The sequence below is a fragment of the Crinia signifera genome, chromosome 11 (assembly GCF_055691185.1).
Source record: "Crinia signifera chromosome 11, ASM5569118v1, whole genome shotgun sequence".
NCBI classification, from domain to species: Eukaryota; Metazoa; Chordata; class Amphibia; order Anura; family Myobatrachidae; genus Crinia; species Crinia signifera.
The window spans coordinates 106,118,392-106,244,126 of record NC_139227.1 but is presented as its reverse complement, the minus strand read 5'-3'; the positions used below and the strand labels follow the sequence as shown (position 1 = coordinate 106,244,126).

General features: G+C 45.8%; 2 protein-coding genes across 2 annotated transcripts; one reads left to right on the top strand and one right to left on the bottom strand.

Moving 5' to 3' along the window:
• Window positions 1-4,047: 4,047 nt before the first annotated feature.
• Window positions 4,048-74,457, bottom strand: IGHMBP2 (immunoglobulin mu DNA binding protein 2). Its single transcript, XM_083164126.1, has 15 exons — window positions 74,069-74,457; window positions 70,269-70,435; window positions 69,634-69,826; window positions 67,836-67,933; window positions 61,057-61,220; window positions 59,902-60,102; window positions 53,837-53,984; window positions 49,805-49,979; window positions 48,282-48,464; window positions 46,684-46,802; window positions 42,857-42,951; window positions 38,512-38,635; window positions 27,571-28,404; window positions 23,567-23,751; window positions 4,048-4,508 (listed from the first exon to the last, which is right to left on the bottom strand). The coding sequence occupies exons 1-15, from the start codon at window positions 74,137-74,139 to the stop codon at window positions 4,320-4,322; spliced, it is 2,946 nt and encodes a 981-aa protein (XP_083020252.1). The 5' UTR covers window positions 74,140-74,457; the 3' UTR covers window positions 4,048-4,319.
• MRPL21 (mitochondrial ribosomal protein L21) lies at window positions 74,183-97,606 on the top strand. Its single transcript, XM_083164127.1, has 7 exons — window positions 74,183-74,447; window positions 77,513-77,573; window positions 80,091-80,176; window positions 92,837-93,000; window positions 94,053-94,105; window positions 95,862-95,965; window positions 97,497-97,606. The coding sequence occupies exons 1-7, from the start codon at window positions 74,366-74,368 to the stop codon at window positions 97,559-97,561; spliced, it is 615 nt and encodes a 204-aa protein (XP_083020253.1). The 5' UTR covers window positions 74,183-74,365; the 3' UTR covers window positions 97,562-97,606.
• Window positions 97,607-125,735: the final 28,129 nt, after the last annotated feature.

Here is a 125,735-nt window from a genome sequence, read left to right as displayed (position 1 = left end):
AAGAAAAAAGAGAAAAAACATAATATTTGTATTTATTGCTTAAAATAAAGCTGTATTTAATGTATATTTTTGTTATGTAATGGTAAAAATAAATGAAATGGCAAAAATGTTGCCGTAAAAAAAAATTAAACGTCAAAAAAAAACAGGTTTTCAATAAGTAAAAAACAAATAAACGTAAAAAATTAAAAGGTTTTCAATAAAAGTGGTTAAATCTATTATCATGTGTCGTGTTATTTATTATTTCAGGTGTAAATGTGGGGTTAAATTTGAAGCAGCCATGTGAAACCATGAGATGGGTGCTTGCAATAAAAAATATTGCGTCGCTCGCATCGGGGGCATTGAATACTGACATTCAGTGCTCCCGATGGGACCGATAGTTCAGGTGTAGTTATAAATAGGGTGTAAACTGCAAATGTGGGTGTAAATGTGGGGTTCAATTGGAAGCAGCCATGTAAAACCATAAAATGGGTGCTTGCAATAAAAAACATTGCGGCGCTCGCGTCGGTGGCATTGAATACTGACATTCAGTGCTCCCAATGGGACCGATAGTTCAGGTGTACTTAGAAATAGGGTGCAAACTGTATTTGTGGGTGTAAATGTGGGGTTCAATTGGAAGCAGCCATGTAAAACCATGAAATGGGTGCTTGCAATAAAAAAAATCGCGTCGCTCGCGTCGGGGGCATAGAATACTGACATTTAGTGCTCCCGATGGGACCGATAGTTCAGGTGTACTTAGAAATAGGGTGCAAACTGTATTTGTGGGTGTAAATGTGGGGTTCAATTGGAAGCAGCCATGTAAAACCATGAAATGGGTGCTTGCAATAAAAAAAATCGCGTCGCTCGCGTCGGGGGCATTGAATACTGACATTTAGTGCTCCCGATGGGACCGATATATGGTAATACACCAGATATCGGTGAATTCTTCAATTATCGCGTCGGTCGCGTCGGGGACAATGAATACTGGCATTTAGTACTCCCGATGGGACCGATATCTGGTAATCCACCCGATTTCGGGAAATTCTTCAATTATCGCGTCGGTCGTGTCGCGGTAATTGAAGCATGGTACACGATACACACGATTACAAAAAATCAAGAGAATCGCGTCCGTCGGGGGTGATCGCGGCCCTTAAAGTGCACTAAATAAGAGCCGCGACCACTCCCGATTGTGGCCGTGCTAGGAAACAAGTACCTTATTATTATTATATGTATCATTCTTTTTCATATATTTCAGTACCATGATTTCACTACCTGCAAGCCACACACAGCCCTCAAACACATTGGAAGCATATCTTTCTACACTTCTCTACATGTAAAGGTTGGTTTAATTTTAGGTAAGATTCATTCAAAGACCTGCTTATATATGTCAAGGTAGTTATTTTATAACCATCTACACCCATTCAGAAAGTCTTTTTGTATACTTTAAAAAGCAGGACACTCAATTCACAGAAGTCGACATGTGTCAACTTTTTTACTGTAACACCAACATAACTTTATTTAAAAGTTAAACCAATGTGGGAACACATAGATAGTGATTAAAATGCCACATTAAAACATAATAAATATACATGTAATGAGGGTTAAAATGTTGTTTTATTAGGGTGTTTATTAAGGTAGACAATTGAGTTAATAGAAAACAATTATTGAATAACAGTTAGAATAATTAATTAATTGTCTTAATTATAGTTCAAAGGCAAGATTTGCAGTACAATATATGTGAAGGGTATGCCACCGTGCACAGACGTACTCTCACGATTGGTGACACACGCTGAGTTTTCCCATTGAAAAAAGGCGAGACCCGTCCGTGCACTGTGGCGTACGCTCCGATATACGGAAGATGTCGGTGTGAAAACTGACGAGACCCGTCCGTGCACTGTGGCGTACGCTCAGATATACGGAAGATGTCGGTGTGAAAACGGACCAGACCCGTCCGTATACAGTGGCGTACGCTTTGTTGTACGCCAGTTAACGGTGTCTAAGAGGAGACCCGTCCGTATACGGTGGCGTAGGCTCAAGTGTACGCCACTCCCCATTGTCGGTGTTTGTGACCGTCCATATGCGGCTGTTCTGTGGGCGGACTTTCGCTCACCGTCCGTGTACGGGAAACGTACGGTGAAACGGACCATACGTACGTTTCACCGACCTTACCAGAATAAGGCCCTTAATGTACATAGCCGCGCATGCACATGTCATCTATACATGGGGATGGCAAGGCACTGGCAGGCTGTTTTAGCCAGCAAAAGGGCAGGATGCATTTTGCCCTTCAAAAATTGGGCAGGACCCGGCGCCCTGCTTATAGCCTTTTAATGGATTGCAGATTAAAATTTAGTCTTAAACTCTTTGAAATCACTCAGGTTCTGTAATATTTGACATAACTCCCATAGGGCAGGATGTACCAAGCACTGGCGATACATTCCACCACCCATTGCATATGTACTAACATATGTGAAGAGCAACGATAGGGTAGCTCTCCCGGTAAGAGCTGCAATTTGTGATCACCGCCAGTGCCAGGACTTCCAGGTCTATGGGGGTTATGTTTGGTACAGTGTAACATACGTACGGTCCGTCACACCGTACGCTCACGGTGAGCATAAAGCCGCCCACAGAACAGCTGCACACGGACGGTCACAAACACCGACAATGGGGAGTGGCGTTCACTTGAGCGTACGCCACAGTGTGCGGACAGATCTCCCTGCTAGCCACCGATACCTGGCGTACATCTGAGCGTACGCCACAGTGCACGGACGGATCTCGTCCGTTTTCCCACCGACACCTTCCGTATATCTGAGCGTACGCCACATGTTCTAATATTGTTCAAAATAAGACTTTAGAGTGTGATAGGCAGATGTTGGAATCCTTTGTTAGAGATATGTGATTGCAATAATGTACTTGGTGGCATCTTACATACAGAGTGTGCTACATAAAATTCATAGCAGATATTAAAGTGCATAATGTATGTTGTTGGGCAAAAATATAAAGATTGTGTGCAAAATAGTGCCCATGGCCTTAGGACATTGAACCACCATTGCAAGTAGAAATTGAGTCCAAAAACATCCTTGTTGCTCTTAGACGTGGTTTATGTGTCTTTTTCATAATAAAAAACTGGTATGTTTGTGTTACAGTGAAATAGTTGACTCGTCGACTCCTGTGAATTGAGTCTCCTGCTTTTTAAAGTATAAAACAACACTTTCTAAATGGGTGTAGATGGTTATAAAATAACTACCTGGTCATATATAACCAGGTATTAAAATGAATATTACCTAAACTTAAACCAACCTTTACATGTTGAGAAGTGTAGAAAGATAAAGTTCCAATGTGTTTGAGGGCTGTGTGTGGCTTGCAGGTAGTGAAATAATGGTTTTCACTTAATAGGCTGCAGCATTGCTTATTACATTCAGGTGTAAGTGTTTGACTAGTAATCAGCATTAATTAGCAGACCCAGGCGTCCGCTCTCATACGGTATCTCTAGGGGTGGTCTGGAGCTATCTTTGGTGTCCACCTGTTTTTGGGCTAAAATGCAAGGTGCGTTTGCCGATCGAGGCGGTTGAGGCACCGTGCATTTTGTGTGCACACCCCCGTTTACGCCTAGTTTTCCTCATTATTCCGGCCGCTCCCATAAAAACGCCCACATGTCGCCCACAATGACCGTGCTCTTGCAGACAGGTTTTTTTGCACGGAAAGACCCGTCCGTGAACGGTGTGAGGTCGCCGCACATGCGCATTGCGAAAGATACGCATGCGCAGATTAAAAAAAAACCCGATCCGACCGTATACGGTGCCACCGTACCAAACAGAATAAGGCCCTATGACCCGGGAGTCCCTCTGTGCATGCGCGGTGTGACATGGTGGGAACCATGTTGTGATCCTTCGCACAGTAGCACTGTGGAAAGAAGCCCATAGGATTCTGGGCTAACTGCAGCTGGCATTGCCCACCACGTCGAAGCGATTTTAGTACATAGAGAAATGCATCAAAAACTCAGAAAACTGGGTTTTTACTAGACTTCTATATTAGTACATCACACCCATAGTCTTCTTATTTATGGAATACACACATGGTTAACATTTTGTTTATTTCAGTAAGGACAGCTGTTGCCTTTTATTAGGACTGGATATAACAGACACTTGTCTCCATGTGTTGTACCCACAGTTTGGGCAAGATCATATATTTTGATGAGACAATATGTATAAGTAAATATGAGGAAGAGATGGGGTAGTAGTTTCCTGAAGGTCAGTGAAAGGACACACGAATGGTTTCCCCAAATGCAGCAGATTCTTCAAAAATACATGTGAAAATGTGTCAAATTTGAATTGCAAGTCAAAAATTTATTTTTCCTTCTTAACTTTTCTCTGATTTGAAAACTCATTAATCTTCTTATCTAGCTTTCTCTGCAAATGCGCCTTCTTTGTGGGGTCCATGGAGCGGTCTTTGTATCCGCTTCCAGGGTAAATGACTCCTTCCCGGCTAATTCTTGCACGTGCACTCGATCTGGCTCTTTCACCACAACCATGAATCTGGAAGAGATTGCAAACAGTTACTCGAATCCAAGGATATAGCAAAAATAGGCATTAAATATCAATTGTAAACTCTACAGAATATAACACGGAGCTACCAATATGGTTTGCTAAAGACAAAGATGTACAGTAGGTGTAGTTAAATAGTCGGATAATGGACAAATTAGAAACATTTTCAAATGGAGGCAAACTTTTTTGTAAAAACATCAATTGAAAAGAAGTAGAAAAGTAAAAATTGAGTGTGTATCGGCATTCACAGGGCAGCGTCTGGTGGACTCGCAGCCTTGCGAATCAACCAGAATAAGGTCCTTAGCCCCTAAGCACAGTATTCAATTAGCTGTGTAGACAGCCATTAATTTACGAAAGCACATAGGTCTGGAAACTTGTCCAAACATGGGGTATGTTTTACGCCAATAAAATAAAATCAAACAAAAAAAAAAGCAGTATAATTGTACAAAGTGAAACATCTGGCAAAAATAGCAATAATGCCCTGTTTTTTTGAGAGAAAATGTACAGGGGACAATTGAATGCCTTCCAATTCCAAGCTTGCTGATTCACAATAAAACAGACTATGGGGGTATTCAATTCAGGATCACGGCTGTCGATCCCTACCGACAGCAGTGATCCTGGCCCGTTTGCAGTCTGATCCACAGCTGAATGACAGATGGGATTCAATATCCCGCCTGCCAATCGGCGCAAAGTGGGCGTGGCCGTGAAAACAGTCATGGATTGTCGATCTGCGGCAGAACGGGCCCGACAGCTTCTAAAGTCGGGCCTGTTCTGCCGTGATCCTGCTTCAATGCTGTGGCTATAGGAATAGCGGCGGCACATTGAATCCCCCCCCCATTAACTGCTGTTATGGGCAAACATGGCTGCCCAGACTGGTATGCTGAAAATTTACGAACCTGATGGTTATTGGGACACTCCCCCTAGTGTTAGGACTCCGCAACAAACTTATTTTGTATCATTGCTTCCATGGGTAACCTGTTCCACCCAGGGTAATCCTACACATTGCATCTAAGATGGCTGCTTCGCCTGGTACTTTTTATGGGTGGATTATACAACCCATGGAAGTTATTACCCAAAATGTCTGCACCAACCAGGCAGTTTGCTTATTGTGTTAGGTTCCATTGTTTATATTATTTCTGCGATTCTTATAAATGCTGTATTCTTGTGGGAAAGGAGATTTGGGATGGTGAGAGTGGAACCGCACTGATAGGTGGAGAGTGACCACCCAGAGTTTTTTCTCTCTCTCCTCTTTTGGAAAACCATACATTCTTATAAATGCTGCAATACTAAATCCTTTTATTCACATACTATTTTGGATGTCTGTAAAGCGTCTTACAGAAGAAAAGCTCTATTTAATGAATATTACTACTACTACTACCAGGGGCGCAGACAGCTCTGCTGAGCTCCGGTAATGAGAGGGCATGGCCTATATGGGAGGGTGATTGCCACTACCCCTTATGCAGCAGTGTGTGTGTGTGTGGGGGGGGGGGGGGGAGGGGCAGGTGACCGGTTCGATGGGTGTCAGGGTGCTGTGCTATTACTCCCCCCACAGCTGCCTTTCTCTGCAGTCAGTACACAGCAGCATGTGCTCTGCTGAATAGATGGGTGGACTAATGGACGGACAGGCGAGTGTGGGGGAAAGTGGCGGGGTGGGGGACTCGCCACTTCCCTCTTGGTGCCACTGATTTTTACACACTGGTACAAAGAAAACTGACTAGCCCATCGCGGTTGGTTACGGTTGATAGAACTACAGTGTCTAAGTTGTCAGCCAATAAATAGGTTGACATGTTCATCAATTTTTTTTCTTAATTTTTTGGACTTTTTCATACTATAAGATCTACATGGACTATGATTTGGGATGGTAAAGTGTGCTGAGCACAGGGGCAGTGGAGCAGGTCAGCATGCCGGAAACATAGTGAGCACAGCACTAAAATGAGTGGAAAACGCTCCTTTCGGAGTGCCTGTAACTTTTTCATGTCGCGTTTTGATTGTGTCGATCTTTTTCATGGTTGAACTAGACACTGAAGACTTTTCCATCCACACCCCCGTGACGTGTTAAGCGAATGCTTTACTTCCCAGTACATACCCTGACACAGTTATAGCACATGTCCGCTAGTGCCAACTTAAAGATGGTTTAGGTGATATTTGCAACATTTCACAATTTAGAAGCTCCTCCTAGAACTGCATTTGACAGCACATTGGAGACATTGGAGTTGCCCTTTTTAAATCCTGGTACTACTTTGTTGGGATTTTCTGTAAAATCCCTTTGGTAAATATACCACTTATAGTCCACAAAACATAAAGGAAGCTAATAGAACTACAGTATACAGTACACACACTTTCTGGGTATCAGTGTTCACGTTGCCTGTAGGGCTCACACACATTACCACGCGCTACAGTATAATAATGTTTTCTGTGACCGCAGGGAAACTTGAGAACATGTTTCAGCACTTTGGTAAAAGCCAGCACAAAGAACAAGGTTTTGTCTATGCTTTTAACTGGAGTTTTTCAACACCCCTGTGAACAAAACAGCGTATATCTGCAGCTTGCTGTGTTTTACTTCAATGCCTAGTGTTCTCAGAATTCTGCAATGCTCTGGGCACATCGATGATATATTATTTTGTGCTCTAACAAAATAAATGGACTGAAAAAAGGGAAAGTACAGATCTAGGTTCTCCTTCTCTATTGAGCTGGTCAGACGGACATCCCCTCCTATGTATGGAACCTAAAACTCCAGGATACAAGCCATAGGAGGGTCCCTGGGGATGAGAGAGCTCCTCTATCTATTACAGCACTTGCTGGGGACACATGCTATTAGTTACTCAAATGCTGATAATTTATCGGTCATTACCGCTTGCCCCCTTTCTTTTAAAACATGCGCTGCCCAAAACGACCGACATAAATTTTGTAGTGTTTAGGAGCAATGACTGTTTGGTTCTTAAGCACATCCTTTGTCACTTAAAGCTAACATTTTATACTTATTAACCCTTTGAGTGCCAACAGCTCTGTGAGAGATGCCCAAAATATCCACTAAAAATGCTCGCTCACATTTGTTATATAAATTCAAATAAAAAATGTTGAATAAAAACAGATCATCTTTACCTTATAGAGGAAATATAATAGGTCACTAGATGAATAAAAAAAATTTCCTTGGCAATTTTCACACCTATTTCGACAAATTGCCTTGGCACGCAAAGGGTTAATTATTCAAATTATTTTAGCTGGTCTTAGCTTGTATCACAGACTTTAGTACGACTACTTTATTATTGTTTGTTTTAGGTTTCAAATTTGTGCTACTGAATTTACACACTTAACCCCATCCCAAACTACAGTACACAGCAACACACAGGAATTAGCACAATTACTTTGTTTGGGGCCACTTTATGTATTTTATTATTATTATTTTTTTTAAATATAATAAATGAAGCACGATACGATTAATAAAGATAGATTGGGGAGGACGAGTCTATTTCACAAAGCATCAATACATCACCATGCAAAGAACAATTCGGACCTTCCAAAGTTCAGATATCTTATACAGGCGTGTCCGTATAAACTATTGCTGCAGTTGCGCCAAATATCCTTTTAAGGGCCTGATTCAGGCCGATTAGCAAGACTGCAATTTTTGCAGATGGACAAAACCATGCACTGCAGGTGGGGCAGATGTAACATGTGCTGAGAGAATAATTTGGCTAAGTTATATTGTTTTTGTGCATGGTAAATATTGACTGCTTTATTCTTACTGTAATTTAGATTTCAGTTCACACAGCTCAACCAAATCTCTCTGTACATGTTACATCTTCCCCACCTGCAGTGCAGCATGGTTTTGTCTATCTGCAAAAATTGCAGCCTTGCAAACAGGTCTGAACCAGTTTTCAAGGCTGCCACGTCTTGAATGCGAGACTTAAATATGATGCCTCAAGACCGCACCAATTAATTTGATATGGGACACGTACAGTATATCTGTGTGCGACCGAGTCTGTTGTGCTCTGTATACAAGTTTAGATTTAGTCGCACACAGCTGTACAAGTGTCACCTCTTATGGGTTTCCATGAAGTATTCCGAAGAAAAGGAATTATCATAAGTATAATCCGTTGCTTTCTTCTTCCTACTTCATAGCAGCCATTACAATGGGATGTACCAAAGCAGTAGGGAGGGTAATACAATACCTCAAGCCAAAGCTTGCTGCAACACTTCACTTCCAAATCGAACCTTGGACATATCCAGAGCATAATGTTTGAAAAAAATGTGCAAAGATGACCAAGTGGCCGCCTGGCATATTTCCTTAGCCGAAACCTTTGCCTCTCTTGCCCATGAAACCACCATTGCCCTGGTTGAGTGTGCTTTTATTCCTTCTGGAACCATGCGCCCAACCTTATTGTAGGTAAAGGAAATCACTTCTCTGAACAATCTTGAAATTGTCTGTTTCGTCAGTGCATATCCCTTCTTTGCCCCTTGGGGAACTACGAACAGAGACTCAGTCTGCCTAAAACCGCCAGTCCTATCTAAATAAATTTTGATGGCTCTGACCACATCTAGAGTATGCAACTTTTCCTTTTTCTCATTGGATGGATTAGGGCAAAAGCAAGGTAGAACTATCTCCTGATTCACATGGAAGGACAACACTACTTTGGGCAGGAACAATGGCTTAGTTCTGAGAACCACTCTATCCGGGAACATCTTTAAATATGGATCCTTCATGCAAAAAGCCTGCAGCTCCTCTGGCTGAAGTAATTGCCACCAGGAAGATGACGTTTCATGTCAGGAACTTAAAGTTGGACCTACCCAATGACTCAAAGGTTGCAGACATCAATCCATTCAAAACTAAATTAAGGTCCCATTGCGGAACCATAGACCTAATCCTTGGTCGAATTCTTTTAATAGTCAAAACTTTTTAACCAAGCTATGCTCTGCAAGTCTAATGTCCAACAACGCACTTAATGCTGAAATCTGTACTTTCAGCGGTGATACTGCCAATCCTTTGTTGAATCTGTCACAAAGAAAATGCAGCATATGTGATATATTAGCTTTAGTAAATTCAAATTTGTCTTTAGACCATTCTGCAAATACAGGTATCTTCCATATTCTGTAATACAGATGTACCCGGGCTCATATTTGCAGCGGCTACCACCAGGGGCGTGCGTGCATGAGACGCTCGCGCGCCCTGTGGCAACAGAGCTTTGTGGTGATCCCCGCTGCCTCCCCCACCATCGTCTCCCCTCGCCACCCAGACCCCCCCCCCCTGAACTGGGCAGCATCTCCCTGAAGCGGAGACGGGCAGGGAGACACTGCCCAATTGCCGTGATCCCAGTCTCTGTCGCCGGCGCTCAACAGTGAAAGGCATCTGGCGAACGCCGGCCAAGGATGAGCGGCGCTACATCTGTAAATTACCAATGAAACTTTCTTCCTAGCCTGAAGAAGAATTTTAATTACATCTGGAGACAGATCTTTACTCTCAGCTGTTGCCTCTTAATTTCCAGGCAGTCAAATGCAACTTTTGTGGATCCTGGCAATTCATGGGACCCTGACTGAGAAGGTCGACCGACACCGGCAGGAACAAAGGATCTGCCACCGCCATGCTCTCCACCATCTAAATCCAAGCCCTCCTGGGCCAGTACGGAAGTACAATTATCACTTGACTCTGCTCTGTTCTGATTTTCCATAAAACTCTTTGTATTAGAGAGAAAGGAGGAAAAACATATGCCAAGGAGAACTGCCACTTTTGAGACAGAGCATCCACTCCGCACGACCCCTGGTTCGGGTACCTGGAAAAGAAACGAGTTTCTTGTTGATTGCAGAAGCCATCAAGTCTATCTCTTTTTGGCCAAACTGATTATCAATTGTAATACTGACTCTTAACTCCCATTCTCCTGGCACCACACTTTTGCGACTCAATAAGTCCGCTATCTGATTTTCTTTTCCCGGTACATGCCGAGCTGATATTGACTGAAGATGCTCTTCAGCCCAGGTCATAATACGCCATACCTCTTTCAACAATACTTGACTTTGCATGCCTCCTTGTCGATTGATATATGAAACGTTCGTAGCGTTGTCTGAAAAGATAGGCAGGTGAGACCCTATGATGTCTTTGCAGAAGAATCTCATCGCTAGCCATACCACTCTTAGTTCTCTGTGATTGGAAGAAAACTCCGCCTCTTGAGGTGACCAAACCCTTGACAGGTTTTGCCTAGACCGTGTGCTCCCCAGCCTATGACGCTTGCATCTGTATTGATCACTTCATATCGAGGGCTCATCAAGGACAAAGTTCTTGACTTTAACTGACTGCTCTCCCTCCATCCTAGGGAATGCTTTACCCAGTCTGGAATCCTTATTTGGCGATCCAGGGAAACTTGCCTCTTGGTATAACTTAACAGGAACCATTGCAGAGGCCTCATTCTCCACCTTGCCCAGGGGATGATATCTACCACAGAGGCCATCATCACCAGCAGATTCATCGCTATTCTTAACGATATTTGTATACTTCCTTGAATCAAGAATAGTAATTGCTGGATTTTTTCGCACCTTTTTTGGGATAGCAATATCTGAAAAGAAATGGTTTATCACCACTCCTAAGAACTGAATGTTCTGCGTGGGAACAAGCTGGCTCTTTTCCCAGTTGACAAGCCAACTGTCCTCTTGAATAAAATGAATGACATTCTTTTGCTGCGATAACTTCGCTTTCTGACTGTGCTGAGATCAAGAGATCATCCAAATATGCCCATATCATAATCTTCCACTTTCTGAGACTTTCTATTAACACCACAGGGACCTTTGTAAAGACTCGAGGAGAAGAGGTAAGGCCGAATGGTAGACAAGTAAATTGGTAGTGTTCTTTTCCTATACAAAACCTTAAGTATTTTCTGTAGGAAAGCGCAATAGGAATATGGAAAAGAGCATCTTTTAGATCGATTGACGCTAAATAGTCGTTCCTTCTTAGACCCATCAGAATCAACTTGGTAGTCTCCATGTGAAATTTTCTTCTTTTTATCCAGTTGTTTAGACCTTCTGAAACCTTCAGAAACCTTGGGTGAATTGTAATAGGATAAGAGATTCAGAAAGTGAGAGATTTCTGAATCTCTCATCCTATTACATTTCACCCCTTGTTTATAATGAACAGACGGGAGTAAAAACCCAACTCCTTTTCTGTATCTGGAACTTCGACTGCCCCTGAGTTGATTAGTCCTTTTAAACTCAAAATTAGAGCTTCCCTCTATACACCTGGAGGTGGAAGCTTTGAACTCAAATATCTCGCCATTCTTGGCCTTGAAAATAACTCCAGTCGATACCCCGTGGAGGCCACTTCCAATATCCATTCGTCCTGAATGGTTTGCTTCCAAACTTGTGTAAATTTTAGCAGTCTTCCTGCCACAGGGACTTGTTCCACGTGACATACACTGTCACTGTTTTTGACCGCCCCCCTTGATGGACTGGCGAAAAAAAACGCTCTGGACATACCAGATGCATACCTCTCTCAAAATGGCCTACCAGGCCTATATGACTTAGCTTGCCTAAACGTTTGTCTGGAAGAATAACTAGAAAATCTTCCTCTTCTGCCCTGCGGAAGTCTCACGGACTTACCCACAGACATCCTTTGAATCATGATCCAATTTGCTCCCGAAAAGAAAAGCCCCTTCATACGGGAGAGTGGCCAGTTTATTCTTAGAATGGGAATCTGCCGCCCGTGATCTTAGTCATAAGTCTCTTCTGGCAACCACACCTGATTTTACTGACTTAGCTGAAAAGTCCAAAACATCCAGGGATGCTTCTCAAATGTAGTCCAAAGCCAACTGGACTTAAGCCAAATTTTTACTGATTTGATCACATGAAGCTTTATCCTGCAAGTCCTCTTGCAATGAGTGTGATACGAGTGTGACAAGTTTGTCTATGAATGTTTTGTTTTAAGGTAATTGAGTTCCATCTTGTATCAGAGGAGACATGATGGGGGAAATTTACTAAGATGTGAAATACACTTCACAGGTCATGTTGCTATGGTCAACCAATCAGCAGCTACTTCTTATTTATTGACCACCCTCTAGAAGATAGTAGACAGGATGTGATTGGTTGCCCATAGCAACATGACCTGTGAAGTGTATTTCACATCTTAGTAAATTTCACCCGATATGCTGGGGTTATTGGAGCTGAAAACAACAAGGTCGATGGCTGCTCAAAATTAGTTGTAACAAATTGTGAGTTATTATAGTCACAGTCACTAGATGCTTTGTACAAATACATTAGGTGATCATGTGCCTGGATAATGCCATATTAGGCATTATCACAGCTGATACGTAGTTTGTCAAATAACTGAGAAGGAGTCATTAAGGAGGAGTCCACTGCATAAGGTGGTACTTGTGGATTATCACGGCTCCCACGATGTGCATCGCATAGAAAAAAATCGCATCGCATGCGATTTTTAACAGAAAAGCATCCAAATGCATTGAAATTAGTATCAAACATGTTCAATGGCCCCCAAATGTCATTTTTGAGGCTGTACCACCCCCACTATAAACGCAAACCCGAAGCGTGGCGAGCGCAGTGAGCCCGCGAGGGGCGGCGGTACGCGTCCTACGACCTTTTCATACCCCCACTATCCACGTCGGCGTGGAGTTGAGAATATAAAGTGTGGCGAGCGCAGCGAGTCACCGAGCCCGAAGCGTGGCGAGCGCAGCGAGCCCCGCGAGGGGACACGGATACCTTCACAGGTATACGCGTCCCCTCGCGGGCTTTACAGGTGTCCGCGTCCCCTCGCCACGCTTCGGGCTCGGTGGCTCGCTGCGTTCGCCACGCTTTCTATTCTCAACTCCACGCGGACGTGAATAGTGGGGGTATGAAAAGGTCGTAGGACGCGTACCGCTGCCGCTCGCCACGCTTTGGGTTCGCGTTGATAGTGGGGGTGGTACAGCCTCAAAAATGACATTTGGGGGCCATTGAACATGTTTGATACTAATTTCAATGCATTTGGATGCTTTTCTGTTAAAAACGCATGCGATCAAATCGCATGCTTTCAAATCGCATGCGATTTTGTTAAAAATGGTAAAAAAACCTGCAAAAATCGCATCCAATCGCATGCCACTATATATGGCATGCGATGGCATGCGATGGGAGCCGTGATAATCCACAAGTACCCATAAGGTTATAATTTAGCTATATAAGACAGGGATATTCTACGGGGACTTTGGAATTCGCTCAAGGACGCAGCAGACGTGCTACGTTAGTCCCGGTGTTACCCGTGCTGATTGCTGGAATTCCCCAATCGTAGAGGATTCGGCTGATGCTACAATAACCAGTGATGTATTGATGCTTTTAACTTGAAGTATATCTCAAATGAACTGCTATTTACGGCATAACCATATTAGGAATCATTTACTTAAATTGTATTAATAAACTAAGCTTTATCTACTGATTCATATTTTGTTTCATAGATATGTGAGTGCCTGTCCAGTGAGGCAGTGAGTGCAGTAAGAATTGGGAATTATTCCAAACTGTCATTTTGGTGCAGCAAGAGCATTACCAAATTCTAAGGGCCAGTGAGGCTTCATAGAAACTGAGCTAGAAATACGCAACCTTTTCAGAACGCTTTCCATTTTCTTCTCCATCGCATCCTTTAAGGTGGCCCCATCCTCCAAGGGGATAGTTGTCCGCATAGTAACCTCCAACACTGCTGCGTCAATCATAGGGACACTACACCACTTTATAAATTCCTCATAACCGATAGGCTACATTCGATCAAATCCCTTAAATGATCCTACTCTCTTGTCAGCATTAAGCCACTCTTTAGATAGGATATCTTTGACAACCTTGAGCGCGGGAAAACACCTGCCTCTTTTAGACCTGTCCTCAAACAAGGCATCATACCTCCGATTTCACAGGCTGCTTATAGTTCAGAGTTTTATATAGGTCTTTTAATACCACTTTTATCAACTCCAGGTTAAACAATCGCTCATCTTCCACTATTTCACCCGATTCAGCGCTAGAATCAAAAGGAACCATCTTTATCAGAGTAAACTTCTCCAGATCCAAACTCTTCATCGTGATCCAAACTGGTCTGAGATTTAGATCTTTTACTACTTAACAATTCATCCTTGGTCACAAAATTATTTTTCATCCAGCTCATTAGCTCAGTAAGTTGAGATGGCAAACTGGGACCTGATGCTCCTTTCTTAACACAATCCTGACAGTGAGCCTCTTCTCCTACAAGGTTTATCACATGTAGGACAACTTTTGGCAGCATTCTTTTACTTATACAGCTTCTTCTTAGGTGCTGAAGGCAAAATAACCAGTCCTCCATGAGGACTTACCTGGGCAGCGGTACATTTGGTTTGGGAGAGGACTCCTCCATCATGCTGATCCACACCTGGCATCCAACAGCCACCATAGCACCTATTACACCGGCAAGGCGTTTTAAATACCGGCACTTCCGGTATTTGGAACGCACGCGGCCTGCCTGTGGAACGTAGACCGCGTGCAAAGAGTGCGCCCGCTGGAAGTATCTGCACATCACATCCGGCACTTCAGAGACTGCGGCCGCGGCTAGATACCACCGCCGCCTGCAGTGAACACAACGGACTCTCTGCTCGCCCTGGACATCCCCGAAGCCTCTGCCTTGACCACGCCGTTTTAGGACGCCAGCAGCACACCCGCCAGGACCTAGCTGCATGCAGAGGGAAAGGAGTCCATGCTACCAGCCAGGACCATGAATAGGGTAAGGCGCCACCCGCCCTCCACTGCCCAGGACTCCGTAGCATAACCAGCTCGCTGGGAACAAAAATAACAAACACTCAAACTAACTACCGGTACAGACAGAGGAGACAGGAAAAAGACTAAGGCTATAGGGGAGGTGCTCAGCTATATAGGGAGGAGGAAGAGCAGGGGCTGGATCTTGGGGAAAAATCTACTTGTCTATGAAGTAGGAAGAAGACATTTTAATACTTTTGTATGATCTGGGCTCCCGATTTTTTCATTGCATGCCACTACTTAAGGCATGCAATGCAATGCAATGTGATTTTTCATTGTAAAGACCTGATTTTTAATTGTATATAGTCAACCATGGGTGATTTCATACCCCCACTATCCAACTACGCATGGAGTTGAATTTATATAGTGTGGCGAGCACAGCGAGCCACCGAGCCCGAAGCGTGGCGAGTGCAGCGAGCCCCGCGAGGGGACGTGAATAACTTTACATGTATTCTGCGTCCGCTGGCCACGCTTCGGGCTTGGTGGCTCGCTGCGCTCGCCACACTATATAAATTCAACTCCATGCGTAGTTGGATAGTGGGGGTATGAAATCACCCATGAGTGAAAAATCACATTGCATTGCATTGTATGCCACTATATTGCATGCGATGCGATGCAATGAAAAAAAATCGGGCGCCCAGATAATACATAAGTACCGACATTTTAATTTTATTGTGAATGCTGTATATCCTTGCATGTCAGTTTTGTACTTTATATAAAATACATTTAGGAAAATAAGTTGTTAGTCAGATTTAAAACTTAATTCCTCTCTTTATATTTCTGCTTCCCATCAATACAAGCGTTAGTCAAGGTGTGATGTTTGTCAGGTGACTGAGTGGATATATGGAATGCTGTGTGATGTTTGTCGGCATGCGGTGCTGATATATGGATCTCTGTGTGATACAGACGTGTCCTGAATAGGATAGGACAGGCAGGCAGATTTCTCATAATCGTAATATTAAAATGATTTAAAGGGCAGGAAATTACGGGATAACAATCTGTATATAAAAATCTGACAATGTTGTTACCGTGGATGTAAATTCTACCGTAAATAGACATTTCTTTTATTAGGGAAATGCTCTGAAGAAAATGAATGACCCCGCTGTTCCGTGCACAGAACACAACAGGAATGATCAGTAACCGCGATTTGCATGAAGGCTTACAATCGTAAAAATTCACATTCTGCAGCATTGGTTTAATCTGCTCATGATTTCAGTGTGCGATAGTGTTGAGCGGTCGGAGATTCAGACTCTCTAGGACGCTGTGTGGTACGCTAGCAAACGACTTTACTTACAATGTGTTCTATGCCAAACTCATAATTCTCTCATAATACATTCAGACAGCGCCTGGAACACACACAGGCAGACAGAAGCCAACACTGCAGTCTAATCTAATAGATAATACACTGATTGAACCTCTACTAAAACCACACTCTGACAGACAAGCACAATTAAGGGAAGGGTACGTGCCCATGTCTGCTGCAGTCCTCAGATGGCTGGTCTATTGATCACTATGAAGGCTGCATTGTGACTACTTAAAGCCGCACCACCGTGAAAACCATTACGGCCTCAGCTTAACTGAAGAGCTGGGTACACACTTGTACAGTTCCGAGTTCAGATGAGCATGCAGATTCAGTGTACGCACTATAACAATCCACCATCTGATGTGTGATCATCATCCCTCGACACCCATCAGCTACAAAGGTTGTAACACAAGGCCTAATTCACGTTTGTACGCCCATGTCTGCGTTTTTTCAAGCTACAGACTTGCTAATCTTCGCAAGTGAAGCTGACGCCTGTGAACGGACATAGACGCCCACCAGAGGCATCACAATGTGTTTAGCAACTGCACACACATACACAGCATTGTCGCAATAATGAGGAACATCAACTCCTCCAGTGAATGGACACTACCATTGTGTTGCCACTCCCCTTTACCTCGCTTCCTGTTAATCACTCCTACCTTGGCGCATACACAGTGCCGGGTTGGGATCATTTGGTCTATTGCATTATGGTAGAAAGTCATTAGGTCGAATCCATTAGGTCGACATGCTAAAAGGTCGACATGATTCTAGGTCGACATGGGAAAAGGTCGACATGATTCTAGGTCGAAAGGTCATTAGTTCGACAGGTCATTAGTTCGACAAGGTCATTAGTTCGACATTGTCTATGTCGACATTCACAAGGTCGACATGGGGTTTTTCACTGTTTTTTTACCTGAATGTCAACACAGTCGACGTGGACACAGTTTAAAGTGCGCTGCGCTCGCTATGCGTCGGGCACGGTGCCTCGCTACGCTCGGCACACTATTTTATTCTCCCACCACGCCCTAGTGGATGGTAGGGCATGAAATACCGCCTGTCGGCACATGTTGGCTCAAAAAACAGTGAAAAACTCCATGTCGACCTTGTGAATGTCGACATAGACAATGTCGAACTAATGACCTTGTCGAACTAATGACCTGTCGAACTAATGACCTTTCGAACTAGAATCATGTCGACCTTTTCCCATGTCGACCTAGAGTCATGTCGACCTTTTAGCATGTCGACCTAATGGATTCGACCTAATGACTTTCTACCATAATGCAGTAGACCAAATGACCGCATCCCACAGTGCCACATCAGCACATGCACACTCTCAGTTGCGCGAACACTGGCATACAATCATGAATAAGGCCATTGCATCTGACCAAAATTAGAGACCAATGTCCAATACAGGGCACACGGGGCCTGATTCTTGTTGGTAGGTAAAGTGAAAAGCAGGCATCTGTGCAAAACCATGCAGGTGAGATCTGATATAACGGGATGCGGGAGACCGACGCTGGAATCCCATCTACTGCAGGGTGACCAGTGCCAGAATACAACATCAGTTAGGATCCTGGTGCCGGATTGGAGTTGGAGATCGAACCCGCTTGCATGTTCGACCTCCAACTCGGACATCCTCCCGGCAGTAGGACTGCAAGCGATAGATCACATGCAAAAGGACCGCATAAGATATATCGCATGTGATCCTGACTCCCATGAAGGTCCCAGGCAGCTCAAGGGCGATCAGCTGCGACTGCTCCAGCTGGAGTGTATGGGGGGGCTTTAGAGTGGAAGCTGTTTCTGAAGGAGTCATCAGAAGCTTGTACATTGGACCTTTTTGTGATCGATTCGCTCAGACCCGAATTCGGCCAGTGTTCTTCTATTGTGCGTATACACATGCGCAGAACCATTTCTGTGCATGTCCGTACGCAGGGAGCGAGCAAACTCGTCGAGAAGTCCGGTCGCCGAGTGCTCACTCCTGGCCTTCTGAGCAAGGGGTGGAGAGGGGCGTTGCGGCCTGATCAGGGTCATTACCATATGCGCACGCCCTGCGTTTCATGGGTGTTTCCATGCAAAAGCAGGGCGTGCATATAGAAATGCTGTCGTGATGTGCGTCTGGGGGGCGGACAGCTGACTTAACCGGATGTCCGCTGCCCGCCCATATCCCTGCTTTTCTTTGCTCTCGCGCATCAGCGGTCGCTGACCATCGAATGATGGGGGAGGTTCCCACAGGCATACGAATGGGTGTTAACATTAAACATCCATCCACATGCCGACCGGCCGAATTCAGCATGCGAATGGGCGGCGCTGGCGATCCATTGGCTAGGTGGGATTTGGTACATTTGCTTCGGCCCGTGCACGGCTCTGAGCCAAGCCATCACAATAACGGCCATTGTCACAATCCTTCCCTGGGCAGTAATGATCAGTGTGTAGAACGTCTGGAGCAGTATATACAGGACAGTTATAATCACCAGAATAGTCATTTCAGGGAATGAGAACTGCATTACTATAAAAAACAAAGCACTGGGAAAGCCATCAGAGGGCGATTGGTTTGCATGTTATCTGGTTATCCACTAAACATGGGCTAATTAGGGATCCCATAGGAATGCTCTGGTAGCAGCTGCTCTTACACAATTTGTAGGCATTTAAAACACGTCATGTGATGCGGCATCTCTCACTTAATTGGGTAGCGGGGCATATGGGGACAAGTTTATTAACTCCTTAGGACAGGACAAATCTATTTGCTGAGGCAACAAAGTGCGCCAGTGCTTCTCACTGCTGTCCTCAGATGCCTCTCACATTCCATTCTCGCTGCTGCCTGGAATAATCATCAGCTTAGAATTCTCTCTCTCTCATGCAGGGACAGTGTGAAATGGGAATAGATGCACAAAGGCGCAGTGCTCTGGCCCTGAATGCTGACCCCCTCTGTACGGTGGGCACATAGGACTGGTGCCCGGGTATGGCACATATACAGAGTGGATTCGTGGATCAAAGAAGGGTGATGATTACGGATGGGAATTGAATGAAGTTCTGCCGAAGGATCCAATGTTTCCTCGCAAGCTTTATATTATAGTGGCAATATCTGGGGGGGGGACGACGTGTCTGACTGCAAACACTGGGCTTGCAGAGTGGTCTCAGATGTACAGTAATACATCTTAGAGGCCCCAAATCTCGGCACATATTGTAATGTGGCACTTCTGTGCCAGCTGTTGTGAAACTACAAATCCCATCATGCCCTGCCACAGTTTTGCTATTAGGGAATGCTAAAACTATGGCAAGGCATGCTGGGATGTGTAGTTTGACAACAGCTGGAGGGCCACAGTTTGGACAGGCCTGATGTAGACTGTCTGCATTACAGTAATTGTTTTAAGTAAATGTGGAAGTGGAAACCACCCGTTCACACAGCTACACCTGGCCAGTAATGAGTCAGGCATCCAATGAATGGATCAGGGAAGGTGGGCAACTATTTCAATGGGTATGGATCATAGGGTCGACAAGAGGAAGGTCAACATGCAATAGGTTGAACACTGAAGGTCGACATGCATCACTTTTTTACCCGAATGTTGACATGGACACTAATAAAGCTGCTAGCCATGCTTTAGGCACGGTGACTCGCTACACTCGGCACACGATTTTATTCTCACGCACTAGTGGACGGTAGGGCATGAAATATCGCCTGTCGGCACATGTCGGCTCCAATAAAAAAAAAAAGTGAAAAACCCAATGTCGATCTTTTGTATGTCGACCTAATGCATGTGTCGACCCAATGACCCTGTCGACCTAACACCATGTTAACCTTCAGACATGTCGACCTTCATTGGTCGACCCAATGCATGTTGACGTCGACCTAGTGCCGTATACCATTTCAATTGGCAGGTCACAGATGCCGATTCAGTCATTTGATGATGCAAAGGTCAATCCGGTCTACTACGGGGATAGCAACAGTAAGCGAATATAAAAGATACAGAAATCACTGCTTACACAAGCCTGCAATCATCTCTACTAGTCCCTGCAATCATCTCTACTAGTCCCTGCAATCATCTCTACTAGTCCCTGCAAACATCTCTACTAGTCCCTGCAATCATCTCTACTAGTCCCTGCAATCATCTCTGCTAGTCCCTGCAATCATCTCTGCTAGTCCCCGCAATCATCTCTGCTAGTCCCCGCAATCATCTCTGCTAGTCCCCGCAATCATCTCTGCTAGTCCCCGCAATCATCTCTGCTAGTCCCCGCAATCATCTCTACTAGTCCCCGCAATCATCTCTACTAGTCCCCGCAATCATCTCTACTAGTCCCCGCAATCATCTCTACTAGTCCCTGCAATCATCTCTGCTAGTCCCTGCAATCATCTCTGCTAGTCCCCGCAATCATCTCTGCTAGTCCCCGCAATCATCTCTGCTAGTCCCCGCAATCATCTCTGCTAGTCCCCGCAATCATCTCTGCTAGTCCCCGCAATCATCTCTACTAGTCCCCGCAATCATCTCTACTAGTCCCCGCAATCATCTCTACTAGTCCCCGCAATCATCTCTACTAGTCCCGCAATCATCTCTACTAGTCCCCGCAATCATCTCTACTAGTCCCCGCAATCATCTCTACTAGTCCCCGCAGTCATCTCTACTAGTCCCTGCAATCATCTCTACTAGTCCCTGCAATCAGCTCTACTAGTCCCTGCAATCATCTCTACTAAGGTGCGTACACACAGGGGCGATTTTGTGCAAAATGGCGGGAAATATGGTCGCTGAGCGACCATATTGCCCGCAATGGGAGTGTGCACCGGCGATATATCGCCGGGTGCGCGCTCCCGTTTTTGCCCCTGTGGTGATCGCTGATTGCAAGAACATGCTCCATCTCTGGTCGCTGATGTAAAGGAGAAACTGAGCAATATATTGCTCAGCCATATACTGCTCAGCAATATATGGCTGAGCAATATATCTCCCCCGTGTGTACACAGCACTAGTCCCTGCAATCATCTCTATTAGTCCCTGCAATCATTTCTATTAGTCCTTGCAATAATTTCTATTAGTCCCTGCAATCATCTCTATTAGTCCCTGTATCTTGTCATATGAACAGTCCCACTTTGATAAAATGGCTGAAATGTAATAGGGTGAGGGAATCAGGAACTGAGAGATTTGGTAAGAAATTTTCAGGGTTTTTTAAAGCGGCAATCATTTACACTGCTGATTTTGCAATGTAAATGATTGGCAACATACAATGCAACATACAATGCTCCCGCGGACACTCACATACCGCTGGGACCACGCACCTACAGTACAGCTGTGTGATCCGATTACCTCACGGCAACATACAATGCTCCCGCGGACACTCACATACCACGCACCTACAGTACAGCTGTGTGATCTGATTACCTCACGGCAACATACAATGCTCCCGCGGACACTCACACACCACTTCAGCTGACCGCTGGGACCACGCACCTACAGTACAGCTGTGTGATCCGATTACCTCACGGCAACATACAATGCTCCCGCAGACACTCACATACCACGCACCTACAGTACAGCTGTGTGATCTGATTACCTCACGGCAACATACAATGCTCCCGCAGACACTCACATACCACGCACCTACAGTACAGCTGTGTGATCTGATTACCTCACGGCAACATACAATGCTCCCGCGGACACTCACACACCACTTCAGCTGACCGCTGGGACCACACACCTACAGTACAGCTGTGTGATCTGATTACCTCACGGCAACATACAATGCTCCCGCGGACACTCACACACCACTTCAGCTGACCGCTGGGACCACACACCTACAGTACAGCTGTGTGATCTGATTACCTCACGGCAACATACAATGCTCACACGGACACTCACATACCGCTGGGACCACGCACATACTATTCCCAAGCACATACCTTTTATCTGTTTTGTATATAGGTCAACAGTATAAAGATCGACAGTCAATAGGTCAACCACTATTAGTCGAGAGGCCAAAGGTTGGACACATGAGTTTTTCATGAACCCCTCCCCCCCCAAAAAAAAAAAAAACTAACTTGTTCATACTTTATCATCACAGTTGGCATAAAGGGAGTATATAATAGTGTGCCCAAAGCATGGTGAGCTTGGCGATGCACGCGAGGGGAAGTGGCACACTGATACCATGTCAATGTCGACTGTTTTCAACATAGACAACAATAAAAATAAAAACAACTCATGTCAACCTTTTCCCATGTCGACCGTTTGTGTCAAACTTTTGACCATGTGGACCTAATGCATGTCGACCCTTTTCACGTGTCGACCTTTGGCCTGTCGACCAAAAGACTGTTGTCCTAATTACGGTCAACAAAACGATGCACACCCATGCCATCCATGTCTGTTCCACCGGCTGTAATTGCTTCCCAGAATGCCCTGCAGATGTCACTTTGGGGTGAATACAAAATTATGCGGAGGGAAAGTCTGGGTTCCACCAAAAGGTTTATTGGACTCATATACAGTGAGACAGAAGTGCCGCAATGGGGTCTTTAGGACAGTGGTGGTAATGGTGGGGGAGTTGTGCCACTAAGTGGTGAGGTAATACTACAGAGAATCTAATGCTACTGGAGGGTGGGAGGGTCTGTACTGTTACAATAGGATCTATGGACATTTTTTTTGGGGGGGGGGGGGGGGGGGGGGGGGGCTTTTGATATACCGGCCTTGCCATTTTTTTTTAATAAAATAGTTGAGTAAACGGTCAAAAATATGATCGTATCTTCATTTAAATCTGAAAAAATTTCTTAGTGCATTTTGGGGACAAGTTAATTGGTAAATATAGTAACAAAGGTCACCAAAAGCCAGTCATTTAGATCCGGTGCGTAGGAATAATTACAACTGTGTAATAAAGTAGTTCCCCTTTAAAATCTGGCCTGTGTTTGGAACTAAAGGCAGTAATGAGAAACACTGTCTGTAACCTACTAAACCATCAGGCACCTGAGGGATCCCTTCCAGCAAGCAAGTCTAGTAAATGCATTGCAGGCGGCAGGAGGGCCAATCACAACATCATTGATTACCTCTGGAATATGGTGACTGAGGCAGAAGCGTTTATTGCAGTGAGTGCAGAAATCCCCCACCGTCACAACACTCGCCTTGCATTTAGCAAAACCACAAGTGTTGTCCGCCTTCACAACAGCCGCAATAAGAGCATCGAAGCCGTCCACCTCTGAGTTCTCTGCCTCCGCTTTAACATCATTTTTACCTGAAAGTGACAGAAAAAAAATATGAACTGATTACATTCTATATATAATAAGGTACTTGTTTCCTAGCACGGCCACAATCTTTGGGATCGTGTACCTTTAAGTTAAGGTACACGATCCCAACGATGGACCCGATTTCCTTTGAAATCAGGTCCATTTTGCCGGCAAAGGTAAAAAATCGGGGGGCATCGCGTCGGTCGGGACCATTAACATTGGTCACGACGCGACCGACGCGATACCCCCCATTTTGCCATAGGCTTCAATGTTAAAATATTTTTTAACATTGAAATCGTGAGCATCGCGTCGGTCTTGTGCCATTATAATGGCACAAGATGAGATGGACTTGATTAAGTCCATCTCACATTGAAAAAAATGTGAAAAATGTGAAATGGGACAATATGACCCATTTCACATTATATATGGCCCCGTCGTCACCCCACGATAGACGCCAACCCGAAGCGTGGCGATCGCAGCGAGCCCGCGAGGGGCGGCGGTGCGCGTCCTCCGACCTTTTCATTCCCCTACTATCCACGTCGGCGTGGAGTTGAGAATATATAGTGTGGCGAGCCCGAAGCGTGGCGAGCGCAGTGAGCCCCGCGAGGGGACGCGTATACCTGTGAAGTTATACGCGTCCGCTCGCCACGCTTCGGGCTCGGTGGCTCGCTGTGCTCGCCACACTTTATATTCTCAACTCCACGCCGACGTGGATAGTAGGGGAATGAAAAGGTCGGAGGACGCGCACCGCCGCACCTCGCGGGCTCGCTGCGCTCGCCACGCTTCGGGTTGGCGTCTATCGTGGGGTGGGGTTTACGTTGAAAAATTTGGGGGTCTAGAGAATATTTTACATTGAATCCAATGTAAAATCGGGTCCCAGGGACCCTATTCACATTTGATTCAATCAAAAAATCGGGTCGGTCGCATGCGACCAAATCGCATGCGATCGACGCGATTTTTCCGACACGACCACCCCGATGTAAATCGGAGTGGCCGTGCTAGGAAACAAGTACCTATAATAATAAGGGGGGTATTCAATCTCCGCTGCTATTTCCGACAGGGAAATAGCGGCGGGCACCTATTCATTGCGGTCTTGTCCGACAGCATTGAAGATGTAGATCGACAGAACGGGCCGGACTCTGAAAGCTGGCACTAGTTTTGTCGATTACGGCCGTGAATTGTCACGATCGTGGCCGAATCTCTACAATCCACGGGCATTTACACAGAGATTCCCCCTTTCCACCGATCGGAACATTGAATCCCATCTGGCGATATGCTGTTGAGCAAAATTAAAATGGGCCTGAGTCATGGCTGTCGGGACGGATCGACAGTCGTGACCCGGGATTGAATACCCCCTAATAATTCTTCTAAATACAACATACATAAAAAGCCAATTCCAGACTATGGAGCCATAGGATAAATGTTTCCCCAATATCCTACTGACTGGCACCAATTATAGGGGGAGATGTATCAAACTTTGGTAACAGATAAAGGGCCTGATTCAGCAAGGTTGTTCGCTGCTTAGCGAGCCCTGAAACGCCGCCCGCCAGAACGTTGGGGCATTGACCCACGGTCCCAGGGAAAGTACCAGTGTTTACATGGGGATGCCCATACAATTCTGGGCGTTCCCCCTGCTCCAGCCCCTTTCCGCCCCCGGCCCTCCCTCCAACGAATGGCACGGTGAGTGTGTAACTCGCGAAGCCATTCGTGCCAGGGATTGCACATGCACAAACCCTACCCATCGGTGCTGAATTCAGATTGCTTTGAGTGACCTCGAATCGGCCCCAAAGTAGTAACCAATCAGCCCCTAGCATTTTTCAATATGTGTTTGACAAATGACAGTTAGGAGCCGATTGGTTGGTATGTCTCTCCACTTTATCTCTCGCCTTGCCCCATTTAGTGTGACTTTAATGTATGCATGCCCAGATATACATCTCGTTTCTTCCTATTATAGTCCCCACGTTATTGGACTACTTTATCTTCCTGGCTCCATCCTCTAAAAGCATATACAAATAGGTACATTATTGGGTACTTATTTCCTAGCACGTGCCCGTCTCATTGATTGTATGCCTTACTTACTTAAGGCATACAATCAATACAATTGAAACGATTTTTTAATTGTATGGATCTCATCTTATGCATCTTATGGATCTTATGCATCCATGAGATCCATAAGATGCTATAAGATAAAAATCCCGAGCCCCCAATAACCATTGTTAACGCCACCGGCAGTATCACCACCAACCCAGCGCAGCGAGCCCGCGAGGGGCGGCGGTACGCGTCCTCCGACCTTTTCATGCCCCCACTATACACGTCGGCGTGGAGTCGATTGTATATAGTGTGGCGAGCGGACGTGGACTACTTCACATGTATCCTCCCGGGGCTCACTGCGCTCGCCACACTATATAAAAACAACTCCACGCCGAGGTGGATAGTGGGGGTATGAAAAGGTCGGAGGACGCGTGCCGTCGCCCCTCGCGGGCTCGCCACGCTTCGGGTTGGCGTCAATAGTAGGGTGGCGTTAACAATGGGGGGGCCATTTCACCCATGAGGGGGGGTTAGCAATTCAAATTGGGGTTTTGGGGGCTTTTTACATTGGAATAAATGTAAAATTGGGTCTCAGGGACCATTTCACATCGATTCCAATGTAAAATTCTCGTCGATTGCGTCATCGCATGCATCTTATGCCGCACAAACACATAAGATGCATGCAATGCTTGAGATATCAGCCCAACACATACAATCTAGATCGTGGGCACCGTGCTAGGAAATAAGTACCCATTCTTGTCAGTGATAAAGCAGATCATTGGTTAATACTTTGGGACTGATTCAGACCTGCTCGCTAGGAAGCGTCTATTTGCTGCCTGGCAAGCAGGTGAATGCCACCCCGCTGAGCGAAGCCCCGCACTAGCATGTGAGTGGATGTGTACTCAAACATCAACTTGCACGTTGCCGCACAGAGTAGAAATCATTCGATAGTCGCTCACCATCGAATGATTTCTTCAGCCTTCGCTCTGAAAAGTCTTTACTTACTTTTCAGATGTCCGCTATCCGTCGAATTGGTGGCGGGCGCTGACATTGGTGTGTATTCAATGCAGCGGCGAGCGGCCAGCGAGGGGGTTAAACAGCGAGGATTGCAGAAAACCAGCGATCCTCGCTGTTTAACCCCCGCGCCGGCCGCTCGCTCTATTCAATGTTCTGGGGAAATCCTCGCTGTCACAGGACCGGGGGAATTCCCCAAAACAGCGAGACCCGCTGCTAATGCAGGAAACTTGCTGTATTTAGCCGCGAGTCTCGCTGTTTCTGGAGCTGCATACGCCAATTTCCCCTCGCTCAAAAAATGGAGTGAGGGGGAATTGGCGGATGCGGAGGCTGCGTTGAATACTGTCAGGGTGAATGGTGACAGCGAGCAGGAAGCTCTGCTCGCTGTCACCGCTCACCCACAGCATTGAATACCTGCCATTATGTGAAGTCAGCCGCCCGCTATGAGGACGCATCGGCATGCCTGCGTTCGCAGGGGTATGCCCACAGTTTCCATGGGCACACCCACCGTATTGCTGCCATCACTCGCTGAAAGCATTAGCTCCCGGGATTTACATATGTGCATATTTGCGCATGCACAAACTACAAAACACTATCTTTATTTCCCATGTACTTGTCCTAAATTGCCTTGTACCTTTATTAAATAAAGGCACAAGGATACCTTGTGCCTTTATTTTCTTGTATTTGCTCATTTATGTATTGTTAGGCAATGCGTACCCTTGTGGCGCCATATAAATAAAGGATAATAATAATATTAATACATTATATTAACAAATGTTACTGACGTTTAGCATCCGTTCCCTTCTTTTCTGTGACCTTCCGAACAGTCACCTCATTCTTTTTTTTCGGCCTGTTTTCTTCAAGCTTTGCTTTCTCCCTCTGCATCCGCTCCATGTTTAAGGCCTTCAAGTCAACTTTGTCTGAAGACACACTGTGGCAGGTTTCTTTATCCGCTGACGGTGACTGCATGGGATTCTGGGTAGCAGTGTCATCCATGATCTCAGATTTCAGAACCACAGACACTGGTTTTATTTTGGTGAGGGAAATGGTCCTACTTCTGCCATCTCCTGTGCTGATGTGCTGCAGCCCAAGTTCTTCAGCTATCTGATGAACCACTAATCGGTCATGTGATGTCAGTGCTGATGCAAAAGTAAAATTACTTTTAGCTTGGTCTTTTAAAAACTCTTCAATCACTTTCCTCAGGCTTTCTTTGCTTGACGTGTTTTCAGTTGGCGTGTCTAAGGTTTTATTGTGCTTCAAGCCTCCATTAGGCTTCGATCTATTATTATCCTTTGTCCGACTCTCAGTTACACCGCTAGATTTTTGATTGTCCAGTTTTGAAGCTCCAGGCTTTTTTGGTTTTGTGATACTGTCTTTTTTAACATTTACTTCCGGCTTACAAGTATTCTCATTTTCATGGGAATAATTCTCTGGGACAATATCATCAAGGTATTCAAAAGCCGTCCTGACTTCCCCGTGTTCTCCGAAGTAAGTCACCAAGTCTTTGAGAAATTTGTTGTTCCCGACGGTGTGGGAATCACAAATCACAGCTACATGACGACGGGCGCGGGTAACGGCTACGTTTATCCTTCTCTCTTCGGCCAGAAATCCTACTTCACCTGAAAAAAATATATCATCACCAATATTGTGCCATACAGTTAATATAGTGATGGAAAATAAATAGAGAAGAACTTGTTTAGGTGTTTTTTTGGAGAGCAGTTCCTATGGAAATATTCTGCAAATACATATAGGGGTGGATGCAATAACGTCTGTGTTCAGCCGGCACGCAGGATGCCAGGTGAACTCAGGCGTTAAATAAACATTGCAATTGTTTGGGGCACTTGAAACCACTCCTCAAGGACCAATTCCTTCTGGAAACTAAGGATACAACTGCAATATCTGTCAACATCTTCCAATACTCCATCCAGTGGGATCAGTGATTTCTGCCATCATTGGACCGACCACTTGGACTCAGTTTGGAACACATCCCTGCACAACCAGGGGTGGTAATCATCATGTTCAATTATTCACTGCTGGGCACAAATAGGAACGGACTCTCCTACACTGTTGCTAACATGTGGAAGTAGGTTTTTAGAAAACCATTGTTTACAGATTTGATTGAAGGTGCCCACACGCACCGATCCCGGCGTGCGTTGTGTGCTTAACTAGCACACATAGCATCGCATCGTATGCCTCGTGCATACGATGTGCATGCGATGCGATGCTATGCTAGAAAAAGCTAGTACAAAAAGTATGTGCAGCACACGCGCGCACCCCATCGTATAGCATCGCATCGCCGGGATCGGTGCGTGTTTGGGCACCTTTACTTTTTTATTTTTCATATCTTGGTTCTATACCCAATTGTGTATTTTAATTATCGCATATTACAAATTATATGTACAGATCATCCAATTATTTCGGAAACTTTTTTGTCACATAATTAGCGCTGCATTTTTGTTCTTTCTTTGTTTCACTACTTATATGTTTGCTTTCCAGAGTCAGTTCAATATGGCAGGTTTTCAGACAGTTTTAAGACTAACGCATTTCCATCCCTCGGATCCCATCACAGCACATAATGCATTTTAATAAGCAGAACACTTGTAATTCTAAGTGTAACGGACAGAATGGAAGCTCCGCATGTATCAGGTAAAACACAGCTGCTCACACTCAAAGCTACTGTATGAGATACCTGTAAGGAATAAAAGGCTCGGTACACTCATTTCCTCTATAAAGGAGCCCTTTCATAGTCACTATACACAGAGGAACACTCTACTGCAATCATTGTAGTACCAAGGTTATACAGGGAAATAATCTGGTACCCGGACTGATCATAGACTGACTCATGATAGACAATCATATGGTCGACCACTAATGGTAGACAGTCACAGGGTCAAAGGGTCGACATGCATTTTTTTTACAAAATTATAAGCCAACATGTGCCGACAGGCGGTATTTCATGCCCTACCATCCACTAGGGTGCGGTGGGAGAATAAAATAGTGTGCCGAGCGCAGCGAGCCATGCGAGGGGACGCGGCACACTTAAGGTGGGCATACATCGAGACGATTTGGACCGATTTCGGATGATTGCGATCAATCGGCCCGATAAATCGGACCAAATCGGTTCTTCATGACATGGGGTCGGGTCCGATGCGCGGTTCCGTGCGTATCGGACATGGCCCCAGGGGTCGGACCGGCGGGACATACGATGTATAATCAGATCAGTCGGGGCGGGCGGCGGTTAAAGTCAGTCTCCACTGTCCAGCGCCGTAGCGGGCGGGCACTGCAGCCGCGGCAATTACAACTTTAAAATAACATGTCAAATGACTGCCCGGCTAATGATTGGCTGGGATAGAGCACTCTCAGCCAATCAGTGGCCTCCCTCTGCGGCCGCTGATTGGCTGAGAGTGCTCTATCTCAGCCAATCAAAAGCCGGAGAGTCATTTGACACATTATTTTAAAGATGTAATAGCCGCCGCTGCCCGCCTGCTACAGCGCTGGACAGTGGAGACTGATGGTCACCGCCATCGATTTATCACATGTAAAATATGGCCCATCAAAGTCCTAATCGTATGTGAGCCTCCCGGGGAGCTGCCGGGCGGCTCGGAGGAGAATTGTGTCCGACTTGTCCTTAGGACAAATCGGCTCTAGGTATGGGGGCCTTTAGACAGTGTCCATGTTGACCTATGTCATCATAGACAGCCTAAAAACATTAAAAAAGCATGTCGACCTTTTCCCATGTCAACCTTTTGTCTGTCGACCTTTTAACCGTGTCGATCTTTAGACCCTGTCGACCATATGACTGTCTATCATGACTCAGTCTATGTTTTATACCATAACCAAATAATCTATATCATGTGTAAGCCATTGTAATGATATAGTATTTTATGTGTTTCAAATCTAGATTAAAGTAACATTTATAAAGTCAAGAGGAAAGTCAAATCTATAAAATGTATTTCAAATGATGGCGCCTATTCAGCAAACAACGTGGTGGTCTCCGGCAAGTTAACCCTTTGAGTGACGAGTGAATTTGTCAAAATAGGTGTGAAAATTGCCAAGCAAACATTTCTATTCATCGGAATGACCTGTAACGTTTACCTTATATAGGAGAAGGGGATTTTTGTAAGAACTTACCGTTCGAACCCCTTTCTCTGAGTCCAGTCCGGTGACACAGCTCACGATGGGATGTAGGAGGGTCCGCCAGGAGCCAGGCACCTATGCTTCTAAATTCTTTGGGAGCAGGCTCCTCCCTACTGCATCCCATAATGCTTCAGTTCAACTTCAAGAGCACACTAGGATACACAACTCCGTACAATGCCTGAACATCATATATGCAACTTATAACACATAACATGGCAACCATGAACGGTACAACTTACTGAGCGTTAGGGAGGGATCACTGTGTCAACGGACTGGACTCAGAGAAAGGGGTTTGAACGGTAACTTCTTACAAAAATCCCCTTTTCTCTTTCGTCCAGTCCGGTGACACAGCTCACGATGGGACGTTCATGAGCTGGTCCTTTGGGAGGGTACGCTCAGACTGCCAGTTCTCATCACTGCCCGTCCAAATGAAGCGTCCTCTGACGCGAACTAATGAAACCTGTAGAATTTTGTAAAGGTGTGAACAGAGGACCAGGTGGCTGCCCTGCACAGCTGCTCCGCTGTGGCCCCATGACGCACCGCCCACGAAGAAGCAACTGACCTCGTAGTATGGGCATCTATGCGAGATGGAACAGGCCTATCTGCCTTACAGTAGGCAAACACAATAGTTGATCTCAACCAATGAGCAATCTTCTGCTTTAAAGCAGGCCACCCAATCTTATGTACATCGTACAAAACCAGCAGCAAATCAGATTTGCGAATATCCTTCACCCTATTCACATAGATTCGCAATGCGCGAACCACATCCAACTTTTTCAAACTATCCCTATTCCTCGTTCCCTCAGGCGGGGAAAAAACCGGGAGAACAATGTCCTGATTCAAATGAAATGAGGATACTACCTTAGGTAGAAATTTAGGTACTGTTCTTAGCACAGCCCTATCATCATGGAAAATAAAAAATGGTGACTTGCAGGACAAGGCACCCAACTCCGACACACAATAAAAAGGTAAGTTTCCAAGAAACATATTTGAGATCCGCTGACCTCAGAGGCTCAAAAGGAGGCTCAAAAGGAGGCTTCTGTAGCATAGATAAAACAAGGGACAAGTCCCACGGTGCAACCGGCTGCCTGTAAGGAGGCTTAATCCTGGTCACGCCCTGCAAAAAGGTCTGCACCTCTGGCAACAGAGCCACCCTCTTTTGAAAGAAAATGGATAGTGACGAAATTTGCACGTTCAAAGATTGTAAACCAAGACCAGACGAAAGGCCATCCTGTAGGAACTCAAGTAGCCTTGCCACCTTAAACCTGGATGTAGGAACTCTATGCCGTTCACACCACCTGATGTAAATCTTCCACACTCTATGGTAGTTAGCCGCTGACACCGGCTTTCGGGCCCTTAACATGGTCTGGATAACCGCCTCTGAAAAACCTTTCTTTCTCAATAAGGAGGACTCATAAGCCACGCCGGCAAATTGAGCTGAGCTAGGTCCAGGTGTAGGAATGGTCCTTGACTTAGTAGGTCCGGCCGAAGAGGAAGTCGCCATGATTCCGTCGATAATCTCAGTATGTCTGAGTACCATGATCTCCTGGGCCAATCTGGTGCAATCAGTATGGCTGGTACTCTCTGATTCTTTATCCTCTTCAACACCCTTGAGATCATTGGAAAAGGGGGCAAAATGTAGACCAGACTGAAACACCAAGGAATTGTCATGGCATCCACTGCCCAAGCCGGCGGGTCCCTCGATCGAGAGCAAAACCTCGGCACCAGACAATTGCTCCTTGATGCCATAAGATCTATGTCTGGCAGTCCCCACCGGTCTACAATCTTCAGAAAATCTTCCCAATGGAGTGACCATTCCCCCTCCAGCATATCCGCCCTGCTGAGATAGTCCGCCTCCACATTCCGGCATTCCATACCGCTCTCAGTTCCAGTATGTTTATAGAAAGTCTGGATTCCTTTTTCGGACCAAAGGCCCTGTAACCTTAGATGGAGGACAACTGCCCCCCAACCCCTGAGACTGGCATCCGTCGTGATGACCAACAAATCCCAAGAGCAAAGGGACCGCCCCATCTGCAGAGTCTCTATATCCGTCCACCATTCCAGGGATATTCTTGATTCCTGTGACAGAACCAGCCGTTCCTGCTTCATTGTTTTTGCATTCCCGGACTAGCATGCTAGAATGTTCCACTGGAAGCTCATTGAATGGAATCTGGCAAACTGCAGCGTCTCGAAAGTCGCTACCATTTTGCCCAGCAACCTTACTCCCTGCCACACCGTTGGTGCAGGAGCCTGAAGAATTGTCAGCACCATCTGCCAAATCTCCACTGCCTTGGGATGTGGTAAGAACACCCTGTGAAGGTGTGTGTCCAGGATTACCCCGAGGAATTGCAGACTCTGAGTGGGTGTTAAATGCGACTTGGGAAGGTTCAGCACCCAACCCTGATCTTGCAAGAACTGTGTCGCAATACTCAGGTGTTCCTGAAGTTTTCCCGCCGACTCCGCCTTGAGCAGGGTGATAATGGCAGATCACAGACAGGTCCCTGGAAACACACCAACGCGTTTCGCTGTCACTTCAAGGACAGCTTCAAGAAAAAGCTGTCCTTGAAGTGACAGCGAAACGCGTTGGTGTGTTTCCAGGGACCTGTCTGATCTGCCATTATCACCCTGCTTAATTATCTGGACTTGCACTTTATCCCCACCTTTGGGAATTTATCCCTCAAGCACCATTGCATTTTAGAGAGGATCCCTAATCCATCTTGGTCTTCACGGACTGGGACACCTCCAGAGAACTATATGAAGTTTTACAATAGGAGCACCATTTCCTTCATCAATACAGCCGCATCTTAGAGAGAATCCCTTAGAGATTATTTATCCACAGACAGGTCTACATGCTATTATTCACTTTTTAATTATCTATATCATGTGTTTTTATTAGTTATTTTTATAATAAATGTGTTGTGCATCATAATTTGATTGCATCATTAAAAGAGCGCTGCACACCCCCCTCTTTTTTCTACATGGAGGTACGCATCCTGAATATCTACAGATGCCAGAAACTCCCCCGGCTCAATGCTCAGGAGCACAGAATGCAGGGACTCCATGCGAAAATGATATACCCACAAGTAAAGATTTAAAGATTTTAAATTTAGAACAGGCCTGAAAGACTGGCTTGGGGACTAGGAAGAGGATCGAATAAAACCCCTGTTTTCTTTCCCCCTGAGGCACCGGAATCACTACTCCCTTCTCCTTGAGGGAAAAGGCTGCCCCTAGAAGGGCGGACCTCAGTGACGCAGTCCGAGGCAAAGGTGTAGGAAGAAATCTCTTGGGTGGAATGCCTCTGAGATTTATCTGGTAACCCTCGGAAATGATGGAAAGGACCCAAGGATCTACTATGAATTCCCTCCATCTGTCTCGAAAGAGCAGGAGGCGACCCCCACTCTGAGCCCAGAACGGGGAGCCCCCGATCGGTCATGCAGAGGACTTATCATCACTTTTCGCTGCATGCTTTTTTGTAAAAGCCCCAAACCGAGACTTGGAAGACTTGCCTCTGCTGGCCTGAAATCTGCCACGGACAGTTTGTCCCCTATTGGATGCTCTGCCCCGAAAAGACGGCCGAAAGGACGGTTTGAAAACTCCAAACTTAGAGCCTGAACTCTTGGAAGTAGTGGGGAGGAATGTACTCTTACCCCCTATAGCCTGCTTAATAATGGCTTCCAGCTCTGAGCCAAATAATAACTCCCCTTTAAAAGGCAAGTTTTCAAGGGACTTCTTAAGACTCGCTATCAGCTTCCCACGCTTTAAGCCAAAGAGCCCTTCTAGCAGTAACAGAGGTGATAGACACTCTGGATGCCATTTTAGCTCCTTCCTCACCGGTCTCACAAACATATTCTGCAGCACATCTCAATTTTTCTGCCAGTATAAAAGCCTCAGGATTTTGGTGGAGTAAACCACTCAGCTCCTCCGCCCACTTGATCATTGCTTTAGCAACCCAAGCAGAAGCAATAATAGGCCTCATAGTATATCCCACGCCTTCAAAAGTAGCTTTCAAGCAACCTTCCACCTTTTTGTCCACTGGGTCTTTAAAGGTAGCACCCCCCTGGACAGGTAACGCAGTATACAGCCTAGCAACTGAGGCATCCACTAATGGGGCTTTTTCCCATAATTTGCTATGTTCCTCCAGCATGGGGTACATATTAGCATATTTTTTAGCCATCAACAGCCTTTTATCAGGAGTCTTTACTGCTTCATTCAAAAGAGATGTCATTCCCTCATCAGAGGGGAAACACACAGGGTCCCTGCGACTCTTTTTAAACACGCAAGAGACAGGAGTCTTTTCTTCCTCTGCAAGATTCAGAGTCTGTTTTACAGCCACAATCAAATCCTCAATGCCTGAAGCTAAGACCTCAGCCTCATCACTCATGTCCCAACTCCAGTTCTCCTCACACACACCATCATCATCCAAATCCTGTAAAATGGGTGGTGTAGAAACAGGGTGCCTAAGCACACTATCATCAGAGGATTTTGTAAACTGCTCCATTAAGGCAGTCATTTTATGAACCCCCTGAGCAGTATCCTGCATAGCTTGCAGCAAAATGGGGTCCCCATGAGCCGGGGTAACTGACCCCCCAGAAACCTGAGAAGAGGTAATGTGGCCAGGAGACTCTAACAAGGAATCCTTCTGCCTATTTAAAGACTCAGTAAGAGCATTCATAGATCTGCCCAACGCCAAAGCCCAAGCAGGTTCAGCTAACTCCGTTCTGGGGGCGCGTGACCCACTGGGAACAGCCTCACAGGAAGGGCATAAATCCCCCTGATCCTCATGTTCACATGTAAATTTTGCTTCACACTTTTTGCAGTAAATAAACATGTCCAGCGCTCCCTCCTCCACAGCAGCAGAAGTAAACCCCTAAGCCATGTAATACACAATGCAAAATGACAGGCACCGCACAGAGCAATGTAACAGTGTACTTATCTGAGCTGTATTCCTGTCAGTGATCAGCGAGGGAAGCGCTTGTCAGAAGAGACTGTAGTCTGTGTTGAGATCCACCCGCAGCACGGAGAAAAGGTGCCAACACACAGTGCAGGAAGAGACCAAGTCTCTGCATCAGCGGGGAGACTAGCCCCTCTGGCGTTACTCCCCCTTCAGCCACTCCCGCTGTTGTCTCTCCTTACCTCCTTGTATCTCCCTTCAAATGGGACCACAATGGAGAGGTCCGGCAGCGCCGGACTCCTGTGAGGTCCGTCCCCCAAAATCCCCTTCTGTAAGGAGCCGGTTAGGACACCCCCGGGGCCCAGGAAGCCTCTATCGCAGAGAGACTAAGCGCTGTGCAGAGGGAATAAAAAATGTCCCTCTGCACACAGAGAGCTGACAGGACGCGCTTCTGTCAGCCTCTGCTGCATTCTCAGCGTGTATGCGCTTCAAGCTGAAGTAACACACTGGAAAACCTACTCTTAAGCTAGTACAGTAATAAAATAATAAAAAACCTAACTATTCAGTGGCGAGGAGCCTGCTCCCAAAGAATTAGGAGCATAGGTGCCTGGCTCCTGGCGGACCCTCCGACATCCCATCGTGAGCTGTGTCACCGGACTGGACGAAAGAGAAATAGAATTTTCTTTTTTTTTTTTTTACACATCATTTTCTATTTGAATTTATATAACAAATGCGAGTGATGCTGCCATTTTTAGCAGATATTTTGCACATTGCTCACAGAGATGTTGGAACTCAAAGGGTTAAGGATTCTGTCTCGTAGCCCCCACCATCGCTAACATCGCTGATTCTGCCACAGATAACAGCCACAGGGTTCTATACTGCAGAACCTCGTTAGAGCGACGAGCTGGCAAGGATGGCCTCTACTGAATGGAGCCAACATATAAAGAGGGAAATTTACTAAGATGGGAGTAATATTTCAGATGGGATGTTGCTGCCTCCCTTGATTACAATGCACAACAAGTGAGAGGGGCTTCAGCTGTCTGTACTAGAACTGGCAGGTAACACTTTATAAAAATACTACAGCGAGACGACAGGTCCACACAAGGATTTTAGGGGTTCTATCGCTATTTCAGCGGTTGACTCATTAAAATGACTCCATCGACTCAGACTAGTAAGAACACAATTCAAATTTATAAAGCACAAATCTCTCTGATGTTCTGCATAATCTTCGTACAGCCTGCAGGTGGCAGCGCTGCTGCTGTGCATGGAGGGCTTGTTATCACCAAATGATTTTGCGAGAAAGATATATTATTTATAAGTATGCACGCAGCCATCAGCAACATAGGCAAAGCTCCCGCTGCAAAGGGTGGGGAAACGGGGTCAGAAAAACAGAATTGTTCATTCCGGTCTTGTAAATTGTGCCTAAAGGGTGTAGCACAACATGGCCAGCAGAGAGACAGCATAAAGTAGGGATCTTGTGTTTCTACACTGCTCTTGTTTATAAACTGCTGAAATGATGCCCGTGTCCCTAAATCCATTTCAATAATTAAAAACTGTAGCTTGAAAGGTTGGTCTTCCTTTTTACATATGTATCAATGGTCCCAACTTAGGCACTACAGTCCTGACTTGATGGCATGGTCCTGAGATGGGATAGTCCGTAGCATTCGTGACTGATCTGCCGAGCAGAGCACCAGCCAGCAGGTAACAGCAGCAACGGACAGGTGTGTGAAGGGTGTGTTGGTGCCCAATCACGATGTCACATACCCCGTAGCCTTGATCGTATGCTAATGGCTTGCACAAGTCCTTTAACATTCAGACAGGGCTGCCACTAGGAATTTTGGGGCCCGGGACTGATTTTTGGTCCGGCCACCCCCCTCACTTATCCCGCCCCTGGTTTTGGGTCCCAACCCCCTTCCGCTGTGCTGCCTTCTCCTCAGTGCGCTGTGGCTGAACTAAGCCCTGCTCCTGGAGTGCAAGCTTCTTTGCCTCTGAACGCCAGCAGCCAATTAAAATGTGGCACGGCTGGTGAGCCAATCAGAGCTCGCATACTGTTACCCAATCAGAGCGGCTGCCGGCGGTATGCGAGCTCTGATTGGCTGCCGGTGTCTGGAGGTGAAGAAGCCTCCGGGACTCTGCAGAGCACTGAGAGTGCAGGCAACACAGCGGAGGCAGTGGTGGGGGATGCTGGGGCCTGGGACAGCTGTACCCACAGCACCGCCCAATTGGCGGGCCTGTATTCAGATTTCTTCTTAGCTGGCATCTGTGCTTTCCAGCCAAGCCTTTATATAAGCAATGCATAGTTCTTTATTTCTGAACGCTGCATTTCTTAGAGCTGAATAAAAGGCCAGGGACGGAATATAATGCTTTCAGAGTCGCGGCATGGAACGTTGGCATTTCTAACGGATATTTTGAGGATGTCTCACAGCAACATTGCCACTCAACGGTTTACTAAATAAGGTAGGCTTCACCATTTTCACACATATTTTGACAAATTCCCATGGATGGCACTCAAAGGGTTAATAACATTTCAACGCATAATATTATTACACAATATTGTAAGAGTTCTACCAGGACACTGCCCTCAGTTAAGGCAAGATTCATATCTGGAACAATGGGGACATGGATCAAGCCCTATAAAGAGCAACAAAGACCAACAGACAGCGTGAAAGCATAGCGCCTGCGTGATCCGGACACTGACCTCTACCATTGGACCTCACAAAGGACAATATAACGGCTTCCTTCTCTCTTCCCTGAAAGCCATCCACAGACTTGATTTCCAGATCTGGGTACCTGTGCCGGAGACACTGCCTGAGCAAATCCACCTGGGAAAGAGAAGAGAGGGATCGGTCGGCTTTCCTGCTGTAAGCGACATTTTCCTGTATGTGGACCGCTTCCATACACTTAGTACAAAAAGGAACATTTAAAAATGTTTAAAGTATACATGCAAAGTTCCCCTAGTAAGAGGGACCATACAGGCTTCAAAGGACATACCACTGTTTTGCTTTGGGACCCAATCAGAAAATAAAAAATGATTGCAGGACCACAGCAAGTTACTGCAGAAGGTCATCACATCACACGTGTAGTCAGTAGACAGCACATACATGGCAGCATCGTGGAGGCACAGAGTGATGGGAGGAGTCTAATATACCATAACCCATCACATCACATGTGTAGTCAGCAGACAGCACATACATGGCAGCATTGTGGAGGCACAGAGTGATGGGAGGAGTCTGATATAGCATAACCCATCACATCACACGTGTAGTCAGCAGACAGCACATACATGGCAGCGTTGTGGAGGCACAGAGTGATGGGAGGAGTGTAATATACCATAACTTCTCACATCACACGTGTAGTCAGCAGACAGCACAAACATGGCAGCATTGTGGAGGCACAGAGTGATGGGAGGAGTCTAATATACAATGTACAATAACAGACAATTCAACAGATTTTTCAGAGTCCTTGAATCACTGACTGAGTAAGAAAAGTCATCAGCCTGATGGTCAGCAATATGGAGTCGTGACCCCATGCTGAGGTCGAACCCACAGTTTGAGAACCACTGCCTTAAAAGGATACCTGTACTCAAGATGAAACTAATTAGATTTATACTATTATATTTATATTATACCTTTATAAAGCTCAATGACAGCAATGACCCACGTCCCCTGAATTCTACTGTGGTCTCCTAGATTCTAGTCAGAATGCAGGCGTGTCCCTGCCTGCTCAGGGGGGGTGGACGGCTGACGATGTGGTGTTCACAATTAGCATAAGCTTGCAGTAAGAGTGCTATTGGCATATATACAGAGCTACGGGTTATTGAGGTAAACAAAGGCCAAGATCCACTATGGTGCATGGTTCTGGTACATTATGGCAACATGAAAGTGGGGTCATCCCAAGAGCAAACCCAGTTGTCAATAGGCCAAAGGTTGACATAAAAAAAGGTCAACATAGACAAAATGTCAATACAAGCAAAAGGTAGACATGGAAAATGTCGACATGAGGTTTTTAGTGTCTATGTTGACAAATATCGACATGGACACCGTATAAGTCTTTGCTCGCTATGATTCAGGCATGGGGCAATGCTCACTTGGACAATTGAGTTGGCAATTGAATCATTTATGACCATGTATCAAGCTTCAAAAAGTGATAAAATGGAGAGTGATAAAGAACCAGCCAATCAGCTTTTAGCTGTCATTTTTCAAACATAGCCTGTAACATGTCAGGCAGGAGCTGATTGGCTGGCTGTTTAACACTCTCCATTTGATCACTTTTTGAAGCTTGATACATAAGGTCCTTAAAGAGGTGGTATTGTCAAAATCTTTCCTGCTACGAGACACATTGAAGATCAGAAATGGGAACGGATGATGTACAGAGGGGCGCACAACATTTTGTGGTCCATATTTGAAGGGGCTGCAATAAACAGCTAAATTGCTTAATCATTTAAAACGCACAAAATTTACTAAGAAAACCAACAATGAACTTCATAATATTGTAAAGGTCCATGTGTCGCATAGATGGGGGGGGGGGGGGGGGGTTCCAAGGCAGCAGCAGCAGTAAAATAATCCTATGAAATGGATATTAGATCATGTCTCATAAGCTCCGTTGTGCAGCAACAGCCTGGCAGTGACTCCATATTCAGCAGATTAATGTGGGATTTGCTGCCAGATTGTCTGAGCTCCAAGTGACAATACCCGCCGCTGCAGCGACACACACATGGTGCAATGCCGGACAGTAGAGATACCGCTGTAGAGTATTTACTTCCCCATGTCCCTGGTTCCCCTGCATCTGTCCTGCATCCACTAGACCACAAAAAAATAACCGATGGTAAGCTGGAAAGCAGGGTCCTGTTACCTTGCTGCATATTGGTGGAGACCTAGTCTAGTTTTATTGCAGTCATTGTTCCTGATTGCAATGTTCTGTGGTGTATGCTGCTATTCTTTATATGTATGGTAAAGCTCTACAAGTTCACTAGGAAATAGGAATATAACAGAGTTCCTAGTGCACCGATGCCATGCTGTCCCCTATGGTGTAGGCCACGGGTCTCATTAACCAAGCACAGATCACAGTCACTTACACCCCATTCTTGGGAGATGCCTGTTGAGGAACACTAGGATCTGAATATCGGTATACAGTCACCAGGTCGACCAGCATTAGGTTGACATGCATGCATGAGTCTAGGTTGACAGGTCATTAGGTCGACATGGGGTTTTTCACCGTTTGAGACGACATGTGCCGACAGGTGGTATTTCATGCTCTACCACCCACTACGGCATGGCGGGAGAATAAAATAGTGTGCCGAGCAAGGCACCGTGCCCGAAGCATGGCGTGCGCAGCTACGCTTCAGTGTCCATATCGACTGTGTCTACATTTGGGTCAAAAAACAGTGATAAACCCAGTCGACATTTTGACTGTTGACCTTGCCCATGTTGACCTAATGACATGTGGCCCTAGACCCATGTTGACCTTCTTGTTGTAGACCTAATGATCTATACCATGAAAATCTGCTGTGCATGAGTCATCGCATCAGAGTTCATGTGGGTAGAACACAGGAAAATGCAATGAGGACCCTCTTACTGATGATGGGTTTGGTTCATTACACTGACCGTGCCCGGCACACAATCGTATTCCATGTGAATGGTAAAGTAAGCAAAAATTACAATTTTGTTTTTGAAAATCTCATGCCAACCATATGATGTGTCGACTTTTTAACCACATAAACCAAAAGTAGTCAACCCATTGACCTCATTACGTTGAACTAAAGTCCGGATACGGACACTTCTGACAGTATTTTCTCTCAATGCTGTTGGCTGGGCTAGACCATTACTAGCTATATAAGTAATACAGGAATGTACATTGCATACGGCAGCTGTCTGGTCTGGCCCCTCCCCCTATGGTCTGGCCCCTCCCCCTATGGTCTGGCCACAGCATAACTGCAGTTAGACCAGGAGCCAAGTTCTTGTAAAAGGAAGGATCCAAGTATACGGTCATTAAGTCAACACATAGTATGTCGAGATGCATTGAGTTGACAACTGAAGGTTGAAATGGCTTAGGTCATCACATAAAAAAGGTCGACATGTCTAAGGTTCACAGGGTTAGGCGGTCGACACAAGCATTAGGTCTACCATGGCTAGGTCAAGAGTCAAAAGGTTGACACGAGTTTTTTACGTTTTTTTTTTTTTTTTTTGCTGACATGTGCTGACACGGTATTTCATTCCCTACCATTCACTAGGGTGTGGAGGGAGAATAAAATAGTGTGCCAAGCGCAACGAGCCATTCAGTACACTTTGACGGTGTCCATGTTGACCATGTCGGCATTCAGCGCAAAACGTGAAAAACTCATGTCAACTATTTGACTGTCGACCTTCCCATTGTTGATCATCTGACCCTGATGACTTTGCCCCGTATGCAATAAAGACGCTATGTGTATGTGGAAACCACTGTGGTTGTATATTCTCCTATACTGGATTTCTCTAGGGTACGTTATCATTGCCCATGATCCTTTGTAGCGAGTCATGGACATAATGAAAGTGCAGTGTGACTGAATTGTCTTACATAAAGGAAGTTAGGAGTGCATGGAAAACTGCACCAACAGAATAGAGCATTCACAGCCTGTTCATAAGTAAGAAACGGCATTGCTGACACTGACAGTTTTTTAAATCATTTGTGAACAGGCAAAAAAACAGGCAAAGTTTAAACATCATAATAACCGTGACGTACTGTACTTTTCGCAAACTACCTTTCTACATGTAACACAGCAAATGGACATCTCCAAAGGTGCCCATACACTAGTAAGATTTATCTTCAGATCTGGCTGGTTGGGAAAAAAACATGGTTATGGATGAGTGACAGTCAGTTTTCCAGCATTTCCAAGCAAATGGTCATTTGCTCTCATCCATAACCATGTTTTTGTTCCAACGAGACAGATCTGCAGATAAATCTGCGTGTGTATGGCCACCTTAAGACATCACTCCTGCGCCATAGCAGTGAGTTCCATCCGACCACATACGAGGCATCTGTAAATGTCCCAGAATATCTAGCCTTACCTGGAGATTGTATGGTGCTATAACGGCAATATCACGGGCTTTCAGGCCGGCGTTGGTCAGTGCCTGAATGTGTAAATCCACCAGCCGGACCTCACCTGGCAGGAAGAAGGGACGCAGTGAATATCTGTATGCAAATGAGATTCCAAATCGCTAAAAAGGAAATGAAATGTGGGAACAGAGCTGCAGTAAATGTATAAATAGCCTGTAATGCGGATCATTGGAGAAGGGCGAGGGGAACAAACGAGTACAATTCATTTTTATTAAGTGAGCTGAAATGCTTTTAAGTGAGAAAGTCAGAGTTACTGAAGAACAGAATTTGGAATTACAGGAAGACTACTGATGTTATTTCTTCATCGCTCGCTTGCGTTTCACACCTGTATTTATAGTGAACAAAGGTTTTCCACAACATAGATCATTTCTTTGTTATCACTCATAGGGCCTTATTCTAGTTCACTCTTTCTGACAAAATCCTTCTTAGATGGACAAAACCATGTGCACTGCAGGGGGGCAGATGTAAAATGTGCTGAGAGAATTAGATTTGGGTGAGTTATTTTGTTTCTGTGCAGGGTAAATACTGGCTGCTTTAGGTTTACACTGCAATATAGGTGTCACTTTGAAGTAAAACCCCACCCAAATCGAATTATCTCTGCACAAGTAACATCTGCCCCACCTGCAGTGCACATGGTTTTGTCCATCTAAGAAGGATTTTGTCAGAAAGAGTGAACTAGAATAAGGCCCATAGGACGGAGTGCTAATGTAGAGGATTACTAATCAGCCATACACTTGGGGCCCAATTCAGGTGGTGTATATTCGGAGCCTAACAATAAGGTTAACGCCACCCAGGCGAAGGCACACCCCCCTCGTTGCTCACCATCGAATTACTTTTTTCTCTGTTCGCAGCAGAAAAGTAAACCTACGACAACTTTTCTGCTGCACGGTCTTCTCCGAATTGGGGGCGGGCCGCTGACATAATGTGACATAATCCACCTGCCCCAAGAAGGCAGGGGGGGTTCACTGCGTCCGCCCAGCGTTTATATGGGCGTGTCCACCTTTTTGTGGGCACGCCTATGAAACGTGGGGTGTCCACCCTGTCAATCAGGCAGCGAGATCCTCTGCAGATGAAAGTTTTGCAGAAGGCGCTTGCTGCAGGGGTCTGTACATGTGCATTAGCAACTATGCGCAATCCCACACCATCGGGGACAAGGACGAAGTGGAACCTGTGCGACCAGGTCTGAATCAGCCCCCAAGTTACAGCACTCAGCAGCGAGGAGGCGACAGGACTAGCCGGCCTTAGGAATGATACAGAGGGCCTGATTTAAAGTTAATCGCTAATGTGCGGATTCGAAATCCATTCAATAATCAGATGACTGCGCATGTATCGTAGCGCGCAAAAGTGACAAAACTAGCAAAAGGATCGAATCCTCTTGTAATATGACTGACAGGTAGTCAGCATTTGGGGGTGGTAACTGGACATTTTCTGGGAGTGTCCAAAAAACACAGGTGTTCCCAGGGTTCCCGGGGTGTGCGACGTCAGGGCCGGCCTTGTCTCTATCGCAGAACTGTGGAAGGGTCACACTCACATTTGCACAGACTGGGAAATCATTTGATGGTTCATGAATTGCGCATAGATGTGCGACAGGATAGCGGATAGCGATATTTTAGCAATTCCCTCGCCGATTTGCACATGGCAGGTTTTCACTCCTGTCTGGGCAGCAGCTAACTACTTGCAGTCATCTGCAACTTTGCCGATGAGCAATGAGATCTGAATCAGGCCCAAAATACGAAAGATCTGCAACTCCTGAAGGCAACAAAAGTGTTTGCCTTGGCACTGTGGGCATTGATGGGGTGGAGTGCCATTGGGTGTGCTGAAATGGGGAGGTGAGTCCTGGTATAGCATATCCGGACGTGGATCGTATTGTCGACCCAACTTAGGTAGACAGTCATTAGGTCGACAGGCAACAAGGTCGACAGGGTTCTAGGGCGACATGGGTTTAGGTCGACTTGGGTTTTTTCACCCAAATGTCGACACAGACACAGTTGGAAGTCAACCACAGCCCCTCGCATCGCTCGCTATGCTTCGGGCACGGTGCCTCCCTGCGCACGTCACACTATTTTATTCTCCCACCATGCCCTAGTGGATAGTAGGGCATGAAATACCGCCTGTCGGCACATGTCTGCTCACAAAACAGTGTAAAAACCAATGTCGACCTAAACCATGTCACTCGAACGCATTTCTCGGCCTAAAACCATGTCGACCTAGACACCTGTCGACCTTCATCCATGTCGACCTAAAACCATGTCGACCTAGACACCTGTCGACCTTCATCCATGTCGACCTAGAACCCTGTCGACATTGTTGCCTGTCGACCCAACGGTGTCGACCTAATGACTGTCGACCTGAGTCGGGTCGACAATACGACCGTATCCCCCAGCAAGATATCACCCTCCACACCCCTTACCATGAATCCATGAGCGGCCCCCCAACCCCATGTTTGTATGAATCAACAAGATATCAGTGTGTGTGTGTGTGTGTGTTGGAAGATGAGGTGTAAATATTATCAATAGTACAGAACTCAAAGCAATCCGCACCTTATCCCTCCATACGTTGGTAGGCCAATAAACCTGGAGGAAATATGAAACGCTGCCTTCTGGTAATGAAGGAACACATGGCAGTGGACTGTAAGCCAGCCACAATATCCTTCTCTGTGGAATTCTCCTTGATCATTTTTGGTGAAACTGGTTTCCAGTGCCACAGTTTGGTATAAGCAGACAACAGATGTGAAGCTGCTCACCTTACGGAGGAGGGGAGGCCGGACTCGTTGTGCCCGCATTGCCGAGCACACCACCACCCATAGGTTGCACAGAGGAGGGGCGGGATGTGGTGTGCTCGCTTGGTCGGGCTGGACACGCCCCATCCGGTTAGATAGAACCTTGCTCATCAATCCTTTCATGGCCCTGCGACATATTTTGTGTTATGTTATGGATTGAAGTGTTGTGAAGTTAATAAAAGCTGTGACATTTTGGCCCAATGGTTGTGATGTCTTGTTTATTTGGGTAAAGCGCAGGTGGAGGGGACCGCTGGGGAGTCAGCCTCTCCCTCTTAAAGGATAATACTTTCCCTCACAGTTCCATAATGATATCACGTAGGGCAGCCTTGCTTGTGAAACAAGCTGAGAGGTTGCTGTCACTGCAGATCCTGCCAGACACACACCAACAATCACCACTCCCATCACAAATTGCTGTGGTTCCCTACTGCAGTATGTAACCGAAAGCAGACAGAAACCGGAATCACAGCCCTGTCCGTTTTGGAATGTTGTTACCGTAACACACCTGTGTGGAAGTTCCCGCTTTCACTATAAATAACATCCCTTTTTTGTTACCCCTGTGTTTCCATGGCTTATCCATTGTCTAGATCAGAGGTTCTTAAACTCAGTCCTCAGGACCCCACACAGTGCACATTTTCCAGGTCACCCGACAGGTGGACTAATTACTGAGTGACACATTTTAAAACATCCACAGGTGGAACTAATTATTTCACTTGATTCTGTGAGGAGACCTGCAAAACATGCACTGTGTGTGGGGTCCTAAGGACCGACTTTGAGAACCCGTGGTCTAGATTCCAGTGGCCCTTTATCCTGACACCACTATTACAGCGGAAAAGGCAAAGTGATTATTCCTGCTTTTTCAGATTGATCTAGTTCTGCATCTTTGAAACAATCACTCTCTATGTGATATATACAGCCAGCCATATATATGTTTTCATTATAAGTGATCACAATCTCCAGAAAAAGTTGTTCTCAGGTAAATACTGGAAGTTAGTAAAGTACCTGGATTGCCCTTGGACTGCTCATCTTCAACATCGATCTCAGACAGACCGCAATGTGCAGTGTCAATCAGTAGCAAGGGAATGCTGGTCTCCTCCGTTACTGCCACCCCCGGTAAGTCTCTATGACAGGAAACACAATCAAAGACATGCAGAGAACTAGAGACACAAAGCTGCTACATTTTAGTGAGACTTCCTATTAAAGATCTTTCATGTCAATAGTTTTGTAAAATGAAGGCTGAACAGAGAGCAATGGGGCAGGTAGAGCGGAAAGGCAACGGGGCAGGCAGAACAGAGAGCAACTGGGCAGGCAGAACAGAGAGCAACTGGGCAGGCAGAACAGAGAGCAACGGGCAGGCAGAACAGAGAGCAACGGGGCAGGCAGAACAGAGAGCAACGGGGCAGGCAGAGCGGAAAAGCAACGGGGCAGGCAGAACAGAGAGCATTGGGGCAGGCAGAGCGGAAAAGCAACGGGGCAGGCAGACCGGAAAAGCAACAGGGCAGGCAGAGCGGAAAAGCAACGGGGCAGGCTGAACAGAGAGCAACGGGGCAGGCAGAACAGAAAGCAACGGGACAGGCAGAACAGAAAGCAACAGGACAGGCAGAACAGAAAGCAACGGGACAGGCAGAACAGAGAGCAACGGGGCAGGCAGAACAGAAAAGCAATGGGGCATGCAGAGCGGAAAAGCAACGGGGCAGGCAGAGCGGAAAAGCAACCGGGCAGGCAGAACAGAGAGCAACGGGGCAGGCAGAACAGAGAGCAATGGGGCAGGCAGAGCGGAAAGGCAACGGGGCAGGAAGAACAGAGAGCAACTGGGCAGGCAGAACAGAGAGAGACGGGGCAGGCAGAACAGAGAGCAACGGGGCAGGCAGAACAGAGAGCAACGGGGCAGGCAGAACAGAGAGCAACGGGGCAGGCAGAACAGAGAGCAACAGGGCATACAGAGCGGAAAAGCAACGGGGCAGGCAGAGACCAACGGGGTAGGCAGAGTGGAAAGCAGAAGAACAGTGGGAGAGGCAGTGAAGAGAAGGGGACAGCAGCATGGAAGTTAGAGTTGAGCGTTTGTAGTCAAGTTTGTAGGAAGCGTTGTAATACCATAAATCAATACTCAATAAGCCAAGGTTGTTTTGCATTGTATCTGCGAACACCTTTGATACCGCAAGTTAACCGCAGGCGCACATCTGTGTAGCAGGGTGATCTCTATTTTGCAAGAAACAAGGGAGCTCATTTGGTGCATGCAGCTTATTCGGTTTTAGGCCTGTGAATAATAATATACTCTTCTGAACTGTGATTACTTTATGTTGACAGTGGCATCAGTTGATCCAGTTAAATTGGGTAGCAGGTGCAAGAGGATTTTCTGTCAAGTGCCATTATCAACCTACAGTATAGATCAATATATATAGTTGTTATACAAGGAAACCGCTAAATACATTTTGTGAAAATAGAACATATTGAAATATCCGCAGCTAAAAGAATACAAAAAAAAAAAAAAGAAGGTCTGACCACCCATCATGTCTAACAATATCCCCTTATACACGATATTAGGCAATGCTAGCAGCAAACATTGTGCACGGCAGTGAGCGCAGAGCTACACAACTTACTTGAGTAAATGATGTGCAACAGAGGAATGTGCCGTCAGCCTTCCATCATACAATGCCTGTGATGCCCAGTGCATTATAGATTCATTCATACGATACTGTACAGTCAGCATCTTCACCACTCTATCCCCGTACTTCTTTATTGCACGTTCCATCAGACTCAGAGACAGTCCTTTAGCTGCAGCCCTGTGGGAAAGGGACCGGTAGGGAGTTTCTATACAATTTATGTGCATGTTACATGCGGGAACTGTTCCACCCGCAGTGCAGAGGATTTTATAGCCTTGTATGTGCGGCCCTGGAAATTGTTTATGAAATCCATTGCTTTAGTATTCTGGCCTTGTATTATGCTGCTCAGCCATATAAAAACAAATATGTATTAGGAAATGAAACCGGTCTGTCAATGGAATACAGTTCTACGCATAACTCTACTTGGTGATATAATGACATAGAAATACCGGCACTCTCCTATTCAATGCGGCCATTACCAACAACATTGAAGGCTGTCAGATCCGACTTTTTTTTTAATTCGGATCTGTTTGTCGGATAGGCCGTGAATTGTCGGATTAACGCCCAGTTTCCATCAATCCTCGGCCATTTCTGTCAATTTGCCGACACTCCACAGTTAGCATATTGAATACTGACTGTCGATGTACTGTCGACAGCCATTGGAAACGGCCGGGATTGAATACTCCCAACAGTGTCTTATGCCAATGTCGCCCTGGAGGTGGAGCATTACCGCCTCGGTGCGTCTCCAGAAGCGCCGTTGGTTGCCAAATCAAAACTATTCCCAATAGTGATGACACATGAAGGTTCTCAATGAGTTCTAGAGAAGAGGTCTGTGAGAACAAGCATTAAAAGGACCCCGCTACTAGGAAATTACAATACAGGGGATATGGGAGACCGACAAATGGCATGAGGCGTGAGCATGTCGATGAGGACCTGAGGGCAGGAAGAAAGCGAGGTGGGAGATTTCCGAGGTCGGAGGGTGGGGTCACTGGGGTGTGCAACCTGGTCCCAAGGTTAAGCGGTGGAAGGTTCAGGTGGGTTTGACGCTATGCAAGGTTGGTAAGGGACCTGATCGGGTGAGGGACCTGATCGGGTGAGGGACCACATCGGGTGAGGGACCTCATCGGGTGAGGGACCTCATCGGGTGAGGGACCTCATTCCAATGAAGGGGGCCTGCAGTTTTCACACTTGGTGAGGTTGAGGCTTATATAATAGCCTGCGAGGGGCAGGTATGGTCACACTTCCAGCGAGTCTGCCCATATTTTAAAGCGGAAAACATTTCAACGGCAAAACGAACCTGGATTTTTCTTTCAAAAAGATCCGGGCAGACCTGCTGTAACTATGCCCACGCCTGCCATCTTGCAGGATATTACTCTATATAAGCCCCCAATGTGTAGCTTTTTGATTTATTTATTTGATATTTCCAGTATTTTCATTCTATTTCAAATACTGAAGAAGATACACACAAGGATTGACAGTACAGAGAGGACTGGAAACGACCGCAGTCCGTGTCTCCTTACTTGTGAGATATGATTGTGGGTGGTAGCTGTTTGTGATCTCCGGCCAAGATACACTTTTTAGCCTGCAGTAGTGCGATCCAACAGCTTGCTTCTAAAGCCTGAGCGCACTCATCAATCACCACCAGGTCCAAATAATTATCAGGAAGCAGCTTCAGAGGACCATCCAGGGAAGCACCTGGCAAAGGGAAATCATTTAGAAGCAGATCGATGAGCTTACAACTCTGTCATTTCGCAATGTACAATTATTGATCATTAGCATGGAATTCTACATCTCCAACTAAAACGCTATATATCCCCGGCACTGTGCCAGGATGATGAGATCATTAGACAATCTGATTAGGTGGGGAGTTCAAGCTTCCAAGCCAAAACCAGTCCCCAGTCTTGTGGATGCCGCATCAGTCATGTGTAAAAAGCTTTGCTGGGAAAAAAACAGGAATGTACTGGCCGGTATTAGTTATCTGTGATTGATTCAGCATTATAACACATGCTCATCCATTGCACAAACTACTAAAGCTGCTAAAAATGAAAAGATGTGAGGTTACCCCTACCAACCAATCAGATTCGGTCTAACATTTTGTAGGATGCAAACTGATTGGTTGCCATGGGCAAAAATACCACTTTTCATTTTTAGACGCTTTAGTAAATTTACCCCTTTTTAATAAATGATCTGAGTTATTACGCAGTAGTGTACACTGATGGGGGATCATTACGCAGTAGTGTACACTGATGGGGGATCATTACGCAGTAGTGTACACTGGTGGGGGATCATTACGCAGTAGTGTACACTGATGGGGGATCATTACGCAGTAGTGTACACTGATAAGGGATCATAACGCAGTAGTGTACACTGATGGGGGATCATTACGCAGTAGTGTACACTGATGGGGGATCATTACGCAGTAGTGTACACTGATGGGGGATCATTACGCAGTAGTGTACACTGATGGGGGATCATTACGCAGTAGTGTACACTGATGGGGGATCATTACGCAGTAGTGTACACTGATGGGGGATCATTACGCAGTAGTGTACACTGATGGGGGATCATTACGCAGTAGTGTACACTGATGGGGGATCATTACGCAGTAGTGTACACTGATGGGAGATCATTACGCAGTAGTGTACACTGATGGGGGATCATTACGCAGTAGTGTACACTGATGGGGAATCATTACGCAGTAGTGTACACTGATGGGGGATCATTACGCAGTAGTGTACACTGATGGGGGATCATTACGCAGTAGTGTACACTGATGGGGGATCCATTACGCAGTAGTGTACACTGATGGGGGATCATGACACATGCAAATGACATGATATGACATGATACAGAAGATAAAGAAGTCCCTGTGCAAAGGAGCTGACAATCCAATAGGCACGAGGAACACTTGAGAGATCTGTAAGGAAAATTAGAGTTGTTGCAGTTGGATGTGTTGGTGCTACTCTAATGGGGCGTACACATGGTTCCATTTGGACACGTTTTCGATTCGATTTTGCTTCTAGAAGCAAAATAAATTCGGAATCACATCAAAATCAAACAGTGTTTACCGCCTTCGATCTAGATTCTATCCTGATGTACGGCACCGGGATCCAAAGCATAAATAGACTTGCTGCTCTATGCATCATCCCACCTCCCTCCCACCGTGCGCCGTCCTCCCGCCATCCCTGCTGTTCTATTTTGGCAACCCGCCAGGATGAAACCATGTGTATGCCTCATAAATGGTGCCCATACACTAGCCCAATTTTGGGCCAATTTGACCCAATCCCGACGGATCGGGTTGAGAAATTGAACCAAATCACGTCTGCACGTCTGACCTCCGACTGGGCACCCTCTTCCGGTTGCAGGGAACGGGGTTGCATGAGATACATGGCACGTGAAAGGACCGAGGGGGGGGGGGGGAAAGCAGTCGTAAGGCCATACACTGCTGCGATACATTGCAACTTCCATCTCTGTGCAGATACCAGTGGCTGGGTTTATTAGTAAAACAGACAAAAATATTAAGCAGCAGAATCAGCCATATTCTATCCAGTTATCCAATTCACCGCTGGTCACCGGAGATGATATGTACACATTGCAACATGCTGACATTTCATCATATACAAGACAAAAGTTGACATGATCAAGGCCAGCATTACGACCATGTCAACAGATCATACCCAACCCCATTCCACCTCCTTAAGTTAGTTTAATTCCTTCACTCCTAAAAACACAGTTACACCCCTATTTCAGTCTAAAACCCTGTGGTCAACAGGAACGCTTACAAAACACAATATTAGGCCAGGCACAGTCCAAGCCTGATGGGGTTGGATTGGAGTCCAGGCTGGGCACAATTGTAAGGGCTAAATGGGATTACATTTTATCCAGTGTCACATGGGCAGTTGGAAGAGGACTGCACACAAAAGCCAAGTCATTCAGGGGTAGATGTATGATGAAGTGATAAGGGAGGAGAAGTGATAAAGTGTCTGGTACTTTATCACCGACCAATCAGCTCCTGACTGTTAAGTTACAGGCTGGGCTTAAAAATGGACAGTCAGGAGCTGATTGGCCGGTGATAAAGTACCAGGCACTTTATCACTTCGTCATACATCTACCCCTGAATGACTTGGCTTTTGTGTGCAGTCCTCTTCCAACTGCCCATGTGACACATCTGCCAAAGATGTAATCCAATTTAGCCCTTACAATTGTGCCCAACCTGCACTCCAATCCCATCCCATCAGGCTTGGACCGTGCCAGGCCTAATATTGTGTTTTGGATTAATTATTTTGGGGTGTTCTATGTGCCCAGTAGTGCCACTTGTGACCAGCATATGTAAAACGCTGATCTCGTTTGTATTATGGAGACTCAGAACTTTGGCAACAGGTTTTTAATTTGTTCCAATCCCAATTTCATCCCCTAAAGTAGTGATGGGGAAACCTTGGCTCTCCAGCTGATGTTGAACTACATATCCCAACATGCACTGCTACAGTTTTGCTACTTGTCTATTCTAAAATGGTTGCAGGGCATGCTGGGATGTGTAGTTCAACAGCAGCTGGAGTGCCATGGTTCCCCATCACTGCCCTAAAGTCTCCTACAAGCTGTTCTGTAGTTACCCAGCTGCTGTTCACTGTGGCTTTTGAGCATGTAACTGGTGCTATTACTGTTCATGTCTAATTGCACTATGCATATACAGTAAGACGCGTTAAGGTAAATGTTCATCTGTACTCCATAAAATTGATGCACCTATTTTTTGTATTAAAATTTAATGACTAAGCAGACACCTGGATATGAGGTATTCCTTCACTAACAAACATATTAGTATTACTAGTAAGCCCACTCAAAGCAAAAGCTTCGAAAGCTAGTCGATTACCTTCTGGGTTTGTGCATGTGTGAGAAAGATGTAGTTTCACTCTCTGCCAGCAGATGGCAGTGTTTCAGAGACTCCCGGACACTAGACATATACTGTATATAGATGACAAGTCTTGTACACACAGGTTTGGTTGTCATTTGTTACAGCCACAAACTAATAATGGGCACTAAATGCTGCATTTAGCAGACACTGAACATAAAGACTTGCTGCAGTTTATCAGAACGGTGCTCACTGCATAGTATCACACATGGATCATTGGTACAGATAGTTGGTACACAAGGATGTTTTAGAACCACATGAGACAGAGCACGGACAGGACTCTCAGATGCTGTAATGAGAACACACCTGTGTGCATAGACTTCCATAGACTACATGATCCTCGATAATGTAGTGAGCACAGCACAGCTTGCAGGTAGGCAAGGTCAGCTGGAATGCACCCGTGACCTCTGCCTGCTTGCAGCGGTTCTGCGTCACACACTAGCAGTTATTACAGCTGAACATTTGTATTTGCAGCAGAACGCTTCTGAGTGGACCCACATGAGTCACTAAGACACGCTCTATTTATACCCTTTTGGAAACATCTCACATGAATGACATAAGAATCACAGAGCTTGAGGTTCATCAGAAACGTCTCAGGATGCGATAACAGAAGTGCGCTGTACTGAGCCGTCATTATCAGTCTGACCTGTATTTGTGGCAAGGATGACATTAGCTCCTTTCAACGTCTCTATCATTGCAGCCTCCTCCCGTTCCTTCAGTTCTTTCCGCAGAGCTTTAATTTCAGATTTGAAGCTGCTTTTTTCTTCCCTGTGCTGAAGCTTTCTCATTTTCGCCTTTAGAAATAATGAAATAATCATAATAGGTTATTTATGTCGTTTTCTAATTAAAGTACATCTGTATTCCATACTAAGGGTTAGTGAAATCAGGCGTTTTATTCACACGGATTTACTCATCTTCTTCATGCTCCTAATAAAAAGGCCTGAGGGGGGGGGGGGGTATACAATCAACGCGGCAATTATTCGCCAATCTGTATTCAATCAACGACCTTCCTGCTTTTTTTTTGACTGATCCGAAAATATACCCAAAATTGGGCGAAAACGCATGCAAATTCTACAAAACACTTGGATTAGCGGTGAAGTCGACAAAACACTTGGATCGGCGCCAAATATCGACAATTCACGTGGTTTCCGTCCGTGCTGTTTTTTTTTTGCCCAGATAAAAAAAATAAATAAATCAGCACGGAAATTGAATTGGGCCAAATTTAATTGGCCTTAAAAACAATGAAAATTTTGGTACTTGTGTATTTTGGCGGCGCCCCCGATGTCCATCGTACGATGAACGTATCGCATCACATCGCATGCCATGTACCCGATGGCATGCGATGCGACGCGATTTTGACCCCCTATACGATAAAAAATCGTATAAGCACCCTAAAGGGTGCTTTTGAGCACCCTAATGGATGCTTACAATGTTAAATGCACCCCCACGCCACCCCCCCACTATAAACGTGAACCCGAAGCGTGGCGAGCGCAGCGAGCCCGCGAGGGGTGGCGGTACGCGTCCTACGACCTTTTCATACCCCCACTATCCACGTCGGCATGGAGTTGAGAATATAATAGTGTGGCGAGCGCAGCGAGCCACCGAGCCCGAAGCGTGGCGAGCTTCACAGGTATCCGCGTCCCCTCGCCACGCTTCGGGCTCGCTGCGCTCGCCACACTATTCTATTCTCAACTCCACGCCGACGTGGATAGTGGGGGTATGAAAAGTTTGTATGACACGTACCGCCGCCGCTCGCCACGCTTCGGGTTCACGTTTATAGTGGGGGGGTGGCGTGGGGGTGCATTTAACATTGTAAGCACCCATTAGGGTGCTTATACAATGTTTAATCGCATCGCATCGTATGGCATTGTATGCCATGTACAATGGCATACAATTTGAAAATTGTATGCCATCGTGCACTATCGTACGATATCGCGTTGCATCGCATACCATCGTATGCGTTATGGTATGCGATGGGCGCCGCCAAAATACACAAGTACCAAAATTTCTAATGTTTGGCCTGGCGAAAAATTTGCAGGGACTGAATGCGCCCTTATAACTTCACTTGTGTTCAGCGTATGTCACTGGTGGGGATGGGTTTGAGATCCCGGTGTTCCTAAAACTGATTAAAGAGTCCAGGCAGTGGTCAAACCAGTGCCAGAAATCCAGCAATGCTCACAATATCAACTCCATATTCCCCACTGATGGCATCCTAAACGTAGGTTTGCCGAGGCTAGCTGGTTATGGTTAGGGAGTGGTGTGGGGTGTTGGCAGGGAGTGAAGTTCAGGCAGTGCAGGGATGATTATGGCTAGGCTGCAGGGGGGTAAGAGTTGGTGAAGGCTCGGAGTTAGGGCTAGACAAAAAGGCAGGTATTCAATGGTTGTACTGGAGGGAGGCAGCGAATCCTGTGTAGGATTCGCTGCACTTTCGCCCCAATTCTCCCTGTAGGGAGATTAGCTGGGCAGCCTCCTGTCCGCCCTATTCAACTCAGAGAGCCCCTGGCGGCGAATTTTAACCCCCCCGGCAAATGCCGCCGGGGAGCTGGGGGACGGCTGCAGGCAGGGAGATGGAAGCCTCCCTGCCTGCGCCGGACACTGTGGGGGTGAAGGAGGGCTGTGGGGGACACAGGGAGAGCCCCCCAGAGCTGGCAGGGGGCTGTGCTAGGGAGCCGCTACACACTGGTCCCAATCGGGATCAGTGTGCAGTGAATATATGAATATTAATGAGCGGCTCCCGGCTCGGCCCCCTGCTGGTGAATGTGTAAAAAAAAAAAAAAAAAATATTGTTTAAAAAAAATAAGAACTAGGCTGCGGAGTGAGAACTAGGCTGCGAGGTGTGGTAGGGTTAGACGGGTAGGAATGAGGGGCAGAATGCTTGCCAACAGGGCGTCGGGATTCTGCGCATAGGGATGCTACTGTCAGACTCCTGACCACTGGCCTACCAAGCGCCAGGATCCGGATACCATCCCCACTCATGTCTAGGAAATTGAGAGGCTACAAACTAAAACAACCTGCTTCTACCCTGTGTCTGTGGCATTCAACAACTATTCATTCTGCTACTTATAGAGCTAACAAAAGATTTATCAATAATTCAGCAGATTTCCACAACTACCGATAAATACATTTCCTCACAAAAACTGAAAAACAGACGAATTGGTTAAATCCACTCGATTTAGCAAATGTATCCCAACAATCGTTTTTGTCCATTTTCCAGCGTTTGGGAGCGAATGGCTGATTGTCATATGCTCCTATATATTACTAGATTTTGGTTTTCACCGGATAGATTGGACAGATAAATCTTTAGGTGTGTACCCAGCTTTAGTGTGTGTGTCTCTGGGGTAAGAGAATATACTGTAGATTGTAAGCTCCAGTATGATACAGACTGATTTGAATTCCCAAATATTCTCTTTAAAGCGCTGTACAATATGTATGTGATATACAAATATAATAATAAGAAAAACAACAGAAATGATAAAGCAACAAAAAATAATTAGCAAAAATATCAGTTTTAGATGGGTATATGGATATTTTCAGCTGCTACACTCTAGAACAGAGACAGACAACATAATACTCTTAGAGGCAGCCTGGTTGGCTCGAATACATTGAAAAGGCTGCACAATAGCATAAACCTCAATAATACATGAAGATAATATATTCTCAAAGAACAAGACCCATATCTGTAATAACAAAACAGCAAGCATTCCTACACAAGTGTTACTGGCAACAATAAATCATACAAGCCAGGAGCAACACCACCTATGTTCAAACACAGGTACTTATTGATCCACCCTTGTAATATTTGTATAGATGTATCCTCACACATCTTGCCCCAATTCACCATTCGGCGCCCGAACTCCCGAGTCCCCCCTTCCCCCCCCCGAGCCACGCCGAACATCCCGAGCCTGCCGCCTGCAACTAATGGCAGCGGCAGGGGATTTCCGGCGTACGTGTTCGCCGGAGTGGAGAGGTCAGGGGGAGCAATGGGAGGGGAGAGGAGGTGGGGGGTCCCCGGACAGGTGATGCGCTAGTGGTGCACAGCTGCAGGCACCACTGGCACGCACCTTCAATATGGTGGCATGGCCGGAAATTTTCCGGGACAGCCCGCTGCGGCAGCACAGCTGAGCCTGTAAAATTCCGAGCATACCACTCAAGTGGTTAAACATAGAATTTGCCGTCAGATAAGAACCACTTGGCCCATCTAGTCTGCCCCTTTAAACATGTTACCTCAAACAATATTTGATCCTTATTTTTTTGTAAGGATATCAATATGCTTATCCCAAGCATGTTTACATTGTACTGCTGTCTTAGCCTCTACCACCTCTGATGGGAGGCTATTCCACTTATCTAATTCTCTTTCTGTGAAGTAATTCTTCATGTGGTTAATGTGATATAGGACATATTGTACAACATATGTATGTATATTGTTTGTCACTGAGTCTGTATACGGAGCATAACAGAACCTGTATTGGAATAAAAGTGCGGCTGCAACATTGATCCACTTCATATACACATTCTGACACACACACACACACACACACAGCTATACAAGTATTATGTAGGGTTCACACCAGAACGATCATGATCATGAGCAGATTGTGAGACGATCATACAATGTACAGATTATACAGATGGTGTAATGTTAGCATTACTGCCTCACAGCGCTGAGGTCATGGGTTCTATCCCCACCATGTGTTATATATACGGGGCAGTATGGACGGTGTAATGGTTAGCATTACTGCCTCACAGTGCTGAGGTCATGGGTTCTATTCCCACCATGTGTTATATATACGGGGCAGTACGGATGGTGTAATGGTTAGCATTACTGCCTCACAGCACTGAGGTCATGGGTTCTATCCCCACCATGTGTTATATATACGGGGCAGTACGGATGGTGTAATGGTTACATTACTGCCTCACAGTGCTGAGGTCATGGGTTCTATCCCCACCATGTGTTATATACACGGAGCAGCACGGATGGTGTAATGGTTAGCATTACTGCCTCACAGCACTGAGGTCATGGGTTCTATCCCCACCATGTGTTATATATACGGGGCAGTACGGACGGTGCCTCACAGCACTGAGGTCATGGGTTCGATCCCCACCATGTGTTATATATACGGGGCAGTACGGATGGTGTAATGGTTAGCATTACTGCCTCACAGCGCTGAGGTCATGGGTTCTATCCCCACCATGTGTTATATATACGGGGCAGTACGGACAGTGTAATGGTTAGCATTACTGCCTCACAGCACTGAGGTCATGGGTTCTATCCCACCATGTGTTATATATACGGGGCAGTACGGACAGTGTAATGGTTAGCATTACTGCCTCACAGCGCTGAGGTCATGGGTTCTATCCCCACCATGTGTTATATATACGGGGCAGTACGGATGGTGTAATGGTTAGCATTACTGCCTCACAATGCTGAGGTCATGGGTTCAATTCCCTCCATGTGTTATATATACTGGGCAGTACGGATGGTGTAATGGTTATATTACTGCCTCACAGTGCTGAGGTCATGGGTTCTATCCCCACCATATCCCTAACTGTGCAGAGTTTGTATATTCTCCCGTACTTGCGTGGGTTTCCTCCGGGTCCTCCCACAATCCAAAAATACACTGGTAGGCCAACTGGCTCCTAACAAAATAACCCTAGAACGTCTGTGTGTGCATGTACATGTGGTAGGGTATATAGATTGTAAGCTCCACTGGTGGGAATGTTCAAATTTTCTCTGTAAAGCGCTGCGGAATACAGTATGTGTGCGCTATATAAGAAACTGTTGATGAATAAATAAATAACGATGTGACTAGGGATGCCAATCCCGGGGCATTTTTTCAATCCCGGAATTCGGGATTGAAAAATGCCCAATCCCGGGATTGGCTTCCCTAATGCAAAAACCCGCCCCGGCCGCCCGCATATTTACTTACAGGTGCGGTGCGGCCGGGCGGATGCGGCCTGGGCTGGTGATGGTATGGGGGTCAGCCTCGGTGGGTGGGCGGTCTCGGAGGCGGCGGGAGGTCAGCGCGGAGTCAGACTGTCAGGCTGTTGTGTGGCCTGTGCAGCGTGACCTCTGAGAGAGAGCCGCACTGCCCGGGATGGGAGAAGCCAGGCAGCGTCTGAGCACTAGCTCAGACGCTGCCCGGCATTAGACTGCGCATGCGCAGTCTAATCCCAAAATCCCGGGATTGGAAACTCCAATCCCAGGATTGAAATCCTGGCGTTTTAGGGGCCAAATCCCGGGATTGCCCACCCTAGATGTGACAAAAGCATTAATCGGCAAATAAAACGCCTGCCACTAGCCGTGTCTAAATGGACAAGGTGCACCTACAGGAGCGGTTTGGCGCAACTGAAGCAATGATATATGAGGACACATCTTTAAAATGAACAGACGCTGTAACTCAATGGAAAGTCTCACCATAACATAGAGGTATTTAACCCTTTGAGGGACAAAATTGCTGTGAGAGATGCCCGAAACATCCACTTAACATGCCAGTGTAGCTCATGTCTGTTATATAAATTCGAATTAAAAAATGTTGTGTAAAAAAAAAAAATGATTTCCTATTTAAGGGTAAACATTACAGGTCATTATGATGAGTACAAATGTTGGCTTGACATTTTTCACCTATTATGACAAATTAACGTGGCACTCAAAGGGTTGAGAACTAATAAAATAATGCATGTAGAAAAAGCCGATACTGTAATATTACTTACAAAGGTCAGGTCAATGTCTTTGCGGATGTCAGCCACAAGCTGCGCGTTGTCACTCCGCGCCAATACGGCATCCAAACTGTGATGCTGTAGGGATTCCAGGAGGCGGGCAGGGTGACCAAGACGTAATATCCGCTCTTTGTACACAGCCAAGCGCTCCACCAGATTGTCCACAGCTACGTTGGAAGGAGCGCAGCATAGGACCTTAAGGAGAAGCAATAAAGAAGTTAAGCTGGGTACAGACTGTAATATATATCGCCCAAATGCTTGTACATAGCAGTCATTTATCGCAACTTCCCGTCTGATTTACGGCATGCAGTCACATGTAACGACACATCGCACCTTTGTACACCGGATCGCGCAGTGTGTAAGGCGCACATTACATCGTTATAGCACAGCGCGCCATCTGCTGGGTTACACATCATGCAGTGTGTACCCAGCTTTAGACTTAAATGTAATAACTTGTTCAGGTAGAGATGTAATTACACACAGCTCACAATGTAAACGGTAGCGCACATAGAACGGTAGCGCACATAGAACGGTAGCGCACATAGAACTGTAGTGTACACAACAAAATACAACCTTGCATTTAACTAACAGCTCAGGCGCACTCCCATCTAAGCGACTGGCAGTTTTCTTACTGGGAGGAAGATGTAATTACACACAGCTCACAATGTAAACTGTAGTGTACATAGAACTGTAGCGCACAAAAAAAACAAAAAACAACCTTGTATTTACATTAAACTAACAGCTCAGGCGCACTCCCAGTTTTCTTACTGGAGGGGGGGGGGGGGGGGGGCAGATGTACTAAGCTTAAACAGTGATAAAACACAAGCACTAGGTCGACAGTAGGAAGGTTAACAGTCAAATTGGTCGACATGGGTTTTTCACGTTTTTTTTTTTATCCCGAATGTTGACATGGACACTGCAAAAGGGCACTGTGTCCCCTTGCTAGGCTAGCCATGCTTCGGGTTCGGTGCCACTCGGCAAACTATTATATTCACCCTCCACACCCTAGTGGATGCAGGGCATGAAATACCACCTGTCAGCTCAAAAAAAAAAAAACCTGAAAACCTTTTTGACCCTATTGACCTTAGCCATGTCAACCTTAAGCGGTCAACCCAATTATGTCAACCTAACGGCCGTATGCCATCTCACCTTTAGTCCTTGCCTTACAGCCTGCAAGACAATTTCCACCACTGTCGTCGTTTTACCAGTACCCGGGGGGCCGTGAATAATAGCCAGTTCTCTCTGGTTAAGGCAGAAAATAACAGCTTCCTTTTGGGAATCGTCCAAGCATGGATTGAGAAATTCCACAGGCCCTGGCGGGGAGAGAGGAGAAGACCGTGATGGTTATTACAATGAGAAGCAGATTTCTTATTTGAAGCTTCCTTTTAACACTGCTATAATTTATTATTCATCTTGGCAGATAAAAACCACTTGGCCCATTTAATCTGCCCTACACACATGTAGACTCACACGCTCGGGTTCATTTTTGTGTGGAGCCAATTAACCTACCCATACATTTTTGGGTTGTGGGTGTGGAAAACAAATCAGTTTCTATTTGCCAATGGAAGAGGCAAATGGATGAAGGTGTTATGTAACAATTTAATCTGGCCTAAGGATCATTGTATTATATAGATCAGGGGGTGGCCAGCCAGCGGCTCTCCCCCTTGTAAGGTGCGGCTCCTGCTGCCCGCCGCCCGTCCCCCGAATCCATATTTCTTCTGAGGGGAGGAGAGCGTTTATCGCGCATTTCTCCTACCCCTAACTGTGCATCCTTGTGACTGGGCCGTCCACCAATTAGAGCTCGCGGGCCGGCAGCCAATCAGGAGCCGGCCCGCAAGCTTTGATTAGTGGACGGCCCAGTCACAGGGAAGTGGGGGGGGGGGGGGAGGAGGAGACGCGTGGTGTCCTGTGCTGTGCTCCCCTCGGTGACATGACAGGTCTGCAGGGGGACGCCAGACTGTCCTCTCCACGCCCGGCAGCAGCAGCAACAATGGTGAGTGCTGCTGCTGGGAATTTTGCACTGTGGGGGCAGAGCAGTGGGTGGCACTGTGGGGGCATAGCAGTTTACTGTGGGGGCATATCAGCTTTTTGGCACTGTGGGGGCATACCTGGCACCGTGGGGGGCATATGTATATATGGCACTGCACTATTGGAGGCATATTTGTATCACACCCATCCAAGGGGTCAAAATAGACCACGCCCCTTTTTTGGTGCACGCATGATGCAGGCTCTGTAGCTTGACTACCGATATTTTTCGGCTCTTTACCTCTGACCGGTTGGTCACCACTGATATAGATTACATATTAAGGTTCATTTCTCCACTTTGGTTTATTCAATTCGGCCGGTGGGGGGTTTGTATGGCGATGATGGCTTGTTTGTTGCGAGGATTGGCGAAAACAAGCCATCCTCGCCGTCTAACCCCCTCGCCATAATCTATTTTCCAGGGAGGACGACGAGGATTCCCCCGAATGTTGAGTTTCACTACATATAGCAGCGAGTCTCGCCGTTTTGACGGCAGTACTCGCCGATTTCACCTCGCTTTTTATAAACAGCGAGGTGGAAACGGTGAGTGAAGGGAGTTGGGTTGAAAACCAAGGGCGAGCAATAGACACTGCTCGCCATCATAGCTCACCTAAATGGCATTGAATATCTCGGTCCTGCTGGTAAGATCACATACAATTACTGTACACCAGCATAATTCTGAGACTTCTGGGAGAGTTATCCTAATTTTTTTAAAGCAGTAATCGTTTATACTGCAAAGCCAGGTTGATTTTGCTATGCAATTGATTGCCACTTTAAAAAAATGGGAATCCTCTCCCAAAATCACTTTCTGATTCTCACACCCTATTACATTTGGGTGAGGGCGTCAACACTGGAACACCCACTTTTCAGCATCCTGTTCTGGTGTATTCCAACCCACACTGCTTATCTCGTACAAGGTTACCCCTTTTTTCTAGCACATGTAATATGTTTAAAGTTATATTTTTACTGGATTTTCTGCACTATAGGAAACGTCTTTTTTCATTGCATATATATATATATATATATATCTCAACACAGGCTTGTGACACACAAGCCTGTGTTGATTCATTTATTTCATCCTTGCTGCCGCCGCGCAGAATTTGTACAATCTTGAGAGTGCCATCTACATGCCTGTTGTTACATCTTTTCTTCGAAAAACGGAAAGGCACCTCAAGTATTTGCACCTATAAGGAAGAGTGCCGGGACCCCCTTGTCATATATATATATATATATATATATATATATATATATATATATATATATATATATATATATATATATATATATATATATATATATATATATATATATATATATATATATATATATATATATATATATATATATATATATATATATATATAATGACAAAATTATAGAATAATGACCGCGCTCCAGACACTGCAGCCCTAGATCCACCCCAAGACTCCTAAAATCTTGAACAAAATATAGCAAACACAATGGGCAATCTTAGGCGCTGTATCTTCCTTTTCTTTTCGCAGTATGTTCAATCTCTGCGTCTTGATGTTCAAAATAGGACACTGTCAACTGACCTGTAATCAGTGCCCTATGTGCACATCAAGGTTTCTTTGACTTTCGCACGATATCAGCAGGGCATCAATTCCACACTCCCACACTCTGATTACTAATAGGATAGAACTCACCGAGGGTCAGAGCCCTATGTTCATCAAAAGGTTTCTTTTGGAATAGGTTCCGTGTACCCCAGGAATCACCGATGTCCACTCCAGTTGGTAAGGTAATACACATTGGGGCAGATGTATGAACGGTCGTTATGGGGGAGAAGGGGTATTAGCGCACGTTATGTGCACTGATACCGCTTCTCCCCCATGTATGAAGAGGCCGGGATGCGGTAATGGACAGGGGCGCTATGCGCCCCTGTCCATATCGGCGCTGCTATCAAAATGATAGCAGGCCGAATGTATGAACGGTCAGCATCGCTGACCGTTCCGCACGAAGCCTGCTTTGGCTTCGCCAGCATCAGGCTGGCGAAGCCCTATCTAAACAGCAGGGACAGCGCTGTCCCTGCTGTTAGGTCTGGGCTGCGCTGGGGATCTCGCGTGAACAGCGAGATCCCGCGCATGCCCAGTGCGGCCGGCCGGGGGACAGGAGATAGCGCATCAGTATTAACTGATGCGCTATCTCCAGAAAGGGACATCGCCGGAGGGGGGAGTTAACGCTCCCCCGCTTCGGCAGACAAGATGTTAATACATCTTGTCGATGTCCCTTCCTGCTTCGCCTCGCTATTGAGGCGAAGCAGGAAGTATCATAGCGGCGCGATAAGCGCTGCTATGATACATCTGCCCCTTTATTCCATACACCAACACTCCAATAAAATACGATAAAAAGTCCAAACAGGGGGATACACCTGGCTCTTTGCAAGTTTAGATGGGTAGCTCTCCAATCCGGATAGAAAGTTTCCCACAGCCGAAGATGACAAACAGCAAAACTGTGCAAAAGCACTCCAGGTGATCCACCTCCTCCCACCAAAGCGTTTCAGGCTATTACTAGCCCTTTTTCAAGGTGTGGAGGTGACTGGTCAGTGACAGGTTTTTATACCTGTCCACCACCAGGCAATACATAAAACATGGCAATTTAATCCAATAGTTCAAAATGCAATTAAAACAAATATACATTATATCAGGCACAAATTAATATTCACATTTCATGTATATACACCGCTAATGCTAATACATACTGTTTCGCCCTATCTAAATAGATATTATGCTCTTATGATCAGTGCAGGTTGGCGGTTCCGTTTTCCATGTTTTTAGTGAGCCGTCAGTCCACAGGTGAAAGTCAATTAGAGATGCGAACCATCTATACTTTGAAAACAATTGAGCCATTGGGTCTGAATGTGAGCTTTGAGCTCAAATGTTTTCTATGATATGCTGCTATGAAAAGCTGCTACTCTTTATGAAATACTGCGGGTCTGCATGATATGCTGCTATGCTTGATAAAGTGCTGCTATTTTTATAACATTTTTATATACGATTTTTAAGAAAATGTTTTTATATAACATTCTTTTTATTTATTTATAATATTTTTATAGTATGCTGCCGATATTAATTTATTGTGGATTGTCATGTGGTTTAAAATAACATCACCATTAGAATGTGATGATACACCCAGTAGAAGTCATTATAGTACACTATGAAATATATTCCCGTTGTCTTAATCATATTTTTTCTCATTTTATGGCATACGCATTGTCAATGGAGAAATACACTGCATACAAGTAGCAATTGAAGGCACGGAACCATGATTACAGAGCGTCATTCCTAATAAGGAAGAAATAAAGTGAAACACTAGTTGCGGGTCAAACACCAGGAAGAGTGCGTTCCAGCGAGTCGAGTGACGCACTTCCGCCTGGCGTTAAGGAGACGCGTCCAATGAAGATAGCTGTACCGGAAGTGTATTCCAGTACATCCGGGACGCAACCCGAAAACGTAAGCGATGCTGGCTTAATTGACTTTCACCTGTGGACTGACGGCTCAGTAAAAACATGGAAAACGGAAATGCCAACCTGCACTGATCATAAGAGCATAATATCTATTTAGATAGGGCGAAACAGTATGTATTAGCAGTGTATATACATGAAATGTGAATATTAATTTGTGCCTGATATAATGTATATTTGTTTTAATTGCATTTTGAACTATTGGATTAAATTGCCATGTTTTATGTATTGCCTGGTGGTGGACAGGTATAAAAACCTGTCACTGACCAGTCACCTCCACACCTTGAAAAAGGGCTAGTAATAGCCTGAAACGCTTTGGTGGGAGGAGGTGGATCACCTGGAGTGCTTTTGCACAGTTTTGCTGTCATCTTCGGCTGTGGGAAACTTTCTATCCGGATTGGAGAGCTACCCATCTAAACTTGCAAAGAGCCAGGTGTATCCCCCTGTTTGGACTTTTTATCGTATTTTATTGGAGTGTTGGTGTATGGAATAAAGTGTATTACCTAACCAACTGGAGTGGACATCGGTGATTCCTGGGGTACACGGAACCTATTCCAAAAGAAACCTTTTGATATATATATATATATATATATATATATATATATATATATATATATATATATATATATAGTTGTTTTTTTATGTGGACATATTTTGGCGCAAGATTTTTGACCTATGTTTAGTGTAATGTCAATTGTATAAAAGTTTTTGTAGTAACTTGTCACGTAGCTTCATTTTGCTGCCTTAGGTAGCACCAGTATTTCGGTTTCTTCTGTTATACCATTCAAAATAAAGGGCTGTTTTTGGCATTTTTAACTGATGTCATTTATCAGGAAATCCAAATGCCGTCCTTTTATTTAGCCAAAAAAAGGCCATCTTTCATCCGGAAACACATCAATTCCATATCCAATATGTGTTTTCGCAAGATGGGGAATAAAATCAGATAGTGCCAGCTTTTGGGGCTAATTGAATAATCTTCAGGGCATCAATTAGCCCCAGTAATTTACTACGCTAATTGAATTCTCCCCTATATTGTAAATTGGATCTCAGGAATGACACCCTGGATACAGAGTAATACTGTGACAATTGTGTGCACTACAGTCATCTACTTGTTTTACTGACGATCAAGTTTTGTTTAAATAATCATCTGAGCCTCAGGAAATATTTTCTCCAATACAGCACTATGGGCCTTATTCTGATCGGTGCGGATATTCCCGCATGCGGACGGACCGCCGATGTTGATCGTCTGCGCATGTGCAGAGGTCACTCTGCGCATGTGCAGGCGATTTCGCCGCACGGATTCTTTATACGCCGCACAGGGGGCGTAGAGGGGCGTGAGGGCTACTTAGCCTCATTACCCTATGCATACGCCCCGCGTTTCATGGGCGTTCCCATGCAAACGCGGGGCGTATGCATGGTAATGAGGCCGTGACGGGCATCTGACATCGCCGGATGTCAGCTGCCCGCCCCCATACATGATTTCACACGGACAAGTGTCCGTGTGGTCTTGTGTTGCGGGACCTGGTGGAGCGTGCGGCCCTGCATTCGATGTTCGGCGACCATCGAATGCAGGGGCTGCTCCCAAGACGGAGGAGGCGTATCCCCGTCCAATTTCATGCGGATCGCCACATATCCGCGTACGGACGGCAGGTGGCGATCCGTATGGAAGGCGGGGATTCGCCTGCACGGTTGCGGCCGCATATTCTGATCGGGCCGCACCGATCAGAATAAGGCCCTATATGGCACTTGTTCTGGTTCACTCGCAAAGGCAAATTCCTTTTCAAATGGACAACACCATGTGCACTGCAGGTGAGGCAGATGTAACATGTGCAGAGAGAGTTAGATTTCGGTGGGGTTTTATTTCAAAGTGAGATCTATATTGCAGTGTAAAAATAAAGCAGCCAGTATATACTCTGCACAGAAACAAAATAACTCACCCAAATCTAACTCTCTCTGCACAAGTTACATCTGCCCCCCTGCAGTGCACATGGTTCTGCCCATTTGAAAAGGAATTTGCCTTTGCCAGTGAACCAGAATAAGGGCCTATATACATTATTTGTTTCCTCTGTTCTTATCATGAAGCTGAATTAAAAAAGGGAGCATCTGAAATCTATATATTTATTTACGTACACTACCAGTTAAGTTAAACACCTCCACATTTTCTCAGATTGTACTTAAACTTTTGACTGGAAGTGAATACCTTTATGAACCAATTCCAATGTACCCCTATAGATTGTAAGCTTGCGAGCAGGGCTATTCAACGGTCTATAAATACCCAGTTTGTTGTATCATTGTTTCCACTTATAAAGCGCAATGGAATTTGCTGTTCTATATAAGAAACGATTAATACATAATAAACAAATGTACATTGGCTTTCCTCCTTGTTAATAAGTGACAATTGCAGCAGACAGCTCCGATATGGTCTTACTTGCTGGTGCCGAGTGGCTGGGTTCAGAGGAACCGAACAGAACATCTATCACACTGCAAGCCGGTCCGGAGTGGTACTGACTTAGCTTGATTAAAGCCCTATGGATAAAACAATAGAGGAACACATGGATTAGTCAGTAGCAGTTTACTTGAAATGATCATTCCTTTAGGCCTAAAGTGTAATATGCACTATTGGGTACAATTATTGTATATGTTACAATACAGGACCCAACTAAGAGTCTGTAGTCCTACAGGCTTGGCAGGGTGACTCCCATTTGTGCACTTCTCTCTATTACCGAGGCGGTTCTTGTAGTCTATTCACCGAGTACTTCTTTGCCTGTGGTGTGAATCGCCAGACCAGAAAAGATGCGACTGTTCGCTTTGGGTGGACATGGACACACAGTGTAAAAAGATGGTGGCTGTGGCAGCGTTGCTTGCCCCTGAATTAGGCCCTTTATGTACAACCAGTCTTACAATCACAATCGCCAGGTGACTAAGTGCAACACCAGGACTCAGCTGCTATTTCTTCTTATCTTTTGGGGGGCATTCTATTAGCCTTGGTAAATTACCACGGCTAATGTACTATAACTTAATGACTCAGCATCAAATGTAATTTATAATTTATGCTGATTTTTAGGTTAAGGAGTTTTTCCTTAATTGAACATAATTCATTCATAATTTATTTAGTAAACCCATCTTAGGTCGACAGTCATTAGGTCGACACCACTGGGTCGACAGGCAACTAGGTCGACAGGGTTCTAGGCCGACAGGTGTCTCGGTCGACATGGGACAAGGTCGACAAATCCGTTAGGTCGACATGGGTTTTTCACTGTTTTTTTTTACCCGAATGTCAACACAGTCGACATGGACACAGTTGGAAATCAAGCGCAGCCCTTCTCATCGCGAGCGAACACTTGGCACACTATTTTATTCTCCCACCACGCCCTAGTGGATGGTAGCGCATGAAATACAGCCTGTCTGCTCATGTCGGCTCAAAAAAACTGTAAAAAAAACCATGTCGACCTCGCGACTTAACTCATGTCAACCTAACACATTTGTCGACCTAGAAGCATGTCGACCTTGTCCCATGTCGACCTAGACACCTCTCCACCTTCATCCATGTCGACCTAGAACCCTGTCGACCTAATGACTGTCGACCTAAGTGGGGTAGACAATTCGACCGTTTCCCCTCAGTCATACCCCTTTCACATCGCACCTAATTACCGGGTTCATGCCGGTTGGACCTGGTAATTGGTGCGATGTGAAAGGGGTTACCGGTTACAGTAAACCAGTAGCAACATGGCAATACGAATTGGTTAAGAAGAAAGGTTCTTACCGGTTCGTTGCAGTGTTGCTTTGCGGTGTAAATGGGTTAATCGGGTCGAGCGACCCGTTTTCCGTTCACACTATGGAGGAGGCAGTGCTTGGAGCTCTAAGCGCTGCCTCCTCCCCCGAGCCCCCGGATGATGTCAGCGAACGGCAATATTACCGGTTTGCTGATGCAATGTGAACAGACCACAAATGTAGGGTCGCACCGGGACTGAGCCATTTCAAAGTCCCGGTGCGACCCTGCATTTGCAGTCTGAAAGCGGGATCACTTCTTAGCGGAACAAGTGGCAGATTCAGGGAATGTGGAGCATAAATGACACACACAAATTAGAAGTTTGCACCACTCACATGTTCCGCCACTGGAAGATGCAAATGTTCTGTGACCATGAGAAACACCCCAGCAGGTTATACTATGCAGCGGTATTAATGAGAGGTGACATATACTCTATGAAACAAAACTGGAATCTTACTTTTTGATTCTTTTGTAAGTAACATCATTTGCCAGCTTTAGCAGCCTGTATGTGCTCTCGCTCCCCAGCTGTAACGAGTCACTGTGCGTCTCATCAAAGGCCACATTGATAGCTTTCTGTGTAATGCCGGACACAATCCCCGTGGAAAGGGGGTCACTTCCGCTATCGGAGTCATAGAGTCCCACAATGTCACCTGCAATAGAGACAGAAGAGAAGTAAGCCAGCGTAAAACAGAACAGGGCGCATTCACTTTACAGTCACATGCCCCAGTCGGCGATGGAATGATTTGCAAATGACTATCGAGAGGGTTCTTAACCTTTAGGCGACTTTAACCTATTATCTTGCAGATAACTACCTGCAGTTATTCTTTCAGTCTGGGCGGCAACTTTTTGATCGCATCCAGCCACTTTTTATCTTACTAGCAATCCATGCTGAATAAGGCCCCAAGTACGATTTTCAGCATAAAAGTGTATTGAAAAGTATTAAGTAGACCAACCTCATTATAAAGACACAGTTTTGCCGTGTTTTAAGCTGTAGGCAGAATAAAGGAACCGTATGTTGGTACTTGAATACCATTACATGTATCTATAAGCAGCTTTACAGACTGTACAGAACGTTTACAACATGGTCAATACCTGATCGGAAATCGTTACTTGGTAGCACTGCCTCAGCATCATACTTGTGTGTAAAGGTGGCCACAAGGCGTCCATAGAGCCCTGTCCTTTGGTTGGATACTCGCAGTTTCAGCAAGCAAACACCTTTCCGCTGTAATTCTTTTAACGATACATTCTCTTGCCAGGCCCTACAGGGAAAAAAACAACATTTGTAATGTTAAATATCTATAATGATGCAGCCTCAGAATCACCTAAGAATGAGGCAGCCATATTGCAGCCTATCCATTCATTAATACTGTAGTTGTAATAATCCTTGTCTGTGTAAGTTGGTGGTATGCAAGTTATACAAATACTACCGTAGTAGTTTTGGACCCATCTTGTGATCCTACCGCTGTTGTGCCCTCTCAACTCCATTGTCCGATTCTCCTGTTTATCTGAGTCATCTTCTGGTGTGCAGTAGGAGTATCTATAATGGGGAATTAGAGGCTACACAAGTACTTGTGAGGAGATCTGGCTAGCGTACTGAAGCCAGAATCCTAAGTGCCATCTGAAGACACTGGAATTTTGACATGGATCAGAATGCCGCTGCTGGAATCCCGACAGCCAGGATCCCGATCGGTGAGTAAGCAGGTAGCAGCCGCCCAGGGAAGGAGGTGGGGGGTTAGGTTCAGCGTTAGGCTACAGGGAGGGGGGGGGGGTTAGGTTTAGGCAATGGGGTAGGGGACTTAGGTTTAGGCACAAGAGGAAGGGATAGGGTCAGACTGCGGGTAAGTATACTATTTTTGTCCCCAGTCAGGATGACGAAAGATGTGGGATACATAGTAACAGTGACAAGGCAGGTACAGTACATGCCCTTCTCTAGTGCATTTAGGCCTCATTCTGATCCATTTGGTCTTGGGTGAATTTGCAACGGGGACCAATGTTGATGTACTGTGCATGCGCATAATAGAATATGCAGGGCTTCTGTGTGGGCACCATCAACGACTTGCATAGTCGTCTTGGCACTCGCACAGGGGAGGATGGAGGCAGGCCGGGGGTGTTCGCAGGCTAACGCCCTGCATTTCCTGTGCATAACTACAAAACAATGGTGGGTGCGCCCAGGAAAACGCTGGATGACCCCATGCAAACACATGTGCCGGGCGGCTGATTTCACAGGCGGAGGAATGCTGTATAGTGTATGGGGCAGAGGAGCGCTGTATGGGGCAGAGAAGCACTGTATAGTGTATGGGGCAGAGGAGCGCTGTATGGTGTATGGGGCCGAGGAGCACTGTATAGTGTATGGGGCAGAGGAGCACTGTATAGTGTATGGGGCAGAGGAGCACTGTATAGTGTATGGGGCAGAGGAGCACTGTATAGTGTATGGGGCAGAGGAGCACTGTATAGTGTATGGGGCAGAGGAGCACTGTATAGTGTATGGGGCAGAGGAGCACTGTATAGTGTATGGGGCAGAGGAGCACTGTATAGTGTATGGGGCAGAGGAGCACTGTATGGTGTATGGGGCAGAGGAGCACAGTATGGTGTATGGGGCAGAGGAGCACAGTATGGTGTATGGGGCAGAGGAGCGCTGTATGGTGTATGAGGCAGAGGAGCACTGTATAGTGTATGGGGCAGAGGAGCACTGTATAGTGTATGGGGCAGAGGAGCGGTGTATAGTGTATGGGGCAGAGGAGCGCTGTATGGGGCAGAGGAGCGCTGTATGGGGCAGAGCAGCGGTGTATGGGGCAGAGCAGCGGTGTATAGTGTATGGGGCAGAGGAGCGCTGTATAGTGTATGGGGCAGAGGAGCGGTGTATGGGGCAGAGGAGCGGTGTATAGTGTATGGGGCAGAGGAGCAGTGTATAGTGTATGGGGCAGAGGAGCACTGTATGGTGCAGAGGAGTGCTGTATAGTGTATGGGGCAGAAAAGCGATGTATAGTGTATGGGGCAGAAGAGCGATGTATAGTGCACGGGGCAGAGGAGCGCTGTATGGGGCAGAGGAGCGCTGTATAGTGTATGGGGCAGAGGAGCACTGTATAGTGTATGGGGCAGAGGAGCACTGTATAGTGTATGGGGCAGAGGAGCACTGTATGGTGTATGGGGCAGAGGAGCACAGTATGGTGTATGGGGCAGAGGAGCACAGTATGGTGTATGGGGCAGAGGAGCACAGTATGGTGTATGGGGCAGAGGAGCGCTGTATGGTGTATGAGGCAGAGGAGCACTGTATAGTGTATGGGGCAGAGGAGCACTGTATAGTGTATGGGGCAGAGGAGCGGTGTATAGTGTATGGGGCAGAGGAGCGCTGTATGGGGCAGAGGAGCGCTGTATGGGGCAGAGCAGCGGTGTATGGGGCAGAGCAGCGGTGTATGGGGCAGAGGAGCGGTGTATGGGGCAGAGGAGCGCTGTATAGTGTATGGGGCAGAGGAGCGCTGTATAGTGTATGGGGCAGAGGAGCGGTGTATGGGGCAGAGGAGCGGTGTATAGTGTATGGGGCAGAGGAGCAGTGTATAGTGTATGGGGCAGAGGAGCGCTGTATGGTGCAGAGGAGTGCTGTATAGTGTATGGGGCAGAAAAGCGATGTATAGTGTATGGGGCAGAAGAGCGATGTATAGTGCACGGGGCAGAGGAGCGCTGTATGGGACAGAGGAGCGCTGTATAGTGTATGGGGCAGAGGAGTGCTGTATAGTGTATGGGGCAGAAAAGCGATGTATAGTGTATGGGGCAGAAGAGCGATGTATAGTGTACGGGGCAGAGGAGCGCTGTATGGGGCAGGGGAGCGCTGTATAGTGTATGGGGCAGAGGAGCGCTGTATAGTGTATGGGGCAGAAGAGCGATGTATAGTGTACGGGGCAGAGGAGCGCTGTATGGGGCAGAGGAGCGCTGTATAGTGTATGGGGCAGAGGAGCGCTGTATAGTGTATGGGGCAGAGGAGCGCTGTATAGTGTATGGGGCAGAGGAGCGCTGTATAGTGTATGGGGCAGAGGAGCGCTGTATAGTGTATGGGGCAGAGGAGCGCTGTATAGTGTATGGGGCAGAGGAGCGCTGTATAGTGTATGGGGCAGAGGAGCGCTGTATAGTGTATGGGGCAGAGGAGCGCTGTATAGTGTATGGGGCAGAGGAGCGCTGTATAGTGTATGGGGCAGAGGAGCGCTGTATGGGGCAGAGGAGCACAGTATGGTGCAGAGGAGCGCTGTATAGTGTATGGGGCAGAGGAGCGCTTTATAGTTGATGGGGCAGAGGAGCGCTGTATAGTTGATGGGGCAGAGGAGCGCTGTATAGTGTATGGGGCAGAGAAGCGCTATATAGTACACGGGGCAGAGGAGCACTGTATAGTGTATGGGGCAGGGGAGCACTGTATAGTGTATGGGGCAGGGGAGCACTGTATAGTGTATGGGGCAGAGGAGCGCTGTATAGTGTATGGGGCAGGGGAGCACTGTATAGTGTATGGGGCAGGGGAGCACTGTATAGTGTATGGGGCAGAGGAGCGCTGTATAGTGTATGGGGCAGGGGAGCACTGTATAGTGTATGGGGCAGAGGAGCGCTGTATAGTGTATGGGGCAGGGGAGCGCTGTATGGCATAGTACAGTTACAGCATACCCTCCAACATGACCCATTGCATTCGATAAACAATACTCTGTTCCTGGACGTACCTGGTACTGTATGATTGCCATCACCTGTGTTGAAACACCCTTCTCGTCAATTACCTAGCTCACCACCAGGTGCTGGCAATCCTACATTACCAGGGAAGTCCAGGAGCAGAGCATTGTGTACCGAATGCAATGGGTCATGTTGGAGGGTATGTTACAGTATATACCATTATGTATAGTACAGGACACGCATCATACCTGGTCTCTTCTATCTCAGCTTCTCTCTCCTCTTGCAAAAGTTCCAGTTGAGCTTTAACAAATAGCTCCATCTATATAACAGCCCCAGTACAGGCTACAGTACATGTGTGGAACACCCTCCACAAACTGCAGCTGTCACTTCTGGTGTTACCGTTATCATCTCCCCGTAACTTCCTTCTACCTCGGAACCAAGCACGCCGCACAAGTTCCCGGACGGACGGATGTTGCCACTGCACACTGTACGGAACCGACAGCGGTACTTTTCTAGCGTGTGTGTACGAACGGAGGGGGCGGAAGATGGCGTTGGCTGCAGCCTGTGGGCAGATAGCGCGGAGTGTTATATCCGGCCGGTGTGCCCAGGCCTCTGTAGCAGCAACAGGTAATACAGGAGAGCAGGTGTACGGACTTGGGTCATCCCTATATCCTGGTGCTGGCACGTCACAGGTACCTGCTGCAGTGTCCTTGGCTTATTTCCGCTCGATCACTGTCTCCATGATTTTATATGTATGTCAGGGACACTTTACTGTATTGTTATCCTCTGCCCATGGCGTCCATGGCCTTTTCTGCTGCATCTTTTATTCTCCGTTGGATCCACTTTCCTGATATTGTCCAGTTCCTAAAACATAGTTGCCTTGCCTACCCTCCTGCATTCTGCAGGAGACTCCCTGAAATACTGTAGGAGCAATCTCCCTGTCTCCCTGCAGAATTTAGAAATCTCCCTGATTTCTATTTTAACCTACCTGATATACAATCAGATGGTATTTGCATACCTTCCAACTTAAATCGGTGGTCCAGCGTGACCTTCGTGCGCGGGCTGACATTTTGCAGCTGCTGCCCCTCGGGGAATAGATGCTGGGTGCATGTGCACTGAGTCTATTCCCCGCTGACAGGCAGGTGGCAGCGCGGACTCCCAATTGCCCAGCACTATGCAGTGCAGGCAGTGGTAATCCCGAGACTTTTCCAGGTTTGCCAGTCTGTGCACTGGAGCATAGCCCGGAAAATTCTCGGGACTCAGTACCACTGAAGGGGTTAATACAGGGTTGCCTACCCCCCTGGAATGGCTGGGAGGCTCCCAAAAATCAGGTCCCCCGGAAAGATGGACAACCCTCCCAAATACTGGCGCAAATCACATCATTTAGCCCCGTCTCCTCCTTGAAGACCCATGAATTGCGGGATTTGTCATACTGGGGGTGGGGCTTGATGATGTCTCATCATGCCCCGCCCCCAAAGTGCTGCTTTCAGTCTCCTCTCCGGGCTTCTCCAAAAATTCTACTGCCAACTATAATATCCCTGAAGCTAGTTTACAAAAGTTGACAAGTATGACCTAAATCCAATGTAACAGTTGATCACGTCTGATAACTGCGATCAGGTCTGAATTAGCGCAATGCCACCTCACTGGGGTGCAGTAAAGCCTTTCTAACCACAAAATGGCTTGGCTCTTCAGTTATAGCAGATAACGTGATACGGTCATTTGGTCTACAGCAGGCATGTCCAACGTTGGTCCTCCAGATGTTTTGAAACTACACACCCCAGCATGCTTTGCAATAGTCTTAGCATTCTCTAATAGTAAAACTGTGGCAAAGCACGCTGGGATGTGTAGTTTTACAACATCTGGAGGGCCAACGTTGGACATGCCTGGTCTACAGCATGATGGTTGACAGCCATTAGGTCGACAGGTCATTAGTTTGACAATGTCTTTGTCGACAGTCAAAAGGTCAATATAGGTTTTTTCACTATTTTTTTAGCAGACAGGTGGTATTTCATGCCCTACCATCCACTAGGGCGTGGTGGGAGAATAAAATAGTGTGCCCGACACATAGCGAGCGATGTGAGGGGACATGAAACTGTGTTCATGTCGATAGTTGACATTCAGGAAAAAAAAACAGTGAAAACCCCCATGTCGACCTTTTGACTGTCGACATAGACATTGTCGAGCTAATGACCTTTCAACCTTTTCCCATGTCGACCATCATGCTGTAGACCAAATGATCCCAACCCCAGATAACTATGTAATTTCCCTTTTGTGTGTTCAGCTACAGTTTATATGTGAATGCACATTTAATGTAATAACATACAAATCTACAAAGTCACCCAGATATATGTAATGGCCTCTGAGTTCTGGATCTGCCTATTGGGCGTACTCCCTCTAAAGTCCCGTATCTTTAGAACGGGATACAGTCGTATTGTCGACCAGACTTAGGTCGACACTGATGGGTCGACAGGGTTCTAGGTCCACATGGGTTTTTTCACTGTTTTTTGAGCCGACATGTGCCGACAGGCGGTATTTCATGCCCTACCATCCACTAGGGCGTGGTGAGAGAATAAAATAGTGTGTCGAGCGCAGCGAGGCACCGTGCCCAAAGCATTGTGAGCGAAGCAAGCGGCTGCAGTTGACTTCTGTGTCCATGTCCTCGCGACATTTCGACCTAGAACCCTGTCGACCTTGCTGCCTGTCGACCTAAGGTCTGATCGACAATACGATCCACACCCTTTAGAACTGGGAGGCTATTAAATGTATCCCCCATTATCTCTATACTCTATCTAAAGGTGCGTACACACGGGGGCGATTTTGTGCAAAATGGCGGGAAATATGGTCGCTGAGCGACCATATTGCCCGCAATGGGAGTGTGCACCGGCGATATATCGCCAGGTGCGCGCTCCCATTTTTGCCCCTGCAGTGATCAGCAGGAGCATGTTCCTGTGACCAGCGATTACCACTGCCGGGCTCCCCCGGCAGTTTCTTTTTCATCAGCGACCATCTCTGGTCGCTGATGAAAAGGAGAAACTGAGCAATATATCTCCCCAGTGTGTACGGGGCTTTAGGCCTAAGGATAACCCCAGCAGCTATTTCAGAAGCACAATAGAAGTTATTGATGGTAATGTTAGATGATTACACCTTGTGCATTTCCTGTGGCAATAAACAAGAATCTGTGTATGTATCAGTTTGATCGAGGTGGGTAAATGGATGACTCATTTGTAATAGGTGCTATTTGTGGGGTATGGGTCAACCCAATTAAGGTTGACCACTGAAGGTCGACACCTGAAATAGGTTGGCTCGTCGGCACAACTGTTAGTTCGACAATGGCAAGGTCGACATTCAAAAGCTTTTCACTTTTTTATTTTTTTTGTCCCGAATGTCGACTTGGACACTGTCAAAGTGTACTGCGTCCTTTTGCACGTTTCGCTATGCTTGGCACACTATTCTATTCTACCTCCATGCCTTCGTGGGTGGTAGGGCATGAGATACCGCCTGTCAAAAAAACCATGGAAAACTCTATCCCCTATTTGTGCTCCCCTCATTTACATACCAGAGATTACATCGGTGCCATGCTGGATGTGCTCTGAAGATTTACTATGGGAATGGTCAAATAATTCTATAATTAGTTGGAATACCGAATAATTAAAAGTAGAACTTGGATTTTTCTTCTCCTATCTCTATTTCAGCGTCCTTTTTCCGGCCACCGCTACGATGTCACAGCTGGAAGAGTTCTCCACTGAATCCAAAGTAAATATCATGTCTGAATATTTGACTCTATCAATAGTATACTTGTCAGCCACATTTAAAGCATCTGTGGATGTAGTTTTCTATGGACGTCATGGCTTTTAACCCTCAGAGTGCCAACATCTCTGCGAGAGATGTGCAAAATATCTGCTAAAAAATGCCGGCGTCGCTCACTTTTGTTATATGAATTCAAATAAAAAATGTTGTGTGAAAAAAGGATTAAAGGATTGTATTTCCTATATAAGGTAACCATTACAGGTCATTGTGATGAATAAAAAGGTTTGATTTTCACACCAATTATGACAAATTCACTTGGCACTCAAAGGGTTAAAAGTAAAATTAAAATGATTAAAAGGTGATAAAGGATTTTCATATATTAAATATTATACCTGTGAGCCAGGCATTTTAAAGCCCCATACATACTAGAAGATAAAGTAAAAGATATCACTCAGAAAGGGCTTTCTGGATGATATCTTTCACAATATATAACATAAGTGCCACTTACCTACATGCTCTTTGCTATGGGTTTCATGCTCGATGCCAGTGGTTCTATGTTCATTGCCATGTGGGATTACCCCTCCTCTTCACTCTCTCCCCACTGTTACTATGCACAGTAAAAGCCACAGCCGGGCAAAGCGGTGGACAACCTACCCAGCTGTTTCAGAGAAGGACTGCGGCATGGCTGTTTAAAAACTAAAGGCGGCTCATGAGCCAATTGGAGCAGCGGTCCAACAGCCAATCAGGAGCTACCACTGCTGCTCCTGATTGGCTGCTGAACCGCGAGTACAGATTGGTTTGCAAGCCTCCTTGAGTTTTGAAACAGTCACGCAGTTGACCTGCTCTGATACAGCCGGGTGGTTGTCCACCGCTCTTCCCTGCTGTTGCCATTCACGCAAGAGCACCACTTTGTCTGGCGTGATCTGCTTTCTGCAAAATCTGGTCGCCAGAAAGAAGAATCTGGTCACCATGGGGACCTGGCCCCCCGGTTTTGTCGAGCCCTTGTCTAGTGTGTGCACTCAATATCGTTAATGATGATGTGTCTGTTGTTCCCGGTTATTGATCTACTAATCATGCAGGTCAATTTGGTAATGTATAGTACTAAAAAGTTTATGTATTTCTAAAACTTTGTTCTGATAACATGCCTTAATCTACATACAGATAGTGGTAGATGATCAAATTAGTTCAGTAATATCACTCAGGTGCATGAGGGAGGGGTTAATACTGGTTAAGTAAAACAAGACATTTTTTTCCCCCAGCTCACTGAGTAATGTTAGTAACCAATCTTGAACACTACATGATAATAGAATTCAGAGATATTGGTTACATATACCTGCGCAGGTGTATGGTATGCCCCCAGGCCGTGTCAAGGCTTCTCTGTATATTGGGGGTCCCTAGCGCTATATCTAGGTGCAGGGTGTGGCACCCCAAAAATTGTCATAAGCTAGGAAGCCCAGTGCGGCATGCCAGTTTAGACAATTTTGCCAAGCGTCCTGCATGTTTAGCGGGCCCATTCTTGACCAAACCTTTTTAATGTCCCCCAGCCACTCCCACAGTGTAGAGCTTCATTCAATTGCTGTGGGTGAAAAAGGGAGCTAGCCTCACACATGGGGTGATTCAAGTCCATTTCTTTTACCCGTGACATGCGTTCATGTTAATAGGGTCAACCCCCGAGTTTATCAGGGATTTTATTTACTACAAAAAAAATCCCCGATAACTGCTGCTGCTTGGGTCAGTTCATGGGTGATTGAATAACCCTCCAAATAGCCTCCAAACTTTCAAGTGTTCCCTGAAAACTCAGCTCTTCAGGCAAGCCTATCATATGTAAGTTCTACACGCATAACCCAAGGCACTTATGTATTATATAGCTTCCCTTCTGGACCTGTAACTTGATGGGACTGCTATGCTATTACTGGTGCCTGTCCTTGTGTTTCCCTCCTATATTCCTATAGATCAGTGGTTCCCAACCCTCGTCCTCAAGTACCCCCAACAGTGCATGTTTTGCAGGTCTCCACACAGAATCACAAGTGCTATAATTAGCTCCACCTGTGGATCTTTTCAAATGTGCCTGAATAATGATTGCACCTGCCGGCTGACCTGGAAAACGTGCACTGTTGGGGGTACTTGAGGACCAGGGTTGGGAACCACTGCTATAGATTATAAGCTTGCAGCAGGACCCTCCTACCTCCAAGTCTGTCTGTTGTTACCCAGTTTGTTTTATCACTGTCTACTATTGTAAAGCGCAATGGAATCTGCTGCACTATATAAGACACAGTAACGGAATCTGCTGCGCTATATAAGAAACTGTAAATAAATTATAATAACCCCAGCAATCAATATGTCCGTAGTAAATTACCACTGCTGTGTAAATTCCCTCTTTTGACTTTTGTTACAGTTTCCCCTGCTTTTGATACAGAAGTTTAATAAATCTTACCAAGTTGCAGCATTAGTTCCGTGTGAGTCAGTGTGTTGAAAGAACATAACAAAATGCAGATTTTTTTTTTATTTTTATTTTTTTTAAAGCTATGTTCCGAAGACCTCCTTATCTGAACCACCATGGCCAGAGATCAAGCTGCCAGATCCCATTGAAGAAGTGGAAGAGCACAGAGGTTAGTTGTCATGACCCAGGTGTGAGACATTGCTGTGACAAAACCACAAATAATTCTATTATCTTCACTGGCATAGTGCTTTTGTAGTTTATCTTTTTTACCCGCTACTCTTTCTTTACACGCCTGTCTGCATTCTTACATAAGCTTGATCTGTTTTATCATAAGCTTTAGGATAAAAGTCATATATATGCATGATATACTTTCTCAAAAAATGTTCCATCATAAATTTTACTATGGGGCCCACAAAGTTCTAGTTACGCCCCTGCCGGCCATAGTCTGCTCGAATCCCCAAAGCAGAAAGCGACATCCCAGGCCGGAAAGTGGAACTGCAAAGGTTTTGAAAGATGCGGGGTGTGAGAATGAGCGCCAGATCCAGTGTATCAATGTTTTCAGCTATACTATGTCTAATTTAAAAACCCAGTTGAGGACATTCCTTTTGAAACTGATCATTGCAGAAATCTTCCACATGCCGTGTCCCAAATCGGTGCATCTGAGGTTACGTCATCAGCCAATCATGTTATCCTGTATACACCGCCCTGCCTCATGCTGGAACCTCTCATTCACTTCTAGCTACAGTGGGGAGCGAAAGTTTGGGCACCCCACGCAAAAATTCATTTTAATGTGCAAAAAGAAACCAAGGAAAGATGGAAAATTCTCCAAAAGGCATCACATTACAGATTAGACATTCTTCTAACATGTCAAAAAAAGGTTTGATTTTATTTCCATCATTTACACTTTCAAAATAACAGAAAACAAAAAATGGCGTCTGCAAAAGTTTGGGCACCCTGCAGAGTTTATAGCATGCACTTTGGACAGCTGAGACCTGGCAGTGTCATGGATTGTTTTCAGTCATCGTCTGGAAAGACCAGGTGATGTCAATCTCAAAGGTTTTAAAAGCCCAGACTCATCTGACCTTGCCCCAACAATCAGCACCATGGGTTCCTCTAAGCCAGGGCTGGGCAACACCGGCCCTCCAGATGTTAATGAACTACACATCCCAGGATGCTTTGCATTAGTTTTGTTATGTGGCTATGCTGAAACTGATGCAAGGCATGCTGGGATGTGTAGTTCATCAACATCTGGAGGGCCAGTGTTGCCCAGCCCTGCTCTAAGCAGTTGTGTAGAACACTGAAACTGAGAATAGTTGACGCTCACAAAGCAGGAGATGGCTATAAGATTATAGCAAAGCGTGATCAGATCCCCATATCCTCTGTTCGGTATGTAATTAAGAAATGGCAGTCATCAGGAACAGTGGAATTTAAAGCAAGATCTGGAAGACTAAGGGTGCATACACACTGTACAATTTTTTTGACCAATTTGGTTGAAAGACATTTCCATTGAACCCAGTGTCCTGGACTAAAGATGTTGACAAAATATATTGACGACAGACGAAAGAAGATCGATCTAGCTACAGTTTATAGGCTCTTTTTGAAAGATATTCAAATTGAGCTGCATGCACAGTTGACGAACAATCTTGATGAACAACTGGCGGGAATGCGCATCATCATTCATCGTTTGTTTGTTGACAATATCTTTTGTCAACATCTTTCGTCCAGGACACTGGGTTCAATGGAAATGTCTTTCAACCAAATTGGTCAAAAAAATTGTACAGTGTGTATGCACCTTAAGAAAAATATCAGACCGGACCTCTCGCAGGATTGTGAGAAAAGCAAGTCAAAATCCACGTGACTGCACAATCCCTCCAGGAAGATCTGGCAGACACTGGAGTACACTATTCCACTATAAAGAGATACAGTATGTTACTATGTACATCCTTGCTGGCGGGTCGCCAGAACGTACGTGCTGGCGACCCGCCAGCAGCCTCGCCAGCGAGGAGACTGAGACGCACGTGCGTCTCACGCGCGTCTCAGTCTCCGTCGCTAGCGCGACGGAAACCCTGTCCGTCTCCGCCTCAGGGAGACGGACAGAGTTAGGGGGGGTTAGGGGGGGGTGCGGGCAGGCGGCGGGGACCCCGGGTTACCGCCGGCAAGCCGGCGGGGACCCGGGGAACTGATGGAAGCGCCGTCGGAAGGGGACGCGCGCGCCCTCTCGTGCGCGTGCGTCCCCTTCTCACCATCGCCATGGCGCTGGCGGGGGATGGCGGCTGGCGACGCCAGCGCCATCCCCTGCAAAGATGGGACCTGACCCATCTGTACTAGTACAAATATGGACTTCATGGGCTTCTGATGACTCTTCAGAAGAAAACCTCTTCTTCGTCCTCACCACAAAAAGCAGCGTTTGAAGTTTGCAAATTAACATATAGACAAGCCAGATGCATTTTGGAATCAAGTTCTGTGGACCGATGAGATTAAAATATAACTCTTTGGCCGGAATGAGCAAAGGTACGTTTGGAGAAGGGCACAGAATTTGATGAAAAGAACCTCTGTCCAACTGTTAAACATGGGGGTGGATCAATCATGTTTTGGGGTTGTATTGCAGCCAGTGGCTCGGTATATTTCACGAGTAGAAGGAAAAATGGATTTCATAAGATTACAGCATATTTTGGACGCTAACTTGATGCCATCTGTGAAAAAGCTGAAGTTAAATATAGGCTGGCTTCTACAAATGGAAATGATCCTAAACACACCCCAAATCCACAGTGGATTACATCAAGAGGCGTAAACTGAAGGTTTTGCCATAGCCTTCACAATCTCCTGACCTCAACATCATTGAAAATCTATGGATAGACCTTAGAAGAGCAATGCGTCACAGACTGCCCAGGAATCTCAAAGAACTGGACGACTTTTGTAAGCAAGAATGGGGGGAAGATACCGCAAACAAGAATTGAGACTCTTGGCTGGCTACAAAAAGCGTTCACAAGCTGTGATACTTGCCAAAGGGGGCAGTACAAGGTATTACCTCTGCAGGGTGTCCAAACTTTTGAAGACGCCATTTTGGTTTTCTGTTATTTTGAAAGTGTAAATGATGCAAATAAAATCAAACTTTATTTGACATGTTATAAGAATGTCTAATCTGTAATTTGATTCTTTTTGCACATTAAAATTAATTTTTGCCCAAACTTTCAATCCCTACTGTATATAGTAACAATAGCTGAAAATATCACTACCTCTATAGTACACACTTCAGAGTTTATTTGCATAAATGTTAGAGAAGCGCCTTTAAAAACCAGGTTGTTCTGGTGTTGAAAGCTTTGCCCTACTACATTTCTGGCTTACACACATTAGGAAGATGCAGGTTTTGCCGGCTGCACATGATAATGACCCTAATCACCAAGGGTAATCATACATATTACATCTATGGATGTTTCCTACTTATTGCCATAACAAAGCAGAGATGTGGCCTTTCCCTCCTTCTTCTAGACTTGTAAGCTGTATTATGCTCTGGTGTTTGTGATCACTTTCTGCATTTATACTATAGTATCTTAATGGGTGCCCAATGAGTGAGTGACTGGTCATTTCTCTGACATTGGAATCCCGACTGTCAGTAGCCCGACATTCGGAATCCCGTCTTACACAGGCTCTGTTCTCTCGTGGGGCTCCTAAGAATAGGTGGCGAAGGGCTTTATGATTTTTTTGTGGAAAAACGCATGTCAACCATTTAACCATAACGACCTACTGCTGTCGACCTACTGTCTATTTAGACACTGAGGTACCAATTAAACCAGGCATGTCCAATCTATGGCCCTCCAGCTCTTGTGAAACTACAAGTCCCACCATGCCTTGCCACAGTTTTGCTATTAGGGAATGCTAAAACTATGGCAAGGCATGCTGGGATGTGTAGTTTCACAACAGCTGGAGGACCATATTTTGGACATTGGAAAAAATTAACCGTGGTTAATTTAGAGCGCTTATTATGTGCTGTTTAACTCCAAGCCACTGCGAATGTGGGAGTAGTCAACTCTCTGTACCAGGCAAACAAGATAACAAAGATTTAAGCAGCGCTAAATAATAATGCTAAAAACAAGTGTATCAATAAAATTAAACAATTTTAATATCACATAAAAAATAAACTATTAATGCTATTTATTTTCCACAACTTTCCACCTCTCTGCAACAACAGCTCTCACTAATTTCTACATTTACCTCTCCTGACTCTGCTGTTTCCCACCTCTACCAGACTCTTTGAACAGCCCTTGATTACGTGGCTCCAGCTACCCATTACACTCCACGTAGGCTTAGATACCAGCTGTGGCACTCCAAAACTTAAGACAGTCACGTAAAGTAGAACGCAAATCTCGTAATCTGACTGATTTCCTCACAAATAAGACTAGCTACCACTCCTACTGCAATGCTTGGACACTGCCAAACAAACATACTACCAATCTCTCATCTCCTCTCATCTCCTCTCATGCCACCAACCCTAAGCGACTTTTTAACACATTTATGTCTCAGTTTCAGTCAGGCTTTCGCTCCCAACACTCCACTGAGACAGCACTGACTAAAGTGGTGAATGATCTGGTAACTGCTAAGTCTAAAGGCCATTACTCACTACTTATTCTTCTAGATCTTTCTGCAGTATTTGACACCGTCGATCACTCTCTTCTCTTACAAACACTACACTCCCTAGGTCTTAATGATACAGCCCTTTCCTGGTTCATATCTTACCTATCTGATCGCTCTTTCAGTGTTCGCTTCTCTGACTCTACTTCCTCTTCGCTACCTCTGTCAGTCGGAGTTCCGCAATGCTCAGTCTTAGGGCCTCTGCTTAACTCAATCTATACTTCCTCTCTTGGCAAACTCATCAGCTCTTTCGGATTACAGTATCACTTGTATGCTGATGATACTCAAATCTACCGATCAACCCCAGAGTTGTCACCAGTGGTTTTAGGCCGAGTCTCTGAATGTCTCTCTGCCATCTCATCTTGGATGTCTTGTCGCCAACTCAAACTCAATATTTCCTAAACGGAATTACTTATATTCTCGCCAACTAAGAACAGTTACCATCCTGATATCTCCATCACTGTTGTCAACTCAACAATCTACCCTACCCAACAAGCTTGTTGCTTAGGGGTCATCCTTGACTCTGAACTGTCCTTTCTTCCCCACATTCAATCTTTCTCCAAATCATGTTACATGCATCTAAAAACCATATCCAAAATACGACCTTATCTCACACAAGACACTACTAAATCTCTTATCCAGGCACTCATTATATCCCGCATTGATTATTGCAATAGTCTCCTAACTGGTCTTCCCAAGAACAGACTCTCACCACTGCAATCCATTTTAAATGCTGCTGCTAGGCTGATCTTCCTTGCAAGATGCTCATCGTCTGCTGATTCCCTCTGCCAGTCCCTCCATTGGTTGCCTGTGTCTTACCGTATTCAATATAAAACACTTCTACTTTCATATAAAGCTATTAACCATACTGCACCATCATATATCTCTGCACTTATCACAAAATATCTCCCATCTCGACCACTACGCTCTGCACAAGATCTGCGTCTCTCTTCTGCATGGATCACTAGCTCCCATTCACTATTACAGGACTTTCATCGGGCTGCTCCCATCCATTGGAATGCCCTTCCACACACAATCACTATTACAGGACTTTCATTGGGCTGCTCCCACCCTATGGAATGCCCTTCCACACACAATAAGACTCTCTGCTAGCCTCCAAACTTTCAAGCATTCCCTGAAAACTCAGCTCTTCAGGCAAGAATATCATATTTAAGTTCTACACGCATAACCCTCTGAGGCACTTATGTATTATATAGCTTCCCTTCTGGACTTGTAACTTTGTGGGACTGCTATGCTATTACTGGTGCCTGTCCTTGTGTTTCCCTCCTATATCCCTATAGATCAGTGGTTCCCAACCCTGATGCTCAAGTACCCCCCAACAGTGCACGTTTTGCAGGTCTCCACACAGAATCAGTGAAATAAATCGCTACACCTGTGGATCTTTTTAAAATGTGCCTGACTAATCTGTGCACCTGCTGGGTGACCTGGAAAACGTGCACTGTTGGGGGTACTTGAGGACCAGGGTTGGGAACCACTGCTATAGATTGTAAGCTTGCAGCAGGGCCCTCCTACCTCCAAGTCTGTCTGTTGTTACCCAGTTTGTTTGATTACTGTCTACTATTGTAAAGTGCAACGGAATCTGCTGCGTTATATAAGAACCTATAAATAAATAATAAACATTAATGATCAGGAACCATATGCAATGAGTATTTACTCTTTCAGAGTTGAAACCTGCACTGAACCAGGTATTTGTCAAGATGTGGAAGTCCTTATTAGCCACTTGTATATCCTAACTGCCGCTGGAGGTGTTAGTCCCAAGGTCTTATTAGGATGGTGAAACACTGGATCTGGGGAACCTCACTATTGTGAACCTCACCAGGTGAAGTGGAGGGATGGTGGACTTCTTGGTCGATTTGTGGATCAGATAATTGAGCAGGTGGAAAAACGCCCTTTAACAAGGGTGAAGAAATAGTCCTTTGGCATAGGTTCAAATTACACCAACGCATTTTATTGATCTTGACTGACCGCTTTATCACCTTGATAAAGCGGTCAGTGAAGATAAGCGAAACACGTTCCCTAGATCCGGTGTTTCACCATCCTAATAAGACCTTGACCTTGGGACTTACACCTCCAGTGGCAGTTATTATATACAAGTGGCTAATAAGGACTTTCACAACTGGACAAATACCTGGTTCAGTGCAGGTTACAACTCTGAAAGGGTGAATACTCATTGCATATGGTTCCTGATCATTAGTGTTTGTTTTTTATGTGATATTAAAATCGTTTAATTTTATTGATGCACTTGTTTTTAACATTAATATTTAGCGCTGCTTAAATCTTTATCTTGTTTGGAAATACCTTAATTAAACCATCTGTGCTTAAGCATAGCTATCTTTACAACCTGGACTGTAAGTGTGCCTTGACAAACGTGTTTGGGACCCACTTTTTTATAGGGATCGTGGTTGCTACGGCGAGCACCATTGCGGTTTATCTTGGGATCAGGTTTTGTGTGTGTCCCGCATTGATAGGTGGTGTCATTATGTTTGCAGCTGAAGATGTTGAGAAAATGTTTGTGCTATTTATTTTGTGTATTTGATAGTTTAGTATTATGTAATGCTTATTTCCTCTACCTCCCCATGGCAGCCACATATGGGTTTTCCTCCAATTAGGTAGATATCTGGAAAGGGAAACACAACAGCCAAAAAACCTCCCCTAGACACGGCCTCCTATATAAGGTCCGCCCCTTTAGTGCTCTGTGTCTTTTTTTCCCTTTCCGGGTAGATGGTGGCTTATCCTGTGAAGAGCCTTCTCTGCTGCCTAGTGCAGTTAGGGGTTGGGCAAGGAGTATGGTTCTCCCGCTACCTAGTGTAGTGGGGAGACTGAGCTTGGCGCCCGCTGCTTCATGCAGTCAGGGATATGCGCGTACCTGGGTACGGTCCCCCTCCGGCAGTAGTGGTGTCAGGAGCCAGCTGGAGCAGCTCGCGCGAGGCACAGGCGCGTGCGGACGCCGTGAAGGATAGCGGCGTCTGACGGAGGCACGCTGGCGCGTGCATGTAAGGCGGCGTCTGACGTCAGCGTAGCTGGCGCAAGGTGATGACGCGGTGGCCAGCGCGGGAAATGGCGCGCTACTTAACAGGGACGCTGACAGGGAGACAGCGCCGAGTACTCACTGCCATTAGGAGGGGGATTGCGCAGGACCTTGTGACGGAAGTGTGTCGGTCCAGACTGCCAGCTGACCAGGTAAGGCCCCTACAAGCAGCAGCGCTGCTGGGGCGCTGGCTTACCTCCTCCAATTACATGAAATGACAGTACATTGTCTTTTTCTTCCTGCATAGAGGGTGCAGTGGTTGCTATGGAGGAGGAAAAGAAACAAACTCCTAAGGCAGGGTAAGCCAGGGGATGTATAGTTTTTTTTTTCTCTCTCAAGTTTTTTGTGTCATAGTTTGGAGTGGATTAGATGGAACTTAGTGTTGTCTCCATACCTTTCAGAGAATCAAGCAAAGCGGAGGCAAAAACAAAGCATAAGAAACTGCACACGGGGAAATGTTCAGTGTGTGATAAAGTACTACCTGACAAAACAATTGGATCAGTCTGTGACAAATGCAAAGGGGTGCAATTTCTGGCACCAGAGCAAATGAGTGACTTGGTGTCCATGCTTAGATCGGCATTAGCTGATACGTTTGTATCAAAGGGTGATTTGGAAAAAATGTCCAAAAAAAGACCCAGAGAGCCTCCATCAGAGGACTCAGAAGGTTCTGAACCGGCAGAAGGCATAGCTGCAGGAGAAGAAATAGAGGAAGGTGAGCTTCCTTCTGATAAAGCTGATCTGGAATTCAACCCAGATTTATTGAATAATCTGTTGGGACTGATTAACAAATCCTTAGAGATTGAGGACCCTCAGGAAGAGGGAAAATTGCAAGACCTTCTATTTAGGGATAAAAAGAAGAAATGTAAAACCTTTCCCTTGTCTAAACCATTGAAGGACATTGTGGAAGAGGAATGGAATAGTCCAGATAAAAAGGTGGCGGTACCTTTAAGGGTTACGAAGATGTACCCGTTTGAGGATCAGCAAGTTAAAAAATGGGAGACAGTACCCAAGGTCGATGCAGCCATTGCCCGTATCTCTAGAAAAACCACCCTTCCATTGGAAGACGTAAACGTGTTTAGAGATTCAATGGAAAGAAAACTAGAGATGTGCCTACGGAAGCAATATATGACTTCAGGGGCAGCCATAAAAGCCTCCTCTGCGGTGGCAGTAACATCCAGAGTTCTGAGGTCGTGGTGCCAAGACCTGGAGTCGGATCTACTAGACGGGATTAAGAGGTCAGAACTGCTGAAAGTAATCCAAAATATGCAGGTAGCTATTGAATTTATATGTGATGCCTCCCTGGACAATGTGCGGCTAGCAGCAAGGAGTAATGCGGCAACAATTGTAGCCAGAAGGGCGCTCTGGCTGAAGCCATGGGTGGCAGACGCCCAATCCAAAAATAAATTAGTGTCCCTACCCTTTCAGGGCGACTACCTATTTGGGAAAAATCTAGACGACATAATATCTAAAACATCAGGAGGGAAGTCATCATGGCTCCCGCAGGAGAAGCCTACAAGGAGGCCGTTTGTCAGACAACAAAAGTTTCAGACAACGGACTTCAAGGAAGCAAGAGCATACAGGCCAGGAAGGGGGTACAGAAGACCCTGGTTTAGTAATAGGGGCTCCTTTCGTGGCCAAAGGGGCAAAGAAGGAAGATTCGGATTCAGAAACATGTCGCAATGACGCCAAGCTAAAGGTTGGGGGCAGACTAAGAGAATTTCATCTTGTCTGGGACCAATCAGTAGAAGACAACTGGGTGAGAGAAGTTATCTCATCAGGTTACAAAATAGAATTCATAAAGACACCAGGATGCTGGAAGGAGGAATCGCCGGTTCCGAAAAATCCAGAAGAAAGAAAGGCACTGATAGAAAGCCTCAAAAATATGATAGATCAAGGAGTGGTAGTGGTGGTACCACAAGACCAAGAAAACGTAGGATGGCAGTCCAGGTTCTTCGTGGTGAGGAAAGCCACGGGGGGCTTCAGGACAATATTAGACTTAAGAAGGCTAAATACTTTTGTAAAAACACAAAGGTTCAAGATGGAGTCAGTACGCACAATACTCCCGGATATAAAAGAGAAGGCGTTTCTAACAACGATAGATTTAAAGGACGCTTATCTACATATTCCAATAAATCGGTCGCATCAGAAGTACCTAAGATTTCGCCTAAAAGGAGTAACTTATCAATTCACAGCATTACCCTTCGGCCTTTGTACTTCGCCAAGAACCTTCACAAAGGTGCTAATAGTATTGATAGCAAATTTAAGAAAGGAAGGCATTCCAGTATGGGCATACCTGGACGACTTACTTGTCATGGCGAAGTCTGCAGAACAGTCAAGAGAGTATACAGACAGAGTGATAAGCTACCTGCAAGAACACGGATGGATCGTGAACCAAAAGAAAAGCCAACTAGAACCAGACAACACAGTGAAATATCTGGGGTTTGTAATAGATTCAGTCAAAATGACAGTACGCCTGACGGAAGAAAGAAGCTGCAAACTGAGAAGCGAGATTGCGGGGCTTCTGAAGAAAAAGGTGGTACGCACTAGAGACTGTGTAAGGATACTAGGTCTTATGTCGGCTGCACTAGAAGCCATAAGTTGGGCAAGATTCCACATGCGGGCTTTTCAGAATTGCCTGTTAGCACAGTGGGACGGCGACGGAAAAAACATGTTACAAAAAGTGCAGATATCAAAGAAGGCAAAAGAGGATCTGCGGTGGTGGTTGAGTCCAAGAAGAATATCAAAAGGCAGGTCATTCATAACAGGCGAACAGGTCGTAGTTACAACCGATGCCAGCCAATCAGGTTGGGGAGCGGTTTGCCAAGGGCAAGCAATGCAAGGAGAATGGAACAAGCATTACAGCCAGCTTCACTCCAACCTAAGAGAAATGTATGCAGTGTATCTAGCATGCCAGAACTTCAGCGACCGGTTATACAAAAAAGAAGTAATAATCAGGTCAGACAACAAGTCGGTGGTAGCATATATCTGCAAGCAAGGAGGAACGAAGAGCAGAAGTATGATGAAGGCCGTGGAGGAATTGCTGCAATGGGCAGAACTACACGTAAAGAGCATCACGGCAGTATTCATAGCAGGAGAACAAAATCAGGCAGCGGACGCTTTGAGCAGAAGGGCAATAAAAGCAGGAGAATGGGAGCTGTCCCAGGAAGTGTTTCAACTCATAGTGCAAAAATGGGGATGTCCAGCTATAGACCTCATGGCCACAAGAGCCAATGCCAAGGTACCCACCTTCATGTCGAGGCACTGGGAGGCAGGAGCAAGTCAGGTGGATGCTCTGACGGCGCAGTGGAACACAGGCCTAGCGTATGTTTTCCCTCCGTTTCCGGTAATATCGAGGTTGCTCAACAAAATACAAAAAGAGGAAGCAACGGTGATAACAATATTACCTTTCTGGCCGAGGAGAGCGTGGTTTCAGAAGGTAGTGAGAATGGCGGTGGACGTTCCTTGGAAGATTCCAGACAGAGAAGACCTGTTAAGACAGGGGAACTACACGAGACCACAACCAGACAACTGGGGTCTGATGGCATGGCTACTGAGACCAGAACACTGGTAGAAAAGGGCTTTTCTCAGAAAGTAATAAATACGCTGCTTAAGGCAAGGAAGATGAATACATCAGCTACATACTATAAGATTTGGAAAACTTACATTCAGTTTTGCGAGGTAGGGCATAGAAACCCTAGGTCGATACCCACAATTCTGGACTTCCTGCAGACAGGGCTAGAAAAAAAGCTGTCAGCCAGCTCATTAAGAGTGCAGATTTCAGCACTAGGAGCCATGCTGGATACAAAAATATCAGAGGACAAATATGTAAGGAGGTTCGTGCAGGCGCTAAGAAGGATAAGGCCGCAATTTCATAACCCCATGGCTCCGTGGGACTTGAATCTAGTACTGAACGTACTAACGGAAGAGCCTTTTGAGCCACTGCAGGAAATACCTATAAAAAAGTTAACGATGAAGGTTGTTTTTCTGGTCGCAATTACATCGGCCAGGAGAGTATCAGAGCTGCAGGCGCTCTGGGCAGAGGAACCATTTCTCAACTTCTTTCAGGATAAGGTGGTGTTGAGAACTAACCCGAATTTCCTCCCGAAAGTAGTGTCCCAGTTTCATATCAACCAAGAAATAGTGCTGCCAGCTTTCTGTGCTAATCCAGGGAATGAGAAAGAAAGAAGGCTACATACGCTGGACGTAAAGAGAGCATTGATAATTTATCTTCAAAGAGTGGAAGGTTGGAGGAAGTCAAAGAGGCTCTTCTTAGTAACAGAAGGAAAAAATAAAGGATTAGGTGCATCGAAAGCTACACTAGCAAGGTGGCTGAAAGAGTGCATAGCTGAAGCCTATAAGATAAGGAAGGTAGAGGTGCCTAAAGGAATTAAGGCCCATTCGACAAGAGCCGTAGCAGCATCATGGGCAGAAAGAGGTGCGGCCTCAATAGAGGAGCTTTGTAAAGCAGCATGCTGGGCTTCGGCGCACACGTTTTCAAAACATTACAGAGTAGACGTAGGAGCCTCCAGTGACGCGAAACTGGGCAGGAAAATCCTGAGTGCTGTTATATAAAAAAAAAAAAAAAAAAGAGAAAGAAGGAGAATAAAGGGGTGAAGACAACCTCGTATCCTTTGAAGTGCTAATTATTATTTCTGTTTTTCTTTTTTCCCTCCCTACTGTGTTATTGCTATGGTATTACCCATATGTGGCTGCCATGGGGAGGTAGAGGAAAGTACGGATTATTACCTGTTAGTACGCTTTCCTCTACTCCACCATGGCAGCAGTTTCCCACCCTTAATATTATTTAAAAAATGATCGGAAGCTATATAATCAAGACACAGAGCACTAAAGGGGCGGACCTTATATAGGAGGCCGTGTCTAGGGGAGGTTTTTTGGCTGTTGTGTTTCCCTTTCCAGATATCTACCTAATTGGAGGAAAACCCATATGTGGCTGCCATGGTGGAGTAGAGGAAAGCGTACTAACAGGTAATAATCCGTACTTTATATACCTCTTCTGCCATGATGTTTAAATCTTTCAGCTGGACAAACATAATTGATACTTACACTATTTTAAAAGAACAAAAACATTTATTAAAATGTGTTCTCTTTGTATTTTTATTGTTTCACATTTTGTGTCCAATTTTTTTGCAGAGCTTGTACAAAAAGTAAACAGTCTTATTGCCGCAGGGCAGTTCGGGCGGCTATTTGCAGTCATCCACTTTGCAAGTAGACAGTGGAAAGTAACCAATGAAGATCTTATTTTAATTCGGGGATCTATTGAAGCACAGTGTGGAGATAGGATCAGGCTAGAAAAGGTAAGTTGGGCTTTTTTGGAATGTTTTATTTGAAGATTACAAATTGGGTATGTGGTTGGCATCCCGGTGGATGGGTTCCTGGCAGGCAGAAGACCGACTGCCACCAGCATCTCAAATATTTTACCCCTTTCACATCGCAAATGCCGGGTCGCACCCGCTGACGTCATGGGGTGAGGCAGTGGGGTGTCGGGGGAGGAGGCAGCACCAGCTCCAAGTGCTGCCTTTTGGCGCTTTCACACAGCACAGAAACCCTGGTCGACCCGACAACAACCCGGATCGAACCTGGGTTGTGCTGTGTGAAAGAGGTATAAGTGTTTGGGGCGGGTTAGCTTTAGTCCATGGGGGGGTGGGTTGATGTGTATGTGTGTTATTCTTAGGCACTGGTGGTGGGATAGGCCGGGGAGGGAGTGATTAGTGTTAAGCTACATGCGGGAAGGTTGAGGCTCAGGGAGCGAGGTAGGAATATTAAGCAGCTGTGGTGAGGGAGGGTTAAGAGAGTGCAAGAGGAAGGTAAGTCCTTGTTGGACCTCTCTTGGGATTCTCTGCTTTGGGATGCCAGCATTGATTATCTGACCATCGGCGTTCTTCACCGCCAGGATCTGCAAAATGTGTTTGACGCGTTTACCATATCAATACATGGTAAACTTTTCAAATACATTTCGCAGAATTTAGCTTCATTCTGAGTGTTCTCTTTAATACTGTGTACCTGATCATTTATAGAATTCCAAATGAATAGAGCTAGACTTTCAGTCAAGCGTGGAATTTGGTAGCCTCCGATATACGTGGGGAAAACGACACCCTTCATATAACCATTAGCAATTAAAAAGTGCTCTGTTGGAGTTTCAACATTTTCATATAGCGATAATTGCGGAAGACGCTGGATGCCCAATGTTGTAACGGTTGCATGGGAGCATTAGTGCACTGTACATGCTAGTGCTTTTCTGTCAGAAGATGTCATTTTATGCTGTTTATCTGCCAGTTTGATTTCTTATTGTTGTTTTTCATGTTTAGGATTCTAATCTGTGTTCCTTTTTTATACTCCCCTCCTTCAGGTTTTACTAGTTGGCAGTGATAACTTCACACTTCTAGGAAAGCCTCTCCTCGGGTAAGATGTGCTTTGCTCTCTTGTTCATCTATAAATCAGTGAGATTTCTGTTCCCAGCATAGTAGTTGAGAATTGACAGGTAGGCAGTGGGTAATGGTCGGGGAGGGGGTTTTGGAATGGAAGAAGGAAGTGTTTAATTAATGAGATCCCCCTTCCACAGACACATACCATAGAGTTTGCTCAGTGTTTCCCTGCTGCTGCTGCTGCTTTCCAGAACCTCCCTTCTGGCAGATGACACTCCCTGCCTAATCAGTCTGAAATAATGGATCATTTGTCTAATTTCTCAGACTCGATGACTGAGAGAATAGTGGTGGTCGCAACCCCATGCTGAGGCTGTTGGGAGCCACAGTTTGGGAACCGCTGGTGTAGAGTATATGACTTGTATATGCGCATTTACTTCACATAGGTGGGTATTCATTTGGCCCCACTACTTTGAACAAGGTGTGCCACAAACTTGAAAACAGGTAATTTATTGCAAAAAAATTTCTGCTCAAGCTCTGATTACTTCAGCTAATGGAACTACCCATATAGTTTGATAGTTGTTTTCTTGTTAAACTTGTGATAATCCGCACAAAACCATCTTCAGTATGTGATTTTGTAAGTGATCTTTAATAGTATCGCTGAAAGGGTCCCCATGTCATAAAAGCAAGTTAATGCTACACGGTTGACCCATATTATACAGCTTATGGCCTTATTGGAGTCTGGGAGGATCCCATCAACATTGAGGAAGCAGGAAGAGGTAACTACTATCCGGAGTCTGCATTAAGGTGCATACACACAGCGATTTCGCCCTGCGCGTATGCTCAGTGATGATCGCTGGGCTGAAAATCGCTCCGTGCATACACACTGAGAGATTTCCCCCTGCCCAGCGGTTTTCACCGCTGTGAGCGGCTTCCCGTAGCAGGACGCTATGGAAAGCCGTTCACTCTGTTGGTAAAACCAGTAGATGAATGGTGGCTGCTGGCGATGGTGTGGGAGCACGCATCAGCGTTAATTGCTGCCCTGTACACACTGGATGGCTTGAGCGGAAAGCAGCTGAAATGACAAAACTGAGCTGCTTTCAGCTCAAAATCGCCCAGTGTGTATGGGCTTCTAGGCCCCATACACACAGGGCGAACCGTCTATTTTGCGGAGCAATATGCTTCAGGACAATTATCGTCACCTGGGCCTATACACACGGAGTGATCAGTTCTCTATGTCTAACTAGAGGGGGAAATTGCCCCATGTTTATGCCCCTTTAGGGTGCTGGATGGGGGAGGGTCTTTGTCATACTACTGCATCTAGTAGAAGGGTGTAAAGCAGGGCTGGGCAACACCGGCCCTCCAGATGTTAGTGAACTACACATCCCGGGATGCTTTGCATTAGTTTTGCTATGTGGCCATGCTGAAACTGATGCAAGGCATGCTGGGATGTGTAGTTCACTAACACCTGGAGGGCCGGTGTTGCCCAGCCCTGGTGTAAAGGAATAAATGTAAATCTGGACAGACACTTCATTAGCCATACAAACTCCAGAGGAGTGGACGGCCATTCAAAGAGGTAGTGACCCAAACGTACAGTGTACTCTGGTGGTCCGTGTGTGGGCAAGCTTACTGTATGGCTATATCCTCTCTCTAAATGTGACACAAAAGTGATGTCTCTGGTCTGCGTTTTCCAGATGCAGCATTGTAGTACTAGTTGATAAGAAAGTCATTAGCATCTCCTACTGTAGTCTGCAAAGTATCCAGAGTCAGCGTCTGTTCTCTGTATTTTGTTACAGAAAGGATTTAGTAAAAGTTGAAGCAACAGTGATTGAAAAAACCGAATCTCATCCAAAGATTAGCATGAAGTTTTGGAGACGCCACAGATACCAAAAGAAGAAAAGTAAGATGAGAAGCGAAAAAATTATCATGCATGGGTTACATTAATTTATTGGGTTTTATGGAGAGCTGACTCTCAATGCTCCAATGAGTTGTCTGCTCTGTGCCGAAGTTAAAGGGAAGGAAAATACTTGGCGTGAGTGCGTTCGGTGCTTCTCCAACGCAGCGGTCAGGACGCACTGAGAGTGCATGTTTTCCAGGTGTACTCGTAGAATAACAAGTGAAATAATTAGAGCCCCTGTAGATTTCTAAAATGTGTAAGTCCGTAATGAATACACCTGTGCTCCAGCAGGGAGATATGGAAAACATGTAGGGGGAAATTTACTAAAGGAAATTTGTAAAAAATAGGTGTAAAACTAGGTGTATTTGTATCCAGAAATACACTTATTTTTGACATTTACTATCCCAAAAATACGGCAATTCGTAGTCGTATTGATGTGCTATCAATACGAATATGAATTGCCGTATTTTCGGGATAGTAAATGTCAAAAATAAGTGTATTTCTGGATACAAATACACCTATTTGTACACCTATTTTTTACAAATTTCCTTTAGTAAATTTCCCCCGTACTGTCTACAGAACTAGATTTGAAAAGCAGTTATACAGCTATGACATTCCATTTTGTAAAGGTGTATTCAGTTCTGGCCAGCAAGATGTCTGTTATTTTGGACATTTTGCCTATGGGTATGTTTAGCCTCTAGTTCTCTCTCTCCCTCATTATTCAAGCGTTTCGTGATGAATCCTGTTCTGAAAAAATAGAATTTTGAATTGAGTGTTCTCTGTTACTGTGCCATATCTGTACCTCCTTGTCAAAGTGACCACCCCCTTCCCCCATCCATGAAGTTCTGCATTCTGCAGGAGACTCCCTGAAATAACTTAAATCTCCCTCATGTCACCTAGCCCACATTACACTGTTACATCATAGTTACCTCCCCTCCTGCATTCTGCAGGAGACTCCCTGACATAGCAGCAATCTCCCTCTCTCCCTCATTAGTCTAGCAATCTCCCTCATGTCACCTAGCCCACATTACACTGTTACATTTTTTTGGGAAAAAGTAATGAGACAGATACATTTACATTGAATCATCAGCTCCATTTCCCAGCACTTTACCAAGTATAGTAGCTCTTACTTACTGCTTTGGGGATCATCTACATTTGGATATAAGTCAAGGTTCCTATTAGATGTAGCAGTACACACCCACGCTTCTAGGTGCCACGTTCACAATCTCTCCATATATGGAACTAGACACGGCCTTTGGGTGGAGCATGTCGGCGACCATCAAATGATTTCTTATGCAGTGGGTGGCATGCGAGCAGATGTATGGTAGAGACGGTACTCAGTGGCAGGTGTATTCGGCGGGGCGGGCTCTCTGGCCCTCCGTAAGCTACGATCCTCCATCTCACCGAGTCACCCAGGAGCATTGTATTTGTTCTGAATTAATATCTCGCCCCAGTAAGCATTTTAAATAATGAAATGTTCTAGAGTCAGTTAAAAAAAAAAATGTTCATTACCTGCCAAAATTTTTTCTTTCAGTTACAATTGAGCCACTGATCATTCTGAGGATCAACACAATTGAACTTGCACCTGCTTTATCTTGAATATCTTTTTCTATTAATGTTATTAAAATAATTTCTTCTATTATCTGTTGTGTATTGTGTGTGTGTTTTATTTATCTTTCAGTATTTTTTTTTTTTTTTATGGTTTTGTGCATTGTTTATTATAGTATTTATTTCATAAAATCTAGGAATGATGTTGGTGATTATAAAGGCCAATACACACACTACGATGTCTTTTAAATGATGATGAACGACCCCATTATAAATCACCTCCTGAACAACCCAGAATGACTTCGTTCAGGGTCGTTTAGGAGGTGAATCTTTTAACATCGTCTACTGTTTATGCTGTGAATGATGGACGACTACCAACGATGCGCTTACCCGTGGGTCGTTAAAGACGGATTCAGTATTGGATCCCGGCGTTCAGAATCCCGACGCCTGAATCCCGACAGCCGAAATGCCGACAAGGGGGGGACGGGGATCGCCCCCCCCCTTGCGGGCTCGCTGCGCTCGCCACGCAGCGGGCCCGGTGCCTCGCTACGCTCGGCACACTAATTTATTCTCCCTCCAGGGGTGTCGTGGACACCCCAGGAGGGAGAATGTGTCGGTATTTCGGCGGTCGGGATTCTGAACGCCGGGATCCCGACCGCCGGGATTTTAACTGCATCCCGTTAAAGACCATAGCCATCGTCAATGCATGCAGGTCAATTTGGCTATGGTCATTAACATTGTTTGTTTATCTCTTTCCTCCACTAGGTGACACTGGAGAGTTACAGTGGGGAATAGAAGGCGACCACAGGGAGCTTGGGCACTTTAGAATAAATTAACAGTGACTAACTCCTCCCCTTCTACTTCCTCTCCCAGGCAGTCTTAGCATGTGCCCTGCGGGAGCTGGGTGCGTTCAAGGCTCACTCCTGAGCTTTATATATTTTTATTGTAAAATGATGCTACAATCAGCAAGAGGACAGGCAGGTAGCTCCCTGTCCCTACCTGCCTGCGACGAGGGCGCTGTCGGCGGGTCCGGTCGCAGCTGCATGCAGCTTGCCTCCGGTACCCGGCTGCAGGATCCACAGATCCTGAGGTCCCGTCGCCGCTGCTTGCAGCGCGCCTCGAGGACCAGTCAGCACGCCGCACCCGACAGCCATGGCAGGGGTAAGTATAGCGCTGATCTCCCGTTAGCGGGGGATTCAGTGTAAAAAGCCGCGGCAGCGCACTTTTTAAATACAGCGCCATTCCTGAGGAGCGAGAGCGCGGCATGCTGGGTACTTCCGCTTCCTCCTTCTTTGTGGGAGCGGCAGCCATTGAAGCAGCAGCGTGATCCCTCGAGGCGTCTGAAGTGCCGGTGACCCTGGTGCAGTGAGTCACAGCGGGACATAGGAGGTCAGGGCGGCTTGGACTGTGTCCAAAAAGGTCCCTTAGCCGGCGCAAGTTATATTTATATACAGTGCGCGTATCGGGCTTGTGGCAGACTCTGCCTTTTTTCTATACCTCCTCTCCTGTCCGGTATTTCCATCTTTCTCTCCTCTCTGTGAAAGATTGCTGAGTGTACTGTATGATGGCTGGTAAAAAGATTGCGTGCCAAAAGTGCAGCAATAAGTTCGCGCCACACGCGGAGGGCGCCATTTTATGTCCCTCATGTGCTGCATCCCCAGCCCCCAATCCATCGACATCGGGGCAGGATACGCCTGTATGGGCTTCCCAGTTGTCTGTAGTGATTTCTCAGCTAGCTTCTGAGTTATCTTCGGCCAGACAAGATAGGGATGCAGCCAGGGATCAGCAGGCAGAGTTAACCTCTGCTGTGGAGAGTTTGTCTAGAGCGTTACACGCAGACACCTCTACACCCCCTCCCCCTAGACTGGCTTCTGCTAATAGGATGTTTCCTCAGGTTCCTCTGTTAAACGATACAGATGATGACATGCCAGCTCTAGAGGAGGGTGAATTTCATGACCCTGATGCTCAGCCTGATGCTGAGCCTGATGCTCCGCTTATACAGGACACTGATGTCCCTTCTCAGGGTTTAGAGGACTTAATAAAAGCAGTCCGGTTAACCCTCAATGTCACAGAGGAGGTGAGACCGGCTGCGCGTCCCTCAGTGTTTGCTAAAAAGCAGAAACAGTCTGCATATTTCCCAGCCTCAGAGGAGCTGGATGAACACTTGCAGAAAGCCTGGTTACACCCAGACAAAAAGTTTCAGGTGTCCCAGAGATTTTTCACTGCCTATCCTTTTCCTAAGGATGCTAGAAAGTCTTATGAGACGCCACCTGCTGTTGATTCTTCGGTATCACGCTTGTCCAAAAAGGCAGTGTTACCCATTCCAGGAGCCTCTACCCTTAAGGATGTGTCTGATAGGCGGTTAGAGAGTGCTCTGAAGAATATTTATACAGCCGCTGGTCTTTTACAACGTCCAGCACAAGTGGGTTGTTGGGTCAATAGGGCCATGGAGGTATGGGCATCCCAGGTGGCCTCCTCTCTAGACCCAGGGGCAAGTGATATGTTGCTCTTAGTGGAACACATACGGGAGGCTGCAGGTTATTTGGTTGAAGCCTCTTCAGATGTTTGTATGCTTGCGGCTCGTATCTCTGCCTTCTCAGTTTCTGCTCGCCGTACTCTTTGGTTGAGACAGTGGAATGCAGATGCCGACTCTAAGAAGGCGGTGGAAGCATTACCCTTTGCCGGTGAGGCCCTCTTTGGTCCTGAGCTGGACAAAATGATTTCACAAGCTACAGGGGGTAAGTCTCAGTTCCTGCCCACTGCAGCCCCTCCCCCACGTAGGTCATTTCCTACTACTGGAGGGCAGTCCTTTCGGTCATTTCGGCCCACCCCCAGATTCAGGGGTAGGTCTAGGGGAGCGGCTACTAGCTCCAGAGGCTTCCGAGGAAGAGGCAGAGGTTCAGCCAGTGCTCCAATCCTGGATGCAAAGGTTACCTCAAAGCCCTCGGCATGACTCCCCCAGCTCCTGTCCAGATCACAGGGTGGGAGGCCGGCTGCTGTTTTATCATCAGGTATGGGCCGGTTCATGCCAGGATGCATGGGTAAAGGACCTGGTAGCAGTAGGCTACAAGATAGATTTCTTGTTGCCTCCTCCTCAACGGTTTTTTCCCACAGGTTTGCCAGCTTCACAGGAGAAAGGCAGGGCTTTGCAGGCCGCCATTCAAAAGCTCAGGGACCTAGGGGTGGTTATCCCGGAACAGGAAAAGGCAAAGGGATTCTATTCCAGCCTTTTTCTGGTTCCCAAGCCGGACGGCTCGGTAAGACCCATCTTGAACTTGAAGCAGCTCAATCCCTTCTTGCAGTTCACTCGCTTCAAGATGGAGTCACTGCAGTCTGTCATTGCAGGCCTGGAACCAGGGGAGTTTCTTGTATCCATCGATATCAAAGATGCATACCTGCATATCCCCATCTGGCCCCCTCACCAGGCATACTTGCGGTTTGCTGTCCAGAACTGTCACCTGCAGTTCCGAGCCCCCCATTCGGCCTCTCCTCTGCGCCCCGGGTGTTTACCAAAGTGATGGCTGTCATGATGGAAATACTCAGGGCTCAAGGAGTTACAATTGTCCCTTACTTGGACGACCTTCTGTTGAAGGCTCCGTCCAAGGAGGTTCTTCTGCACAACATCCACCTGACACGTCGGACTCGAGTCCCATGGTTGGATGCTCAACATCCAGAAGTCACAGCTGACCCCATCGCAGAGGATCCTGTTCCTAGGGATGACTCTGGACACAGTCCAGAGAAGGGTGTTCCTCCCCATGGACAAGATCTTGTCCCTGCAGGAAGCGGTTCGACTGGTGCTGCAGCATCGAACAGTCACAGTTCTCCTTTGCACAAGGCTGCTGGGAAGGATGGTGGCCACGTTCGAGGCGGTGCAGTATGGGCGGTTTCGATCTCGCCCCTTCCACCTGTGTCTGCTCCGCCAGTGGACAGGCTCACACCTGTTTCTACAGCAGCGGATCTCTCTCTCCCATCAGGCTCGAGCATCACTGGCGTGGTGGCTCAACTCCAGCAACCTGCAGGAGGGGCGGAGGTTCGCCATACACAATTGGACGCTCCTCACCACGGACGCCAGCCTCAGGGGCTGGGGAGCGGTCATGCTGGGCCTCCACTTCCAGGGACTGTGGACCCCGGAGGAAGCACAGATGTCCATCAATGTGCTGGAACTGCGAGCAGTGTATTATGCCCTGCTCCAGGCGGAAGTGGTCCTCCGGAACAAGGACATCAGGGTGCAGTCGGACAATGCCACGGCTGTGGCTTACATAAACAAGCAGGGAGGCACCCGCAGCCGTGCAGCGATGAGAGAGGTGAAGAGGATTCTGTGCTGGGTGCAGGGGCCGTGTCTGCCATTTTCATTCCAGGCGTGGAAAACTGGGAGGCAGACTACCTCAGCCGCCGAGACGTCCACCACGGAGAGTGGTGTCTGAACCCTCAGGTCTTCCAGACCTTGACCCGTCGGTGGGGTTGTCCGCAGATAGACATGATGGCCTCCAGACACAACCACCAGTTGCCCCGGTACTGCGCCCGGACAAGAGATCCTCAGGCAGTGGCAGTGGACGCTCTCACGGCTCCCTGGACGGATCAGTTTCTTTACATCTTTCCTCCAGTGCCTCTCATCCCTCGGGTTCTGCAGAGAATCCGACGGGAGTCGGTGACAGTGCTGTTCATCGCCCCAGACTGGCCTCGCCGGTCGTGGTACACGGTCCTAACAGGCCTGTTAGTAGACGAGCCATGGCCTCTGCCTCTCTGCGAAGACCTGCTAACACAGGGTCCGTTCGCCTGTCCCAACTTACAACATCTTCATTTGACGGCATGGCTGTTGAGAGGTCCATCCTGAGGAAGGCAGGGATCCCGCAGGCGGTGATTCCAACCATGATAGGAGCCAGAAAGCAGGTTACCTCGGTGCATTACCACCGCATCTGGAGGGCCTATTTGGCCTGGTGCGAATCCAGGAGGGTCTCTCCTGTGAACTTCAAGTTGGCCAGATTGCTGCTGTTCTTGCAAAAAGGCTTGGCCTCAGGACTCCGGCTGGGGTCCTTGAAGGTTCAAGTATCCGCCCTCTCCATTTTTTTTCCAGAAGAAGCTAGCTCTTCTTCCTCAGGTACAGACCTTCTTCCAAGGGGTGTTGCGGCTGCAACCTCCCTTCAGACCTTCTACTGCTCCATGGGACCTGGATGTGGTACTGGCTTTTCTCCAGTCCTCTGTATTTGAGCCTATGGAGGAGGTGGAACTGAAATATGTCACTTGGAAGACTGTCCTACTATTGGCTTTGGCTTCAGCTAGAAGGGTGTCGGAGCTCAGTGCTCTTTCTTGTAAGGCACCCTTCTTACGTTTCCACGAGGATAGAGCGGAGCTGCGCACCTCTAGTGTTTTTCTCCCAAAGGTGGTCTCGGCATTCCACATTAACCAACCTATTGTGGTGCCGGCCTTTCGGGAGGACTCACAGGAGTCTAGGGCGTTGGACGTGGTCCGGGCCTTGCGTATTTACGTGGCCAGAACAGAGTCTGTACGTAAGTCGGATGCCTTGTTTGTCCTCTATGACTCCTTGCGTCCTGGTTGGCCCGCCTCCAAGCAGGCCCTGGCCAGGTGGATCAGATTTACAATTCGTCAAGCTTATGTGGCCTCCTCTAGGGTGCCACCTTCTTCCACTCCACAAGGTCGGTGGGTACCTCCTGGGCGGCTGCTCGTGGAGTTTCTATACAGGATCTATGTAGAGCGGCTACGTGGTCTGGTCAGAAGACCTTTGTCCGTTTTTACAAGTTTGACACTTTTGCGGCAGCTGCTTCGCGGTTTGGCCGTTCTGTGTTAAGGGGCTCTCAGCGTCATCCCACCCGTGTTGGGAGCTCTGGGACGTCCCCACTGTAACTCTCCAGTGTCACCTAGTGGAGGAAAGAGAAAAGGGGATTTTGTACTTACTGTTAAATCCTTTTCTCAGACTCCATAGGTGACACTGGACGCCCACCCGACGCTGTCTCTCCTGGTTACTGTTTGCTTTCAGGTTGGGTTAATTACCTACTGTTAAAGAGTCTGTTATACTTAGTTTAAGTTCTAAGTTTTACCAAGTTTTCATGATTGAGTTCATTCTGTTATGACTGCTGTTCTTTGAACTATATTTTCACTCTATGTGAGTGTGTGTGTGTGTGACTTGTTATGTTATGTTTGACCTCCTCTCGGAAGTGTGTTGTTTTCCTTTCTTCCAGCTCCCTCCGGGCACATACCTAGACTGCCTGGGAGAGGAAGTAGAAGGGGAGGAGTTAGTCACTGTTAATTTATTCTAAAGTGCCCAAGCTCCCTGTGGTCGCCTTCTATTCCCCACTGTAACTCTCCAGTGTCACCTATGGAGTCTGAGAAAAGGATTTAACAGTAAGTACAAAATCCCCTTTTTTAATAGAAAAGGTCCTGCATCGTTTGTGGTCGTTTGTCAGCCGTCGTGCACCAGTCATCACCTGCAATGCTAAGGTCGTTCATTTTCACTTCAAGGGTGAAAATGAAAGATGGTAGTTAACGATGGGTCGTTACTGACACATCTTTGTGTGTGTGTATGGGCCTTAAGACACACTGACAGGGAAAGGGGGGCACCAAAGATTATCATCTGAGTACCAGTTTAATGCATAAAATATTTTGGTGGTCGAGAATATCGTTTGTTTTCTACAAGAATAGGTGAAATTTACATTCGACCTATTCAATATCAGTTCTGATCTTCCAAGTTTCAGATACATTCATGAACTCGCTTCCTTTTGGTCACCTTCCACCTTATCCCTTCCCCAGGTTTAATAAAATCTTCCCTCTGTCGGTTAATTTATTTCCAAACTGCTTCATAAAGATCAAATAACAATGAAAACAAATGTCTGATGATACAATGGAGATGAAGGGATATATTTATTAAGCCTCAGAAAGGGTGAAGGTGGAGAGTTATAAAGTTTCAACCATCCAGCTTCTCTTTTTTTTCAAACACAGCCTGTGACCATAGCTGATTTGCTTGTACTTTATCTCTCTCCATTGTTTAGTTGATAGACCCCCCCATAACGCCTTCATTGCTAAGGACAAAAGGGACTCCTCCTAAGCACTGCAAGGTTTCCAATCAGCTGGGCCATACATAAATGTTAATTCCCCACCCCCCTCCTTCCCCCCATACACTTTAAGTTGCTGTCATTTAGGGGCAGATGTATTAAGCCTGGTAAAGTGATAAAGTTGTGATGAAGGTGATAATGCACCAGTCAATCAACTCCCGTCATTTTTCAAAAACAGCTGATTGGCTGGCCCGTTATCGCATTCCAATTTATCACTTTACCAGGCTTAATACATTTGCCCCTTAGTCCCAGACACACCCTGGGCCTTATTCAGATGTGGTTGGAGTTGCTCTCACTGATTGGTTTCTAGAAGCTAACCCAGTGTATGGTGGTGGTGGTGCAGCAGGAGGCACCTATTACAAGCAGATACCTCCTGCTACAGTAGCGATCCAAGCTGCGGCGTAGGGCGAGAATTGGATCACTCGTCACCATCAGTCGGCTAATGGCACCCACTGTCTTTTTGGCGTTGATGGTATGATCAGAATAATCAGGCCTCCGAGTAATAAAATGCTTGCAGTTGATAGTCAAGATATTGTGCTCTGAGTTGAAGGGATCTCTTTAACTAAAAATGTTCATTTAGTCTAATGGTACTTCTAATTAAGCATAGGAAGAACAAACTGCAGGGGTTTGAGAACAAAGTTGAGCGTTGCATCTTATTGTGGTATCCAGCAGAATAGAGTGTACTGAGGCATCGTTTGCAGCTTGTTGAAATCTAAAATGAGATGAAAGAGATGTGGGTACTTATGAGTTATCTGGGCGCCCGATTTTTTGATTGTATGCCTTAAGTTAAGGCATACAATCAGATGCGATGCGATATCGCATCGCATCGCATGCGACCATCGGATGCGATGACCCGATTTTTCCATAGGAATCAATGTTAAAATGGGCAGAGTCCATTTTAACATGGAATTCAATGGGAAAAAGGGGTCCTCTTCATACCCCTACTATCCAAGTGGGCATGGAGTTGGATATAAACCTGTGGCGAGCGGACGGTATTCTATGTCCCCTCGCGGGGCTCGCTACGCTCGCCACGCTTCGGGCTCGGTGGCTCGCTACGCTCGCCACAGGTTTATATCCAACTCCATGCCCACTTGGATAGTAGGGGTATGAAAAGGACCCCTTTTTCCCATTGAATTCCATGTTAAAATGGACTCTGTCCATTTTAACATTGATTCCTATGGAAAAATCGGGTCATCGCATTGCATCGCATCGCATGCGATGCGATGCGATGTGCCCGATCCGACCCGATTTAGAAATCGGGCGCCCGGATAACTCATAAGTACCGAGATGTGTTCTATTACCACTGGGTTCATGATGTTGGGGCAAGTCTCCATTGTGGGGTTATTTAAGGCTTTAGCTTCTGGAGAAGATGAACTGTAATCACGGCTTATGTTTGCTTGTCCACTGGATTATTCCACCACTGGGAATTGCAATATATTGTATTATGCTGAACATACAGAAGAATAGGCAGCTATATGCATTGGGAACCTTTTGATGAATGATATACAGTAATCATAGATTTTATGAAAAAAAAAATGTAAATTACATTTTGTTTCTGTTACTGAGTTACTGGCAGTCATCGTTCTCAGCCTTCTGTTGTAGTACAGAAAAAAGCTAAGGTACCTGTGAGAAAACCTGGAAAATACTGCCATACTGTAAATCTCCACATAGAGCCCTGGTTAGTATTGAACTTATGATGACAGCGGATGATGTAATGGTTAGCATTACTGCCTTACAGCACTGTGGTCCTGGGTTCGATTTCCCTCTAAGGCCCCAACTGTGCAGAGTTTTTATGTTACTGCGTGGGTTTCCTCCGGGTACTCCGGTTTCCTCCCACAATCCAAAAATATACTGGTAGATTAATTGGCTCCCAACAAATGAACCCTAGAATTAATGTTTGTGCGTGTACATGTGGTAGGGAATAGAGATTGTAAGTTCCACTGGGGACTGATGTGAATGTTTAAATATTCTCTGTAAAGCGCTGCGGAATATGTGTGCCCTTTTCATTGGTTGCCCATAGCAACATCCCATCTGAAATACAAGTTCCATTTTAATAAACGCCCCCATGCAGCTCAATAAATGATAAATAATTCCTGTAGACTTGAATTCAGGTACAGAGGACCGCTATGGGGAGCACTTGTGTTCCGACGTACGCGAACCTGTACCTGGGGTGGTGGGAGCGCGAATGTGTCTTCAATGAGGACAATGAAATTTACACGAACATGTACTTTTGTGGTTGCGATATATCGACGACCTCTTGATAGTGTGGGAAGGGGACATTGATCTGTTTAAGGAATTCATGGGAAAACTCAACAGTAATCAACTGAACCTCAGACTCACCTACCACACTAGTCAGAGAGAGGTTGAGTACCTGGACCTCCGTATTATCATTGAGGAGGATGGGACAGTAACCACTGACATGTTTCGGAAAAGCACAGCAACCAATTCGCTGCTGCATTGCAGCAGCGCGCATTTTCCACCGGTTGTCAAAGGCATCCTTAAGGGAGAATACTTAAGAACCAAGCGCAATTGTTCCAGACAGTCCACATATGAGGAAAGGGCCAACCAGCTCGACATGAGGCTAACCCACAGAGGATATAGCAAGAGAGCCATTCGTAGGGCCAGAAAGGAGGTCCAGGGTCTCAACCGGGAACAACTTCTTGTCCCTGGCAACAAAAGGAAGGATCAGACTGAAGAGAAAGTACGCTTTATTGGCACGTACTGCCAGGAATGGCAGGAGGTACAGAACGTGTTAAATCAACATCTTCATATCTTGAAAACTGACAGAGACCTGGACAAAATTCTGGGGAGCATCAACATCTTCATATCTTGAAAACTGACAGAGACCTGGACAAAATTCTGGGGAGCAAAGTGGACGTAAGTTGGAGGCTCAGTGACAACCTTAAAGATGTATTGGTCCATAGCCATCTTGAGAACGAACACAAGACCACTATTCTCAAAAAAGGCTCCTTCAGATGTGGCACCTGTAAAAACTGCCCACTAATGACCCCCACGAGATTCATACCATGATAAATATGGTAAAAAATGGAGAATAGACCAATATATAACATGTGACACCGCAGGGGTGGTCTATAACCTTGAATGCCCCTGCGGGAAACACTTTATTGGTAAGACACGTCATCCATTAAAAAAGAGACTGGCAGAACACCTTCTGGGTATCCGCAATGCTAAGAGGGACCAGTCCCAATTCAAGGCTCTGACACCTGTTGCGAGACACTTTCTCAAGCATCACAGCAGCAATCCCAATGGCCTTAAAGCATATGGGATGATGAAAGTTGAAATGGGAATACGCAGAGGGGATTGGGATCGCAAACTCCTTCAGCAAGGGACCCGCCTAATCTTCCTGATGGGTACCATGTCCCCAGGAGGTCTAAATGAGGAGAACAACTTTTCAGTTTTCCTTTAATCTGCCTCCTCTTTTTCTTTATGTAGGGACCAATCCCACTCCCGCTCCTGGGTGAACTGCCAATCCATTCGATGTGACAACTCATCAATACAGCAGCCTGGAATCCCTATAACCGGATATAGTGAGCAATATCATGAGAACGCATCACAAACACTCTGTGGTAGATTAGGGTATTCTAAGACCCGGTAACCACAGATTTGTATGACAGCAGTCACAAATATGGGACCAATGATACATGGCCTGGATAACTACACCAATCATATTGCTCTCATCCTTCAAAATACCAGACATAACTCTGAAGGGAACTTATCCCACTATCCACCTAAATATCCTTTTTATACACACAGTCACTTAGGGCCTTATTTTGGTTCATTCTTTCTGACAAAATCTTCTTAGATGGACAAAACCATGTGCACTGCAGGGGGGGCAGATGTAACATGTGCAGAGAGAATTAGATTTTGGTGAGTAATTTTGTTTCTGTGCAGGGAAAATACTGACTGCTTTATTTTTACACTGCAATATAGATCTCACTTTGAAGTAAAACCCCACCCAAATCTAATTCTCTCTGCACAAGTTACACCTGCCCCACCTGCAGTGCACATGGTTTTGCCCATCTAAGAAGGATTTTGTCAGAAAGAATGAACCAAAATAAGGCCCTTAGTCCCACCACATAAGGTGGACACTATCTAGGGGGACCTACATACCAATTTATTTCTCCCCCCCCCCCCCCCACCCCATCCTAAGATATATCACAATTCAGAATTACCACCCAAGTTTTTTGTTACGTTTTTGGTTTTTCACATTTTTTTCTATATAAGAATTTTCACACATGTTCTTCCCCACTCTAACGGCAACAGCAAGCACCAGCACCCAAATCATGGTGGACCACTAGTTAAACTCACATGTATGTTGATATAAACATGAAAGAGACAATCAATTACGAACCCTCGTTTCTCTATCAAGGCACGAATAATGGCAAACAAGCATTAAGGGATGGCTGTTGTAATACAAAGCACAATTATATCCGTGATCGATGAGATCAGATGGCTCACATATGGATGAACCCAATGACAACCTGCAATAATAACCGTGCATGAGTGTCACACCACGGGTATCCTTACTCTAACACAAAGGGGTCAGGACACCACACTCCTTCTCCCTTTCTTTTCTCAATTTCCAATACTGACATTATCAAATAATGGTCAATAGATGGCGGCTAGTACATAAACATGCTGCACTCTGCTCTATGGAATACCATCAGCGAGAGCTACAAAAAACATTGGACAAAGTACACCTGATGTTGACAACGGACTCGGCATACACAAATATATAAAAGTGTACTCGGTATACATAAAAGTACACCCAATGTTGGCAACGGACTTGGCATTCATTGAACTAAAATCTTAAGATATACGCACATAGGATTAATATAAATGGGGACTCGAACTTGCCCAGTGTGTGACCTCGGCATGCACAGAATTTAATCTTGTTTCTGAGTATGTATGTAGGGTTAACATGGATGGGAACCAAAATCGCCCAGTGTGTAGCATATACTCCAATGTGATACAGACCGCACTCAGAGTCTGATGGGAGAACCTATGAATGATCCAAGAATACGGAAAATGTACACTCCCACACACGGAATCCCTCATGAATATTGCCTGTAGGTACTTAATGAGCTTCCGGCAGGCTGTCAGGTTGGTTCTGACGAAGCTCCTATGTGAAGCGTACGCTGACCTAAACACTCAGTGTGTGCTATCCTCCTCTCCCCTTCCCTATTACAATGTATTTTGATCTGTATTAGCGTAACTTTACCTAAGTCGGAGCGGTTCGCCAGTTTTCACTGGACCGCTAGGTCAGAGGCGCGGTGTGCGTGACGTCCTCAGCACCTAATCTCTGACTCCTAGCAGACGGAGGTCTCCGACGGTCTGAGATACACGCCGGAGCTTCCTTGCCGGACACACGGCAGTGCGGAAAGGCGGCTCTCCCTCACAGACAAGGTGTCAGTGCTAGTGCAGAGGTGGCAGATCTCACCAAGCACACACCAGGTGAGGGGTGATCCGCGGGGCACTGTAAGACGTGATATGATTGATACAGTGATCGGTGATAATAGATAGGGACGTGGGCTCTGATTCCGACCACTAGTGGATCAGACCATTCCCCTATACCGGCTCATACTATTAGGCGACATTTGGGACAGTTTTTATTGTGAACTGAATGAAATTAATAATAAGAATGTATACACAATAAATACATCCAATTGCTAATACCAACAAACAATAAAAAGGAGGATATTGAGTTGGACCACACTGAGGGCTTTATTCTGGTTGGTGCGGTCCGTTACGAATTCTTTCGGAGCTGACCGAACGCCACGCTGTGCGGACATTGTAAGAACAAACGCCCACAGGTCGTCCGCATTCGGTCGGACTGACTCTCTAAGAAAAGTGTGTGTTTTCGGACTACATCCAAACCGTGCGTGTGCGGTGGGAACACAAAGATTCTGCGCAGTCTTACAGCGTCTGTACGGACGGGAAGCTGCCCGTACGCACTGATTCGGTGTATTTACACAAACCTCACTACTCTAATCGGAACTCATACATCTGCCACATGACACACTTATGCAATTAGGCAACCTCATAAAAAATGGATTGTTTTTTATTGTAATCAATTAATTCCTAATGGATACTTAAACACATTACTAGCACTTTAGATTAACCCTTACCTCATGTTAAGTGGTATGAATTCATTGATGCCCCTTTACCTATGTTTTATGTATGCATATTATATAATAATTGCACTTCAAATGCAATATTCTACAATGTGCTAATTATTAATAACACATACTAAAGCTCACTTACCTACAGTTATAATCACAGTGTGTGTGTGTATTATGTATTTTGCCCAATGTTATTTGAACTACAATTATATTACTCCCCCAAAACAAATAATAATTAAATAATAATTTCTGGCGCTGGACTTGTATGTTCCAATATGGATGATTTTCTCGTGCAAAATGTGAAAACAAGAAAAAATGTGTATAAATAACACAAAAACGAATATAAATCAATAAATGGGGTAGGGTTGACCCAAAAGAAGTTGTACCACGACTCACACTTTGTGTGTGGTTACAAGTGTGTAACGGTTTCTTTAAGGTCCACCAATGTGATAAACAGATAGGCAATACCAAGAGATAGATGAAATCACAGGTGCATACCGTACTCACTGATTAAACAGGAGTTTTGAAACATACAGTATAAAGGTATCTTTCCACCAAGGATCCCAATCATATTAGTATAGAACAGTGAAGTCACTTCGTACCATACTCACAGGAAGTACTGGTACCATAAACACATAAAGGTATCTTGGTGGGCTGGTGAGTGGCCAGGTTCCACTGGTGAGGTCCCCAAGTGGCAGCAAGTGGACCCAAAAATAAAGGGATGACCAGTCTCAGTAACAAGATTTTTTTTTTTTTTTTAAAAAGCTGAAACGTGACCCATTGGCCAAGGGCACGGTACAGATTTAAAAGATAAATGAACAACCAAATGTACATAAAAATCACAAAAACTCACTTGACATCCAACATGTTTCGGCGGTCTCTGCCGCCTTTTTCAAGGATAGTCAGTGAGTGAGGCTTACAGGGTTTTTGTAGCAGTATGGAGGAACCGTTTCCGGGTCAAAGTGCAAGTGCAAACAGTTGTACAGATAGCAACTTTAAAGTGCCGGACACGGCCTACAGTTCATACTGGCTGGCCGGACAGTATAATAATATAATAGAAGCGCCTTATTGATGTACCTAGACCGTTGGGAAATAGATGGGACGCATACCCGGATGTGCAGTTTAATAATTGGAACGCATAGCCGGCTGATACGCCGGATGGTTCGTCCGTACGTCAGTGACGTCGGACAGTAACTTCCGGCCTTTGGAGCGCAGACCCGGATATCTAATGCCGGGACTTTAACGCGTAGCCGGCTTCAACAATTATATTACATTTGTGTCTTGCAAGGATGTGCACACTACAATAACACACATCTATATACAGTATCTACCTTTTGCAAGTGATAAATATATTACACTATTTACACATATACTGTAAAATTACACAAAAACACACAGACAACTTCTAACTGGTATGAACAATTTATTTTTAAACCAAAAAAATAAAAAAATTAGAGAAGGTCGGTCAGGTCCTGGAAATCAGAAGCCACAAGTAGCAGGTGCTCCCTCATCTGGTGGAGGGCCCCGCGGACGCCTTCATTAACTTCCCTCTGGTCATCTGTGGGCATGTTAAAGGGGGGTAAACTTTAATAATAATAAGGTTGAAATTTTACATTGTGATTCAAAAATTCAATCCAAAGTACCTACAGCATGATAAATCATACATACACAAAATTACATAGGCTTCAGTTTCCCAAATGGAAATAAATACTATGATGGTGACATACACACAGTGGTTTACACTATACAATATGTTACTTATAACATTGTCAATGTATGTTTCAAAAGCACAACAACACTTGAGCCTCATTCAGACTTGTCATGGCTTACCACTCACCAATGTACTAGAAAGCTACATCCACTATAACTTTTCTCATTTTTGCATAAATATAATCCTTCATGTCACTGCTCAATGGTTAACTGCAGGATATATATATATATATATATATATATATATATATATATATATATATATATTTATTACATACCACATGAAAAGCCTGGGTTTGTCCCTCTACCCCTTACTCTGTAGGAGACCTCACAGTCATAGTGCTCCCTCTGAATCCAAACCCACCCATGACTAAGCTGCTGCTGCTGTTGTCCATGGACCTGAGAAGCATGTAATGAGCTCCACCAATCACAGCTCATCAAAAACCTCTCAGCCTCTGTTCTATGCTGCAATGTGTCATGGGACTTAGCCAACTCCCAGTAATGCACAGTACACTTGTGCAATCATGGTGGCTTGGCTGGCGATGTTCTGCACCATTAATCATTGTCACATTGCCAGATAGGTGAAGCTGCAGCACTAACCCACTCCTATGCACAAAAACATTATAAATTAAAAAACAACCAACATTTTTTTGGTCAAAAATACATGCCAACCACAGGGGGCCCCTAGCTAGAGGGGGGCCCAGGGGCACTGACCACTTGTGACTCCATTATAATCCAGCCCTGTCAAAACTCCATTTATGCCATAGTTATTCTTGTTCAGAAATAAAAATCAACAATAAACTCTAATCACCTACATGAGGCTACAGATTGTACGCTTGCAGCAGGGGCCTGTAACCCTAAAGTGACCAAGTTATCCCTTTAATCCGGAATACAGATTAATTACACAGGTTCTGTGGCAGTTTAAAACCAGGTGAAAGCCAGCCCCAGAATCTGTGTAATTAATATGTGTCCCGGATTAAAGGGATGAGTTTGTCACCCTATCTAACCCCCAAGTCTGTCTGTGGTTACCCACATTGTAAACCACAATTGAATCAGCTGTGCTACATAACAAACTGTACCTAAATAAGTAAATAATGATGCATTATGTATACGTACCACTTTCAGCCACCTCGACATCCATTTCTCCCTCCAGGTTGGTGGGTGGTGTATGGTCCGGTGGGGGTACGTTCCCCTCATTGGACCCAGTGTAGCTGGGTGGAGAAGGGAGGGAGAATGAGGAGGTTGGGGAGTGGGTAGGGGGAGGGGAGTGGCTTTGGGTAGGGTCATGGGGAGGGGAGTGGCAGTGGGCCGCCGCCTCCTCACGGGCCGCCTCCTCACACTCTGCCTCCTCACGGGCCTGTCTTGCTAGTTCCCGTGCTGAGGAAAAAAATAACAAAATGGAGGAGTGTCAATTAAGGGTCATTATTGTATGAATCACAATCAAGAATCATATACAATTACATATTATATCCACATGACTGCATGTCAAAGAGGAAGTATCACACATATATGTATGCCATTTTAACTCATTAACAACCATTTAACCTCATTTACTTAAATAAGTTAATTTAAGCATTCACTGTTGAATATGTATTTTTTGCGTAAACACTCACATCTAGCTATCCAGCACCTTATACGCTGGAGAAGGTCGGGCTGTTGCCTCCGGAGGTCCGACCATCGCCTCTCCAGCTGGGCGACAGTCCTTCGCACCTGGGTGCGCACGAATATTCTGCGCCGGACAGCAACATATTTGAGATAAAGGGCCCCGCACGGCCCAGCCTGCTCTCCATGACGGGCCCTGAGCTCCGCAGGTGAAAATGGGGCTGCTCTTCCATAGGCCGCCATCTTAGCAATGGCGCATTACAAGCAATCATGTCCTGTAATTGGTTAAGAGTGTTATTTGGTATTAACTTTATTGAACATTTTTACATGAACAGTGTGTATGCGCCACAACAATCGGCGAAAACATTGCATCACCAAGCAACGCTTGCCATAGCTTGGCATCGCATAGCTGGCCTTCGCATTACTTACTGTATGCATTTATGTATATGCGTACATTGAGTAAAATACACACATACACATGTGCAGTTCTCCAGCCTACACCATTATATTGGACACATTATAGACCTCAGCTGGCTGCCTGGCTGCCTGCCTCTTACTTCAAATATTTAAATATATATAGATATATCTATATATATGTATATATATATATATATATAAATATATATATATATATATATATATATATATATATATATATATATATGTCAAACCAAATAATATGTGCACAAATAAAACCATCACCAACACATACAAAACAGACAGTGTGAAAGAAGTAGGAAAAACAATATACTCACCAAACATGGATGAAAACATCAGCAAAAATAGTCACTTATTCAATATATATTAGATGGCGACTGTGAATGTATGTTCAAGGTGAATATTTTAAACTTTGACCTAATGTAAGTTCAGATGAATGAAGCAGGCTTAAAAATCTGTAGCATATAACAATGCATGCTAATTCAAGCGTCAGGTGTGAGATTTAATAAGATTTAAACTTTGGTTGCAGGTGGCATGACTTCAAATCCAACCTCAAGAAGAAAATGTCCGCACGTTGGGAACACAGCCACACCACTGGGGCTGGCCCCATGCCAGGCCAACTGAAGCTCACCCCCCTGGAGGAGTTGGCAACAGATTGTATTGCAATTGAGGAGGTCCGGGGGGGTGAGCAACATGGACAGTGAGTCCCCAGTGGAAGTATTTGCGGCTGAACTTGCAGGTAATTTGTTAGCATGACATAACTACTTTGTAATAAGTTTCAAGGAATGTGTTGTAATTGTACGTTTCTCTTTCAGCACCATCTCCAACGTGCGGGAGTGATCTTCTTGAGGAGGAGGCGGAGGAGACCATGCCACCTGCCACCAGTGGCAGCCAGGTGCAGCATCAGCCAATGGCCACACAGGATGTGGACAGGTGGTTGCAGCTGCTTAACAGCATTCACCAGCAGGGAGAGTCAGCATCAGAGCGGCTGATTAGGCCGAGGAGGTCATGCAGGCTATTGTCGGCACCCAGCAGGCAATAGCTGGCAGCCAGCAGGTCATGGCTGTTCAAGCCGTTCGCCAAAATGACCTGCTAGTAGGTATCAAAGACCTCCTCCTCCACCATAATGACCTTGTGGCGGAGCTAATTTCCACCAATAGGGCCCTATTATCAGCCGTTTCTGGTGCTTTCCCAACACCAGCACTCCCTGCTGGTGGAAGGGGAACACCATCCCCCCCTTCCACAGCAGCTGCTCCACCCGACCCACCATCACAACGTGGCCGTGGCCGAAGAGCTGCTGCACGTGTCAAGGCCCCTACCAGGGCCAAACGGCCACGCAAGTGAAGTGGCATCCGCATTAGTCTCCGCCCTTATGTCAGCCCAAATCTTTCATTTTGCTGTGTGTGTCAGCTTCATGTGTGCAACCCAATCCCGTGCAAAGGATACCCACATTTGTGGTGCCTTCGGTTGGAATGTTTTGGTTGGTTCCCCTGTTGCCCTCTTTCTGCTACCATTACTGGCTGCTGTTCTCGAAGTGTTGGTCCTATACTTTTCTTGTGAAGCCACCTGTGTTCCTAATGATTCTGCTGTGGCTATGTATGAAATGTCTTCAATTTTGTACATTTTTTATATCATTTTCATTTATTATTATGTTCCCTTTATTTTTTGCCATGTGCCAAATAACATGCTAAAAGGTTCTTATGTTTTCTTCAAATGTAATAAAAAAATGTTTTACCCCCAAATGTGTGCTGTTATCACTGAATGTAAAAGTGACATGTACATTTATATTAGTGTTACACATTTCTGTCCATTGCTTGCAGTGTAAATGTGTGTAAAATAGCAACAATGCAGTCGTGTATACAGCATATATTTGTGTATTTAGTAATGGGCCATTCAGGCTGCAATGCTTCCAATTGAACCTATGAAAAGAGTGTAATTAATCACTAATGAGTAGAGGAGTGGATTGTATTGTGTTCAGCTGAGAGTGCTTCACGTGCGGGCGTACTAATTGGGGCGAACCGAATGCCTAGCGCATGAACAAGTGCTCTCCGCAAAGTGAAACTTGCTTATGAAGATGAGGATGAAGCAGTGATGAGAGCTGCAGACCTGAGCGTACCCTCCCAAAGGACCGGCTCCTGAATGTCCCAATGTTGAGCTGTGTCACCAGGACCATTGAAAGAGAAAGGGATTCGAACGGTAAGTTCTTAAAAAAATCCCTTTATATTTGCACACAGGGTTTTAATGTCAAAAATAATATGTATTTTCAGTTGCAGCTAGTGGATGATTTACTAGCAGTCAGCGTAAGTTCTGATTGAAAGAATTACAGGAGAATTAACATTATCTGTCAATAAATAAAGAAAAAAGTCCCTAAATTCCAGAGAAGATGACACTCTCTTGGCTATGAGAAGGGAATGACATTCTCATCGGGCAAAAAACACAGAAGGAATTTCAAGCACAAAGGGAGGCGTGCTTAAAAACAATTTGGATACTGGTACAGGGAACACATGTGAGGTGGGAGGAATAATTCAGGCAAGATAAACAATGTCTGAAACAGGAACGTGAACCTTTACATAATTATTTTGTTCTAAATGATATTGTTACATTCAACATCAGCAACAAGCTGAAAAAAAGTTTAGTAGTTTGGAGTAAAAATAAATGTTACCGTGGGCATTTATACTTGGCGTAGTAAAGGCTGTCATTGGGTCGACCGTTTGAATGTCAACATTCATTAGGCAGATCACTAAAGTTTTTAAAATAGGTAGACATGTCTAAGGTGGACAGGTCGGAAGGTCAAAACAAGCATTAGGTCAATAGTCAAAAGGTTGACATGCAAGTCAACATGGACATTGTATCAATGTACCGCGTCCCCTCACATGGCTCGCTATGTCAGCACACTATTAGATTCTCCCTCCACGCCCTAGTGGATGGTAGGGTATGTAATACCGCCTGGTGGCACAATTCGGCTCAAAAAAATGTGAAAAAACTCAATTTTGACCATTTGACTTTTGACGTAATGCTTGTCGGCCTGTGCACCTATTTCATGTGTCGACCTACGCCCTGTCGATCTCTAATGGTTGACCTAATGTATGTCAACCTAGTGACCTTATCCCTTAGGAAAATACTATGATTTTTGTTCTCCAAAAAAGCATGTGTTATGTCCCTTGGAGGTGTACCTGAGACTTTACAAGTCCAACCTACCTGTACTCCACTAGAATAAAATGCCACACATACTAACAAAGCAACTATAACTAGTACCTGGGCCACAGGACTGGTCTGGATGAATGAATAAGACGGGGGGGGGGGGGGGGGGGGATAATAGGGTGCAAAAAGCCGGAGGCGTGGAAGTTTTTCTGTAGTTGTATTTTTAAAGTGGCACTTATTTGCAAGGCAAAACCAGGTTGATTCCAACTTTATAAATGATTGACGCTTTAAATATACAGCAATTGCCAGACAAACTACCACATCTCTGGCTTTTCGAACCCTATTAAGTTAACCCCGGGGTGGTTGAATGATACATCTCCATAGTAAGTTAAACCAATACGAAAATGTAGGTCAGAGGGTAAATCTATGTTGTGGTACCAATGCTTAACAAGTGCAGGGGCGGAACTACCGACGGTGCAGAAGGTGCAGTGCACCAGGGCCCAAGGTGTTAAAGGGGCCTGCTGGCCGCCGCCGCTGCCGTCTGCTTGAAGTTTCTTTTTTTTTTTATGTGCGGCGTGTATCTGCGGGCGGCGGTCTCCATCACTTGAACTTAGTGGTGCCTGTCCCAAAGTATATTTTTGCACCTGGGCCCACAACTCGCTAGTTCCGCCTCTGAACAAGTTGGTACAATCTGTGCTTTAAATGGGTACTAGATTGATCAAACTTTGAACAAACTGTTACATGTGCATCTGCAGTAGCCCCAGAATAACTTGTACAAAATGATGGCATGGTTGTGCTCATGCAAGAAGTGGATGCCACCTATAGAACGTAGACAGAAAAATATAGGTTGGGTAAAGCTGATAAGGGATTGTTATATCAATACCAATGCAATAGAACAGTGGTTTTCAAACTCGGTCCTCAGGACCCCACACAGTTCACGGTTTCCAGGTCACCCGACAGGTGCACTTATTACTGACTAACACATTTTAACCCCTTCAGTGGCACTCCTGAGAATTTTCCGGGTTTTGCTCCAGTGCGCAGACTGGAGCAAAACCCACTCCCCGCTCCCTCCCGCCGGGCAGCGTCGCTGAGATTAGTGCCGTGTTCAGCTTCAGCGGCTGCCCGATCCTGCCTCCTTGTAACGTCACGAAGCACACAGCCAGGTTTGTGGGGGGCAGGGCCAGGCAGCAGCTGATAGACTGTTAGTGGCGCTGCCCGGACCCGGGGTTACAGTTGTGGGTTTTTTTTTTTTTTTTTTAGTGAGCGCACCCCAGAAAAAACTCCCCCAGTGGGGAGTGCTCCCTAAAAATAAAAACCACAACTGAAGGCGTTAAAAGATCCACAGGTGGAGCTAATTATTTCACTTGATTCTGTGAGGAAACCTGCAAAACATGCACTGTGTGGCGTTCTGAGGACTGACTTTGAGAACCTGTGCATTAGAATTAGAGTAATGTAGAACCTTTATTAGAGAAATGACAGGATAAACAGAAAACACGCTTCTGTGTCAGCTGGACCAGTGGTTCCCAACCCTGGTCCTCAAGTCAGGCACATTTGAAAAGTTCCACAGGTGGAGTTAATTATAGCACTTGTGATTCTCTGTGGAGACCTGCAAAACATGCACTGTTGGGGGTACTTAAGGACCAGGGTTGGGAACCATTGAGCTGGACCATATAAGAGTATAGAAACGATCCTACTCACAAACGTGGCTTCATTGCGTATCAGAGGACAATATGAATTTTTCCACTTCCTGCTCACTTGTAGTTTGGCCTCAAACAAAACAAGATTCGCTTGTTCCCCTGTCCTCATTTTACCCCACCACTGCCGCTGAAGTCCACTCTATCCTTCAATCCGCTTCTCCCTCCACCTGCCCGCTCGATCCTATCCCCTCCAATATTATCCGTCATCTCAGTCCATCAGTCTGCTCTCACCTGGCTCCCCTCTTTAATCTTTCCCTATCCTCTGGGATCTTCCCTTCCTCCTTCAAACACGCTCTTGTCTCCCCAATTCTCAAAAAAAAACAAATCTGGACCCCAACTCTCAGTCCAACTACAGGCCCTCCTCCCTTTTGCCTCTAAGCTCCTAGAACGTCTGACCTATAATCGTCTCCTAAGCCACCTTACTGCTATCTCCATTCTAGACCCCCTCCAATCCGGGTTCCGCCCTTTATATTCCACTGAAATTGCCCTGACCAAAGTCACTAACAATCTACTATGAGCTAAATCCAAAGGCCTCTTCTCTATCCTCATCCAGTTTGATCTGTCGGCTGCCTTTGACACTGTTGACCACCCTCTCCTGCTCAACATCCTCTGCTCCTTTGGCATCACTGGCACGGTCTTCTCCTGATTCACCTCATACCTCTCTGATCGCTCCTTCTCCGTCTCCACTCCGAGCTTCTCCTCTCCTACTACCCCGCAGCCAGTCGGTGTTCCCCAAGAGTAAGTCCTTGGCCCTTTCCTCTTCTCCCTCTGCACCACCTCTCTGGGCACCCTCATCAGCTCCTATGGTTTCCATTACACCTTTATGCTGATGGTACCCTAATCTATCTCTTTCTTCCCCCCGACCTATCCCCATCACTCCTGTCCAAGGTCTCCGAATGCCTCACGGCCATCTCAGCCTGGATGACCCAACACTTCCTGAAACTAAGCATGGCTAAAACTGAACTTCTAATCTTCCATCCCCCGAACATCCCCTCTTCTCCCACTATCTCCATCAGCATTGGTGAAACCGAGATCACCTCCACCGACCAAACGCGCTGCCTCGGTGTCAACATTGACTCCTCCCTCTCTTTCACCCCCTACATTCGTGCTCTCTCACAGTCTTGCCGCTTTCACCTACGCAACATCTCACGCATGAGACCATTCCTCTCCACTGACGCGACCAAAATTCTCATTCACTCTCTTGTCAACTCCCACCTTGACTACTGCAACATCCTTCTCTCTGGGCTACCTCTCACCCGCCTTGCACCTCTCCAATCCATTCTTAACGCTGCTGCTAGGCTCATCTTCCTCTCCCGCCACTCTACCTTCGCCTCCCCCCTCTGTCTATCTCTTCACTGGCTCCCCATTCCTTTCCGAGTTCTCTTTAAACTCCTCACCACCACCTACAAGGCTCTCTCCTCCTCCACCGCTCCTTACCTCTCTTCACTGATCTCTATCCACACTCCCTCCCATCCTCTTCACTCCGCCACTGACTGCCGACTGACCTCTCACCTAATCACCTCCCCACTCCCGTGTCTAAGACTTCTCTCGCGCTGCCCCCCTGCACTGGAACAACCTCCCGCCACCCATCAGGCTTTCTGATTCCCTTACCTCCTTCAAATGCTCCCTCAAAACCCACTTCTTTCGACTAGCCTATCCCTCCTCCTAACCTCTTTTGATCCTCCTATCCTGCCTCCGTTCCCATCCGTTCCTACTTATCCTATTGTTTTTCGTTCGTCCACCCACCTCCTTTTTGGTATGTTAACTCTTACGAGTAGGGCCCTCCTTCCTCACGTACTCACCCTACCTCTTTACCTCACCTGTGCTCCTGCCCTGTTCTTCCCTTCCTCTACTTCATCTTCAGTCTCCTCGACAATTTCCACACCTACTTCTGAACTGATGCTAATTTTAGTTCTACCAGCTATACCCGTATTTATGCTGTATTTTATCAACACACCCTGTACGTTACCTTGTCATTTGTTTTTTGTTTGCTATGTATGGCGCTGCGGACACTTTGTGGCGCCTTAGAAATAAACGTACTACTACTACTACTTTTTTCATTGTATAGCAAATTCCATTTATTGAGCATGAAACCAGTTTCAAATAACACTTAAGGTAGAGCCTTGATTCCCAATGTAAAGAGTTTGACTCCTCTTTCGGGTATAAATAAGGTGGTGCCAAAGAGGATATATAAGCAAAAGGTCCTCAGGATCATGGCAGTGTACAGCAGCCTCCTTCAACAACTGGGATCCGTTAAAATGCATTAGAGGAGGAGGCTAGTCCTCTTGGATTTTTAAACATGGCACTGTGGTACCCCTTTTATAATTGGAAACTACAGTATGCTGCCTCTAATCTGCAGGTGCCATCATGACCAGGTCTCAGCTGGTGCCTGCAACTCCTCCTAACCTCTGCAGCCTGCTGGAACAAAATGTGGGCGGGGCTGTATTTTGCATGGAACGATCACCCTTATGGCCCCCCCCTGGATCCGTGACTGATTAGCTGAGAGGCAGTTTTTCTGTCCTCATTTTCTAAGGAATGAGGGTAGGAGAGGGGTCTCCTCTCTTCTCCTCAAGCTGGGCCATCGACTCTTGCTTTTTGTTATGGTCAGCAACCCCCCCCCCCGCCACTGGTCAGAAACCGCTAAAAACCCAGGTGGTGTAGTGGGAAGACGTGCAGGAGGCTTGGATGCATACTGCACAGGTCTAGCTGCAGGAGGCAGACAGCACTCTGTTGTTGATAAAAGTGCTCATTACAACAGCAGTCAGTGGTAACTCTAGCTGCAGAATAATGATTGTTGATTCAGGCTGCATCCACAGGAATGGGAGCGATCATGTAGAAATTCAAATTGTTACAGAACTTGGAGCTAGGAGACGTGGGGGGTTATTCTGGTTCAGATGGACAAAACCATATGCACTGCAGGTGGTCTTGATGTAACATGTACAGAGAGAGTTACATTTGGGTGGAGTGTGTACTTCGAACTGATATCTATATTGCAGTGTAAAAATAAAGCAGCCAGTATTTATTCTGCACAGAAACAAAATAACTCACCCAAATCTAACTCTCTCTGCACGTTACATCGGCCCCACCTGCAGTGCACATGGTTTTGTACATCTGAGAGTAAATTTGCCTTTGCGAGTGAACCAGAATATACCCCCACGTCTCCTAGCTCCACCCTAAGCAAGATTGTGGCTCCCTTGTTATGCAGAACAGGAGGATCCTGACATGACATGACATGATGTTTGAAAGCCAGTCAATTGGCAGTACTGGGCAGGGTAAGAGGGTTTAAGTGCGCAATTTTTGACAGTCTTCACTCTTTAGAAGGTTTGATTCATTTCCCCCAGTTCTCAAAAGAGTTTATACAACAGAACCTGGAGCAGGACAATGGTAGTGAGCTAGTTTCAAATATATTACGTCTCCATGCTTGGAAATAAAGGTTCTGTAATCATCTATTCTGTTTGTTTGCTACTTTCCGTACTCTGTAAACTTCCCATTTGGTGGATGTGACAAGTCTTCCTGTAGCGAATACTCTGCAGACCCCTGACTGGCGGCAATGTCACTTTCAGTTTGCGTGGTTTTATGGAAAATACTTGGATGAAATTTGTAAATTTCCTTGTTCTTCCTCTCTTGGACATTGTCCTAATTCTGGTTTGTTTCCTTTGTGTGAGGAATAAGGAGTACTGTATATGTCATTGCTTTCAGCAGCATTGGGTGGCCAATTATCTTTCTTAGGTGAATGTGAGTTATTCTTATCTATTTTAAACCAATATTCTGAACTATTGGTGTTTCTACTTGCCTTTTCCTGGTTTTACAGAATGTTTATCCTTTATTATGGTGCAGTTCTGAAAATGGTAGTACAGGAGACAAGCCCTGGAAATAGGGATGGCCATTGAAGGGTCCACTATAAATGGTGCCAGCTGTGTTATAGAGCGAACAAAAGTATACCACAGGTATATTGGGCACAACCAATTAAGTTTAAAGTTGTGCTGCTCCCATGAAGAAAAGAAACAAGCTGAAAAAAATACAATATAAATGAGAGCGCACTGTAATTGTCTATAACAATTTATTAAAGATAAAAAGCACAATTAAAATTATACAATTGATTAAAATAATACAATACTATTATTGCAAAATATCATACCTGTCTGAAAAAAACAAATTAACATCATACATAGATACATAGGTACCCCCAATGTTCTTACCCACTTGAGTTGTGTATATTGGTTAAATCGTGGGGATTCTTTGGCAGGTAACAGGTTTAAATCTTGAATTCAAGTTGGCCAACTGACTTGTATTTATTTCCAGGTAATTAGATGGTAATAGATTATAGCAGCAGTTGTGGTAAGTAACCAATATCCCGATTGGACAACAAATTGTACCGCAGGATGGAGTTCGGTGATATGGGCAGATGGAGTAACCGGTCACTGGGTCAGACAGGAGGAGGGTTGGAAGCAGGCACAGCGTCTTGGTTGCTACCACCGGCGTAGCTCTGTTGGAATGAGAGCCGGCGCCGAGGGAGCAATCTCCGTTGCGTTTGTATTGATGGTCAGTCGCTACCACCGGCGTGACTCCGTTGTAGTGAGAGTCGACGCCGGTAGCAACCTCTGCAAGATGTAAATACCTTCCGACCTCTAGCTGCGTGACAGTTGACTTGGTCCGGTTCCCTGTATGTGATCAGGCACTTACAGGCATCACACGAGTCCCGCTGTGGGATGTTATAAACAGCTTCTTGATATAAGGGAGAGTGTTCGCGCCGGACACACGGTTCTCTCAAATGTCCCGGTGTCTCCAGGCTGGGTATTGGGGTTGGAAGAGCAATTGGACCAGCGAATATAAGGACAGGTAGATAAATTGGATTCTGTTTAGCCCTCTTGACGCGTTTCTCCGTACAGGTAAAATGACGGTTTCCTCAGTGTTATAGAACGATGGCTGGAAACCATAACCTTCGACCATCGGTGGAAAAGCTGCACCCAGGGCTTCATGTATGTCAGGCGCCCACCAGCTCTTTAATCTTTCCCGCCACTACAGCTAATGTTTGGGGAAGCAGAGCTTACACCATCATTTACACTTTGTGTTCACACGGACACCGATACCAAGTAGAAAGAAAGTCTACTGAACTCTTCTCACAGCACAATTGTGCTTCCTTTACTCCTTTCAAATCTCATTAGTGCATTTTTGGTCCACTGTTCTGTCCATCACCCCCCCCCCCAAGCATCAAAACAAACCTCAGCGGACAACGGGTGTTCCGTTTGACAGCGCAAAGTGCAAAGGGCCTTAACGATTGGAGCACTAGGGTGCAGGTAACAGAGCCTCAGTAAAATAAAAAAATTGGTGGTCCACTAGCCCTTGCAGGCCCTTGGGCATCAGCCTTATGTATAATACGGCCCTGGTTGCATCTGGTAATGATCTAATTGGTAACCTCTTATAGAAATATCCCTGTATTTCATTTTACTGGAATACCCTGTATCTTGTTACTTATTCCTATTCAGGATATACTGTATGTATAATTTGTATGGGTCATAGGGTCAACTCAATCAATCAACATACATTGAATGCTTCGGCACACTATTATATTCTCCCACCATGCCATAGTGGATGGTAGGGTATGAAATACCGCCTGTCACCGCGTTAGCTCAAAAAGACAGTGAAGAACTCATGTCGACCTTTTTGCTGTCGACCTTCCAACCCTGTCATCCTTAACCATGTTGACCTGTTGCACAGTACCACATCACCTGATAGCATACTTGCCTACTTTTGAAAACTAGTTTCAGGGATATTATAGTTGGTAGTAGAATTTTGCACAGAGCCCCATTGAGGGGACGTGTCATGCTCCACCCACAGGGCGGTCTAGTTCCATATATGGAGAGATTGTGAAAAGAGATTGTGAACGTGGCACCTAGAAGCATGGGTCTGTACTGCTACATCTGAGAGGGTGAGGAAAGGAGTAGGATGAATTCCTAATGCGCAGTATAGCAGCAAGTTGTGGTAAGGATTGAGGAGGAAGCACCAGACCTTCCGTGAATATGGAAGTAAAAAAGTGGATAAACCCTTCACCAAATATATGCGCTATAAATTGATAAAACTCCCCTGTGTGTAGGCCCGTATCCGGGTTGCTTCTTGGGGAAATTCGGTAGTGGCGATATGGAAGACAAAAAAACAGAGAAAGGGCTCCGCCCTCGTGTGATACTGTTTTACAATGTGCACACTTAAACGATCAACTCGGTTAGAAAAATTATAATGTGGGTAACATTAAGTGTGGATGGTCGGGGAATTCCCCCTCTCTATGAACTCACACTTTCGGGTATGTATTCAAGCTTATCAACATAACATCAGATTCAATCCTTTTACTCTGTGTGGATATTCCAATGTTAACGGGGATTCCCCCTTTCCATATACTCACTATTTGGTGGTATAAATACAGCGTGTCACA

Excerpts from the sequence above, each read along its gene's own strand:
- MRPL21 (XM_083164127.1), top strand. The coding sequence starts at position 74,366 with ATGGCGTTGGCTGCAGCCTGTGGGCAGATAGCGCGGAGTGTTATATCC. Across the intron at positions 74,448-77,512 it reads GGCCTCTGTAGCAGCAACAG|CGTCCTTTTTCCGGCCACCG; the intron begins GTAATACAGGAG and ends TCTCTATTTCAG. Across the intron at positions 80,177-92,836 it reads AGAAGTGGAAGAGCACAGAG|AGCTTGTACAAAAAGTAAAC; the intron begins GTTAGTTGTCAT and ends ATTTTTTTGCAG.
- IGHMBP2 (XM_083164126.1), bottom strand. The coding sequence starts at position 74,139 with ATGGAGCTATTTGTTAAAGCTCAACTGGAACTTTTGCAAGAGGAGAGA. Across the intron at positions 61,221-67,835 it reads CAGCCACTCGGCACCAGCAA|GGCCTGTGGAATTTCTCAAT; the intron begins GTAAGACCATAT and ends TCTCCCCGCCAG. Across the intron at positions 49,980-53,836 it reads CATCCTTGCCACAAATACAG|GTGCTTCCCTGGATGGTCCT; the intron begins GTCAGACTGATA and ends TCCCTTTGCCAG.